Below are 137,374 nucleotides of genomic sequence, written 5' to 3'. Positions count from 1 at the left end.
AGAACCCAGCTGGGACTTGAACCAGTTCCTTCACTGTGAGGCAAGAGTGCTGACCACTGCACCAGTGTGCAGCCTCGTTAGCATTTAGAAAGAATCTGTACCTCCCAGCTACAAACCTCCCAGACGTCACCGGGTAAAACCGTCCTTAACGCTGACGGCCTTTGGATAAAATCTGGTGACGTCAGATCAGAAAACAGCAGCTGCTTCTTCTGAGCACTCAGAGGTCCTGCATGGCTGAATCTGGTTTCTATGTCTGAATCTGTTTCTATGGCTGAATCTGGTTTCTATGGCTGAATCTAGTTTCTATGTCTGATTCTAGTTTCTATATCTGAATCTAGTTTCTTTTTTTTTTTACTTGTCCTGTCCAACAGCTAGGCAAACAGATGAGAGCTGAGGGCCTCTTGTGTTGGACATATTTTACTTTAACAAGAGGGGTTATTAATCTTCAGACAAACCAAAGGTATGTCTGAATAAACCCCTTTTGGAATTGAGGCCAAACTTTATTAATTTCAATCATGTCTGAAAATCTTTGGTGTTGGACCGGACGGAAAAGGAAAGAGGGGAAGAAGAGAGAGGGATGTTAGAGAAGGGGGGGGGGGGGTGATAGTGAGAGGGGGGGATAAGACCATGAAGCAGCATACAGCAACAAGTTTACTGGTTGTTAATCATTATGGTAAGGTTCAAATGTAGTACAAAAAGGGCGGGGCCTGTTCACACACACTCAAATATTATCAACACACCTGCTAGCTGCAAAAATGTCCACATGTCAACATGTACACAAAACAGATAGTGTTCACGAACGCATACCTATGCCTTTAAACCAACTAGTGTGAAATCTTTCATTCATTCAATCATGCAAACTATTAGTGCAAAGGTGAGCTAACACCTGTGCTCAAGTGAGTGTTTATGTTCTTCTAAAATGGATGGTGGAATGTGAAAAGAAGGAGGAGGAGCGCCCAGCCACCCCCACACCCAGACCCCCGCCGCAGCAGCAGCGGCAGCCGGAATTCCCCCAACGCCACACGGGAACAGGCAGGGAACAACCGCCCCCCGGGCGACCAAGACCGCCACCCAGGCCAGGGCCAGCAGGACCGCCGCGAGGCCCCCAGAGCCAGAGAACAGGGAGGCGCGGAGGGAAAGAGAGCGCCGCCCCAGCCCAGCCAGGAAAGCAGCCCCCCCGCCGCGCCGGAAGAGCCCAACGCAGGGCCCCACCGGAGAGGGACGCCCACAGCCCCAGACGAGCACCCCACCACCACCCAGGAGTTCCGGGCATCCCCCCGCCCCGACCCCAGGTACGAGCCAGGACCCCCCAAGGGAGACCCGCTCCGCACTCCAGGCAGCCACCCACCCGGCCCACGGTTGGTCCAGGTAGGAGCAAGGCAGGGGCCCGCTGCCCCCGCCCAGGAGGGGGGAACCCCGGGGAAAAAAGGGTGGCCCACAAGGGGTGTTATAAATATGGCCCGACCAGGCTCGGCCATGTTGGAAGTTTGGCGGGGCCCAGCGCCCAGGGGCAAGGACCAGGACCCACCCCCCAGGGGCCCCACCCCCGGAAGCGCCGACACCCCAGGCCCGGCACCACCCACCCCATACAGAGAGAGAGGAGTCAGAAAGCGTTGCCCCCCCCGGAGCAAACCCAGGCCCCCACCCCCAGACGCCGGCCCTAGAGGAGCTCTGGTCAGGCCTCGACGGGACAGAGGAGGCCAACCGGCCGAGGCAACCACTGATTGCCTCAGCGGAGACCCCGACCCGTTAGCCCCCCCGACCCGTACCAATAATGGGCCCCCCCTCCCCCCCAGAACGCCCCCCCACAGGACAGGGCCGACAAGCCCCCCACCCCACCCCACCCCAGACCCCGCAGCCGAAGCGGGTGACACCCAGAGCGACCGGGGGCCCCGAGAGGGTTGTCCCGTCCCATCCCAGAGCCAGGGAAGGGCCGATCCCAGCCCCAGGTGCAGATGGGCAGCCCATCCGGCGCCGCTGCCCCCCCCCCCCCCCCCGAGCAGGGCCCCCCGCCAACCCCCCCAGCACAGGCAAAGGGACCACCCCCCCAAGCCAAGCCAGACCACCCCCCCACCCCCCCACCACGCACCCCCACACCCAAGCCCAGAGGACCACGCAGCGCCCCAGCCCGCCCCACCCAGGCACCGGACCCGACCCCCCGACCAACGGAGCCCCCCACCGCCCCCGCCAGGCACCGGAAGCCCCGACCCCCACCCCAAACCACGGCAGAAGGGCAAGGAGCAGCGACGACCAAGCCCCCCACCCCCTAAGTCATGGAGTCAACCACAGGAGACCAGAGAGACTGAATTCTTTCAAAGTTACTTGAGCTTTGGGCTGACATTTTTTCCAAGCTGATAGGGTCAAACAGCAGATTTCTGTGTTGACTTATGTTTATATTTTTCTTGTTTTTCCAATTTATTAAAATAGTTTTTTTGGCAATACAAAGAGTTATGAAAATGATAGAGCCTAATCCTCCTTCTACATCGATGGCACTCATGTCACCAAGCACACAAAGTGACGGTGAGGCAGTGATTGAAACCTTAAGCCAGACTGATAGATCGGCACATACCTGCTGCCAGAGAGCCTGGACAGGAGTGCAGAACCACAGTGCGTGCATGTAGCTGTCGGGTAGATTATTATCACAGTGCTCGCAAATGTCTGAGTTACTGAGACCCATCTTGAACATCCTCTGTCCAGTGTAGTAAATTCTGTGAAGAGTTTTGAGATGGATTAGCTGCAGATTTGGACTTTTTGTCAGTTTAAAGGTGTTTAGACAAAGTTCTGACCAGAAGATTTCATCTGTGCTGATGCTCAAATCTGCATCCCATTTTTTTGTTGGAAGGGCAATATTGTTATCTAAATTACATAAAAGTTTGTATATTTTGGAGAGAGTTCTATTCATTGAAAAATTAATCAGAGTGGTAACTACATCTGGTAGCTTTAAATCGTCGTCTTTAAATTTATACTTTTTAGTAATAATTGATTTAAGTTGCTGATATTCCAAGAAGTTATTTATTCCATATTTGTCTTGAAGTTCCTGGGGAGTTATGAATCTTCTATCAATAATTACGTGCTCTAGTTGTTTTATGCCCCCTGCTTGCCAAGCTGGGAAGTGAATCATTTTTTTGTTAATAAGGATGTCCGGGTTGTTCCAGATGGGTGTCATTTTGCACGGTTGAATTGATGATTTTGATATTTTGAGAAATTCCCACCAGGCTGTTAAAGTGGCATTTATATTAATGCTTTTGAAACATTCCTGTTTTTTAACTGTTTGGCTAATAAATGGTAGCTGTGACAGGTTGATCTTTCCACATAACGCCTGTTCCAAGTCTAACCATGAGTTGGTTTCTGGATTATTTTTTTAACCATTTTAAGATATATTGTAATCTATTTGCAAGAAAGTATTTGTGGAAGTTAGGTAATTCTAATCCTCCACAGCTTTTTGCAGATTTTAAAGTTTTTAGACTAATTCTTGCAGGTTTATTGTTCCATAGAAAGCTTGATATGGATGAGTCTAATGTTTTGAACCATTTTAATGGCGGTTGTGTGGGAATCATTGAGAAGAGATAATTAACTTTGGGTACGATTTTCATTTTAACCGTGGCTACCTTGCCCATAAGGGACAAAGGCAGGTTGGTCCAGCGTGTTAGATCGTCCTGTATGCTTTTCAGTAATGGGGTGTGGTTTAGCTGCACCAGTTCTGATAGTTTGGGGGAAAAGTAGATACCCAGATATTTGATATTTCCTGTTTTAACTGGGATTGTGAGTCTTTGTTCCATATTCCTGTTGAGTGGTAATAAAACAGACTTATTCCAATTAATGGAATAGTCTGATATGGAGGAGAATTCATTTATGATCATTGCTGTTTCATTTACAGAATGTAAATTCCTTAAAAACAGTAATATGTCATCCGCATAAAGACTAATTTTATGATGGCTGTGTTTGGTTTTTATTCCTATAATGCTCTCATTCTGTCTTATTGCTGCAGCTAAAGGCTCAATGAATATAGCAAAAAGAGAAGGAGAGAGTGGGCAGCCCTGTCTGGTTCCTCTTCCAAGAAAAAACCTGTTTGAAGTCTGTTTATTAGTTCTAACTGATGCATTGGGGTTGTGATATAATATTTTGATCCAATTGATGAATGCTTCTCCAAAACCAAACTTATGAAGGGCAGCAATAAGGAACTTCCAATTTACTCTGTCAAAGGCTTTTTCAGCATCCAGTGATAGTACCGTCATTTCCTGGTTTTCAATGGTGGCAAAGTCTATTATATTAACTAGTCTACGGACATTATCATCCGAGTGTCTGCCTTTGATGAATCCAGTCTGGTCGAAGTGAATTATGTGAGGAGTAATTTTTTTATTCTCTGTGCTAGTGCTTTGCAGATAATTTTTACATCTGCATTAATTAAAGAAATAGGGCGATAGCTTGAAGGATTAGTGGGATCTTTGTCTGGTTTTAGAAGAAGAATTATGTTGGCTGAGTTCATGTTAGGTGGCATTGATTGGCTCTCATTAATAGATGTGACAGTTTTATAAAATGTTGGTGCCAGTTGTTCCCAGAATTCTTTATAAAACTCAGCAGGAAAGCCGTCAGGCCCTGGTGCTTTACCATTGGGCATAAGTAACAGAGCTTCATGAAGTTCAGACAGCGAGAGCGGACAGTCTAAGTTTGTGATTTGATCCTCATTTAACCTGGGTAGGTTTACATTATTAAGAAATGAGTCAATACTTTGCTCTGACGGATTGATCTGCGGTGTGTACAGGTTTTTATAAAATTTTTCAAATGCGTTATTAATTTTGACCGGGTCATGGGTGACATTTCCTGTTTGGTCCGTAATAGAGGTGATTGATGATTTTTCTCTATTAATTTTAAGCTGATTAGCCAGAAATTTGCCAGATTTATTAGAGTTTTCAAATCTTTCAAGTCGTAGCCTTTATATTTGAAATTGTGTTTGTTTATTGATGATGTCATTTAACTGCAGCTTTAAATTTTTCAGATCTCCCAGAATGCGTTCCTGTGCAGAAGCAGCATAAGCAGTCTCCAGGGTTTTGATTTTATTTTCTAATTCTAATAAATCTGCTTTCTCTTTGCGTTTTTTGTGCGTTGAATAAGAAATGATTTTCCCTCTCATGACTGCCTTTGCTGTTTCCCAAAGAACGCACAGAGATGTCTGGAGTATTGTTGAAGTCTAAGAAGGTTGCCCACTCTTTTTTAAAGAATTCAAGAAATTCCTGGTCTTTTAACAGAGACATATTAAACCTCCAAGTTGTACCAGGGGGGGTGGATTTTTCCCTAGAAATGTTTACAGAGACTGGTGCATGATCACTGATAATAATTGGATGGATATTGGAGCTTTGAATATTTTTTAAAAGAGAGTTACTGATTAATAAATAGTCTAAACGGGAGTGTGAGTGGTGAACTGGAGAAAAAAAGGTGAACCCTTTAGTGCTTGGGTGACATGAGCGCCACGCGTCGCAGAGACCCAGATCATTCATGTACTGCTTTAGAATACTTGCAGACTGCCATGTACGCTGATTTGCTGCTGTGCTGAGTCTGTCAAGTTCAGGGTCCAAAACAAGGTTGACGTCTCCTCCTATAATGATTGTGGAGTCAGAGTGAACTGAGAGTGAGGTGAAGAATCTGTGAAAGAAGGAAGAGTCGTCAACATTAGGACCATAGATGCTGGCTATGCAAAAGTCCTTGTTCTGAATGGATATATTAATGATTACAAATCTGCCTTCTGGGTCAGTAACTGTATCCTTATGAGTAAAATTAAGATTTTTATTAATTAAAACAGCAACTCCTCGTTGTTTGGAGTTGTAACTGGCAGAGTATATAACTGGAAATTGTGAGCAGCACATAAGGTGATTCAAAGAATTTGATAAATGGGTCTCCTGCAGTAGAGCTATATCTGCTTTTAGACCATCCAGGTGATTTAACACTTTCAGTCTCTTTGGCTCAGAGCCAAGTCCACGCACATTCCAGCTAACGATGTTAAGACTGTTCATAACTGCTCTGACTGAAAAGGTGTAAAGCTAAGTAGTGCTTGTGTACCAGTCCGTGTGCGCGTGCCCGCATTGAGAAGCGCTGTGCATGTGTGCGCGTGAACGTTTTCTGGCTATGTGAGCTGCGTGTCGCGTGCGTCCTATGAGAGCCTGTGTGAGGTGATTGCAGTATGTCGGCGTGTGTGTGCGGGATCGCATGTGCACGCCCCTGTGTGCGCTTGTGTGCGCGCGCCCGTTCCATGCATAAATAAATACTTACCGAGGATGAGTTGCTTCCAGGTGATTTACATATGATGAGGGGGGAGAGGGGGGGGAGGAAAGGAAAGAAAAAAAGAGATAGAAGGGAAAACGAAAACAACAACAAAACAACAATAGAAACATCAGTGGGACTGAGGTGAAGAAAAAAGACTGTTTTCCTGCGATCGAGGTGTGGATTATTGATGATCCGGTTTTCCATTCATTGAAGTTAGTTTAGCGGGTTTCTTCTGGGCAGCGCAGATGTTCTCAGCGCGGATCTGAAAGCCTTCAGCACAGCCAGGGGGTGATCTCCGGGTCCCGGAACAGCCGGCCGTCCACGTAAAGTTTGTCAACGGCCACAATCGCTCTCGAACCAGCAGCAAGATGCTTCCTCCTCAGCGGGAACAGGATCTTCCTTCTACGGAGGATTCTGAATCTAGTTTCTATGGCTGAATCTGGTTTCTATATCTGAATCTGGTTTCTATATCTGAATCTAGTTTCTATGGCTGAATCTGGTTTCTATATCTGAATCTGGTTTCTATATCTGAATCTAGTTTCTATGTCTGAATCTGGTTTCTATATCTGAATCTAGTTTCTATGGCTGAATCTGGTTTCTATATCTGAATCTGGTTTCTATATCTGAATCTAGTTTCTATGTCTGAATCTGGTTTCTATATCTGAATCTAGTTTCTATGGCTGAATCTAGTTTCTATGTCTGAATCTGGTTTCTATGGCTGAATCTAGTTTCTATGTCTGAATCTGGTTTCTATGGCTGAATCTGGTTTCTATGGCTGAATTTAGTTTCTATATCTGAATCCATTCAAAGCGAAAACAATAAGAGCCACTCCTAAAATGCCATGGAAGACTGACGACATTAAGGGTCTGAAGCAGAACTGCAGGAGAGCAGAGAGGAAATACCGGAAGACGAATTTAATCATTCATAAAGACATTTTAAAACAACAAATCAAAATCTACAATAACTCAGTTAAACGGGCCAGAACCTCTTATTTTTCAAAAATAATTTCAGAAAATAAAAACAACCCCAAATTTCTTTTTAAAACAATTGATATTTTAATAAACAAAGATTTCAACAAGTCCTCCATGCCATCATCTAATGCTGCATGTGAGGACTTCGCAGACCACTTCATGGGTAAAATCAATGCTATAAGATCAAACATTTCATCCATGCAGTACACGGATCTTAACAGACCTCCAGCATTGTTTTTACCAGAAGAAACACTGGGGAGTTTTGTCCTGGTTGATGCAGAGATGCTTGGTCGAGTTTTATCCCAAGTAAACACTACAACCTGCCTTTTAGATCCCATTCCCACTTCACTTTTTAAAACATTTTATGGATTCTTTGAGTCAGAGCTTTTAACCATAGTTAACTGCTCTCTTCAGACGGGGGTCTTCCCCTCTGCCTGTAAGACGGCGGTGGTGAGGCCCCTTCTGAAGAAGAGTCACTTAGATCCAAAAAACCTGGATAACTATAGACCCGTATCCAACTTACCATTTTGAAGTAAAATAATAGAAAAAAGTGTCGCAACTCAACTGCATGAGTTTTTAAATGCCCAAAAATTTTTAGAAAAATATCAGTCTGGTTTTAGGACAAACCATAGTACAGAGACGGCTCTTTTAAAGATCGTTAATGATCTAAGATTAAACTACGACTCACAGAAACTTTCTGTTCTGGTGCTGCTGGATCTCAGTGCTGCTTTTGATACAGTAGATCACCAGATTTTATTAGACAGACTTAGTAGTCTAGTGGGCCTCTCTGGAAATGTTCTTAAGTGGTTTTACTCTTACCTTACAGATCGACACTTTTATGTAAGTATGGATACGTGCTCTTCAGGAATCCACGAAATAAGTTGTGGGGTTCCCCAGGGGTCGATTTTAGGACCAATACTTTTTAATTTGTATATGTTGCCTCTTGGGGATGTCATCAGGAGACATGGCGTTGACTTTCACAGCTATGCTGATGATACACAGCTTTACATCGCCGTGTCTCCTGATGACCTTGAACCTGTCAACACTCTTTTAAACTGCATTTTAGATATAAAGTTGTGGATGGCAGAAAACTTTTTACAGCTCAACCAGGACAAAACTGAAGTATTAATCATCGGTCCTGAAGACAAGAGAGAGATGATTTTACCACATCTTCATAATTTTAAACCTTCTCAATGTGTGAGAAACCTGGGCGTACTTTTTGACTCTGAGCTAGATTTTATCCCACACATTAAAAATGTCGTTAAGACAGGATTTTATCATCTCAAAAACATTGCCAGAGTCCGCCCGTTCCTCTCTCCTGCCAGCACAGAAGTGCTAATGCATGCTTTTATTTTCAGTCGTTTAGATTACTGTAATGCCCTGCTCTCTGGTTTACCCAAAAAGTCTATTTCAAATCTACAGCTATTGCAGAACTCAGCAGCACGAGTTCTGACGAGGACCAGAGGGCGGGAACACATTACACCGATTTTAAAATCGCTGCATTGGCTCCCTGTGCGTTTCAGGATTGATTTTAAAATTCTTTTAATGGTTTATAAGTGTTTTTATGGTCTTGGGCCTTCTTATTTAAATGATATTCTTTTAAAATATGAGCCCTCGCGGACCCTGAGGTCCTCCGGTGCTGGCCTCTTAGTTGTTCCTAAAGTGAGGACCAAAACTTATGGTGAGGCTTCGTTCTGCCATTACGGTCCTCGCCTGTGGAACGGCCTGCCAGAGGGCCTCAGGGCCGCAGAGACTGTAGAGCAGGGGTCGGGAACCTTTTTGGCCAAGAGAGCCATAAATGCCACATATTTTGAAATGTAATTTCGAAAGAGCCATACAATAATGTAGTGTCCCTTCCCCACACTGAGGCACGGAGACTTAACCTCTTTTAAAGTTCTTTATTCCGATTACTGCAGACCGCAACAAACGCCGTTCAATTAATTCAGCAACTCCTGAATCTCTCCCGCCGAGACGAGAGCGCTTCTCCCAACTTTATATTCCCCTGCTACCGCTGCAGCCCCTTCCATTTCCCTTATTCGGCCCATAGCTGAACCCCATTGGTCCAAACTACCTAACAACAGGCTGAGCGACAGAACTGAGAGCCAATCAGATCTCTGCTTGACGCGTTCAATGAACTCCAGAACTTTTAACGCGGCCCAACAGCCATCCAACTCAGTCCGCGACAATTTGTTTAAAACTAAATATACAAATGAATGTGTGCATTTGATTTAATTTCAACATTTTTAAAGTACAATAAGTCTGTGGATTCTTTTTAATAACATTGTTATTCTGTTGCTAATAAATGATGAGTATTTCTCGTGGTAGTTTTGCTGATGGTCTGGTCTGGTTGATACGTGGTGAGTTTCTGCTTCGTGCAGGCGTTGAGACTTTAAACGTGATCGTAGGTCTGAATGTTCTGTAGATGTGAGAAAGACTGATCACATGCAGACGGGGAGCCAAACATATACTCACACGCCGCAGTGGGTGACAGGCAGTGGGTTTTACGTTTTTATAATCCCTGCGCGATTCACCTGCTGTCCCCAGAACACCTCAGCCCCACCCTCTGCTTTCTCCCTCACACATCCCGTCCCCGCATCTGCGCGCTCTGTCTCAGAGACGGGAGCGCGCAGTTTTAGGCACGTCAATTCAAAGGTTTCCAGCTGGTACAAACTCTGTGAAATAATAGATAATAGTAACTGATAGCGCTGGCGTAGATTTCTCTCTCTAAGCACTGCTACTACTGCGCGCCTCTGGCATCGCATCGCGCCCGAGAAGGACTGGTCTAATGAAAAAAAAAACTATAATTAAAGATTTGTCTGCGAGCCACATGTGACCATCAAAAGAGCCATATATGGCTCGCGAGCCATAGGTTCCCGACCCCTGCTGTAGAGGTTTTTAAGAAGAGGCTCAAGACCCACCTTTTTAATTTAGCTTTTAGTTGATTTTAACTGCTAAATTATTCTATTAGTTTTAATATAGGCTATATTCTATACTATACTTCATTTCATTTTATGCATCTTATTCTCAGTTTTTATTTATTTATTTATTTATTTATTTTTATTTTTTTATTTTTTTATTTTTTTAATAAATCTTATAATTTTAGTATCTTATTGTGATTTTAGCCCCAGTGTTTCTTGTGGGAGTCTTTTATGCCAGGGTTGCCGGCTTGCCCGGTGGCTGTTGTTGCAGTTCTTGCCCTTGCTGGGGCGGCTGGGGTTTAATTTTGCAGCCTCACGGCTGTGAAGTGGACCCTGGTGTTGTCCCGGTCTGGGTTGGCGCTGTGGCCATGCTCCCGTGGGCGGGCTGGCTCCTTGTATGAAGAGATTCCCAAATGCCGTTTCCTCACAGCAGAGCCAAGCCTTGTTTGTTTGTTTGTTTGTTTGTTTGTTTGTTTGCTTGCTTTTTTATTTATTCATTTATTTATTTATTTATTTATTTTAACTTGCATTGGTAGTCAACATTCATTGACGTGGGTCATGTGCTTTAATGGAGGGGAGTGGGAAGGGTGTAGGGTGGGTTGGGTTTTTACTGTAATGTTGTGTGTTTTTTGTTTTTAATGTTAAAGCGCTTCGAGCTGCATGAAATGCATGATAAGCGCTATTTTATAAATAAATAAGTTTGAGTTTGAAATAAGTTTGATCTAGTTTCTATGGCTGAATCGAGTTTCTATGGCTGAATCTGGTTTCTATATCTGAATATAGTTTCTATGACTGAATCTGGTTTCTATGGCTGAATCTAGTTTCTATATGTGAATCTGGTTTCTATGTCTGAATCTGGTTTCTATGGCTGAATCTATTTTCTATGTCTGAATCTGGTTTCTATGTCTGAATCTAGTTTCTATGTCTGAATCTGGTTTCTATGTCTGCATCTGGTTTCTATGGCTGAATCTAGTTTCTATGTCTGAATCTGGTTTCTATGTCTGAATCTGGTTTCTATGGCTGAATCTGGTTCCTATGGCTGAACCTGGTTTCTATGTCTGAATGTAGTTTTTTATGTCTATATCTGGTTTCTATGTCTGGATCTGGTTTCTATGTTTTAATCTGGTTTCTTACTAAGACTGGTTTCTATGTCTGGATCTGGTTATTATGTCTGGATCTGGTTTCTATGTCTGAACCTAGTTTATATGTCTGAATCTGGTTTCTATATCTGAATCTGGTTTCTATGGCTGGATCTGGTTTCTATGTCTGGATCTGGTTTCGATGTTTGGATCTGGTTTCTATGTCTGAATCTGGTTTCTATGGCTGAATCTAGTTTCTGTGTCTGAATCTGGTTTCTATGTTTATATCTGGTTTCTATGTCTGAATTTTGTTTCTATGGCTGAATCTTGTTTCTATGGCTGAATCTGGTTTCTATGTCTGAATCTGGTTTCTATGTCTGAATCTGGTTTCTATGTCTGAATCTGTTTTCTACGGCTGAATGTAGTTTCTATGGCTGAATTTGGTTTCTATGTCTTAATCTGGTTTCTATGTCTGAATCTAGTTTATATGTCTGGATCTGGTTTCTATATTTGAATCTGGTTTCTTACTAAAACTGGTTTTAATGGCTGAATCTGGTTTCTATGGCTTAATCTGGCTTATATGGCTTAATCTGGCTTCTATGGCTGAATCTGGTTTCTATTTCTGAATCCTTTTTAATTTCTGAATCTGGTTTCTATTTCTGAATCCTTTTCAATTTCTGAATCTGGTTTCAATGGCTGAATCTGGTTTCTATGGCTGAATCTAGTTTCTATATCTGAATCTGGTTTCTATGGCTGGATCTGGTTTCTATGTCTGGATCTGGTTTCGATGTTTGGATCTGGTTTCTATGTCTGAATCTGGTTTCTATGGCTGAATCTAGTTTCTGTGTCTGAATATGGTTTCTATGTTTATATCTGGTTTCTATGTCTGAATTTTGTTTCTATGGCTGAATCTTGTTTCTATGGCTGAATCTGGTTTCTATGTCTGAATCTGGTTTCTATGTCTGAACCTAGTTTCTATGTCTGAATCTGGTTTCTATATCTGAATCTGGTTTCTATGGCTGGATCTGGTTTCTATGTCTGGATCTGGTTTCGATGTTTGGATCTGGTTTCTATGTCTGAATCTGGTTTCTATGGCTGAATCTAGTTTCTGTGTCTGAATCTGGTTTCTATGTTTATATCTGGTTTCTATGTCTGAATTTTGTTTCTATGGCTGAATCTTGTTTCTATGGCTGAATCTGGTTTCTATGTCTGAATCTGGTTTCTATGTCTGAATCTGGTTTCTATGTCTGAATCTGTTTTCTACGGCTGAATGTAGTTTCTATGGCTGAATTTGGTTTCTATGTCTTAATCTGGTTTCTATGTCTGAATCTAGTTTATATGTCTGGATCTGGTTTCTATATTTGAATCTGGTTTCTTACTAAAACTGGTTTTAATGGCTGAATCTGGTTTCTATGGCTTAATCTGGCTTATATGGCTTAATCTGGCTTCTATGGCTGAATCTGGTTTCTATTTCTGAATCCTTTTTAATTTCTGAATCTGGTTTCTATTTCTGAATCCTTTTCAATTTCTGAATCTGGTTTCAATGGCTGAATCTGGTTTCTATGGCTGAATCTAGTTTCTATATCTGAATCTGGTTTCTATGGCTGGATCTGGTTTCTATGTCTGGATCTGGTTTCGATGTTTGGATCTGGTTTCTATGTCTGAATCTGGTTTCTATGGCTGAATCTAGTTTCTGTGTCTGAATATGGTTTCTATGTTTATATCTGGTTTCTATGTCTGAATTTTGTTTCTATGGCTGAATCTTGTTTCTATGTCTGGATCTGGTTTCTATGTTTGTATCTGGTTTCAATTTCTGGATCTGGTTTCTATGTCAGGATCTGGTTGTTATGTCTGGATCTGGTTTCTATGTCTGAATCTAATTTCTATATCTGGATCTGGTTTCTATGTCTGAATCTGGTTTCTATGTGTGAATCTGGTTTCTATGTCTGAATTTGGTTTCTATGTCTGAATCTGGTTTCTGTGTCCAAATCTGGTTTCCATGTCTGAATCTGGTTTCTATGTCTGAATCTGGTTTCTATGGCTGAACCTGGTTTCTGTCTAAAACTGGTTTTAATGGCTGAATCTTATTTTTATTTCTGGATGTGGTTTCTATATCTGTATTTGGTTTCAATTGTTGGATCTTTTTCCTATGTCTGGATCTGGTTATTATGTCTGGATCTGGTTTCTATGTTTGGATCTTGTTTTTGTGTCTTGAACTGGTTTCTATGGCTGAATCTGGTTTCTGTCTAAAACTGGTTTTAATGGCTGAATCTTATTTGTATTTCTGGATCTGGTTTCTATATCTGTATTTGGTTTCAATTGTTGGATCTTTTTCCTATGTCTGGATCTGGTTACTATGTCTGGATCTGGTTTCTATGTTTGGATCTTGTTTTTGTGTCTTGAACTGGTTTCTATGGCTGAATCTGGTTTCTGTCTAAAACTGGTTTTAATGGCTGAATCTTATTTTTATTTCTGGATCTGGTTTCTGTATCTGGTTTCTTTGGTAGAATCGATGCTGCAGCTTGGTTAAACCGTGACGGCGTTTCACATGTGGCATCTGGTTTCTATGACTGACTCTTGTTTCTATGTCTGAATCTGGTATTTATGGCTAAATCTAGTTTCTATGGCTGAATCTAGTTTCTATGACTGAATCTGGTTTCTATGGCTGAATCTGGTTTCTATGGCTGAACCTGGTTTCTGTCTAAAACTGGTTTTAATGGCTGAATCTTATTTTTATTTCTTGATCTGGTTTCTATATCTGTATTTGGTTTCAATTTTTGGATCTGTTTCCTATGTCTGGATCTGGTTACTATGTCTGGATCTGGTTTCTATGTTTGGATCTTGTTTTTGTGTCTTGATCTGGTTTCTATGGCTGAATCTGGTTTCTGTCTAAAACTGGTTTTAATGGCTGAATCTTATTTTTATTTCTGGATCTGGTTTCTATATCTGTATTTGGTTTCAATTGTTGGATCTTTTTCCTATGTCTGGATCTGGTTACTATGTCTGGATCTGGTTTCTATGTTTGGATCTTGTTTTTGTGTCTTGAACTGGTTTCTATGGCTGAATCTGGTTTCTGTCTAAAACTGGTTTTAATGGCTGAATCTTATTTTTATTTCTGGATCTGGTTTCTATATCTGTATCTGGTTTCTTTGGTAGAATCGATGCTGCAGCTTGGTTAAACCGTGACGGCGTTTCACATGTGGCATCTGGTTTCTATGACTGACTCTAGTTTCTATGTCTGAATCTGGTATTTATGGCTAAATCTAGTTTCTATGGCTGAATCTAGTTTCTATGACTGAATCTGGTTTCTTTGGCTGAATCTGGTTTCTATGTCTGAATCTGGTTTCTATGGCTGAATCTAGTTTCTATGTCTGAATCTGGTTTCTATGGCTGAATTTGGTTTCTATGACTGACTCTAGTTTCTATGTCTGAATCTGGTATTTATGGCTAAATCTAGGTTCTATGTCTGAATCTGGTTTCTATGTCTGAATCTGGTTTCTATGGCTGAATCTAGTTTCTATGTCTGAATATGGTTTCTATGGCTGAATCTAGTTTCTATTTCTGAATCTGGTTTCTATGGCTGAATCTAGTTTCTATGGCTGAATCGGGTTTCTATGGCTGAATCTGGTTTCTATGTCTGAAATCTGGTTTCTATGTCTGAATCTGGTTTCTATGACTGAATCTAGTTTCTATGGCTGAATCTGGTATTTATGTCTGAATCTGGTTTCTATGTCTGAATCTGGTTTCTATGTCTGAATCTGGTTTCTATGGCTGAATCTAGTTTCTATGTCTGAATCTGGTTTCTATGGCTGAATCTGGTTTTTCTATGTCTGAATCTGGTTTCTATGGCTGAACCTGGTTTCTGTCCTAAACTGGTTTTAATGGCTGAATCTTATTTTTATTTCTGGATCTGGTTTCTATATCTGTATTTGGTTTCAATTTTTGGATCTGTTTCCTATGTCTGGATCTGGTTACTATGTCTGGATCTGGTTTCTATGTTTGGATCTTGTTTTTGTGTCTTGAACTGGTTTCTATGGCTGAATCTGGTTTCTGTCTAAAACTGGTTTTAATGGCTGAATCTTATTTATATTTCTGGATCTGGTTTCTATATCTGTATCTGGTTTCTTTGCTGGAATCGATGCTGCAGCTTGGTTAAACCGTGACGGCGTTTCACATGTGGCATCTGGTTTCTATGACTGACTCTAGTTTCTATGTCTGAATCTGGTATTTATGGCTAAATCTAGTTTCTATGGCTGAATCTAGTTTCTATGACTGAATCTGGTTTCTGTGGCTGAATCTAGTTTCTATGTCTGAATCTGGTTTCTATGGCTGAATCTAGTTTCTATGTCTGAATCTGGTTTCTATGGCTGAATCTAGTTTCTATGGCTGAATCTGGTTTCTATGGCTGAATCTAGTTTCTATGTCTGAATCTGGTATTTATGGCTAAATCTAGTTTCTATTTCTGAATCTGGTTTCTATATCTGAATCTGGTTTCTATGGCTGAATCTAGTTTCTATGTCTGAATCTGGTTTCTATGTCTGAATCTAGTTTCTATGGCTGAATCTGGTTTCTATGGCTGAATCTGGTTTCTATGTCTGAATCTGGTTTCTATGGCTGAATCTGGTTTCTATGGCTGAATCTGGTTTCTATGTCTGAATCTGGTTTCTATGGCTGAATCTAGTTTCTATGTGTGAATCTGGTTTCTATGGCTGAATCTGGTTTTTCTATGTTTGAATCTGGTTTCTATGGCTGAACCTGGTTTCTGTCTTAAACTGGTTTTAATGGCTGAATCTTATTTTTATTTCTGGATCTGGTTTCTTCATCTGTTTCTGGTTTTTATGGTAGAATCGATGCTGCAGCTTGGTTAAACCGTGACGGCGTTTCACATGTGGCAGAAACTCATGACGCTCTTTGTTTTGCAGCGAGCAGCAGATGAAGAGCAGAGTCGCCTCCCTCTGACTTTCACCTCAAACACTGGATTTTCCTTTTGAGCTTCAGAGAACAGAGTGGAGGCCATGGCAGAAACAGACAGCAAAGGCGAGGGGGGGGACAAAGACATGCAGAGACACTGGTGGGGGAGACAACAACGGGCACAAACACAAAGGGGAGGCAGTGACAGGGGGACAAGAAAAGAAGCACACAGAGGCCTTCATCACTAAAGGCTGCGCTGCAACAATGGTTCCCAGGTGGAGAGCAAACACACCTGAGGAGGGGAGGGCATGAAGCAGGCGGGGGGGGGGGGGGGGGGGGGCATCACATGACCTCCCCATGAGCCTCAGGCAGATGCTCTGCTTCCTCCGTGATAATGACCGACCTGCTTAGCGGCGTCACGCTCCTCTGAACTGCCGCCGACCTGGACGTCTTTTCCTCTTCCTGCTCTCCAGAGCTCTGATGGACCGTACGCTTCACGCCGCCGTGACGCCGAGCCACGCCCAAATGTTGTGGGTCGGTGCTGAGCGTCTTCTCTGGGCGCCGTGGTCAGAACCGGCCGGCAGGTTCTGGACCACCAACGGGACCCAAAGAGGAACCTTTTCTACGGCAGGTCCCTTCAACAGGAGCTGCAGGCATCAAAGGAGCATCCAAACATGCCCCCCCCTCCCACAGTCAACAGGAAGTGGCTGGGGAGAGGGGGGGGGGGGGTCTCTTTGAGGATTAGGGCTTTGATCAGCAGGATCTTAATTAGAAGGGATGGAGACTCAGGAGGTTCAGCAGCATCATCCAGACAGGGAGACGGACGGTCAGGCTTTGTCCTCCACTGTGACATCAGAGATTCCTTCATCCTCATCCTTACCATCGTCATCATCATCATGGAAGTCCTAATGACGGGTCAGGGGTGGAGGCTGTCCAAACTGTGTGTTCTTTTGTGTGATTATTTTGTGTTTTTCTACAGACGGAACCATCTTCCATTTTTGTCATCAGCTCTCAGTTTCTGTGGAGATCGTCGTTAAAACACAAATAACATGTTTCTCATAGAGAGTAACATTTAGCCTGGACCTGGACCTGGACCCACCTGGACCTGGACCTGGATCCACCTGGACCTGGACCTGGACCTGGACCCACCTGGACCTGGACCCACCTGGACCTGCACCCACCTGGACCTGGGCCTGGACCTGGACCCACCTGGACCTGGACCTGGACCCACCTGGACCTGGACCTGGACCTGGACCCACCTGGACCTGGACCTGGACCCACCTGGACCTGAACCCACCTGGACCTGGACCCACCTGGACCTGGACCTGGACCCACCTGGACCTGGACCCACCTGGACCTGGACCTGGACCTGGACCAAACTGGACGTAGACCCACCTGGAACTGCACCCACCTGGACCTGGACCCACCTGGACCTGGGCCTGGACCTGGACCCACCTGGACCTGGACCTGCACCCACCTGGACCCACCTGGACCTGGACCCACCTGGACCTGGACCTAGACCTGGACCCACCTGGACCTGGACCCACCTGGACCTGGACCTGGACCTGGACCCACCTGGACCTGAACCCACCTGGACCTGGACCCACCTGGACCTGGACCTGGACCCACCTGGACCTGGACCTGGACCCACCTGGACCTGGACCTGGACTTGGACCCACCTGGACCTGGACCCACCTGGATCTGGACCCACCTGGACCTGGACCTGGACCCACCTGGACCTGGACCCACCTGGACCCACCTGGACCTGGACCCACCTGGACCTGGACCTGGACCTGGACCCAACTGGACGTGGACCCACCTGGACCTGCACCCACCTGGACCTGGACCCACCTGGACCTGGACCTGGACCCACCTGGACCTGGACCCACCTGGACCTGGACCTGGACCCACCTGGACCTGGACCCACCTGGACCTGGACCTGGACCTGGACCCACCTGGACCTGGACCTGGACCTGGACCTGGACCCACCTGGACCTGGACCAGGACCTGGACCCACCTGGACCTGGACCCACCTGGACCTGGACCTGGACCTGGACCCACCTGGACCTGAACCCACCTGGACCTGGACCTGGACCCACCTGGACCTGAACCCACCTGGACCTGGACCTGGACCTGGACCCACCTGGAACTGGACCTGGACCTGGACCCACCTGGACCTGGACCCACCTGGACATGCACCCACCTGGACCTGGACCCACCTGGGCCTGGACTTGGACCCACCTGGACCTGGACCCACCTGGACCTGGACCTGGTCCCACCTGGACCTGGACCCACCTGGACCTGGACCTGGACCCACCTGGACCTGGACCTGGACCTGGACCCACCTGGATCTGGACCCACCTGGACCTGGACCCACCTGGACCTGGACACAACTGGACGTGGACCCACCTGGACCTGGACCCACCTGGACCTGGACCTGGACCCACCTGGACCTGAACCCACCTGGACCTGAACCCACCTGGACCTGGACCTGGACCCACCTGGACCTGAACCTGGACCCACCTGGACCTGGACCTGGACCCACCTGGACCTGGACCTGGACCTGGACCCACCTGGACCTGGACCTGGACCCACCTGGATCTGGACCCACCTGGACCTGGACCTGGACCCACCTGGACCTGGACCTGGACCTGGATCTGGGCCCACCTGGACCTGGATCTGGGCCCACCTGGACCTGGACCTGGACCCACCTGGACCTGGACCTGGACCTGGATCTGGGCCCACCTGGACCTGGATCTGGGCCCACCTGGACCTGGACCCACCTGGACCTGGACCTGGACCCACCTGGACCTGGACCCACCTGGACCTGGACCTGGACCCACCTGGACCTGGACCCACCTGGACCTGGACCAACCTGGACCTGGACCTGGACCTGGACCTGGACCCACCTGGACCTGGACCTGGACCTGGACCCACCTGGACCTGGACCCACCTGGACCTGGACCTGGACCTGGACCCACCTGGACCTGAACCCACCTGGACCTGGACCTGGACCCACCTGGACCTGAACCCACCTGGACCTGGACCTGGACCCACCTGGACCTGGACCTGGACCCACCTGGACCTGGACCTGGACCTGGACCCACCTGGACCTGGACCCAGCTGGACATGCACCCACCTGGACCTGGACCCACCTGGACCTGGGCCTGGACCTGGACCCACCTGGACCTGGACCTGGACCTGGACCCACCTGGACCTGAACCCACCTGGACCTGGACCCACCTGGACCTGGACCTGGACCCACCTGGACCTGGACCCACCTGGACCTGGACGTGGACCCACCTGGACCTGGACCTGGACCCACCTGGACCTGGACCCACCTGGATCTGGACCCACCTGGACCTGGACCTGGACCCACCTGGACCCACCTGGACCTGGACCCACCTGGACCTGGACACAACTGGACGTGGACCCACCTGGACCTGGACCCACCTGGACCTGGACCTGGACCCACCTGGACCTGAACCCACCTGGACCTGAACCCACCTGGACCTGGACCTGGACCCACCTGGACCTGGACCTGGACCCACCTGGACCTGGACCTGGACCTGGACCCACCTGGACCTGGACCTGGACCCACCTGGACCTGGACCTGGACCCACCTGGATCTGGACCCACTTGGACCTGGACCTGGACCCACCTGGACCTGGACCTGGATCTGGGCCCACCTGGACCTGGATCTGGGCCCACCTGGACCTGGACCTGGACCCACCTGGACCTGGACCTGGTCTCAGACCCAAACCCTGACCTGGACTATGGACTTGACGTGTCCATATGAAACGTGGGATTTTTCCCTCCATGACGGCTGACGCTGTGGACGAAGGTCTGAGGCTTTCTTGGAAACGCTTTGGGTCAAACTGCTGCAGAACAGAAGAACCAAACTGGATCCACAGCAGCTGAAACCAAAGTGGTTTAAAAAATAGTCCAGGTGTTTTTTCAGGAAGTTAGATGTTTTTAAAAAAAGGTGTCTGAGTTTGTGCCTGTCAAGACATGTGGGGGCTGGCATGACTGAGGGGCAGTCCACCCCTCCCTGCAGAGAGAACAGAGGTCGTTTGTTTCTCCTTCCTCTTGATTCCTTCTGACCCTCTTGCTCTCCATGCTGAGGACATTGTGGAAAACCTTTTTAATGACGGAACTTGCAGAAGGTCACATGTGAGCATCTCTGACACGTCTGTCCTCATATGAGATGCTTCTTGGTCCGAAGCAGAAAGTCTGGGATGAAGAACAGTTCAGGTTCCTCTCTGAGGAGCGTTCCTCTGTTCTGGCTGCTCACTTCAATCTGCTGCTGGTTTGACGTCTTTCCACAGAATTGTGCTGCAGCTGTCGGCGTGGACGACGGGAAGCAGAACCTCCACCGTGGGAGGAGGAAGCTCCACAGGCGTGTGTTTGGATGGATTCAGACGGGAACAGGTGCTGCAGCAGTGAAAGTGGGAGGATGTGATGGAGGGGGGGCTCATGAATCCACCAAAGGCTGCAGGAAAGCCAGAAACCATCAAGCTGCAGCTTCCTGGATGGAGGATTTTCACTCCTAAACTCTGCCGCTCCACTTTACAACTGAAGCATCAGCTCTGCTTCTTTACCCCAAACTGACTCACCTGTGACTCCTCAGCCTCAAAAACCTCTCATGGTCCTGAGTCTCCTCGTGGATTCAGACTCTTTCTGAATGTGAAGTACAGAAACGTCTGGATTTAAGCCGTTCCTCTCCACCCAGATTCCAAACAGCAGCGATCCAGAAATAAGGAAAAAAAAGACTTTTAGTGAGCTTATGGGGGTGGGGGGGTGAAAGGCTCCAGTTCTCACCAAAGCTCAGTAACCCCCCCCCCCCCCCCCCCCCCAACAAAGACGCAGAGAGGATGACCGGAGGCTGGTGGGTTAAGGAGACAAATGATGATGTAAGAGCCTCTAAAACTCAGGAAGGTGTGAAGGCTCCACCTTTACACCTTCCTGACAGAAGGGGGGGGGGGTCTAGAAAGGTTTTATGAACACTTTAGGACCTACATTTCAATATGCAAATCTTTATTTATATCCACAAATACAAACAACAAGGTTTCAAAATAAATGTTGTCTAGATTTTAATAGTCATTTAAAAATCAGTTAATTGTTAAAACTCATTCAAACTGATAATAAACACACAGAATCCTTCATACAATAATTCTATAAAAGGATTTTCATTTTATTCTTTGTCTTAATTACATTATTACAGTTTTTATCGTCATTAAATCTAAAGAAGAAAATGACTCAAACTGCGGCGTTTCTGTTTTAGTTCAGTCCAACCGTTGCTGAGGCATTTTTACATCAATGTTGGGGATAATCCTGATGTTTGCAGATGCAGCTGATGCAGCTGCTGCAAACATGCGTCAGCTGCTGCAAACATGCGTCAGCTGCTGCAAACATGCGTCAGCTGCTGCAAACATGCAGCTCATTTCTCTCATTAGTGAGCCTGTGGTGTTGGAGGAGGGAAAACAGAATTTAGAAGCACAATTCAGAGGAGGTGCTTTAGTTAAAAAGTGGTGGAGCACACAGCTCGGAGGGGGGGCTGCATCACTGAACACCCCAGTGCCACCTTTCTCTACGGTGAACAGCGGTTACATCAGTCTTGGGTCAGACTGGAAGTGAAGCAGAGTTCCAGTAAACGTCTCTAAACCTAAAATCCTCCGTTTGGGGTTTTTAGGTTTCTAATGAACGAGTTGACTTCAGCTTCTGCTCTGAGAGTTTATAACCTGCAGGAAATCTTCTGTCCAGCCGGCAGTCCTGGAAACAAGGTGAGCGTCTGCCAACCCCCCCACCCCACCCCCCCTGCAGGGTAAATGTGGGAATCAGTCATAAAGGATCATAAACTGAGCAGGAAACAAAAGAAGCACCAAACAGTAACAAGAACAAAGTATTGCCCCACAGGAAGCAATCAGGCTGTTGTTGCCCCCCACCCCCACCCCACCGGTCCATTGACCAAACATTTTAAAGTCCACCTTTTAAATGGCTGCTTCCAGCGTTTAGACACATCCCATAGGTTCTACGTTTCAGTAGAAGAAAAACCGTCAGAGCGCCGCCGCCGCCCTGCCCCCTCCCTCAGTCGGTGCTGCAGGACTAAGCCGTCCTGTCAACCATCAGGACAATAGATACAAGTGCTGTGGGGGCCAACAGAGCCATCTATCAGAGGGTGGGCGGGAAGAGAGGAAGGGCATCTAGGGGCAGCACTTGTTCCTCCATGGGGCAGATGGGGCTGCAGGACATCCAGTGACACGCCAGGAATCTCTGATGTGACAGGAAGTCCGGCGGGGGACCGTTGTCCTCTCCTTTCACGTCCGAGCGTCTGGGTTTGGAGGAACGACCGACTGAAATGACGTCACCCTCTGAGCAGTCAGTCTTCTTCATCCACGTAGGTGGAGGGAAACCAGCCCACCTGGGGGGGCACACAGAGGCATCCTTCAGCGCAGTGAAGCTCAAACATGCATCTTTAATGGCTCCTCTGGAAGTTAGGGGTCAAAACATTAACCAGAAAACTTAAAGAGGATTTCATGTAAACATCTGCAGAAAACCAAAAGGTTTGCAACAATAATTATTGATTATGCAGATCAATACATTTCTAAAGAACTGATTCACATCTTTGAGCTGCAGACCGTGGTGACGGGATTTATTCTGTTCTCATGAAAAACAGGAGAATAAAGAAGAAAAAATAGATATTTGTTCAGTTATTTAACCCCCACCAACCCAGAAAAACCCCAAACTGTAGCCCAACGTGGAGGAGGACAGGCATGTCTGCCCCCCCCTGAAGCTGCAAAGGCAGAAGAGGGAATGGGATTCTCTACCCGGCCGCCGACTTCTCCTTTCCACCAGCCGTTGGACATCTTGCTGTAGATCCGGATGACGTCTCCCTGCAGCAGCGACAGCTCGCGCGTGTCTCTGGAGCTGAAGTCGTAGCGCGCCACGGCCACGCCCACCACCCTGGGGGAGAAGACTGACACAGACGGGCTTCTGTCAGGAGGAATTTCAATACTCTAGAGGCCGATTACAGGTTACATGAAACATTCACTTGTTCATTTCTTATAAACCAAATCTCACAAATCAGGATTATGAACAAACACGGTTCAGAGTAACAATCTGCAGCTGTTCTTCTGTCATTCATGCGAGCTTCATCGTTCACTTTGGTCTTTTTTATGGAGAAACAACAAAAAACAGAGAAGAATCATGAAAGGAGATCAGGTTTAGTGGAACCCAAAGGTTTGTTTTGGGTGCAGGACAGACGGACAAACATGGATCCTCCCTCAGATTACACAGGATCATCAGAAAAGCCGACACGGGGAGGCGAGGACTCCTGCATCCTCTCAGGAACTCCCAGCTCCATCATACCAGATGGAAACCTGCTCCAGAATCCACAGAAACGAAATTCCCTTCATTTAATGTGGCTGCCCCCCCATGCTGGGAGTGAAAGCAGAGCGCTTGTTCCGCAGTCTGGGCTTTCTGCAGACAGAAAACCTAAATCCAAGCACAAACGTGAACTTCCAGCATTTCATCGGCTGAAGCGATGCCTCTAACGATGAATGCGGCAACGGCTGCTCTGCATGTCCGCAAGTGTCTGAGGAGAAGAAAAGCAGCAGCTTTACCTGACCAGAAGGGCGAGAAGCTGGGAGGAACAAAGCTGCAGCCCCCAGAAGGAACCAGAGAGAAAACTAGGGTGGAGATCATTCAGGCCGGAGCAAAGGGAGACATGGGAGAAGTTTGACGGAAAGAGGATTTGAGAGAGGGTCAAGGGGAGAAAAAGGAGATCAGTGTCAGCCAACAGAGATGTGAGCAGAGGAGCAAACATCAGACGACTGCCTCGGTTCCTCAGGTTCATGGAGAAGTCTCCGGTTTGTTCTTTAAGGGAACGTTTGACCCATCAGCAGCTCACAAAGGCCTCATGAACAGCAGACAGAGCACGTCAGCATGTACGGACAGCCTCACCACTAACTACCTCCTCCGTGCCCAATCATACGTATTCTTCTGTAAACGACATCCAGATAAATGTCTTTTTGGAAAAAGAAGCTGACTCTGCAGATTTGCTGTATGACTTCAGTTTCCCTCTTTATTTAAGGTCAACTTGGATCATTTCTTTATTTCTTTTTACATTTTTTTGCCAATTTTTTTCCCTTTAAGTTTCATTTTGATTCAGCAATCTAACATTCAACGCTGCATTTCTCCTTCTAGCTTTACATAAATGTTCTCTGTTTGCCTGAGACCCAAACAATGACATGATCTCAGTCTGTTTGTGTAGTTCTTTTCAGAGTTTTGTGTGCGGTTTGTTTCATGCTGTGTTTCGATTTCCAGATTCCAAAGCGTCCTTCGCTTCCCTGTGACTCGTGTCTGCCTGCCACAGAGGAGGACACGCAGCCCAAACTTTGTTTATGGAGGAGGACTCATCTGGGGGGGACGCTTAGCAAAGCAATGATGTATCCCAGCATGCACTGGGACAGCAGTGGGGCTGTCAGGGTATGAGTGAACGGAAGCAAAAGCAGCTTTGAAGCATGAAGCGCTGAGAGACTGACGGAGGGACGCGGTGGAATTTTGCATCCAAACAGACACAAAGAGCCTCTTTCCTTTGTTCCCGCCTTCATGCGCCCGCCTCTGCAGCGCCTGTTTCCACGCACGTCTCTTTAAGCGGAGACAGCTTCCATCTACTCCTTCAGAACAGACTGCAAACTTTTCCAAGTGTTGTGAGGAAAGTCGTGGTCCTCGGCCGGAGGTGTTCCCTCAGGTGCGTGTCAGCAGACGACTCTTTTCTTTCCTTTGCCTGGTTTTCACCTCAAACCGGAGTGAAACGTCAGAGCTGTCAGGAAAATTGTGAAGCCATCTCTAAGCTGAGCGGAGCGTGAGGTTTGGGAGCGGCAGACTCCCGGCGCTCGCCTCGGGCGAAGAGCCCTGGCTGGGATCTCCCTGCCAAGCCGAGCGAGGGAGCGGCTGCAGCTCACGCTGCACGTTCAACACTTCCTGTCTCTTTCTGGGTCTCATTTTCATTTCTCTGCACCTCCTCCATCTCTTCAAGGAATCTGTTCTTTTTTACCAAGTTCTGTCCTCCTTTGTCTCTCCTCCTTCCTTTAGTAATAATCTGAGGAGTCTTTCCTGCGTCTCCTGAAATGCAGCTCGACTTAAACTATCTATCACGTCCATTTCAGATCATATTAGTAAAAACGTTCATCTGTCAGAAGCAGGAGCTCCAGATGGAACACGCCACACGCCGTCTGAGCCTGTCAGGCAGTGAGGGGAGGGGACATACTCACCACTGCCCGCCCTGGAAATGGCCCTGGGCGTGTTTCCGTTGTCCGGTTCCCTGTAGGGAACCTGCAGAGTGGTGTCCAGGCTGCTGAAGCCCTCCTTCAGAGAGTGCTGCTTGTAGTAATCCACCAGCTCCTGAGCAAAAGCAGCAGAAGAAGACGCAGCCATTAGCATGCACGAGCAGAGGGACTGCTGACACTCATGCTGCTGATGCTCAAAAGGTCTAAAAAAAGGTTTAAAAGCGTGAAAAGTTTGGTCCGAGGGACATTTTTGACACATATTGTTCGACTTCACACAGTGAAGATCCCACTGAGCACAAAGCTTCATGATGAAGGAACATTTCTGCAGAATCCTCCATGCAGACGGGCCAGAACATGATGGTCCTGATTCTGTCCGTTACTCTGATGGACAGAACCCTCAGCCCCTTTGAGGAACCAGGCGTTTCGGATGTTCCAGGACTAACATGAGAGCATGTGACGGTCTGGAGGACACGCAGAGCTCTGTTTAAATGCTGCTTCAGCACAGACTTCGGGTCTGCAAGAGCAAAACTGTCTGTCTGGTGGTGTTCTGTCCGTGAGAATCACATCCGGCTTCCTCTTAAGGCGCCGGAAAAATGATGAAATAAGAGTTAGTTTGTGAGTCTGAGTTGGGTGGAATAAAAGGTGCAGCAAACAAGGAGCGTAGGTCTCAGATTCATGTGCTGATGTGAGAAAACAAAAGTTTCTGCTGGGTGTGAACAGGAATGCACTCATTCATGCTGTGTGCACAGGACTTCCTGTCAAAGCCTTTACCAGCACCGTCTTGAAGAGCCGACTCTCAGCGATGTAAAAGCCTCCATCCTTGGTCAGAATTTTGATGTGCTTCACCTTATCGCTGAACCTGTGGGAGATGAAGACGACATGAAGATGGACTCCAGCCAGACCCCGGTGACCTGCTGATGATCAACAAGCTGCTCGTGCTGTCAGTGACAAACTGCTAAAGAGTCCAGATGTGCAACAATGCAAGTCAGGATGTGTGGTTCTGCAAAGCTGAGGTAGAGGAGGACGACCTGCTGGAGGAGGCATCAGACATGTGGAACAGACCAGAAGGCTTCTGAACCTTCTACCTGAGGGCAGTAGGCAAAAGCGGAGGTGCAAGGGGGCAATTGTCTCCAGTAATCCTGCTTTTATCTAGAACAGGGGAGACCAAACGTTTTCGTTCAAAGGGCCAAAATCTAAATGTGATCCCGGTCTGTGGGCCAAATACAATCATTTTTTCATGTCATGAAATAACAGCAGAGAATAAAGAATATAGTTTAGTTTATTTATTTGTATTTGGTACTTTTCAAGGTAACACACATTAGTGAGACTAAAAAGTTCGTAACATTTTTCTTTGAATCTCTCGTAATCTCCCACTCTCAGCAATTAACGGCGACCCTTCGTGGCGGCCAATGTGGCGCTGACCTGGGCTGCCGAGGGCATCATGAGGGTGGCTCTCTGTGACAGAAGTTTAGATTGGAACTCCCTAGAATCTGTCTTTTGCGCCTCACCTTTGTGTTTGGATAAAACTGTCTTGTAGTGGTGGCGTATTTTGTAGTCTTTAAGGAAAAGCCACGGACTGCTGACAAAAAAGACAAACAGCCTGAGAAGAGATTTCAGGAGAAAAATAATCCTCCTGCCATATTTGTTTAAAACGCCTCTTATCCGTTTGCTACTGCCGTTGTTTCTCCATGAATGAATGGGAAAGGTTGAGGGGCTTTAACTAAACACTCCGCGGCCTCTACAGGCACGACTTGGTGGGCCAAAAGACAACCTTTAATGGGCTAAATCTGGCCCGTGGGCCCAACTTTGGGCACCCATGATCTAGAACAGTGTTTTTCAACCAGTGTGCAGTGTGCCGCGGGAAATTGCCCTCTTTAACTGATCTAAAAACATTTTTCATCTTCAGGAAATCAGCTCTTTGTTCATCCAAACAGGCCCTGATAAAAGACTGAGTAGTCAGGAATATAAAAGATCTTAAAATTACTTTTTCTTTGTGTTTATTTAATTCTATTAAAGACATTTTGATAAGGATTACGTTACCGCGATTTACCTGCAGCTAGGACAGTTTGCGGAAAAGTCCCGTCCCTTTAACTGTCTCCGCCAATCATTCTTGAAGGCTTAATCACATGTCATCAGTCTGACCAATCAGAAGTGCTTAAAGTCTTCACTTCCTTGTTCTGATTCTGCTCATAAAGTCTCTCAGTTCCAACAGAAACACCAGCTAAAGCTCGTCTTTAGCGGTGTAGCTTTCCACAGAGTCCTTTGTTAGACCGTGGAACAAGTGAACAAAACAATGAAGCTCAGAGACGCGAGTCTTTCTGCAAGTTTTCGGCAGTTTTCACACTACATCTCCCATGATGCATTGGCTTAAAGGGCCAGTGTCCCAGCGCACAATGAGTTGTCCTTGTGAAACGTCTTGAAACCACAACAAACAGTTTCTTCCTTCCACTTTTGGCTTCTCCCATCAGGGGTCGCCACAGCGAACGAGTCGCATGGTAGATTTGGCAATGTTTTACGCCGGATGCCCTTCCTGACGCAACCTTCTCAAACCGGGCTTGGAACCGGCAGAGGTAGAGAAGGGAACAACAAACAGTTTCTAAATTTTCTAATTTAACTTCATCTCTTAGAAAAAACAGCCGCAACTTCCTGCTTTTCTGGCCACAATTATCACAAAAAGGCACGTGAGATTGCGGGGGGGGCTGTCCATCAATACAGACCATGAATTTCTGCTTTTTTTTTTTTTTTTTGGATGCTGGTGTGCCATGGGATTTTTGTCAAGGTTAAAGTGTGCCGTGGCTCAAAAAAGGTTGTAAAACACTGATCTAGAAGATGTGTCCAATCCACTTACCGGTAATTAATGGAACACATTTCTGATATAGGATATTACATTTTATATTATATATTATTTTTTATATGTAATTCATATATTTGTTATAATATATTACATTATATTACATTACATTACATTATATTACATTACCTTATATTATATTGTATTATATTATATTATATTACTTTAAATTATAATATATTACTTTACACTACATTATATTATATTATATTACATTACTTTACATTATATTATATTACATTACATAACATTATATTATATTATATTACATTACATTACTTTACATTATATTATATTACATTATAATATATCATGTTATATTATGTTACTTTACATTACATTATATTATATAACTTTAAATTATATTACATTACATAACATTATAATGTATTCCTCACACAGACATGTTTGAGGTTAGTGAGTTGATTAGCAGCGGCTCAGTGCATGGAGCTCCGTTATCTCCATCATCCATCCAGATAAGGATCTTAAGCACTCAGACACTCAATTAGGATTGGAGAGTTGGACAGAAGCTGACATCAAAGTGGCCAATGAGCAGCGGTTCTGGTCCACCAGAGGAAAGGATGGTGGGTCACTGGGACCCCCTCCAGACTGCTGCCTCGATCCTAATGCTCCAATTGACAATCGTTTGGGGTCAAAAATAACAATTCTGTTCTTTTTTATGTCTCTGTTCCTTTGAGGAACAGAAAAGCGTTGATGTTCCTCAACAATCCTGTGAACCTGTCTGACTTGAGCTGCTTTGGAAGTGATGGAGGGGCCGCAGAGACTGTTCTTAGGCCTGAACAGGGCAGCAGTCCCACCCGCTGTCATCCTTTGGTTCACGTTTTAGGTATATTTTTGTGTCAGGTCTAAATTGGATTATTGATTTGGGGTTTTGTGCCTTTGGGCCTCACACCAGAACCGGTTCTTTTGGCAGAAGTGCTGAAAGCTTCAGCCTTGGTTCCTATTGAAGGTGGTGATTCGGACCCTCTGTGTTCACAGCGTTTAATGAAAGATCAGGAGACGTCATGCAGACACAAAGGAAGACAGAGGGACTCACTTTATGCTGATGGCGTATTCATTACACTCTTTACTTCTGTGTCGGATCAGATAGGTTCCGTTTTCCTGGTTGAGGAGCTCCACCTCCGCCTGGTATCTCTCCAGAGGGCCTGCAAACCTGAACCATCCATGAACAACTACTACACTTACAATGCCATCAATCATCCTGAACATGAAGATGACAACATCCCATACTGTCAATCACATGGCGTGACCAGTAAACGGATCTTTTCCGGCTCCGGCTCTACTTACCAGAGCTGGCCGGAGTAATCCACGGGTTTTGGAACCTGGAATAAAAAAAAAGAAGTTCTGTTTGGGAGTCAATGCAGAGGATGGAGGTCGTTTGTGGTCACATGAGATTCAAGACCCGTCCAGTGACTAAATTACGCCTCCAGCAGCAAAAGCATTCCATTCAAAGCAGCGTGTTTCTGTTCCAGGACGGCAGGAGGAGCTTCTGCCTCAGTGGTCTGTGATGGCAGTAAATGGATGTGAATGAGGACGCTCACTTACACATGGACAAGGCCTCACAGCGTCGCTTGGAAAGAAGCCAGTCTTACTTGTCGCCAGAATTTTGCCCTGCAAAGGCAACAGCTTGTTAATGGGAGCAACCACTCCTCTTCCTCCCTGCTCCTCTTCCTCGTCCCCTCCCACTCTCCTTTCAGTAAATCCTCAGCAATTAGCGCACAACAAGCGGTGCATCTAATTTGCAGCCCAAGTTAATTATGGTTGAAACTCTGCTGGCAGTTGGATTTGTGCTGCATCCAAACAACTCTAACGCTAAATGGCTTCCAGGGGCCAGCCTGCAACAGTGCAGCCTTCATGGCTTCCAGGGGCCAGCCTGCAGCAGTGCAACCTTTATGGCTTCCAGGGGCCAGCCTGCAACAGTGCAGCCTTCATGGCTTCCAGGGGCCGGCCTGCAGCAGTGCAGCCTTCATGGCTTCCAGGGGCCGGCCTGCAGCAGTGCAGCCTTTATGGTTTCCAGGGGCCAGCCTGCAACAGTGCAGCCTTCATGGCTTCCAGGGGCCGGCCTGCAGCAGTGCAGCCTTCATGGCATCCAGGGGCCAGCCTGCAGCAGTGCAGCCTTTATGGCTTCCAGGGGCCAGCCTGCAACAGTGCAGCCTTCATGGCTTCCAGGGGCCAGCCTGCAGCAGTGCAGCCTTTATGGCTTCCAGGGGCCAGCCTGCAACAGTGCAGCCTTCATGGCTTCCAGGGGCCAGCCTTCAACAGTGCAGCCTTCATGGCTTCCTGGGGCCAGCCTGCACCAGTGCAGCCTTCATGGCTTCCAGGGGCCAGCCTGCAACAGTGCAGCCTTCATGGCTTCCAGGGGCCAGCCTGCACCAGTGCAGCCTTTATGGCTTCCAGGGGCCAGCCTGCAACAGTGCAGCCTTCATGGCTTCCAGGGGCCGGCCTGCAGCAGTGTAGCCTTTATGGCTTCCAGGGGCCAGCCTGCACCAGTGCAGCCTTCATGGCTTCCAGGGGCCAGCCTGCAACAGTGCAGCCTTCATGGCTTCCAGGGGCCGGTCTGCAGCAGTGCAGCCTTTATGGCTTCCAGGGGCCAGCCTGCAACAGTGCAGCCTTCATGGCTTCCAGGTGCCGGCCTGCAGCAGTGCAGCCTATATGGCTTCCAGGGACAAGCTTGCAACAGTGCAGCCTTCATGGCTTCCAGGGGCCGGCCTGCAGCAGTGTAGCCTTTATGGCTTCCAGGGGCCAGCTTGCAACAGTGCAGCCTTCATGGCTTCCAGGGGCCGGCCTGCAGCAGTGTAGCCTTTATGGCTTCCAGGGGCCAGCCTGCACCAGTGCAGCCTTCATGGCTTCCAGGGGCCAGCCTGCAACAGTGCAGCCTTCATGGCTTCCAGGGGCCAGCCTGCAACAGTGCAGCCTTCATGGCTTCCAGGGGCCGGCCTGCAGCAGTGCAGCCTTTATGGCTTCCAGGGGCCAACCTGCAACAGTGCAGCCTTCATGGCTTCCAGGGGCCAGCCTGCAGCAGTGCAGCCTTTATGGCTTCCAGGGGCCAGCCTGCAACAGTGCAGCCTTCATGGCTTCCAGGGGCCAGCCTGCAACAGTGCAGCCTTCATGGCTTCCAGGGGCCAGCCTGCAACAGTGCAGCCTTCATGGCTTCCAGGGGCCGGCCTGCACCAGTGCAGCCTTTATGGCTTCCAGGGGCCAGCCTGCAACAGTGCAGCCTTCATGGCTTCCAGGGGCTGGCCTGCAGCAGTGCAACCTTTATGGCTTCCAGGGGCCAGCCTGCACCAGTGCAGCCTTCATGGCTTCCAGGGGCCAGCCTGCAACAGTGCAGCCTTTATGGCTTCCAGGGGCCGGCCTGCACCAGTGCAGCCTTTATGGCTTTCAGGGGCCAGCCTGCAGCAGTGCAGCCTTTATGGCTTCCAGGGGCCAGCCTGCAACAGTGCAGCCTTTATGGCTTCCAGGGGCCAGCCTGCAACAGTGCAGCCTTCATGGCTTCCAGGTGCCGGCCTGCAGCAGTGCAGCCTATATGCCTTCCAGGGCCAGCTTGCAACAGTGCAGCCTTCATGGCTTCCAGGGGCCGGCCTGCAGCAGTGTAGCCTTTATGGCTTCCAGGGGCCAGCCTGCACCAGTGCAGCCTTCATGGCTTCCAGGGGCCAGCCTGCAACAGTGCAGCCTTCATGGCTTCCAGGGGCCAGCCTGCAACAGTGCAGCCTTCATGGCTTCCAGGGGCCGGCCTGCAGCAGTGCAGCCTTTATGGCTTCCAGGGGCCAACCTGCAACAGTGCAGCCTTCATGGCTTCCAGGGGCCAGCCTGCAGCAGTGCAGCCTTTATGGCTTCCAGGGGCCAGCCTGCAACAGTGCAGCCTTCATGGCTTCCAGGGGCCAGCCTGCAGCAGTGCAGCCTTTATGGCTTCCAGGGGCCAGCCTGCAAAAGTGCAGCCTTCATGGCTTCCAGGGGCCAGCCTGCAACAGTGCAGCCTTCATGGCTTCCAGGGGCCAGCCTGCACCAGTGCAGCCTTCATGGCTTCCAGGGGCCAGCCTGCAACAGTGCAGCCTTCATGGCTTCCAGGGGCCAGCCTGCACCAGTGCAGCCTTTATGGCTTCCAGGGGCCAGCCTGCACCAGTGCAGCCTTTATGGCTTCCAGGGGCCAGCCTGCACCAGTGCAGCCTTCATGGCTTCCAGGGGCCAGCCTGCAACAGTGCAGCCTTCATGGCTTCCAGGGGCCAGCCTGCAGCAGTGCAGCCTTCATGGCTTCCAGGGGCCGGCCTGCAACAGTGCAGCCTTTATGGCTTCTAGGGGCCGGCACGCAGCAGTGCAGCCTTTATGGCTTCCAGGGGCCAGCCTGCAACAGTGCAGCCTTCATGGCTTCCAGGGGCCAGCCTGCAACAGTGCAGCCTTTATGGCTTCCAGGGGCCAGCCTGCAGCAGTGCAGCCTTTATGGCTTCCAGGGGCCAACCTGCAACAGTGCAGCCTTCATGGCTTCCAGGGGCCGGCCTGCAACAGTGCAGCCTTTATGGCTTCCAGGGGCCAGCCTGCAGCAGTGCAGCCTTTATGGCTTCCAGGGGCCGGCCTGCAACAGTGCAGCCTTCATGGCTTCCAGGGGCCGGCCTGCAGCAGTGCAGCCTTTATGGCTTCCAGGGGCCAGCCTGCAGCAGTGCAGCCTTTATGGCTTCCAGGGGCCAGCCTGCAACAGTGCAGCCTTTATGGCTTCCAGGGGCCAGCCTGCACCAGTGCAGCCTTTATGGCTTTCAGGGGCCAGCCTGCAGCAGTGCAGCCTTTATGGCTTCCAGGGGCCAGCCTGCAACAGTGCAGCCTCTATGGCTTCCAGGGGCCGGCCTGCAACAGTGCAGCCTTTATGGCTTCCAGGGGCCAGCCTGCAACAGTGCAGCCTTTATGGCTTCCAGGGGCCGGCCTGCAGCAGTACAGCCTTTATGGCTTTCAGGGGCCGGCCTGCAGCAGTGCAGCCTTCATGGCTTCCAGGGGCCAGCCTGCAGCAGTGCAGCCTTCATGGCTTCCAGGGGCCAGCCTGCAGCAGTGCAGCCTTTATGGCTTCCAGGGGCCAGCCTGCAGCAGTGCAGCTTTTATGGCTTCCAGGGGCCAGCCTGCAGCAGTGCAGCCTTTATGGCTTCCAGGGGCCAGCCTGCAACAGTGCAGCCTTCATGGCTTCCAGGGGCCGGCCTGCAACAGTGCAGCCTTTATGGCTTCCAGGGGCCAGCCTGCAGCAGTGCAGCCTTTATGGCTTCCAGGGGCCGGCCTGCAACAGTGCAGCCTTCATGGCTTCCAGGGGCCGGCCTGCAGCAGTGCAGCCTTTATGGCTTCCAGGGGCCAGCCTGCAGCAGTGCAGCCTTCATGGCTTCCAGGTGCCGGCCTGCAGCAGTGCAGCCTATATGGCTTCCAGGGCCAGCTTGCAACAGTGCAGCCTTCATGGCTTCCAGGGGCCGGCCTGCAGCAGTGTAGCCTTTATGGCTTCCAGGGGCCAGCCTGCACCAGTGCAGCCTTCATGGCTTCCAGGGGCCAGCCTGCAACAGTGCAGCCTTCATGGCTTCCAGGGGCCAGCCTGCAACAGTGCAGCCTTCATGGCTTCCAGGGGCCGGCCTGCAGCAGTGCAGCCTTTATGGCTTCCAGGGGCCAACCTGCAACAGTGCAGCCTTCATGGCTTCCAGGGGCCAGCCTGCAGCAGTGCAGCCTATATGGCTTCCAGGGCCAGCTTGCAACAGTGCAGCCTTCATGGCTTCCAGGGGCCGGCCTGCAGCAGTGTAGCCTTTATGGCTTCCAGGGGCCAGCCTGCACCAGTGCAGCCTTCATGGCTTCCAGGGGCCAGCCTGCAACAGTGCAGCCTTCATGGCTTCCAGGGGCCAGCCTGCAACAGTGCAGCCTTCATGGCTTCCAGGGGCCGGCCTGCAGCAGTGCAGCCTTTATGGCTTCCAGGGGCCAACCTGCAACAGTGCAGCCTTCATGGCTTCCAGGGGCCAGCCTGCAGCAGTGCAGCCTTTATGGCTTCCAGGGGCCAGCCTGCAACAGTGCAGCCTTCATGGCTTCCGGGGGCCAGCCTGCAGCAGTGCAGCCTTTATGGCTTCCAGGGGCCAGCCTGCAACAGTGCAGCCTTCATGGCTTCCAGGGGCCAGCCTGCAACAGTGCAGCCTTCATGGCTTCCAGGGGCCAGCCTGCACCAGTGCAGCCTTTATGGCTTCCAGGGGCCAGCCTGCACCGGTGCAGCCTTTATGGCTTCCAGGGGCCAGCCTGCAGCAGTGCAGCCTTTATGGCTTCCAGGGGCCAGCCTGCAGCAGTGCAGCCTTTATGGCTTCCAGGGGCCAACCTGCAACAGTGCAGCCTTCATGGCTTCCAGGGGCCGGCCTGCAACAGTGCAGCCTTTATGGCTTCCAGGGGCCAGCCTGCAGCAGTGCAGCCTTTATGGCTTCCAGGGGCCGGCCTGCAACAGTGCAGCCTTCATGGCTTCCAGGGGCCGGCCTGCAGCAGTGCAGCCTTTATGGCTTCCAGGGGCCAGCCTGCAGCAGTGCAGCCTTTATGGCTTCCAGGGGCCAGCCTGCAACAGTGCAGCCTTTATGGCTTCCAGGGGCCGGCCTGCACCAGTGCAGCCTTTATGGCTTTCAGGGGCCAGCCTGCAGCAGTGCAGCCTTTATGGCTTCCAGGGGCCAGCCTGCAACAGTGCAGCCTCTATGGCTTCCAGGGGCCGGCCTGCAACAGTGCAGCCTTTATGGCTTCCAGGGGCCAGCCTGCAACAGTGCAGCCTTTATGGCTTCCAGGGGCCAGCCTGCAGCAGTGCAGCCTTTATGGCTTCCAGGGGCCGGCCTGCAGCAGTGCAGCCTTTATGGCTTTCAGGGGCCGGCCTGCAGCAGTGCAGCCTTCATGGCTTCCAGGGGCCAGCCTGCAGCAGTGCAGCCTTCATGGCTTCCAGGGGCCAGCCTGCAGCAGTGCAGCTTTTATGGCTTCCAGGGGCCAGCCTGCAACAGTGCAGCCTTTATGGCTTCCAGGGGCCGGCCTGCAGCAGTGCAGCCTTTATGGCTTTCAGGGGCCGGCCTGCAGCAGTGCAGCCTTTATGGCTTTCAGGGGCCGGCCTGCAGCAGTGCAGCCTTTATGGCTTCCAGGGGCCAGCCTGCAACAGTGCAGCCTTTATGGCTTCCAGGGGCCGGCCTGCAACAGTGCAGCCTTTATGGCTTCCAGGGGCCAGCCTGCACCAGTGCAGCCTTTATGGCTTTCAGGGGCCAGCTGCAACAGTGCAGCTTTTATGGCTTCCAGGGGCCAGCCTGCACCAATGCAGCCTTTATGGCTTCCAGGGGCCAGCCTGCAGCAGTGCAGCCTTCATGGCTTCCAGGGGCCAGCCTGCAGCAGTGCAGCCTTTATGGCTTCCAGGGGCCGGCCTGCAGCAGTGCAGCCTTTATGGCTTCCAGGGGCCAGCCTGCAGCAGTGCAGCCTTTATGGCTTCCAGGGGCCAGCCTGCAACAGTGCAGCCTTCATGGCTTCCAGGGGCCGGCCTGCAGCAGTGCAGCCTTCATGGCTTCCAGGGGCCAGCCTGCAGCAGTGCAGCCTTTATGGCTTCCAGGGGCCGGCCTGCAGCAGTGCAGCCTTTATGGCTTCCAGGGGCCGGCCTGCAGCAGTGCAGCCTTTATGGCTTTCAGGGGCCGGCCTGCAGCAGTGCAGCCTTTATGGCTTTCAGGGGCCGGCCTGCAGCAGTGCAGCCTTTATGGCTTCCAGGGGCCAGCCTGCACCAGTGCAGCCTTTATGGCTTTCAGGGGCCAGCTGCAACAGTGCAGCCTTTATGGCTTCCAGGGGCCAGCCTGCACCAGTGCAGCCTTTATGGCTTCCAGGGGCCAGCCTGCAGCAGTGCAGCCTTCATGGCTTCCAGGGGCCAGCCTGCAGCAGTGCAGCCTTTATGGCTTCCAGGGGCCGGCCTGCAGCAGTGCAGCCTTTATGGCTTCCAGGGGCCAGCCTGCAGCAGTGCAGCCTTTATGGCTTCCAGGGGCCAGCCTGCAACAGTGCAGCCTTCATGGCTTCCAGGGGCCAGCCTGCAGCAGTGCAGCCTTTACAGAGAAAACTGCACATTTGTTCAGCAAACGAGAGAGCCAGGCTGACCTCTGGATGGATGCTGGAGTTTATTTCCGGAGCTAAAGCTCTGTGCAGATCATCATTCTGTGGACAGTGATGTGGATGCAACGCCAACCGTCCAGACCCCCCCCCCCCTCCCCCCAACTCCTCTTTTAGGGTATGAAAAGCTTTTTGGGGCTCTGGCACTAATTCGATTGGAAAGCAAATCTTTACTCATCTTTCTGATTTATTCTGCGTAATATCATTTCATCAGAGCCGTACAGTATTTGTTCTGCTTTGGATAAGCGTATGATAAAGATTAAACTTATTACTCTGTTGGCATAAACAGGCAGGAGCCAAAGGATCAAATGAAATTACAGTGATTGATTGTATTGTCCTGCCAAGGGGATGGAGGATAATTGCCTTCTGGGTAACAGGGGGGGTGAATCCTCCACGTCCTGTAATTCCATCCTCCGGCGCCGCCGGGGAAGCTGAAGATGAAAGTTCCCCTGGAGTTTTCATGGTAAACAAAGAGGGCTCTCTTCAGGTTCCTTATGTTAAAAATGCTCATATTTGCAGCTATTAGTCAGCAGACTGGCTGACATGAGACTAAACACTTTGAGAGTTTCAACTGTTCTAACCTTGATGTCATTAGTGAAGCTTTTCCAGCTGTGGAAATGCTCCCACATAATCAGCACAGCATCAGAACTTTGAAGGTGTCCAAACAGATTCTCCTCAAGTTGAAAGTGTGAGTGGTAAAACGTCGGACCCCTCTCTTCAACAAATGAGCAGCTGCTGCTTTTTAGACATAACCTAGGATGCAGGAAGAAACGACCCGGCGTTCGCTGACGGGAAGGAATTCATGAAGGACGAACACCTGATCAGCTGATCCACCTCCAGTTTTTGTTAGTTACTGACATCTAGTGGTGTAACTTATACATTACTACCAAACAAGAAGAAACATAAACATCCACTTTTTCAGTTTCACCTTCTAAAATGTAAACAGCGATCAGGCTCAACGATGCATACATTACTTCATATTGTAATAAAATGCTTCATGGTGACTTCAAAGGCCATCAGCTGCTGTAGTTCCTCACAGGAACAACGCATTGTCCCTCTCATGCACGTGCTGTTACTACGGCAACACGCTGTGCCATCAGCTCTGCTGCATGACATTTGCTCTGTATCGGTCCGGCTTACAGGAAGGCTCCTCACATTATTGCGCCCACCCAACACAAAGCTCAGGCTGACTGCCCTCAGGAAACCCCTGCCATCCGACTGGAGGAGGACACGCCCTCCATGGAGGGAACAGCAGGTCCACCTCCATCCTCTCTGGGACAGAGACGCTCCATCGGCTGCTGAAGGACTTCCCAAAACCAGAAGCAGAACTTGTAGAACTGCTCTCAGTCACCTGACTGATCACCAGATCAGTCAATGATGTGATCCAGCAGAAAGAATCTGTTCAGACATTCCCCCCCCATCTGACACTGGAAGTCAGACGTCCTGACCATCGACTGTATAACAGAACTGGACTGAGCGAGTGTCACGTCATCCTCTCCTCGGGAGGACGGACCACGTAGGTGGTCGATATGGGCGCCAAAATAATTGATGACTTTGTTGATTTGCACGTTTTACCTTTTCAGGGTGTGAATTGAAAAGGCTCACCTGCACTCAGGATGAGGGGCGGGGCTTGGCTTGCTTATTTTTGTTGACTGCTCTTTGACCCACTTTGGCCCCCCGTCTGCCCCCCGTTATTCAGACTTCTACACGGCTGTTGCTTGTGTGGAAAAACTGACAGCTAAGCGACTCACCTGCCACCAGGAGCTGTGCACGTCTGCAAAGATCAGCTCCATCACGTCCCCTGCGTGGAAGCTCAGGGGGGGCCCACACTGCGGACAGGGGACGCCGCTGTAGTCTCTGATAGCGACCATCCGAGGTAAACCTGGAACAAAAATGCCAACATCAGTATGAGTCTCAAAACGGACGTCACCTGAAGAAAGACGGGAAATGAAGAATGTGACCACAAAGAAAAAGAATTTCCTGGTATTTCTGAAGCAGAGTGATGGAGATCTAGAGACTGAACCGTTCATGACCTCCTCTCTAAACCAGGGCTGTCAAATCGCTCAGGGGCCAAAATCCAAAACACGGGCCGAACAAATTCCTTTTTTGGTTCTGTAAAATTACCAGAGCGCCGTACCAACATCAGTCTTCTCAGCAAAGTGTGTATTTGATGTTTGTCTCATGGCGCCGTTTTAGATTCTATTTCTTCATTCCAAACACATTCGCTCCACTAGGAGACCAGCGGCTTTACCACTGATGTCAGAAACATTTGTTCTTCCTCCAATCAAGGTCAAGCGTTCATCAGGTCAGCTGAAGCATTGCATTATGGGATCTGTAGTGAAAATGTTATCAGTGCTACATTTCACTGGGCCATTAATAACCCAAATAATAAATGATCTTTGGGGCCGTATATGATAAGATGGGGGGCTGCATGTGGCCCGGGGCCTCGACTTTGACACGTCCTCCAAGCCCATAAGAACCGTTGGTGACCGAGGGTCAGGTAAACTACCTACACGGCTAAAATAAGGCAGATGTAGACCCCATCGCAGCTAAACCCCCCCCCAGACTGCCCCCAGATGCACCCCCCACCAGCTAGCTTTGTGGGGAACAGTCAGATGCTGAATGTTCAGGCATTATGGGATGGCTCGTTCCTGTTGTCAAGCACATTTTCCAGCCACTGTTGTTGAGTCTTCCGGGTGAAGAGCCAGAATACTGACCTGCGTCTGGAGCTGCTGCATTTTCCTGTGGATGAGGAAACAAGAGAGAAGAAGATGATCAAAGTGGAGAAGCGGGTTCGGGTTTCTGGTCAGGGTCAAAGTGACCCAAACAGAGTCTGTCTGCCCTCTTCACACTTTTAATAACTGCTGTTGAATATCCTAATGATCCTCCCTTCAGTCACACTGAGCAATCTGGAAGGTTCTCCCGTTGGTGTGTATCTCCTCACTAAAGCCACATTCTGGGCTGCAGAACCTCAAAGGAGCCGGAACGTATTTTCTGACCTTTGCTGGTCGTTTCAGAGTTTCCAGCGCTCTGCTGCAGCATTTGTGAAGACTGGGAGCAGACAGATCTGCTGCTCTTCCAGATGTAGGTGGAGCTGCTGAAGGCTCCTCCGTTAGGCTGATGTTCCACTTCAGCAAAATAAAAATAGGTTTGTGCCTTCACACACATGGAAGCTTTGGGAGGATGATGCAGTCTTATGTAAGAAACTCAAAGACATTTCTCAACAGGACAAAGACAAATAAGAAGCTCAGGTAAAGATGGTGAGTCTGGTAATTATGATGACGACACACTGCTGCTGTGCTGCAGAGACATAAGCGACACAAACTTCCTCTGAGTCATGTCACACGGATGAGCTGTGAAGGAACCTGCAGCAAAGTCTAAACAAACTTTCCATGAATGCAGGTTGTTCTGCCACAGAAGACATCCCATAATTTATACTGACGAGTATGACAAGCTGAAGTTCGAGAGGCAGAAATGATAGGAGTCCTTTTAATTCATTCAATCTTTATGATTCGCTCAGAGGTTTTGAACGGCAACGTCAGACTCAACACTTTCTACTCGCCGTTTTTGGTCTGGTGGAGGCAGCAGAGCGGTTGCTGAAAAGACTATGAAGACGTCCGATACGTGTTTGTGACGTATAGATCGGGCGGCCGTGGTGCAGCGGTAGGGCGGTCGACCCATGCATGGGTGAATGGGACTGTGTCTGTAAAGCACTTTGGGCCTTGGATGTAGAAAAGCGCTCTATAAATATACGCCATTTAAGTCTGAAGCCAGCCTTAGATTGACTTCTTTTCTTTTGGAAGTGTACCTAGTTGTTATACAACAAACTAAAACTGTTGGCGAGTCTCGTTTTGTCCTGGATAGTAAATCCAGCAGGAGCTCCTCCTCTGAGGAGTTTCTACAGAACAAAGACCAGCTGGTCTGACGGAGTTTTGATGTTCAGGTCTGTGAGAGTCAAGCAAAAACATACGGCTTCATCAAATATAAAAATACTGAAGATACTGAAAGAGTATTTGTCTTAGTTTGCTGTTTTAGTATGGAACCGTTTCTGTAGCATAATTAAAAATAAAAGTCAAAACCAGAAATGCTTTTTCATTTTCAAAATAAAGCTGCATTTTTTGACTCAAAATTAAAATGAAAAAGCAATCCACCAAATGCTTTTTCATTTCCGTGCAGCAGCACGCATGCAGCAGCACGCATCCAGCAGCACGCATCCAGCAGCATGCATGCAGAAGCACACATGCAGCAGCACACATGCAGCAGCAAACATGCAGCAGCAAACATGCAGCAGCAAACATTCAGCAGCACGCATGCAGCAGCAAACATGCAAAAGCACGCATCCAGCAGCACACATGCAGCAGCACGCCTCCAGCAGCACGCATCCAGCAGCACACATGCAGCAGCACGCCTCCAGCAGCACGCATGCAGCAGCACGCCTCCAGCAGCACGCATCCAGCAGCACGCATCCAGCAGCACGCATGCAGCAGCATGCATGCAGCAACACACACGCAGCAGCAACCGTTCAGCAGCACGCATCCAGTAGCACGCATCCAGCAGCACGCATGCAGAAGCACGCACGCAGCAGCACACATGCAGCAGCACTCATGCAGCAGCACACATGCAGCATCACACACGCAGCAGCAAACATGCAGCAGCAAACATGCAAAAGCACGCATCCAGCAGCACACATGCAGCAGCACGCCTCCAGCAGCACGCATCCAGCAGCACGCATCCAGCAGCACGCATGCAGCAGCACGCATGCAGCAGCACGCATGCAGCAGCAAACATTCAGCAGCACGCATGCAGCAGCACGCCTCCAGCAGCACGCATGCAGCAGCACGCATGCAGCAGCACACATGCAGCAGCACGCATGCAGCAGCAAACATTCAGCAGCACGCATGCAGCAGCACGCCTCCAGCAGCACGCATCCAGCAGCACGCATGCAGCAGCACACACGCAGCAGCAAAAATTCAGCAGCACGCATCCAGCAGCATGCATGCAGAAGCACACATGCAGCACCACACATGCAGCAGCAAACATGCAGTAGCAAACATTCAGCAGCACGCATGCAGCAGCACGCATGCAGCAGCACGCATGCAGCAACACACACGCAGCAGCAACCATTCAGCAGCACGCATCCAGCAGCACGCATCCAGCAGCACGCATGCAGCAGCACGCATCCAGCAGCACGCATGCAGCAGCACGCATGCAGCAACACACACGCAGCAGCAACCATTCAGCAGCACGCATCCAGCAGCACGCATGCAGCAGCATGCATGCAGAAGCACACATGCAGCACCACACATGCAGCAGCAAACATTCAGCAGCACGCATGCAGCAGCACGCCTCCAGCAGCACGCATGCAGCAGCACGCATTCAGCAGCACGCATGCAGCAACACACACGCAGCAGCAACCATTCAGCAGCACGCATCCAGCAGCACGCATCCAGCAGCACGCATGCAGAAGCACACATGCAGCAGCAAACATGCAGCAGCAACCATGCAGCAGCACACATGCAGCAGCACGCATCCAGCAGCACACATGCAGCAGCAACCTTTCAGCAGCACACATGCAGCAGCACACACGCAGCAGCACACATGCAGCAGCAAACATGCAACAGCAACCATGCAGCAGCACACATGCAGCAGCAAACATGCAGCAGCACACATGCAGCAGCACTCATGCAGCAGCACTCATGCAGCAGCACACATGCAGCAGCACACATGCAGCAGCACTCATGCAGCAGCCCGAATGCAGCAGCACACATGCAGCAGAGCACAGATCACATAGATCAGTCCATAATCAATAATATAAATATGAATCTCAGTTTAGCTCCAATTGAAAATGTTGTTAGTTTTGTGGTTTGCTGTTTTTGTGTTTCTGTCTTTGGAAGTCTTCTCTGCTTCATTTAGTAAAACATGAAGCTTCTGGTTTCTTCTGCAGACTCTTAGCTCTTGACCTTTTCAGGATTTTGTGGCAGAGAACACACACTTCTGGATTGATATTGGTATTGATATTGGTTTTCAAAAATAATGATGCAAGTGATAAAATGACAAACTTGTGAGTTTGGCCTCATTTTAAAGCACAGATCTGCCTTTACAACAGGCAGCAAAGAAGTGCAAACGTCTTCTAGCACAGCCCCTTTGTCCTGACCAAAGTCTCCTCTGCAGTCATTCTGAATTTGTATTCATTTACTGATACATAGTTATATTTGATATTTTGTGTGAATGTTTCAGTTCATCTGTAAATATCCTACCATATCTTTTTATATAACCTTTGACCTCATGGCATTCAGAGCGACCAGCATCTCATGGTACAGGGAGACCCATTCCAGTACTGTACATATGACAATAAACCCTTGAAATCTTGAATTTTGTCCCATAAACATGTTTAAAAAGACATGATAAGAGAAGGAACCCCCCCCCCCCCCCCCCCCCCCATCGATCCGCCAGCATTTACGCCGCCACACGGCTGCGGCGCCTCGAACGCCCCCAGCTTGGACGTAAGGGTAAAAGAAGAGAGAGAGTGCAGCTCTTACCCGCGGCCTCGGCTTGACGGCGTCTGTGGAACATGAGAAGAACACAACATGAGAGCGTGGTCGCCTCCTCACGTCCCCCTGTCAGCCTGTGCTGCTCCTCTGAGTCCAGGACAGGACCAGACTGACCAAGGAGAATGGACACTCCAAGCCACTCCCACTTTTAGCACTGGTTTCATGAATGTTTAACCGTTGAGGGAGGAGCCTAAAACCTGAGCTAACCATCCATTACCTTTACACACAACCATCTCTGTGAGGAAGGGGGTGGTCTCACCTGTTCTTCCACAGACTCCAAGCCGACCCAAACACTCCTTATGAGCCCCCAGCCCACATTTGACACAGAGGTAACCCTGGTTGAAGATGCCCCTGGACACAAGACCCACTGCATGTTACTGATGTGCAGAAAAGTCTCATGGAAGCAGAAACGTCAAGTCCTGCAGCTTTCTTAATGTCTGACTCCCAGGAATAAACAAGCTGCTCACTAAGACCTCCAAAATAAAAGCTCCTTCAGTGAAGTGTGTGGAGAAGGTCGGGTCATACCACTGTGAACATCTGAAAGATTCCAGTCTAACCTCAGCAGAGCAGCGCTTGGAAAAGCCGACTCCTACCTAAGCAGGAGGTGGCAGTAGCTGCAGGAGGTGATCCTCTCAAAGGAGTGCATCCTGAACTGGTGGGAGTTGTGGTTGGCCTTTTCCGGTCGGATATTTGAACTGAGGAAAGGCGGAGAAAGCAGAGAAAGGAAAACTGACAGGAGAAATGTTGTCTGTGCAGCACCAGTCTACACTCTAGTCAGTTCTGAAAATGAACTCAAGGCTCAGGATCTCAGCGGATGACTGTTCATGTTCAGCAGCACTGATCCCAGCAGAACCAGAACCGGCTGAGGCTAAAGCATTCCTCTTCCTGCACAGCAGAAATGCTGCAGCGGCTTCAGGTCTGTGGTTCATAATGAGCCTTTTCCCTGACAGATCCCTGTTATTTAGTGGGCGGGGCTTCAGTGGGTTTTGCATGCACAAAAAGCCCTCCCAGATTAGCTTTTTTTAAACCGACTTTCAGACAGCCGAGTGGGAAGTTGGTCAAATGTGAAATATCTCTATTTTCCATCATAATTATGGATTTATTCTCCCAAAGATCTGAATTCCTGCAGCAAACAGGAAGGAATGTGAAGAAGAAAAAGGCATTTGGTACTTCAGTGCCATAAACACACAAACATACACACTGATGGCACTGTGGGGGCAGTGTCTTGCCCAAAGGTACTTCAACACACGGGGAGGCAAGGCAGGATCCAAACCTCCGATCAGAGGTCGACCGCTCCACTCCTGCTCCACAGCATGCGTCTTAAAGTTTTCCTGAAGTCAGGATGCAAAAGGACTAAAGAGTTCCTCAGAGCTTTTTTTTCTTTATGCATAAGCAGAAATGATGCAGATTTGAGCCAAAACAAGGCGGCGTGATGCAAACAGGACCTCCGTCTGCTCTGAGCACATGCAGAATGTTTTCATATGTTTGCATTTCCCTTCAGTTTCATTTCATATTAAAAGTGTGTATTCTTTTGTGCACAAATGAGCGTGAAGCTGGGCAGTGACAGGATCACTGAGCAGCAGCAGTTCATGCAGACCAGCTGCTGCTGAAAGCGTCTTTGCATCATCCTGCTGCAGCAGTGACAGGCATCAGGCGGCATCCTTCTTTCCAAAAGACGGGAAACCTTCTGTGAGGCACAGGACCAAGAAAACGGCTCTGATTGGACTCAGAGTGTTGCAAATTTATGTCATCACTCTGTGCATGTAGTGATGTAAAGGAAATAAAGAATAATTGAACCCTTACAGAACGGAGAGATAACATTTCAGGCCCAAACTTCACACTTTTTCATTTTTCTTCAATGAAAGATTCAGAATTTCAGACGCTCTGGATCCAGAAAGACTCGTTATCAGCGAGGATTTCATCTCTACGCTAATTTATCTTTATATTTGGATCACAATGATTTTGATCAGGAAAGTCTCCTTCTTCATGTCACTTTGATGAACTCCCAGAAACATTTTAGAAAAGACAAATGTTCTCCTCACAGTTTCTTCTGCATCAGATTTAAGTTTGAGCTCGTTTCTACTTTTGTCTGAAGCGTTTGGATCAAACCAGAGTCTGCCTTCACTCACATGGCCATTTCAAACTGTTCCAGCCACTTCTTCTTCAGCTCTCTGGTCTTGAAGAAGAGTTCAAAGCCGGTGTGGCCCTGCTGGTGGGTCACGTAGAAGCTGTAGCACCACTGTGGAGATCAGGAAAAACACACAAATGAGCCGCGCTGGCTTTACGTTTTAGGTTCTTCACCCAGGCGGTGTTTGTCAGACGCTCCGCCTGTGAAAAAAACCGGAAAAGAAAACCTTCCGCAGCTGCGCAGATGCTACCGCAGATGCTTCCGCAGATGCTTCCGCAGATGCTTCCGCAGATGCTTCCGCAGATGCTTCCGCAGATGCGCAGATGCTTCCGCAGATGCTTCCGCAGCTGCGCAGATGCTTCCGCAGCCGCGCAGATGCTTCCGCAGATGCTTCCGCAGATGCTTCCGCAGATGCTTCCGCAGCTGCGCAGATGCTTCCGCAGATGCTTCCGCAGATGCTTCCGCAGATGCTTCCGCAGATGCTTCCGCAGCGGTCTGCGTCCCTGTAGGACGCCATACAGGTGGTGCAGAGGTTAAACTGACCTTTTTGCCCTCTCTGTCAGGTGTGGGGTTGTTGGTAACTTTGAAGACGTTCAGGTCCAGAACCTCCTTCATCTCGTAGTTGTCTCCTCTCCGTTTGCAGACAATAGCTGCCACGTCAAACAAAAATATGTGTCTGTAGAAGAAGAAGAGGTGTGGAGAAATGAAGCCAGATGACTTATAGAGCCCAGAGTGGAACATGAGCTCAGAATAAACGGGAGCTACGACGACCTGTCCAGTTTCTTCTTGTCTACTGAGGAAACCAGACGAACTTCTCCATCTCCTTTTGGCCGACCAAAGCTTATGAGGGGCTGATTCTGGAAACAGATCAGTGTTTGACAAAAGGTAGAAACTGTTTCTAATGATTCACTTTGAGGAAATGTTTGAGTCCTGAAAAAGAAAAAGAGGCTTTTAGCTTTGAACTGCATCAGAGGACAGGACTTCTGTTCACATGTCTATGTCGCCTTCAGACACGTCCTAAACGTTTAAGGTTCTAGGTTAAGGTTAATGAACCTGAAGCTCCAACTGTGAAACAGAAATATCAGATCTCTGAAAACATTGATTTTAGTCTCTTCAGCCTCACTGCTGCTGATTGATCGATTTTAACACTGCAGCTGTGATCGGAGACACGCAGACGTCTTTGAGCATTAAAACTGCTCCAGATGCTGAAGAGTATCATCCATCCATTCATCCATCATATATCCATGGATGATGGATGGATGATGGATGGATGGATGGATGGATGGATGGATGGATGGATGGATGGATGGATGGATGGATGGATGCATGATCCTCTTCAGCATCTGGACCAGGATGAAGCAGCAGACAGACCCGTTTTGCTTTACCAGGTTTTCGATGGACCTCTGGTATTGGTCGATCTCCCTCAGAGTCTCGTTGTCCCGCTTCACTTCGTTGATGTACTGAGCGAGGTCCTGGACAGAGCAGAAACCCCCGTCAGCACCACCAGCTGCCCCCCCCCCCCCCCCCCCCCCCCCCTCAGACCTAATGGCTGGGGTCAAACCAACAAACATTTGGCCTTAATCATGTCTTTGGTGCAGCTCCTACTTTCATGGCATCGAGAGCGGTCCTCAGGTTGCTCCTGTCTGCAGCATCGTTTGTGTGTTTGACCAGTTCCTGTTAGAGAGAAAACACTCGTGAAAATCAAACAAAAACCTGTAACTTGCACTTCATTGGTGTGATAACAGCAGCAGGTAAACGTCCTCTAGATCCTTAAACCTCATCTCCATTCCACCTCAAGGCAGAAAACCCTTTGCATAAAGTAATGGGCTGCAGCTGAAGTCTAACAGATGAGTTTAGGATGGGGAGCAGAAGGAATCGGACCTGCTGCCCCCAAACCCAAATGATGTAAGCTGCAGATCAAACCTGTGGCTGCAGCTGCTGATAAGTCACATGACCTCCCAGCACCCTGTCTGAAATCTTCATGAAAGACGTCCTGGGATGACTTCCTGTTAGGATTGCAAACCTGACAACGCTGTAGCACGGGTGTCAGTGACGGCCAAGTTCCTCTGCTCACTCAGTCACACGTTCTCCTCACCAGCTGAAAACCCTCCAGAAGCTCTCAGTAAAGCTGAAACTGCTCTCTGGACTGGTTCTTCTGAACAAGCAGGCCATCTGGAGGCTTGGGGTTTGTTTTAAGAAATGTTTTAGTGATTTGAATAAAAAGCCTGTATATCATCAACGTCAGGAACATTTTTATCTCTGGAATGAAGGCAGTCTTCTCTGTTTCATCATTGGGGGGATGTCGCCCTCTTGTGGTCACTTGGAAGAACAGTAACGTTTTCACTGGTTTATGGATGAAAACCAAAATGGGACGATGAATTCTAAAAGCTCTTCCTGCCTGTAAAGGCGATGGAAGAAGTTCTGTGACTCCTCAGCAGGTGAAGGCAGACGTTTACATCTGGAAGAAGACAAGAGGACGAAATCTCCAACGAAAAAAATGACAAAATAAAACCTCCGAGAATTCTGAACAGAAAGGAAGACGCTGCTGCTGCAAACCTTACAACCCCCCAACCAGGAGGTCTGGGTGGCATCAGTGCATGTGAAGGTCCTGCAGGAACTAGGTTCTCCTCACAAAACAGCAGAATAAGACAATGATGTGGAGAAAATGTCACAAAGAAAGAAGTTGAAGCTGAAGAGCAAAGTTTGCCAAGGAAAACGGCTTCAGACGAGCCTCTAGAGGACAAAGGCAAGAGTTTCTGTCCAAAACGTGAGAGGAGAGAAGAGATGAGAGAGAAATGAAGAACTGTGGAAGACTTTGTTCCCAACCTGAACAGGTGCTGTCAGTCTCTGATAAGAAACCCAATGTAAACATATACATCTAAATACAGACCTTCAGGAAAAGTTAACTTCAGTCAGAGATGAACAGCTGAGTGTCAGTGTTGAGGGGGGGTACAGCACCTGCAGGAGGAGGTGGTACTTCAGGACTCGCTGCATCGGGACGACCAGCAGGTCTCTCAGGGAGAACTTCCCATTGTTGGCTCTTTTGGAGCATTCCTGAGGGAAACACAGCCTTCATGACATCACAGCTATGACTCACTGCACTTTCCTCCAGAAGTCGGTTCACATTCAGCAGGGAGATGCTTTTGTGGCCTCTCTGCAGACTTTAGGTCTGGAAAGCTTTCAAACTGTGTGAGGGTTCTAAAATGCTCCCTAGAGGGCGGAGCTACAGGCAGAAAATGCTTTCACCTCCAGTTTCAGTCGAACATCCTCTTTCTCTTTGACAATGAAGTCCAAAACTGCGATGGCGATCTCCACCTGACTGCAGTAAATCCCATAAATGAGTAGTCTGCGGGTCAGAGTTGGAAACAACCAGAGTTTTATGACACTGTGTCCGCTTCACCGGCTGCTAACAGCTTTGGCTGCTCAGCAAAGAGGATGAAGAGTTCCCTCTGAAGGAACGTACCTGTCTTTGTAGCTGATGAAGATCTGGTGGAGATTCAGGGCGTTTTTGTTCAGGATGGAATCCTGCAGATCAACCATCAGACTCTTGTGAAGTTTAACCAGATCCTGCATTAAACAAAGACGAAGCGTCACCGTCTGAACGCAGGAATCTCCTTCCATAGCTCACATCTGCAGCAGGACTTACAGGGATGTTGAGAAAAACTTTATCGATTTCCGCTGCAGAGAAGAACTTCTTCAGCGGGTTCAGGAAATACTGAGCAAGAGATCAAACAAGAACAGAGATCCTCTGATTACGTCTCATTCTTCTGTGTTCCAGATAAACATGCTTTTCAGTCATCATAGGCAACACACTGAAACCAGCTTCAAACTAACAGTAGGATGCCAGAACAGCTGGTTTGCAGCTTCATGGAGGCTCAAAGTTCTGCTCTGAGAGATGAAGGGGGCCCTGCAGAGGCGGTCTCTACCTTCTCGATGGACTCCAGGGTCTCCGTGTATCTCTCTTCCGTCTGCTTGATCTCAGAAAGGCAGCAGCTTCGAACGTCCACCTCTGCCTGCTTCTACAAAGACACACATCAGGATTTCAGTCACTCAGGACAAATGCTCTGGTCCCATGGCAACGGAGGGGGCTGATGGGTATTTTTACTTGACCAAAGAACAGTTGTGAACACCCCAACTTTCTGATCTGAAGAGTGATGGACACCCCCCTGTCGGATCTCTACAGACCATCATTTAGGATAATTGTGTTTTTGTTCCATTATTACAAAGAAAATTTAACCAACAATCTGCATGCTTGCAAGTATGCCTACCTGCATGTGTCTGCATATCTGCTGGTGTCTGCATGTGTCTGCAGCTGTCTGGTCGTCTGCATGTTTTTTTTTTCATGTGTCTGCATGTTTCTGCATGTGTCTGCAGGTATCTGCACGTCTGTCTGCATGTGTCTGCACATCTGCAGGTGTCTGCACATTTACAGGTGTCTGCACATCTGCAGGTGTCTGCATGTGTCTTGATGTTTTTAACATGTATCTGCATGTTTCTGTTTGTGTCTGCAGGTGTCAGCATGTGTCTGCACGTCTGCATGTGTCTGCAGGTGTCTGCACGTCTCTCTGCATGTGTCTGCCCCTCTGCAGGTGTCTGCTCATCTACAGGTGTCTGCATGTCTGCAGCTGTCTGCACGTCTGCATCTGTCTGCACATCTACAGGTGTCTGCATGTATCTGCAGGTGTCTGCGCATCTGCATGTGTCTGCACGTCTGCAGGTGTCTGCACGCCTGCATGTGTCTGCACATCTACAGGTGTCTGCATGTATCTGCAGGTGTCTGCGCATCTACAGGTGTCTACATGTATCTGCAGGTGTCTGCTCATCTGCAGGTGTCTGCGCATCTGCAGGTGTCTGCATGTCTGCAGCTGTCTGCACGTCTGTAGATGTCTGCACATCTACAGGTGTCTGCACGTCTGCAGATGTCTGCACATCTACAGGTGTCTGCACATCTGCAGCTGTCTGCACGTTTGTATGTGTCTGCATCTTTTTTTGCATGTGTCTGCATATTTCTTCAGGCGTCTGCATGTGTCTGCCTGCGTCTGTACATCAGGGCGTGTGAGAAAGAGCTGACTCAGCGTGGTACCATAGACATTTGCTGCTCCGTCCTCATCAGGTCTTCATAGATCTCCAGCCCTGCGTACTCGTCCTCCAGGCCATAGACTGCTGCGTACAGGTCATCTTCATCCTCAGGAGTATTCTCACTATCACACCCGTGTACAAACACACATGTTAATACTTGTGTTGGGCGATCTTGTCGGTCCTGCTGCAGTTTGCAGACAAAACAAGAGACCAAAGTCATTTGAAGGTCAAACATTTTGACCGTTTATTTTATTTTGACCCCTCAGAATGAATGAAGCCCATTGAGACGACTGTTGCTGTGATTTTGAGCTGTATCAATAAAATTGAATTGAATGAACGGGAATCTTCATGAAACTGAAACTCTGATCAGGCAGACAATGAACACATCCTGCATCTGTCATCCGGCAGGCGAGAAGATATAAAATGAGTCATTTATTTCCTCTGACATTAACAGAGAACCGCAGCCCAGCCTCCAAGCAAAGCAGGTGGGTGTCTAGACCCCCGAAGAGCCCAGATCCGCCGCCTCTGCACCTGAAATGATCTTCTTCAGTTAGCATCAGAGGAAGCAGCCTCATACGTACTCAAGGAGGTCCTCCAGATTGCTGTAAATGTCTTCGTCTTTCAGGCTCTCCTCAGTTGGAAACGGTCTGGAAGTGAAGCAGAAAGAAGGCAGCGTGAAAACGTGCTTCCTATCTGTTTGACCCCGCAGATCTGGAGCTTCATAGAGGAGTCTTCCTGCCCCTGTTGGACGAAGACGGGGTTCAGGAATGACCAATAATATTTTTTTAAGCTGAAAGGTAAAGGCGGGTGTGAGGAAATATCAAAGCCTCATCAGTCTCTACCTGCAGGTTCAGGTGACTTACTTAAATCCTCCCTGCTGAGCGGCTGCTGTGTGTGAGAGCCTGGAAAGAGTGTCCATGACCTGACAGGACAAAGAGAGGGAATGACAAACGTTAGCGAAGAGCTTTGCTAACAGAACGTCAGTGTGACGCTTTCAGCAGAAAAACCTTTGCTCCTTTTACTGAATGAATGTTTTCCTATTCCCAAAGTCTGGATCCTTTCTGTTCCAGTTTGGAGAAAGAAATTAGCAGTTTCTTCTCATCTTCTCATCATCTTCTCATGTGCCACATGAAGCACATTCAGGTACAAAGACATCACCTTTTGCTCCTAAAATCTCAGTTATGGGTCTCAGTTATCTGCTGTCTGTCCACTAATCAAAATGTTTATGTGTGTGTGTATGGGGGGGGGGGGGTGACTTGTCTGTTAAATCCTGTGAACCAAGCATCAGTTCAGCGTTTGCATTCCAGAACCGACAGGAACATAAGAAAACTCAAAAAGATGCAGAAGAATGAAAACAAAAACAACAGAGACGACGCACAACGTCATCACACAAATCCTTCACAACCGACCTGTTCATGTTTATCTACAATCTACGAGCAGCAGCACGTTTGGCTTCACACTGGGGGGGTTCAGAGTCTTTGTTCGATTGCAGCTGAATCCATGGAGCTTCAGGAACCACACAGAGCTTTCAGAAGCATCTGGATGACAGTAAAAAGTTTCTGCTCGTGATCTTCTCAGCGCTCTGACTCCAAATTAACCAGAACGCTCGTCAGGAAATGGTTTTCCCGCCTCAGTCTGTCAGATTGAGGGACATTCTCCTGCTGACGTTCTTTTCCTTCCAACTATAAATGGGAAATGGAGGTTTTCAGTTTGGAGGTAGTTGTGATGAATATCAGACATGTTTCCTTCAGGCTGAGGCTGGTATCTGGACCCAAAGTCTTCTGGATTGAAACGTTTCACTGATCACCCAAGCAGCTTCAATAGTCCGCTTACCGGTCTGCGGATCACTGATCACTGATCAGTCCATGAAAAAGTCAGTTGGATGAAGACAGAAGATTTCAGGTCCAGACCTGAATGCCTCATCTCCAGACCCGGATGAGAACCTTCACCGACATGGATGTGTTGCATTTGTGTGTTTTTGGAGTGGATCTGACAGAAACTCCTTGACTCTGTTTCCACAAACACATTCCTGAACTTCTATCTCAGAATTCCAGACAGAAAGACAAGAAGCGCAGAGATCTAGAAGATAACCAGCGTTCTGTGTCTCTTATGCTCCTCTGGTTGCTCAGTTTGAGAGGGTTTAGAAAGGCCCGTGAAGGTACGACGCTCTGTCTTCCTGTGCGAATGTGGGTTGTGGTCGACCCCCCCTCTGTGTTTGTGACGCCTGAGCTTTCAGCAGCGTGCAGCAGAACTTCAAACCGTCTTGTGTGGGTGTCAGAGAACCTCAACCTGCTAAACGTAACGCAGCTTCTGCAAACACTTCCGAAAAGTCCTAAAAATAATCAACCAAAACATCCACGGATGTTTCCTTCATGGTGACATGTCACGTTTCTTCCTACATGAGCCTCCTCCCCACGACGACTTCTGCTCAGACTTTGGAGGAGTTTCCCTGAATGTAAAATGATGGAGAATGTTCAGAGAGGAGAGAGGATCGTCTGGTGCTGATCTACAGACCTCCTTCTGTGTCATGAACGTCTCTGCTGCTTTGAAGGAACGTTTGGAAACAAAGAGGAACAAAACATGAACTTAATCCAAATGAAGTTGAAGCTGGAAGTGGAAGAGAGAGTACTTTAAAAAACACATCAGTGTGTTTTTAATTCTTCAACAATGAAACATCATTTCTTAGCTTACTGTCCACAAACCACATCAGAGGCTGATGTCTGTCCTCTATATATCTACGTTGTTTTCAGAAGATTGTTTTAAAAAGTGACCGAATGCAAATGAAATGAAGGTAGAAATAATCGATCTGCCTTTAGATCCGTCTGCTGTGAAACCTTCTACTTCTGTGAATCTCCACTTTTCTAGAACGTTCCACACTTACACTGGATTTGACAAACTGTAACAGTTTGTTCACCAGGAAAAACACCTGGAACTGCAAAGCTTAGATGGTTCTGAGTCAGTGGAGGAGGTCCATGAGGAAGCGGAGATACCTGTACTGTAAACACAGCTGACTGCAGCAAAGACACACAACTACAGGTAAAAGTGGGAACAATCCATGTCACTCAGCCTGAGTCCATCAGAACATCAGAACATCAGTCCATCAGAACATCAGTCCATCAGAACATCAATCCATCAGAACATCAATCCATCAGAACACCAATCCATCAGAACATCGGTCCATCCGAACATCAGTCCATCAGAACACAGGACCATCAGAACATCAGAACACCAGAACATCAGAACAAAAGTCCATCAGAACATCAGAACACCAGTCCATCAGAACACCAGAACATCAATCCATCAGAACATCAGTCCATCAGAACACCAGAACATCATAACATCAGAACATCAGTCCATCCGAACATCAGAACATCAGTCCTTCAGAACATCAGAACACCAGAACATCAATCCATCAGAACACCAGTCCATCAGAACACCAGAAGATCAGTCCATCCGAACATCAGAACATCAGTCCATCAGTCCTTCAGAACATCAGAACACCAGTCCATCAGAACACCAGAACATCAATCCATCAGAACATCAGTCCATCAGAACACCAGAACATCATAACATCAGAACATCAGTCCATCCGAACATCAGAACATCAGTCCTTCAGAACATCAGAACACCAGAACATCAATCCATCAGAACATCAGTCCATCAGAACACCAGAAAATATGAACATCAGAGCAATAGTCCATCAGAACGGCAGAACACCAGAACATCGGTCCATCAGAACATCAGAACATCAGTCCTTCAGAACATCAGAACACCAGAACATCAATCCATCAGAACATCAAAACATCAGAACACCAGAAAATATGAACATCAGAGCAATAGTCCATCAGAACGGCAGAACACCAGAACATCGGTCCATCAGAACATCAGAACACCAGTCCATCAGAACGGCAGAACACCAGAACATCGGTCCATCAGAACATCAGAACACCAGTCCATCAGAACATCAGAACACAAGTCCATCAGAACATCAGAACACCAGAACATCAGAACACCAGTCCATCAGAACATCAGAACATTAGTCCTTCAGAACATCAGAACACCAGAACATCAATCCATCAGAACATCAGTCCATCAGAACATCAGTCCATCAGAACGGCAGAACATCAGAACAAAAGAACATCAGAACATCGGTCCATCAGAACAACAGAACATCAGAACATCAGAACATCAGAACAAACGTCCATCAGAACACCAGAAGCTCAGAAAACCAGAAGATCAGAACACCAGAACATCAGAACATCAGTCCATCAGAACATCAGTCCATCAGAACGGCAGAACATCAGAACAAAAGAACATCAGAACATCGGTCAATCAGAACAACAGAACATCAGAACATCAGAACAAACGTCCATCAGAACACCAGAAGCTCAGAAAACCAGAAGATCAGAACACCAGAACATCAGAACATCAGAACACCAGAACATCAGAACATCAGAACACCAGAACATCAGAACATCATAACACCGGAAGAGCAGAACACCAGAACATCAGAACACCAGAAGATCAGAACACCAGAACATCAGAACACCACAACACCAGAAATAAGAACATCAGAACATCAGAACAATAGTCCATCAGAACATCAGAACACCAGTCCATCAGAACATCAGAACACCAAAAACATCAGTCCATCAGAACATCAGAACATCAGAACACCAAAACATCAGAACACAAGTCCATCATAACATCAGAACACCAGAACATCAGAACATCAGAAGACCAGAACATCAGAACACCAGTCCATGAGAACACCAGTCCATCAGAACATCAGAACATTAGTTCATTAGAACATCAGAACACCAGAACATCATAACACCACAACACCAGAACATCAGAACATCAGAACATCAGAACACCAGAACATCAGAACACCAGTCCATGAGAACACCAGTCCATCAGAACATCAGAACATAAGTCAATTAGAACATCAGAACACCAGAACATCAGTCCATCCGACCATCAGAACATCAGAACAAAAGTCCATCAGAACACCAGAACATCAGTCCATCAGAACACAAGACCATCAGAACATCAGAACACCAGAAAATCAGCACACCAGAACATTAAAACACCACAACACCAGAACACCAGAACATCAGAACACCACAACACCAGAACATCAGAACACCAGAAAACTAGAACATCAGAACATCAGAAGACCAGAACATCAGAACACCAGTCCATGAGAACACCAGTCCATCAGAACATCAGAACACCAGTCCATCAGTTCATCAGAACATCAGAACACCAGAACATCAGAACACAAGTCCATTAAAATACCAGAACATCAGTCCATCAGAACATCAGAACACCAGAACACCAGAACATCAGAAGACCAGAACATCAGAACACCAGTCCATGAGAACACCAGTCCATCAGAACATCAGAACATTAGTCCATCAGAACATCAGAACATCAGAACACCAGTCCATCAGTCCATCAGAACATCAGAACACAGGTCCATCAAAACAACAGAACGTCAGTCCATCAGAACATCAGAACACCAGAAGATCAGAACACCAGAACATTAGAACATCAGAACACCAGTCCATCAGAACATCAGAACATTAGTCCATCAGAACATCAGAACACCAGTCCATCAGTCCATCAGAACATCAGAACACCAGAACACCAGAAGAACAGAACACCAGAAGATGAGAACACCAGAACATCAGAACATCAGAAGACCAGAACATCAGAACACAAGACCATCAGAACATCAGAACACCAGAACATCAGAACAAAAGTCCACCAGAACATCAGAACACCAGTTCATCAGAACACCAGAACAACAGAACATCAGAACAAAAGAACATCAGAACATCAGTCCATCAGAACACCAGAACACCAGAACATCAATCCATCAGAACATCAGTCCATCAGAACGGCAGAACAACAGAACATCAGAACATCGGTCAATCAGAACATCAGAACATCAGAACACCAGAACAAAAGTCCATCAGAACACCAGAACACCAGAAGCTCAGAACACCAGAAGATCAGAACACCAGAACATCAGAGCATCAGAACACCAGAACATCAGAATATCAGAACACCAGAAGTTCAGAACACCAGAACATCAGAACACCACAACACCAGAACATCAGAACACCAGAACATCAGAACACCAGAAGATCAGACCAACAGAACTTAAGAACACCAGAACATCAGAACACCAAAACACCAGAACACCAGAACATCAGAACACCAGTCCATCAGAACACCAAAAAATCAGAACACCAGAACATCAGAACACCAGAACATCAGAACATCAGAACACCAGTCCATGAGAAATCCAGTCCATCAGAACATCAGAACAATAGTCCATCAGAACAGCAGAACATCAGAACACCACAACATCAGAACATCAGAACACCAGAACATCAGAACATCAGAACACCAGTCCATCAGTCCATCAGAACATCAGAACATCAGAAAACCAGAACATCAGAAAATCAGAACACAAGTCCATTAGAACATCAGAACACCAGAACATCAGAACACCAGAACATCAGAACATCAGAAGACCAGAACATCAGAACACCAGTCCATGAGAACACCAGTCCATCAAAACATCAGATAATCAGTACATCAGAACATCAGTCCATCAGAACGGCAAAACATCAGAACAAAAGAACATCAGAACATCAGTCCATCAGAACACCAGAACATCAAAACATCAGAACATCAGTCCATCCGAACATCAAAACATCAGAACAAACGTCCATCAGAACACCAGAAGCTCAGAACACCAGAACATCAGTCCATGAGAACACCAGTCCATGAGAACACCAGTCCATCAGAACACCAGTCCATCAGAACATCAGAACACCAGAACATCAGAACATCAGAACACCAGAACATCAGAACATCAGAACACCAGTCCATGAGAAATCCAGTCCATCAGAACATCAGAACAATAGTCCATCAGAACATCAGAACATCAGAACACCACAACATCAGAACATCAGAACATCAGTCCATCCGAACATCAGTAACAAAAGTCCATCAGAACACCAGAACATCAGTCTATCAGAACACCAGAACACCAGAAAACCAGAACATCAGAACATCACAATACCAGAACATCAGAACATCAGAACACCAGAACATCAGAACACCACAACACCAGAACATCAGAACATCAGAACAATAGTCCATCAGAACATCAGAACATTAGTCCATCAAAACATCAGAACATCAGAACACCAGTCCATCAGTCCATCAGAACATCAGAACATCAGAAAATCAGAACACAAGTCCATTAGAACATCAGAACACCAGAACATCAGAACACCAGAACATCAGAACATCAGAAGACCAGAACATCAGAACACCAGTCCATGAGAACACCAGTCCATCAGAACATCAGAACATCAGTCCATCCGAACATCAGTAACAAAAGTCCATCAGAACACCAGAACATCAGTCTATCAGAACACCAGAACACCAGAACACCAGAACATCAGAACACCACAATACCAGAACATCAGAACATCAGAACACCAGGAAATCAAAACATCAGAACATCAGAACACCAGAACATCAGAACACCAGAACATCAGAACACCAGAACATCAGAACACCACAATACCAGAACATCAGAACACCAGAACATCAGTCTATCAGAACACCAGAACACCAGAACACCAGAACATCAGAACACCACAATACCAGAACATCAGAACACCAGAACATCAGTCTATCAGAACACCAGAACACCAGAACATCAGAACACCACAATACCAGAACATCAGAACATCAGAACACCAGGAAATCAGAACATCAGAACATCAGAACACCAGAAGATCAGAACACCAGAACATCAGAACACCACAACACCAGAACATCAGAACATCAGAACAATAGTCCATCAGAACATCAGAACACCAGTCCATCAGAACATCAGAACACCAAAAGATCAGAACACCAGAAGATCAGAACACCAGAACATCAGAAGACCAGAACATCAGAACACCAGTCCATCAGAACATCAGAACATTAGTCCATCAGAACATCAGAACACCAGAACATCAGAACATCAGAACACCAGAACATCAGAACACCAGAACATCAGAACATCAGAACATCAGAACACCAGTCCATCAGAACATTAGAACACAAGTCCATCAGAACATCAGAACATCAGAACACCAGAACATCAGAACACAGGTCCATCAGAACATCAGAACATCAGAACACCAGAACACCAGAACATCAGAACATCAGAACACCAGAACATCAGAACAAAAGTCCACCAGAACATCAGAACACCAGTCCATCAGAACACCAGAACATCCGTCCATCAGAACATCAGAACAAATGTCCATCAGAACACCAGTACATCAGTCCATCAGAACATCAGTCCATCAGAACGGCAAAACATCAGAACAAAAGAACATCAGAACATCAGTCCATCAGAACACCAGAACATCAAAACATCAGAACATCAGTCCATCCGAACATCAAAACATCAGAACAAACGTCCATCAGAACACCAGAAGCTCAGAACACCAGAACATCAGTCCATGAGAACACCAGTCCATGAGAACACCAGTCCATCAGAACACCAGAAGATCAGTCCATCCGAACATCAGAACATCAGTCCATCAGTCCTTCAGAACATCAGAACACCAGTCCATCAGAACACCAGAACATCAATCCATCAGAACATCAGTCCATCAGAACACCAGAACATCATAACATCAGAACATCAGTCCATCAGAACATCAGTCCTTCAGAACATCAGAACACCAGAACATCAATCCATCAGAACATCAGTCCATCAGAACACCAGAAAATATGAACATCAGAGCAATAGTCCATCAGAACGGCAGAACACCAGAACATCGGTCCATCAGAACATCAGAACATCAGTCCTTCAGAACATCAGAACACCAGAACATCAATCCATCAGAACATCAAAACATCAGAACACCAGAAAATATGAACATCAGAGCAATAGTCCATCAGAACGGCAGAACACCAGAACATCGGTCCATCAGAACATCAGAACACCAGTCCATCAGAACGGCAGAACACCAGAACATCGGTCCATCAGAACATCAGAACACCAGTCCATCAGAACATCAGAACACAAGTCCATCAGAACATCAGAACACCAGAACATCAGAACACCAGTCCATCAGAACATCAGAACATTAGTCCTTCAGAACATCAGAACACCAGAACATCAATCCATCAGAACATCAGTCCATCAGAACATCAGTCCATCAGAACGGCAGAACATCAGAACAAAAGAACATCAGAACATCGGTCCATCAGAACAACAGAACATCAGAACATCAGAACATCAGAACAAACGTCCATCAGAACACCAGAAGCTCAGAAAACCAGAAGATCAGAACACCAGAACATCAGAACATCAGTCCATCAGAACATCAGTCCATCAGAACGGCAGAACATCAGAACAAAAGAACATCAGAACATCGGTCAATCAGAACAACAGAACATCAGAACATCAGAACAAACGTCCATCAGAACACCAGAAGCTCAGAAAACCAGAAGATCAGAACACCAGAACATCAGAACATCAGAACACCAGAACATCAGAACATCAGAACACCAGAACATCAGAACATCATAACACCGGAAGAGCAGAACACCAGAACATCAGAACACCAGAAGATCAGAACACCAGAACATCAGAACACCACAACACCAGAAATAAGAACATCAGAACATCAGAACAATAGTCCATCAGAACATCAGAACACCAGTCCATCAGAACATCATAACACCAAAAACATCAGTCCATCAGAACATCAGAACATCAGAACACCAAAACATCAGAACACAAGTCCATCATAACATCAGAACACCAGAACATCAGAACATCAGAAGACCAGAACATCAGAACACCAGTCCATGAGAACACCAGTCCATCAGAACATCAGAACATTAGTTCATTAGAACATCAGAACACCAGAACATCATAACACCACAACACCAGAACATCAGAACATCAGAACATCAGAACACCAGAACATCAGAACACCAGTCCATGAGAACACCAGTCCATCAGAACATCAGAACATAAGTCAATTAGAACATCAGAACACCAGAACATCAGTCCATCCGACCATCAGAACATCAGAACAAAAGTCCATCAGAACACCAGAACATCAGTCCATCAGAACACAAGACCATCAGAACATCAGAACACCAGAAAATCAGCACACCAGAACATTAAAACACCACAACACCAGAACACCAGAACATCAGAACACCAGAACACTAGAACATCAGAACATCAGAAGACCAGAACATCAGAACACCAGTCCATGAGAACACCAGTCCATCAGAACATCAGAACACCAGTCCATCAGTTCATCAGAACATCAGAACACCAGAACATCAGAACACAAGTCCATTAAAATACCAGAACATCAGTCCATCAGAACATCAGAACACCAGAACACCAGAACATCAGAAGACCAGAACATCAGAACACCAGTCCATGAGAACACCAGTCCATCAGAACATCAGAACATTAGTCCATCAGAACATCAGAACATCAGAACACCAGTCCATCAGTCCATCAGAACATCAGAACATTAGTCCATCAGAACACCAGAACACCAGAAGAACAGAACACCAGAAGATGAGAACACCAGAACATCAGAACATCAGAAGACCAGAACATCAGAACACAAGACCATCAGAACATCAGAACACCAGAACATCAGAACAAAAGTCCACCAGAACATCAGAACACCAGTTCATCAGAACACCAGAACAACAGAACATCAGAACAAAAGAACATCAGAACATCAGTCCATCAGAACACCAGAACACCAGAAGCTCAGAACACCAGAACATCCGTCCATCCGAACAACAGAACATCAGAACAAAAGTCCTTTAGAACACCAGAACATCAATCCATCAGAACATCAGTCCATCAGAACGGCAGAACAACAGAACATCAGAACATCGGTCAATCAGAACATCAGAACATCAGAACACCAGAACAAAAGTCCATCAGAACACCAGAACACCAGAAGCTCAGAACACCAGAAGATCAGAACACCAGAACATCAGAGCATCAGAACACCAGAACATCAGAATATCAGAACACCAGAAGTTCAGAACACCAGAACATCAGAACACCACAACACCAGAACATCAGAACACCAGAACATCAGAACACCAGAAGATCAGACCAACAGAACTTAAGAACACCAGAACATCAGAACACCAAAACACCAGAACATCAGAACACCAGTCCATCAGAACACCAAAAAATCAGAACACCAGAACATCAGAACACCAGAACATCAGAACATCAGAACACCAGTCCATGAGAAATCCAGTCCATCAGAACATCAGAACAATAGTCCATCAGAACATCAGAACACCAGAACATCAGAACATCAGAACACCAGTCCATCAGTCCATCAGAACATCAGTAAACCAGAACATCAGAAAATCAGAACACAAGTCCATTAGAACATCAGAACACCAGAACATCAGAACACCAGAACATCAGAACATCAGAAGACCAGAACATCAGAACACCAGTCCATGAGAACACCAGTCCATCAAAACATCAGATAATCAGTACATCAGAACATCAGTCCATCAGAACGGCAAAACATCAGAACAAAAGAACATCAGAACATCAGTCCATCAGAACACCAGAACATCAAAACATCAGAACATCAGTCCATCCGAACATCAAAACATCAGAACAAACGTCCATCAGAACACCAGAAGCTCAGAACACCAGAACATCAGTCCATGAGAACACCAGTCCATGAGAACACCAGTCCATCAGAACACCAGAAGATCAGTCCATCCGAACATCAGAACACCAGAACATCAGAACATCAGAACACCAGTCCATGAGAAATCCAGTCCATCAGAACATCAGAACAATAGTCCATCAGAACATCAGAACATCAGAACACCACAACATCAGAACATCAGAACATCAGTCCATCCGAACATCAGTAACAAAAGTCCATCAGAACACCAGAACATCAGTCTATCAGAACACCAGAACACCAGAAAACCAGAACATCAGAACATCACAATACCAGAACATCAGAACATCAGAACACCAGGAAATCAGAACATCAGAACATCAGAACACCAGAAGATCAGAACAACAGAACATCAGAAGATCAGAACACCAGAACATCAGAACACCAGAACATCAGAACACCACAACACCAGAACATCAGAACATCAGAACAATAGTCCATCAGAACATCAGAACATTAGTCCATCAAAACATCAGAACATCAGAACACCAGTCCATCAGTCCATCAGAACATCAGAACATCAGAAAATCAGAACACAAGTCCATTAGAACATCAGAACACCAGAACATCAGAACACCAGAACATCAGAACATCAGAAGACCAGAACATCAGAACACCAGTCCATGAGAACACCAGTCCATCAGAACATCAGTAAACCAGAACATCAGAAAATCAGAACACAAGTCCATTAGAACATCAGAACACCAGAACATCAGAACACCAGAACATCAGAACATCAGAAGACCAGAACATCAGAACACCAGTCCATGAGAACACCAGTCCATCAAAACATCAGATAATCAGTACATCAGAACATCAGTCCATCAGAACGGCAAAACATCAGAACAAAAGAACATCAGAACATCAGTCCATCAGAACACCAGAACATCAAAACATCAGAACATCAGTCCATCCGAACATCAAAACATCAGAACAAACGTCCATCAGAACACCAGAAGCTCAGAACACCAGAACATCAGTCCATGAGAACACCAGTCCATGAGAACACCAGTCCATCAGAACACCAGAAGATCAGTCCATCCGAACATCAGAACACCAGAACATCAGAACATCAGAACACCAGTCCATGAGAAATCCAGTCCATCAGAACATCAGAACAATAGTCCATCAGAACATCAGAACACCACAACATCAGAACATCAGAACATCAGTCCATCCGAACATCAGTAACAAAAGTCCATCAGAACACCAGAACATCAGTCTATCAGAACACCAGAACACCAGAAAACCAGAACATCAGAACATCACAATACCAGAACATCAGAACATCAGAACACCAGGAAATCAGAACATCAGAACATCAGAACACCAGAAGATCAGAACAACAGAACATCAGAAGATCAGAACACCAGAACATCAGAACACCAGAACATCAGAACACCACAACACCAGAACATCAGAACATCAGAACAATAGTCCATCAGAACATCAGAACATTAGTCCATCAAAACATCAGAACATCAGAACACCAGTCCATCAGTCCATCAGAACATCAGAACATCAGAAAATCAGAACACAAGTCCATTAGAACATCAGAACACCAGAACATCAGAACACCAGAACATCAGAACATCAGAAGACCAGAACATCAGAACACCAGTCCATGAGAACACCAGTCCATCAGAACATCAGAACATCAGTCCATCCGAACATCAGTAACAAAAGTCCATCAGAACACCAGAACATCAGTCTATCAGAACACCAGAACACCAGAACACCAGAACATCAGAACACCACAATACCAGAACATCAGAACATCAGAACACCAGGAAATCAAAACATCAGAACATCAGAACACCAGAACATCAGAACACCAGAACATCAGAACACCAGAACATCAGAACACCACAATACCAGAACATCAGAACACCAGAACATCAGTCTATCAGAACACCAGAACACCAGAACACCAGAACATCAGAACACCACAATACCAGAACATCAGAACACCAGAACATCAGTCTATCAGAACACCAGAACACCAGAACATCAGAACACCACAATACCAGAACATCAGAACATCAGAACACCAGGAAATCAGAACATCAGAACATCAGAACACCAGAAGATCAGAACACCAGAACATCAGAACACCACAACACCAGAACATCAGAACATCAGAACAATAGTCCATCAGAACATCAGAACACCAGTCCATCAGAACATCAGAACACCAAAAGATCAGAACACCAGAAGATCAGAACACCAGAACATCAGAAGACCAGAACATCAGAACACCAGTCCATCAGAACATCAGAACATTAGTCCATCAGAACATCAGAACACCAGAACATCAGAACATCAGAACACCAGAACATCAGAACACCAGAACATCAGAACATCAGAACATCAGAACACCAGTCCATCAGAACATTAGAACACAAGTCCATCAGAACATCAGAACATCAGAACACCAGAACATCAGAACACAGGTCCATCAGAACATCAGAACATCAGAACACCAGAACACCAGAACATCAGAACATCAGAACACCAGAACATCAGAACAAAAGTCCACCAGAACATCAGAACACCAGTCCATCAGAACACCAGAACATCCGTCCATCAGAACATCAGAACAAATGTCCATCAGAACACCAGTACATCAGTCCATCAGAACATCAGTCCATCAGAACGGCAAAACATCAGAACAAAAGAACATCAGAACATCAGTCCATCAGAACACCAGAACATCAAAACATCAGAACATCAGTCCATCCGAACATCAAAACATCAGAACAAACGTCCATCAGAACACCAGAAGCTCAGAACACCAGAACATCAGTCCATGAGAACACCAGTCCATGAGAACACCAGTCCATGAGAACACCAGTCCATCAGAACATCAGAACACCAGAACATCAGTCCATCAGAACACCAGAACACCAGGGGCCTCATTTCTAAAGGTTGTGTACGCACAAAAGAAGGCGTACGCCACTCTCTACGCAATAGTTGAGGTTTATAAAAAGCAAACTTGACGGGAAAATGTTCGGTCCTTCACGCTCTGACCCAGGCGTACGCACAAAAACGGGTGGAATGAGAAACGGCGACGCCGTCGGCAGATAGAAAAAAACACGTGAAAGTGAAAATGACAATACTGCCTCTCAGAAATAACATGAAGACTTCACAAAGCAAGTCTGACAATTAACAGCTACACCAACACCCGTTTGATCGATCAGCAGTGAAACAAACAAAAAAATCAAACGAAAATTACAACAGAAATTCAAATGAACACTTATTTGCAGAAAGAAAAGTGAAATATGTTCTGCAATATTGGCATGTTGTGCAATTCATCATAAATAATATAGTTAACAGAACGAAATAATGTACAAAACTGATATTCTCGTCAATGTGTCTGTCTGGCAGAGCAGATAGGTGCGGGCGTGCGGACGGACGGACAGATGTACTAATTGTCCACTGGGGAAAGTTGTTTTCATATTAAAACATTTCTTCATAAGCTATGAAATTATGGTATTCATCTTGGACCTGTGCGGGCTTTTGGGGAGGAGCACTCGGAGGAACCACGCGTGTCACCCGGTGCATCTGGCGCTCCGGTACCCCCCGGTGGCAGAGACACTCTGGCGATGCAGCGCTAGACGTCTTTTTGCCTCGACTTTGATGTCCGACCATTTCTTTTTTATTTCGGCCACGGTCAGAGGTTGTGAGGCTACAGCATTTACGGCGTCTGCCACCGTTTGCCACTCAAGTGCCTTTTTGGCATTAGTAATGCCACACTGTGCCCTCCAAACAACACTTTTCTCCTCTTTTCCACCTCGCCAACGATAACTTCTACTTCACATTGAGTGAAGTTAAGTTTTTTTCATTTCCTCTCTGTGTTTGCCATGGTTTCCCAATCAATGAATATTCATTTGTGGGCGTTTCACGGACTATTTATGGGCGTGTCATGAAGCCGCTAAAGCTGCGCTGCATTTAGAATTGGTTGTGATTTATTAAGAGAAAGATGCGTAGGATGTGCGTACGCACGTCCTATGTTTCATCCGTACGCCACTTCTTAAGCAAATCCTACGCAAAGTTTTATAAATGAGGCCCCTGAACATCAGAACACCAGAACACCAGAACATCAGAACATCAGAACACCTGAACATCAGAACACCAGAACACCTGAACACCAGAACATCAGAGCATCAGAACACCTGAACACCAGAACATCAGAACACCTGAACACCAGAACACCTGAACACCAGAACATCAGAACATCAGAACACCAGAACACCTGAACACCAGAACATCAGAACATCAGAACACCTGAACATCAGAACACCAGAACACCAGAACACCAGAACACCTGAACACCAGAACATCAGAACATCAGAACACCTGAACATCAGAACACCAGAACACCAGAACATCAGAACACCAGAACACCTGAACATCAGAACATCAGAACATCAGAACACCTGAACATCAGAACACCAGAACACCAGAACATCAGAACACCAGAACACCAGAACATCAGAACACCAGAACATCAGAACACCAGAACATCAGAACACCAGAACACCTGAACACCAGAACATCAGAACATCAGAACACCTGAACATCAGAACACCAGAACACCAGAACATCAGAACACCTGAACATCAGAACACCAGAACACCAGAACATCAGAACACCAGAACATCAGAACACCTGAACATCAGAACACCAGAACACCAGAACATCAGAACATCAGAACACCAGAACATCAGAAAACCAGAACATCAGAACATCAGAACACCAGAACATCAGAACACCTGAACATCAGAACACCTGAACACCAGAACATCAGAACACCAGAACACCAGAACATCAGAACACCAGAACATCAGAACACCTGAACATCAGAACACCAGAACACCAGAACATCAGAACACCAGAACATCAGAACACCTGAACACCAGAACATCAGAACACCAGAACACCAGAACATCAGAACACCAGAACATCAGAACATCAGAACACCAGAACTTCAGAACACCAGAACATCAGAACATCAGAACACCAGAACACCAGAACACCAGAACATCAGAACACCAGAACATCAGAACACCAGAACATCAGAACACCTGAACACCAGAACATCAGAACACCAGAACATCAGTCCATCAGTCCATCAGAACACCAGAACATCAGAACATCAGAACATCAGAACACCAGAACACCAGAACTTCAGAACACCAGAACACCAGAACATCAGAACACCAGAACATCAGAACACCAGAACATCAGAACATCAGAACACCAGAACACCAGAACTTCAGAACACCAGAACTTCAGAACACCAGAACATCAGAACATCAGAACACCAGAACATCAGAACATCAGAACATCAGAACATCAGTCCATCAGAACACCAGTACATCATAATAATAATAATAATAATACATTTTATTTATAAGGGCCTTTCTGGGCACTCAAGGTCGCCGCACAGCATGTATACAGTATAAAATACAATAAACACTTAAAACAACAACAACAATTTAAATAAATACTAAATTAAATAAAAATAAATAAAAACGTGAAAAGGTTACTGTTACAGTGAATAGGCCATTTGGAAAAGATGAGTTTTTAGCTTTGATTTGAAATGTGGGATTGTGTCAGTGTTGCGGAGGTCAGGGGGGAGTGAGTTCCAAAGCTGGAGAGCAGAGCAACTGAACGCCCGGTTCCCCATGGTGACAAGACGGGCAGAAGGGACAGAAAACTGGATAGAAGAAGAGGAGCGGAGGGAGCGAGTAGGTATGGAGACATGAAGGAGGTCAGAGAGATATGGAGGTGCAAGGATGTGAAAGGCTTTGAATGTGTAGAGCAAGATTTTGTATTTAATGCGGAATGGGATGGGTAGCCAGTGAAGCTGTTGAAGGATAGGTGTGATGTGGTTGATGGAGGGAGTGCGTGTGATGATACGAGCAGCTGAATTCTGAACCATTTGAAGTTTATGGAGGGTTTTTTGTGGGAGACCAAATAGAAGAGAGTTACAATAGTCCAGGCGGGAAGTAACAAGACTATGTACCAGTACTACGGAGCCCGTGTCCTGACATTAAGATATAAAAATATATCTTGTTCCCACAGATTAATATCTTGTTCCCACAGGTTATTATGTCGTTCGCACGAAATACCATTCCGTTCCCACAAGATACTATTCCGTTCCCACAAGATACTATTCCGTTCCCACAAGATACTATTCCGTTCCCTCAAAATACTATTCCGTTCCCTCGAAATGATTAACTCGTGCGAACGCAATAATTATGTCGTTCGAACGCAATAATTAATCCGTTCGAACGCAATAATTATTCACGTCATAAGTCATTCACGCGGATATGCTCTCTGTACGCCGGCAAAAGCCGCTTTCAGCGGTAACTTCCATGTCTCTGTGACCCATATTCGTTCAAAAAAGGAACATGAAAAACAAAAATGATCACTTTATTACTGTCTCAATGAATATAAGAAAAATATCAAAAGATTTATGATAACTAGGCTGCTTTGTCATACGATAGCTCCTGCTAGGCTACTACTAGCTCCGCCGCAGAGCTCTCTGATCATGTATGCCGGCATTTGGGCAACTGGCTGGTCTGTTGTCAGACAGCTGATATTGTAGTTTAGGGTCGAATAGGAATAATAATATTCAGGACTTGTCTTTTATTAACTTTAGCAGTCAGTATCTTTACATTCGAAGGCTATTAGGCTACATGCTAACTGACTAGCCGATCATTTCCTGTTATTAATTTACGTCATAGATTTACAGCAGATACCTTCACATTTCTGTCTGTGTGTGTCTCATTACATTGCATTGAAGACACGGAGGATGTTTAGAGAACAGATTTATTTATTTTAAAAAGCACAGAAGCATCCATCGTATTCACGTTCACATCATCTTTGGGTTGGCTGGAAAGATAGAGCTGGGTGTCATCCGCATAGCAGTGAAAACGGATGTGGTGTTTTGGGAAAATATGACCAAGCGGGAGAAGGTAGATAATAAAGAGGAGTGGACCGAGCACAGAACCCTGAGGGACACCAGTTGTGATGGGGACAGAATGAGAAGTGAAAGATTTCAGTTGGATAAACTGAGTACGGTCAGACAGGTAGGAATGGAACCAGGAGAGGACGGTGCCGGAGATGCCAATGGAAGAGAGTCTCTTCAAGAGGATAGAATGAGAAATGGTGTCAAAAGCTGAACTGAGATCAAGTAAAAGAAGGATGGATAATAAACCACAGTCAGCAGAGAGGAGAAGGTCATTAGTGATTTATAGAAGAGCAGTTTCAGTACTATGAAGGGGACGGAAGGCAGATTGGAAAAGTTCATACAGATTATTGGAGGACAGATGAGCATGAAGCTGAGCAGATACTGTTTTCTCAAGAATTTTTGAAATGAATGGAAGGTTGGAAATGGGACGGTAATTATTGAGGTCTGTTGGATCTGCACCCAGTTTTTTAAGTATGGAAGTGACAGCAGCAGTTTTCAATGCAGGAGGAACAATTCCAGAGGAGAGGGAAGCATGGATTATGTTGGTGATGAGAGGACAAAGAGAGGGAGCTCTGGCTTTAACAAGGATGGTGGGCAGTGGGTCAAGCTGGCATGTGGAAGGTTTGGATTTTTTAATTAATGTAGAAATTTGACTAACTGTGGGTAGGGTAAATGAAGAAAACGAATCATCAGACGTAAAAGATGGAATGGAAGATAGAAATGGAGCAGAGTAGGGGGTGAGCTGTTGATGGATAAGGTGAATTTTTGTGGTGAAAAATGAAGCCAAGGTGTTGCAGAAATCAGTTGAATAGAGATGTGATGGAAGGGAGTCAGGAGGTTTGATGATGTTAGAGATGAGGGAGAAAAGAATCTTTGAATTTTCTTTATTTGAATTGATGAGATTGGAGTAGTAAGCAGATTTGGTTTTAGAGATGCACTCTTTACAGTGGAGAATGTGCTGTGTGTACATGTCTTTATGGATACTTAGTCCGGTTTTGGTGTGGGGTCTTTCAAGTTGGCGGCCTTTTGCTTTTAACTGTCTTAGAGAGGGGGTGTACCAGGGTGCAGTGTAGGTGAATGAGACAGATCTGGATTTGAGTGGAGCAAGTGTGTTGAGGATGTGGTGCAGGTGTGTGTTGTAGTGTGAAACAAGTTGATCTGGAGCTGTAAAACTGTCTGTATTTGGAAGTTCACTGATCAGGGCAGATAAACTCTCCAGGTTGATATCCTGAGCATTACGGAAAGTAATATTGCGTGAAGGCTTGTGTTTGGAAAGAAACAAATTGACATTAAATGTCACAAGCATATGGTCAGAAAACGGGATGAAGTTTGATTTACAGTCCATGGGTATGATACCTGAGCAGCAGATTAAGTCCAGAATGTGTCCTTTTGAGTGAGTGGGAAAATCCAAAAATTGTTGAAAACCAAAACTGTCCAAACAGGATAGGAAATCATTAGTAAGTGAATTGTTAACATTATCCCGGTGAATATTTAGGTCTCCTAGTAATAAAACATTTGGTGAAAGAGCAGAGATATATGTTAGAAAAGTTGAGAAGTCTGACATGAAATCCTTGTTTGGTTTTGGTGGTCTGTAAATAGTGGCAATGATGGTCGGGGTGGATCCAGAAAGCTGACATACAGTGGCCTCAAATGACTGGAAAGTAGGAACTGTTATAGGAGCTGCTCTGAAACACTCACGGAAAATTAATGCAAGACCACCTCCACGACCAGTGACACGTGGTTGGGAGAAATAAACAAACCCTGTTGGAGTGGCGTCGTTCAGATCCATGAAGACATTCTTCTGCTGCCATGTTTCAGTCAGGCATAGAATGTCTGATTTACCGTCCACCACCAGATCCTGAATGAGATGGCCTTTTTTGGTGAGAGAGCGGGTGTTCAGTAGACCAAAGTTTACTTTTGAGCTGCTGCCGTGGTTGTGTTCGACGTTCTGGGACTCGCACCACGACCCGTTCAGCCCGGCGACCCGTGTTTCTCTTTAAGGTGCGATTAGTGGACCAAAAAGAAGGGATGGAGCTGGAGTTGTCATATTGAAAGTTCCGATGACTGCCCCGATGAATGGGTCGGAAAATGTAGGGAAGATCCAGTCGCTGGACATCAGATCACCAGAACATCAGTCCATTAGAACATCAGTCCATTAGAACATCAGAACATCAGACCATCAGTCCATCAGTCCATCAGAATACCAGTCCATCAGAACACCAGAATATCAGAACACCAGAACACCAGAACATCAGTCCATCAGAACATCAGTCCATCAGAACATCAGAACATCAGACCATCAGTCCATCAGAACACCAGAACACCAGAACATCAGTACATCAGAACATCAGTCCATCAGAACATCAGAACACCAGAACACCAGAACATCAGTACATCAGTCCATCAGAACATCAGAACATCAGACCATCAGAACATCAGACCATCAGTCCATCAGAACATCAGAACATCAGACCATCAGTCCATCAGAACACCAGAACACCAGAACATCAGTACATCAGAACATCAGTCCATCAGAACATCAGAACACCAGAACACCAGAACATCAGTACATCAGTCCATCAGAACATCAGAACATCAGACCATCAGAACATCAGACCATCAGTCCATCAGAACACCAGAATATCAGAACACCAGAACACCAGAACATCAGTCCATCAGAACATCAGTCCATCAGAACATCAGAACATCAGTCCATCAGTCCATCAGAACATCAGAACATCAGACCATCAGTCCATCAGAACATCAGAACATCAGTCCATCAGTCCATCAGTCCATCAGAACATCAGAACATCAGACCATCAGTCCATCAGAACACCAGAACACCAGAACATCAGTACATCAGAACATCAGTCCATCAGTCCATCAGAACACCAGAACACCAGAACATCAGTACATCAGAACATCAGAACATCAGTCCATCAGAACATCAGAACATCAGACCATCAGTCCATCAGAACACCAGAACACCAGAACATCAGTACATCAGAACATCAGACCATCAGTCCATCAGAACACCAGAACACCAGAACATCAGTACATCAGAACATCAGACCATCAGTCCATCAGAACATCAGTCCATCAGTCCATCAGTCCATCAGAACACCAGAACACCAGAACATCAGTACATCAGAACATCAGAACATCAGTCCATCAGAACATCAGAACATCAGACCATCAGTCCATCAGAACACCAGAACACCAGAACATCAGTACATCAGAACATCAGACCATCAGTCCATCAGAACACCAGAACACCAGAACATCAGTACATCAGAACATCAGACCATCAGTCCATCAGAACATCAGAACATCAGTCCATCAGTCCATCAGTCCATCAGAACACCAGAACACCAGAACATCAGTACATCAGAACATCAGAACATCAGTCCATCAGAACATCAGAACATCAGAACATCAGACCATCAGTCCATCAGAACATCAGACCATCAGTCCATCAGAACATCAGAACATCAGACCATCAGTCCATCAGAACACCAGAACACCAGAACATCAGTACATCAGAACATCAGACCATCAGTCCATCAGAACATCAGAACATCAGACCATCAGTCCATCAGAACACCAGAACACCAGAACATCAGTACATCAGAACATCAGACCATCAGTCCATCAGAACACCAGAACACCAGAACATCAGTACATCAGAACATCAGACCATCAGTCCATCAGAACATCAGAACATCAGTCCATCAGTCCATCAGTCCATCAGAACACCAGAACACCAGAACATCAGTACATCAGAACATCAGAACATCAGTCCATCAGAACATCAGAACATCAGACCATCAGTCCATCAGAACACCAGAACACCAGAACATCAGTACATCAGAACATCAGTCCATCAGTCCATCAGAACACCAGAACACCAGAACATCAGTACATCAGAACATCAGTCCATCAGTCCATCAGAACATCAGAACATCAGACCATCAGTCCATCAGAACACCAGAACATCAGTACATCAGAACATCAGTCCATCAGAACATCAGAACACCAGAACACCAGAACATCAGTACATCAGAACATCAGAACATCAGTCCATCAGTCCATCAGAACATCAGAACATCAGTCCATCAGAACATCAGTCCATCAGTCCATCAGAACATCAGAACATCAGACCATCAGTCCATCAGAACATCAGACCATCAGTCCATCAGAACATCAGTCCATCAGTCCATCAGAACATCAGTCCATCAGAACATCAGTCCATCAGAACACCAGAACACCTGTCCATCAGAACACCAGAACATCAGTCCATCAGAACATCAGCCCATCAGAACATCAGTCCATCAGAACACCAGAACTGTTCCCCAGATCAACCATGTTTTCTGTGAATCAGCAGCACTAACAGCTTCTGTCTTTGTCAGAACCAATGAAGTAGATGAAACCAGAAACCAGACATGACTTTAGTCAGCAGGTTCCTGAGGAGTAAAGCAGGAGAGGAGCTGCTTCCATCTCCCGTCCCCTCTGGCCTCCACAGCTGGAGTGACTTTGCAGGAGAATCTGGGCTAGCGAGGCCTCATTAGGTCCTGGTGGACTAAGCTCAGAATACAGACAAAGTTGGCAGAACCCAAACCCGGTGGATTAGACGGACTGGGATTTGAGATGTTTTCTTCTGCGTGTTTGTGCAAAGCGGAGGAGGGATTGGACGTTCCTGTTCAGCCGTACAGCTGTGCTCTTGATGACGGTCCAACCCAATCACTGAGCGACAACACGTTTCCATGGTAACTCACAGGTTATGAGGCAGAGCCGTCCAGAAGTCTGTTTGTGATGGACGGCCCTTAACATGACGGAGATTACTGGAGTGGATGTAGAGCACATGTGACACACAGGCCTCCTGCAGGATTACCAGCATCCAGATTAACTGGAAGCTTCTTTACAGCCACACGCTGAGGTGGAAGAAAGTCTGCAGTAGAGGTGAGGGCGCGGCACGGCCCACTTACAGGTCAGCTCTGTGACCCTAAAGGTCAGAGGTCACAGCTGGGGAGAACTGTATGGGAGAGCGCTTTGGGAAAATATGTATTCATTATTTTAGTAAGCGCTAGTTTAGTTTAGCTTAAAAATATATATGAAAAAATTTGTATTTTGATCTGCAAACCAGTAAACGTTGGCCATTTGAAACGTCAAAAACGTGTTCAGCGGCAAAAAGAGCTGGAAAAAAAATCCAAATCTAGTTTTTAATGTTTACGCTTGAACAGAAAAGAAGAAACCAATCCGGCTCCAGGTTCTTAATATGTTTCAATCAAGCAAAACTCGTCTATCAGTAATCATGAACTTTGCTGCTCATTTAGCTACAGTGGCCTGGAAGTGAAAATCACATCAACAAATCACTCCACACAAAAAGACCAAAAGAAATAACATAACAGCGTTATATTTTACAAAACCAAACAAAATTCCAGAAACTAAAAAATAAAAGTAATTTCAAGACCAGTGTTTTTCAACCGGTGTGCTGGTGGAAATGACCCATTCACTGATCTAAAAACATTTTCCATCTCCAGGATATCAGCTCTGTGTTCATCCAAACATCCTGATAAAACACTGAGTAGTTAGGAATAAGAAAGATCATAAAATACTTTTTTCTTTGTGTTTATTTGATTCTATTAAAGACATTTTGATAAAAATAACGGTACCGCGATTTAGCCATAGCTTCAGCTGTTTTCTGAAAAGTCCCGCCCCTTTAACTGTCTCTGCCAATCATTCTTGAAGGCTTAATCACATGTCATCAGTCTGACCAATCAGAAGTGGTTAAAGTCTTCACTTCCTTGTTCTGATTCTCTCATAAAGTCTCTCAGTTCCAACAGAAATACCAGCTAAAGCTCGTCTTTAGCGGTGTAGCTTTCCACAGAATCCGGTGTCAGACCGTGGAACAAGAGAACAAAACAATGAAGCTCAGAGAAGAGAGTCTGTCTGCCATCACTACATCTCCCAGGATGCATTAGGTTAAAGTTTTTTTTTTTTTTTTTTTTTTTTTTTTATTGAACAATTGCAACATACAAAACAAGAAAATACAACAATTATGCACATATAATGTACAATAGAATTTTTGTGTTTATTATTAATAATTAGTATTTTTTAAAGAATGCATTAGGTTAAAGTGACAGTGTCTCAGCGTAAAATGAGTCTTCCTGTGATGTCTTGAGACCACATTGAACACACATCAAACAGTTTTTAAATCTTCTAACTTAACTTTTATTCCATCTTTTAGAATAAAACAGCTGCAGCTTCCAGCTTTTTCTGCCACATTTATCACAAAAATGCACATGAGATCATGGAGGGACTGCAGATCAATACAGACTATAGAGTTTCTCCGTTTTTATTTTTTGGATGCTGGTGTGCCGCGGGATTTTTGTCAAGGTTAAAGTGTGCCGTGGCTCAAAAAAGGTTGAAAAACACTGATCTAGAGAAACTGAATTAAATGAAATGAAAAGAAAAACTGGAAAAGGTTATAGGACATCACTGATTGGATGATGACATCCAAACCAATAACTTTGATGTCATCATCCAGACTGTGACGTCTAGCCGTTCCTCCCCTTTTCCGGTTTATTATTGTGTAGAGCGGTTTTGTTCATATTTGTTTTGCTTTTTTATTGTTGTTGTGATCTTAAAAGTGTTTTAGCATTGAGTGATTTGTTGATGCGCTTTCACTTCAGGGACATCATAGAGAAGTGCTATAAGAAAGAAGTTTGATTTGAATTGATTGATAAACATAGATAATAGGATTTATGCTTATTAACATTTGAAGCAGTTAATATTGAGAAACGGGCGAATCAGTGACAGGACGTCTCTTGCTGGAGGAAACCGCCGCCTCATGGTCATCAAGCGCCTGAAACACGTGAACTTTGTCTTTGCTGCTCTCCTCTGTGAAGGTTCTGCTTTATCCAGGTGAGGTTCTGAAGGGGAATTGTGGGATCTGGACTCAAATCTTCTGGAAAAGTTTCAGTTCTCATCCAAGCAGCTTCCTTTCTGCTGCTCTCTTCTATGCTGAGTGGTGGTTTCGGGTCGGCGTACGGTTACCGGGTCAGTGATTTCTTCAGCGTGGTCTTCTGCTGACAGCAAACTCAACCACCTGCAACACGTGTGCTTCCTGCAGATTCTCTGCAGACCACCATGAGTTATCCAAGTTATCCACTGCTGTCATGTTCAACTAGTTTGTGTTCTATTTATTTTAACAAAATGATGAAGTTGGAGCTTTGCTGTTGGAGATTTTCATAAAAAAAAAAGAACTGGTCACTAGAGGGCGCTGATGTGCTGATTACTCTGTTACATTTCACTCCAGAAGAAGACAGCAGGCGATAGTCATTGGTTGTATCGGAATTCCTTCGTCACTCACTACTTAGTACACTTTAGAGTGCACTCACCATTTTCAAACGTCTTTGTTTTCCTGGTCTGAGCTGGAATCTGGATCTAAACAGAACAACTGGATAGCTCGTGTTGCTCTCCGTTATTGATGCTACGCTAAAGCTATCTTGGGGTTGTGAGGGGCTGTAAGGTAGAGGGAGAAAGTGTAAACAAAGGAATGATGGGAAAGGAGCTCTGGCTTACGCCGTGCCAACAGTCCCGCCCACAACTCAGAGGTGAATTTCTAATGAACTCCTGCAGAAACCAGAGCCGAACCCAAATTCTTCCCCTACCCCTACAGGTAGGGTCATTCGGAGGGTTGGGGTGTCCGAGATAGTTTTTTGAAGCGTCACGCTGTGCCCCCAAGAAGAAACACATTTCTTCAGGTGGGTGAGCTCTGAAGCACAGACGTTTTCATGTAAATGTAAGTAGTGACTTTTGGTTTTAGCGTGACTTCAAAGTTCTGAAACTGTTGTTAAGCATTTTCAGAGCCCAACGTGCTAACGTGGATGGCTGGCGGATATTGAAGACGTCACCGCGTGGGAGTGACGTCCGAGTTAGAAGACACTATTTTTCCATAACTCTCCACTTGGAGGGCACAGAGTAGGGTAGGGGGGAGCTGTAGGGGTAGTGGAAGATTTGGATTCGGCCCATGCTTTGAAAAATGACACAGGTTTTTGGATTTTGGCTAAAAACAGCATCATCATTAAAAGCACTGTGAAGGCTTTGATCTTAGATCAGCATATCATTGGAGTGGGACTTTAAACTGATGAACAGACTAAACCATCTGACTGTAAAGAAGCATTTCCTGATGGAACGTTCTCTTCATGCTGCACAGATTACACAGAAACAGAAGAACATTCAGACTTCTTCTGGCATCAAACCCATCAAAGGTGACTAGATTTTAGACAGACAGGGTTAGCCGTCTAAGAAACAGAAAACCCAGATTTCAGAGGTGAGGAAACTGCACTGAGCTCAAAAACGGATGAAAAACTGATGAAAGGCAAGAAGGTTCGGTTTTTAATCCACACAAAATGACTCCTGACAGCAGAAACACTGAAAGGACTCTTCCTGTCCCCCAGTCAAACGTGTCTGACCCAAAGATCGACAGAAACCTGCAGGGTGAAGGGAAGAGTTACCTTTCCAAAGTCTCGAACATCAAAGAGGTCAAAAGCTTCAAACAGGTCGCTCTTCTTCAGTCCAAACACGTCACAGCAGCAGGTCAGGAAGGTCCGGATGTTCTTCAGGCACAAGAACTGCAAACAGGCCAACGTTAGGTCAGTATTTTCCTCCAGAGATGGACAGCCATGCTTTGTTCCCTCATTCCTCTGCAGGGGTGGAGAACCTGACGTTCACTGGTTAAAGAGGACTTTCTCTACCTGAAAGTTGCAGATATTTACCAGTAAACGTGACAAATGTCCTTCATCTGCACTCTAGCAAATGTAAAGAAGAAGGTCGTTTGGGGTTTTTAGCTAAAGCTAACAAGTTCTCCCGTTGTCTGATTGGCTGATCTGTTGGTGAGCGGCGAGTTCTGATGCTGATCAGACCAGAATGTTGACACGTTTTTGTGTAAACTTTCCATTTCAAACACCTCTAGCTTCGAACTGCCTGTCATGCTGATGTAGAATATTTTATTATTATGATATTTGGTCATAGATCATGGGATACGATGAGGTAATTTAACAACAGGTAGCTTGAAAGTGACATGTTCCACTACTATAAAGAATGTTCTCCGTGTCTGTAATGAATGTCTTTCAGGACATGTGAAGGTTCCGGACAGGTGAACATTCAGGACAGGTGAACATTCAGGACAGGTGAAGGTTTCAGACAGGTGAAGGTTCAGGACAGGTGAAGGTTCAGGACAGGTGAAGGTTCAAGACAGGTGAAGGTTTCAGACAGGTGAAGGTTCAGGACAGGTGAAGGTTCAGGACAGATGAAGATTCAGGACAGGCGAAGATTCTGGACAGGTGAAGATTCTGGACAGGTGAAGGTTCCGGACAGGTGAAGGTTCAGGACAGGTGAAGGTTCCAGACAGGTGAAGGTTCAGGACAGGTGAAGGTTCCAGACAGGTGAAGGTTCAGGACAGGTGAAGGTTCAGGACAGGTGAAGGTTCCAGACAGGTGAAGGTTCAGGACAGGTGAAGGTTCCGGACAGGTGAAGGTTCAGGACAGGTGAAGGTTCCAGACAGGTGAAGGTTCAGGACAGGTGAAGGTTCAGGACAGGTGAAGGTTCCAGACAGGTGAAGGTTCAGGACAGGTGAAGGTTCCGGACAGGTGAAGGTTCCGGACAGGTGAAGGTTCAGGACAGGTGAAGGTTCAGGACAGGTGAAGGTTCAGGACAGGTAAAGGTTCAGGACAGATGAAGGTCCAGAACAGGTGAAGGTTTTGAACAGGTGAAGGTCTAGGACAGGTTTTGAACAGGTGCAGGTTCCGGACAGGCGAAGATTCAGGACAGGTTAAAGGTTCCGAACAGGTGAAGGTTCCAGACAGGTGAAGGTTCAGGACAGGTGAAGGTTCAGGACAGGTGAAGGTTCAGGACAGATGAAGGTTCAGGACAGATGAAGGTCCAGAACAGGTGAAGGTTTTGAACAGGTGAAGGTCTAGGACAGGTTTTGAACAGGTGCAGGTTCCGGACAGGCGAAGATTCAGGACAGGTAAAGGTTCCGAACAGGTGAAGGTCTAGGACAGGTGAAGATTTCCTACAAAATGGTGATTTGGCTGCAGGATTGAGGGTGAAGGAAAGCCCCGCCCATTTGCCTCAGAAACAGCAGAATCTGCCCCCTGAGGCATGTGTGGCCACAGAGCAGCAGGAAGGATCTTCAGAGCTGATTTTATCTCCCCAGCTCATCATGGAGACGCCTGTAATCGCTCCCTCCGCCCCCGGGGGCCCTTTTTGTCTGCAGAGGAAGTGCCTGAACATGATGGCTTTGCACCACCAGCAGCCTGATCTGATGGCAGACCCGGCTCTGCTGCCCCATGATCCAGACGGGTCAGAACCGCTGGAGATGATTGGCAGCTTTCCTGTTTAAGCCACAGAAGTCTAGCGGTGCGTTCCTCAGCTTCCTACAGTGGGGGTAGAACTACGGGGCATTTATCAGGCCTGATCTGAACCTGCCAGCAGCCTTCCTGCCCCGCAGTCGTCTCCCTTCACACTTTTTGTTTCCATCTCAAAGATCTGAGGTTAGCGGGCAGAAAAGTGGAGCGGCGAGCTGGCGTGGCCTACAGCTGGAGGCCATCAGGCGTCATTGTGTTTAGGATTTTCCCTCCATCAGCAACATAAAAGACCAGTGGCTGACCCCCCCACTATTATTTACAGACCTTTGCTTTTCATGGGACAGAGTGCTGTGTAACCGTGTCAGACTGTAATCCCATTACTGTAACTGCAGCACCCTTCTGTTACTTTAGCCCCACATTTTACAGGCTGTCGGTGTCGGATTGAGGTGGGGTGGATGAGATGCATCTGTGTTCTGACCCAAACCCAGAGACCCGCCCTCTGTGCTGGGCTGACCCGGTTCCTGTGCAGGAGGTTCTCCCTCAGACTCAACATTCAAAGCTTTGCCAGCCTCTCCTGGGATCAGGATCACCACCCAACAGAGCTCGCCTCAATCACAAACACGAACTGCTGCAGTTTCCTCCTGGGGGGTCAAATGGGTTTTTATCAAGCCTCTCATGTGGAACTGAGACTTGGCAGAAGCAAAAGGCGGTTCTGATGATGCACAATCATGACAGGGGACCGGAGAGACGCCTGTCAGAGCCTTCTGAGTGGAAACTCACTTCCTGCGTTTGCTGAGCAGAAACCAGAGCTCAACTGTTTCTGCTGTCCCCCCCCCCCCCCCCCCGTGTCTTCCACCTGAACAATCCCACTGTCGGGATCAACTCATCTCGACTCTTGTTGGTCTGTAACTTTAACGGAAGTTCGTTTCCGATGCCGGTGAAACCGCGCGCCTACCTGGGACATCTGCGGCCGGAGGTTGATCTCCTTCAGGTTGATGCTGTGCGCCCTCAGGTTGTTCAGCAGCTGGCACAGCAGCACCCCGTCCCGCAGGGTCTGCGCCAGGTCGAACACCTGCGCCGTGGCGCCGGTGACCCGGTGGTTCGGCGGCAGCACCCTGCAGCTGATCAGCCACAGCGCGCACTGCCTCCAGGACTCCATGGCGAGCGCGGGGTGTCAGACGGCCGTCGGTGAGGGACGCAGCATGACAGGAGCTGCGCGCGGAGCTCTCCGGTGGAGACCGCTGCGCGCGCATGACGCACTGACAGCCCCCACCCCACCCTGTGTCTGGAGGGGGGGTTTCCTCAACCCGTCAGCCTCCTTGAACTGATGAAAAGATAAAATGACGAAACACAGAAGAGTTTGGAAGCTGATCAGGAGGGTCGGTTAATTCATCTAAATGCTACTTAGTTCGTGTTTTCTTCTTCAAAGACAGACTTTTATTCTGTTTTCATCAACAAAGATGGAAAAACATAAAAGAATAAAAGCAATCTGCACTTCAAAAAACACAAAAGCTCTGAAGAGTGCTATCACGTGCAGATCTTTTTTTCTCGTTTCTGTAAAGCACCAACCAAGTCACAACAAGAAAACACACGTTCCTTCCCTTTCCTCTAGTGTCTTCAGCCTGGGATCTCCGGTCTTCCTCAAAGACAAACTTTCCAGTCGGTAAGAAACCGGAGCTTTGGTCCGTTTGGTGTAGAAGAGGAAAAAATCCTGATCAGACTGATTTAGTCTGAACCAAAGGTCCAGTTCTGTCTGTGACGTCAGCAGACACACAAAACGCTCTAACTCAGGCACAAACAGCTTCCTTTCACAAGAACATCATCTTTTAGTCATAATCCATTCACTCTTTTTTATCTTTATAGCACTAAAATAAGAACATATTCATTTTAGTGCTCTTATGGCTGCTGTCATATATCCCTGATATAGGAGGGCAGAGGCTTCTGTCGGGATTCTTTTAAATTAAATGTTAAATTCAGGTTTCCTGCTACAGAACACCTGAAAGTGCTTCACAATAATTAAAGTCATGAACGGCTCTGTTCTGCGTTAATTGTGTTAAACGGTTTTATAACTAAAGCAGATGATGAGGAAATAAATAAAACAGCAAAGGTAACTTAAAGGTATTTATAGGAGCTGCTGTTTTTATTTGCTTGCGAACTTCCGGTACGTGCGGAGCAGACACCGGAAGTAGACCCGCACGGAGCCAGTCTGACGTGAAAACATAAACAGAAAACGCTGCGTGGCCGCACTTCGCTTTTCGGCCTGAACTTCTCTCCGTGCTTTCTGCCCGCGTTCCCGATGCGGTGTGCTCCCCGCCACACGGCTCTTGTTCGGGGCTCGTAGTCGTAGCCGCCCGCCGGAGCGGAAGGAGCGGAAAAGAAGCGCTCGTGCAGATTAAAGCCCCGCGCGCCGCGGCGGCCTTCCGTGAGGTAACGTTAGCCCCGCTGTTTGCTAGCAGCAGTGTAGCTTTAGCCGCCGGGGAGGGGGGTGTGGGGGTGTTATCGAGCCTTACCAAGGCCTGACAGGGGCTCGCTCGTGGGGGGGGGGGGGGGGGGGGTAACGGCGGAGAGCTGTCACCGCCGACGGGGGGTGGCAGCTAGGAAGCTTAGCCTGTGCGTGTTTGGAGCGCGTGATGTCATCAGGACACCTGTAACCCCTCCCTCTGTGACCCTCAGAGCTCCCCCCCCCCCCCCCCCCCCCCCCCCCCCGAGGACGACCTCAACCATGGCTGATGCTGACCCCCCCGCACCCCACGGTAACCCCTGAACACGCCACCACACGCTTCCATGTTTTCTGCTGGGGGGGCGGGTCTGACTGTGGGTGTCTGCAGGAGGCTCTGAGGAGCCGGGAGAGGAGCAGCCCACAGAGGGGGGGCCCTCCGGCAGCAGAGAGGGACAGACGCAGCCTCCGGGAGGAGGGGGTGAGTCTGCGGCTCCTGGGGAGGTTTATGCTCCTGCAGGTCTTTCAAAGGTGCCCCCCCTCCTTGTTTCTGTCCCCCAAACAGCAGAGGAGGAGGAGGCAGACAGGGAGGAGGAGGAGGAGGACGAAGACACGGACAGCATGGAGGGCAGCGGCCTCTACTCCCTCACCGACGACGCCGAGAGGGAGAGCGAGGGAGGGGGCCGGCAGAGGGTCAAGGAGAGGAGGGCGTCCAGGAAGAGGAACCGACTTGGCGGCGGCGGCAGCAACCACTCCTCCAGCTCAGACGATGACGAGGATGAAGAAGAGCAGAAAGACGAGGACGACGACGAGGCCATGGAGGCGTGGCTGAAGGCGGAGCTGCGGGAGCTGCGGGGGCCAGTGTGGCAGGCGGTGCCATCGCTGCGCTCCCGCGAGATCGGCAGGGACTCGCAGCAGTTCGTGCGGCGCGTGTGCGGCGCCCGCGGCCTGGTGCAGCGGCTGGAGCTGCAGGGCCGCCTGGAGCGCCACACCGGCTGCGTCAACACGCTACACTTCAACCCCTCCGGCACGCGCCTGGCGTCCGGCAGCGACGACCTGCGGGTGGTCATCTGGGACTGGGCCGTCCGCCGGGCGGTGCTGGAGTTCGACAGCGGACACAAGAGCAACGTCTTCCAGGTGGGGGGGCGTACCCGTCCTCGGTCTGGAGGAAAACTTTATTAACACGCCTTTGAGTACGCTGGATCACCTCATCATTCGTGAGGTAACCATGGGAACCGTTCTCTGCAGGCCAAGTTCCTGCCCCACAGCGGCGACTCCACGCTGGCCATGTGCGCCCGCGACGGCCAGATCCGGGTGGCTGAGCTGTCCGCCACTCAGTGCTGCAAGAACACCAAGAGGGTGGCACAGCACAAAGGAGCAGCGCACAAGGTCAGAGGTCACGACAGCATCACCTGTTGCGGCGGTCCTTCAGAACCCGTCTGACTCCCCTGTCTGTCTCTAGCTGGCCCTGGAGCCGGACTCGCCATGCTCCTTCCTGTCTGCCGGGGAGGACGCCGTGGTGTTCGGGATCGACCTCCGCCTCGACCGTCCCGCCAAGTACGTGCTTGAACGTTTGTCGTACACGAGCGATGTTGGACGCCAAACTTTGTGTCGGTTTGTGCGTGTGTCCGATGATGAGCGCCGTCCTGCGCCGCCCTTCTCCTGTGTGTTTGTGTGGCAGTAAACTGGTGGTTGTGAAGGAAGGAGAGAAGAAAGTGGGGCTCTACACCATTTTTGTCAACCCGGCAAAGACGCACCACTTTGCTGTTGGGGGGCGGGATCAGTATGTGAGGTAGGCGCCGCCGCCGCCGCCATGGTCTCTGGAACGATTCCCTCTGCTTCTCTGAAGTTCTCCTCGTCGCCTCTGTAGGATCTATGACCAGAGGAAGATCAATGAAAACGAGAACAACGGCGTTCTGAAGAAGTTCTGCCCGTCTCACCTGGTGTCCAGCGAGTCCAAAACCAACATAACGTGTCTGGTTTACAGTCATGATGGGACAGGTGAGGACACCTGAGGAGGGTCCGGTCTCGCCTGTAAAAACCGGTGGGACCGGTTTGTTGTGGACGTTCTCTTCAGGATCTGTGGTAGAAATGTGGGTTCTGTAAACGCTCTGAACCGGTTCCGTCTGCCCAGAACTCCTGGCCAGTTACAACGACGAAGACATCTACCTGTTTGACTCCAACCACAGCGACGGGGCGGACTACCTGCGCAGATACAAAGGACACCGCAACAACGCCACAGGTACCGCCGGCGAGTCCCGATAAGTTCAGGTGTGAGATGCGAGCGGCGTCCCTCACCTGCGCTCCTGCCCCGCAGTGAAGGGCGTAAACTTCTACGGGCCGTGCAGCGAGTTCGTGGTCAGCGGCAGCGACTGCGGACACATCTACCTGTGGGACAAGTTCTCCGCTCGCATCGTCCAGTTCATGGAGGGAGACCGAGGAGGAGTGGTGAGGCCATGTCTGTGCTCTGTACTCTGATTACTTCAGTACTCGAGTAGTGGGGGTTGACTCTGCTCCGCGCTTGCCCCACAGGTGAACTGTTTGGAGCCTCACCCACATTTACCTGGGATGGCCACCAGCGGGTTGGACCACGACATCAAACTGTGGGCCCCCACTGCCGAGAACGCCACACTGCTCAAGGGCCTCAAAGAAGTATTCAAACCCTCACACCTCTGTTTGCCCCTCCTCTGTGTCTTTACTCGCCAGATATCCTAGCTAGAGCGCCGCTTCCTGGATCAGGAGGTGCAATGGCTGATGGGACTTTTTTGAATGGTACTTTAGTAACAGAGAAGCTGACGAGCCTGAAAGATCGTTGTAGAGCTTCTTTCTTTACAAAAACACTTTTGGTTTTTGAGTCTGTCGATCACAGACTTAGGATGTAAAGGTGGAGGAAAAACGTCCAGAACTGGTAGCAGCAGAACAGCCCAGACCATCGTACTGCCGCTGCCGTGCTTGGCTTTAGGTGTTCACACGGCTTCCTCTTCAGTCCACAGAGGATTTTCCCAGAAGTCCTGCTGTGTTCAGGTGTTTCTGTTGCGTTAGCTCAGCAGGTGGGGTCGTGACCTCTGAGCTTACCTGAGGCAGGTGAGGCCTGCAGCTTGAGGGGAGCGACTGCGGCGCTCCAGAGTCAAACCGGACGTTCAGATTGTCTGATGACTGCTGAGCTCAGGAGGATCTTCAAAAGGTCTGGTTCAGTGAGGACAGGTGAGGCAGGTATCACACCTGAGAATGGAGAGCTGAAGTTACCTGGGACAGGGGGGAGGGGGGCGGCCACTGCACTGGACAGGTTTCATCCTTTATCGTTAGAAACCTTCTGTACTCGTTTATTTTTGTCGTGGTTGACAAATACTGAAGTTTAATCTGAATCCTTGACAGGAGGGCGGGGCTAATCCCTGGTGCATAGAAACAAACATCAAATGATCAAATTAGCCCCCCCTGATAAAACCCAAAGAAAGGAGAAAAGGTTCTGAACCGCTGAAGAACCCAGAACCCCCCCGCTCACCTCCTGCTGTTCCCCTGAAGGTCATGAAGAAGAACAAGCGGGAGCGGGACGAGGACAGCGTTCGCCACGGTGACCAGTACGACACCCAGCTGCTGTGGTTCCTGATGAGGCACATGAGGAACAGAAGACCCCCCAGGGTGAGTCCAGGACGTCCCCCGCCTCCACCCGGGTTTCTTCACTCCGTCCAGAAACGTTGAGGTTTGAAGTCTGACCCTCTTGTGTCCAGACTCGGCGGGAGGGAGCGGACGCAGACACGGACGAATCCTGGAGCTCCTCCAATTCTTCTGATGAGGAGGAAGGCGGTCCGGACCACGTCCAGTGCATGTCGTCCTGAGCCGCACGCCGCGTCCTGCCAGCACGCCGAAACGGAAAAAAGCTCTTTATCCATGCACAACGGCGAGCACTATTGACACGCCCAGCCTGATGAGCCAGCACATACACACAGATGCACACACAGATAAACACATAGATACGCACACATAGATACGCACACATAGATACGCACACATAGATACGCACACATAGATACGCACACAGATACACACAGATACACACACAGATACACACACAGATACACACACAGATACACACAGATACACACAGATACACACACAGATACACACACAGATACACACACAGATAAACACATAGATACGCACACATAGATACGCACACATAGATACGCACACACAGATACACACAGATACACACACAGATACACACATAGATACACACACACAGTTACACACAGATACACACACAGATACACACACAGATACACACACAGATACACACATAGATACACACACACAGATACACACATAGATACGCACACACAGATACACACATAGATACGCACACACAGATACACACATAGATACGCACACATAGATACGCACACACAGATACACACATAGATACGCACACACAGATACACACATAGATACGCACACACAGATACACACATAGATACGCACACATAGATACGCACACACAGATACACACACACAGATACACACATAGATACGCACATAGACACATACACACATTGATACACACACACACAGATACACACATAGATACGCACATAGACACATACACACATTGATACACACACACACAGATACACACATAGATACACACACACAGATACACACATAGATACGCACATTGATACACACACACATTGATACACACACACATTGATACACACACACATTGATACACACACACATTGATACACACACACACAGATACACACACATAGATACACACACACAGATACACACATAGATATGCACATAGATACATACACACATTGATACACACACACACAGATACACACATAGATACGCACACACAGATACACACACAGATACACACATAGATACACACATAGATATACACACACAGATACACACACACAGATACGCACATAGATACATACACACATTGATACACACACACACACAGATACACACATAGATACACAGATACACACATAGACACACAGATACACACAGACACACCCACACAGATACACACACACACACTGAAGGGGGGGTTAGTTGTGGGTTTGTTAGAGGGACTTTCTCCCCGGTTCTCTCTCTCTCTCGTGTGCAGACTCTGAGGTTCTTGCACCCCTGGAGTCTGGGGGGGGCGGCTGAGTTTTTTTCAGCTTCTTACCTTGCAGTCAGACTTGTGGACTTGCTTGGGGAGGTGTGATTTCTGACATTTTTTTTACCCCCCCAGCTGTTTTCTGGGTTTGGATGTCCCACACGACCAGGAGTAATCTGGGATTATGTTTGTCGTTGTGGTCCCCCCCCCCCCCCCCCCCCCCCCCCCAAAAAATCACCTGAACCACCCCCTTTAACCCGTAACACTAGTACCATTGTACTGACTCCAGGGGGGGTGAGCGGTTCCTGTAAAGAGTCCAGCCTGGGGGGAGGGACGCCGGAGCATTGGCTCACAAAGGGGGGGGGGGTATTTGTTTTGTGAGAAAGTCCAGCTTCTCTCATTTTCTATGAGAGCTGCAGTTGAATCTGTCTGTAAATATATAAATATATCTGAAACTGCTGTTGTTGGTTTGGATCCAGAGGTTTATATTCTATACTGTTTGACCACAAAGTACTTTTCAGTCAAGACTGAAGACCTCCTGCTTTTGGACTCCCTCCGGGATCACGGGACGGCTGTGGTTCTGGTTCAGACCCGTTTCTGACGCCTCCAGTTTTCCCCAACAGATATTTCTGCCACCTTGTATACCTGATGAAGCTTTTGATGAACATTTGCTCCACCATCACGTGACGATGCGTTTGACTTGCTCTGTTGGACAGAAGTTCCATTTGTGCAATAAACATAAAGGCGGCGGTCCTGAAGCTGTGCAGTCGGCCTCTTCTTTCCAAAGCCCACACCTTCCCGCCTCCAGAACCACCCGAGAGCGTCCTCTTGGACCTCTGAGGCGCCGGGCGCCTCAGAGGTGTCAGGTTACAGGTTTAAAAACTCAAATCCATGGGCAGACGGGATGGGGGTGGTGTGGTCCCTCTTAGCCACTCCAACCAGAACCCAAGCAGCAGGTTCTGGACCGGCTGACGACGTCAGAGAGACGGCAGAGTCCAAAATAGTTACAGTAATGAAAGCCTGGATTACTGTCAAAAAGTAGTTTCACCAACAGCCTCAAGCAGAACCTGATGTTACTGTGGAACCACTTTAGAACCCAGACGGTCTGAAATGTGGAGCCAGGGCCCCAACTCCCCATGGGGGGGCAAATAGGGACATACAGACGGGTCACGGAGTGTGACTCTGCCTTAAGGTGGACCCACAGGAACATAAACACGGGTCACGGAGTGGGACCTCTGCCTTAAGGTGGACCCACAGGAACATACAGACGGGTCACGAACATACAGACGGGGTCACGGAGTGTGACTCTGCTTTAAGGTGGACCCACAGGAACATACAGATGGGTCACGGAGTGGGACCTCTGCTTTAAGGTGGACCCACAGGAACATACAGACGGGTCACGGGAGGGACCTCTGCTTTAAGGTGGACCCACAGGAACATACAGACGGGGTCACGGAGTGTGACTCTGCTTTAAGGTGGACCCACAGGAACATACAGATGGGTCACGGAGTGGGACCTCTGCTTTAAGGTGGATCCACAGGAACATAAACACGGGTCACAGAGTGGGACCTCTGCTTTAAGGTGGACCCACAGGAACATACAGACGGGTCACGGAGTGTGACTCTGCTTTAAGGTGGACCCACAGGAACATACAGATGGGTCACGGAGTGGGACCTCTGCTTTAAGGTGGATCCACAGGAACATAAACACGGGTCACAGAGTGGAACCTCTGCTTTAAGGTGGACCCACAGGAACATACAGACGGGTCACGGAGTGTGACTCTGCTTTAAGGTGGACCCACAGGAACATACAGATGGGTCACGGAGTGGGACCTCTGCTTTAAGGTGGATCCACAGGAACATAAACACGGGTCACAGAGTGGGACCTCTGCTTTAAGGTGGACCCACAGGAACATACAGACGGGTCACGGAGTGTGACTCTGCTTTAAGGTGGACCCACAGGAACATACAGATGGGTCACGGAGTGGGACCTCTGCTTTAAGGTGGACCCACAGGAACATACAGACGGGTCACGAACATACAGACGGGGTCACGGAGTGTGACTCTGCTTTAAGGTGGACCCACAGGAACATACAGATGGGTCACGGAGTGGGACCTCTGCTTTAAGGTGGACCCACAGGAACATACAGACGGGTCACGGGAGGGACCTCTGCTTTAAGGTGGACCCACAGGAACATACAGACGGGGTCACGGAGTGTGACTCTGCTTTAAGGTGGACCCACAGGAACATACAGATGGGTCACGGAGTGGGACCTCTGCTTTAAGGTGGATCCACAGGAACATAAACACGGGTCACAGAGTGGGACCTCTGCTTTAAGGTGGACCCACAGGAACATACAGACGGGTCACGGAGTGTGACTCTGCTTTAAGGTGGACCCACAGGAACATACAGATGGGTCACGGAGTGGGACCTCTGCTTTAAGGTGGATCCACAGGAACATAAACACGGGTCACAGAGTGGGACCTCTGCTTTAAGGTGGATCCACAGGAACATAAACACGGGTCACAGAGTGGGACCTCTGCTTTAAGGTGGACCCACAGGAACATACAGACGGGTCACGGAGTGTGACTCTGCTTTAAGGTGGACCCACAGGAACATACAGATGGGTCACGGAGTGGGACCTCTGCTTTAAGGTGGACCCACAGGAACATACAGACGGGTCACGGGAGGGACCTCTGCTTTAAGGTGGACCCACAGGAACATACAGACGGGGTCACGGAGTGTGACTCTGCTTTAAGGTGGACCCACAGGAACATACAGATGGGTCACGGAGTGGGACCTCTGCTTTAAGGTGGATCCACAGGAACATAAACACGGGTCACAGAGTGGGACCTCTGCTTTAAGGTGGACCCACAGGAACATACAGACGGGTCACGGAGTGTGACTCTGCTTTAAGGTGGACCCACAGGAACATACAGATGGGTCACGGAGTGGGACCTCTGCTTTAAGGTGGATCCACAGGAACATAAACACGGGTCACAGAGTGGGACCTCTGCTTTAAGGTGGATCCACAGGAACATAAACACGGGTCACAGAGTGGGACCTCTGCTTTAAGGTGGACCCACAGGAACATACAGACGGGTCACGGAGTGTGACTCTGCTTTAAGGTGGACCCACAGGAACATACAGATGGGTCACGGAGTGGGACCTCTGCTTTAAGGTGGACCCACAGGAACATACAGATGGGTCACGGAGTGGGACCTCTGCTTTAAGGTGGATCCACAGGAACATAAACACGGGTCACAGAGTGGAACCTCTGCTTTAAGGTGGACCCACAGGAACATACAGACGGGTCACGGAGTGTGACTCTGCTTTAAGGTGGACCCACAGGAACATACAGATGGGTCACGGAGTGGGACCTCTGCTTTAAGGTGGACCCACAGGAACATACAGATGGGTCACGGAGTGGGACCTCTGCTTTAAGGTGGATCCACAGGAACATAAACACGGGTCACAGAGTGGAACCTCTGCTTTAAGGTGGACCCACAGGAACATACAGATGGGTCACGGAGTGGGACCTCTGCTTTAAGGTGGATCCACAGGAACATAAACACGGGTCACAGAGTGGAACCTCTGCTTTAAGGTGGACCCACAGGAACATACAGATGGGTCACGGAGTGGGACCTCTGCTTTAAGGTGGATCCACAGGAACATAAACACGGGTCACAGAGTGGAACCTCTGCTTTAAGGTGGACCCACAGGAACATACAGATGGGTCACGGAGTGGGACCTCTGCTTTAAGGTGGACCCACAGGAACATACAGATGGGTCACGGAGTGGGACCTCTGCTTTAAGGTGGATCCACAGGAACATACAGACGGGTCACGGAGTGGGACCTCTGCTTTAAGGTGGACCCACAGGAACATACAGACGGGTCACGGAGTGTGACTCTGCTTTAAGGTGGACCCACAGGAACATACAGATGGGTCACGGAGTGGGACCTCTGCTTTAAGGTGGATCCACAGGAACATAAACACGGGTCACAGAGTGGAACCTCTGCTTTAAGGTGGACCCACAGGAACATACAGATGGGTCACGGAGTGGGACCTCTGCTTTAAGGTGGATCCACAGGAACATAAACACGGGTCACAGAGTGGAACCTCTGCTTTAAGGTGGACCCACAGGAACATACAGATGGGTCACGGAGTGGGACCTCTGCTTTAAGGTGGATCCACAGGAACATAAACACGGGTCACAGAGTGGAACCTCTGCTTTAAGGTGGACCCACAGGAACATACAGATGGGTCACGGAGTGGGACCTCTGCTTTAAGGTGGACCCACAGGAACATACAGATGGGTCACGGAGTGGGACCTCTGCTTTAAGGTGGATCCACAGGAACATAAACACGGGTCACGGAGTGGGACCTCTGCCTTAAGGTGGACCCACAGGAACATACAGACGGGTCACGAACATACAGACGGGGTCACGGAGTGTGACTCTGCTTTAAGGTGGACCCACAGGAACATACAGATGGGTCACGGAGTGGGACCTCTGCTTTAAGGTGGACCCACAGGAATATACAGACGGGTCACGGGAGGGACCTCTGCTTTAAGGTGGACCCACAGGAACATACAGACGGGGTCACGGAGTGTGACTCTGCTTTAAGGTGGACCCACAGGAACATACAGATGGGTCACGGAGTGGGACCTCTGCTTTAAGGTGGATCCACAGGAACATAAACACGGGTCACAGAGTGGGACCTCTGCTTTAAGGTGGACCCACAGGAACATACAGACGGGTCACGGAGTGTGACTCTGCTTTAAGGTGGACCCACAGGAACATACAGATGGGTCACGGAGTGGGACCTCTGCTTTAAGGTGGATCCACAGGAACATAAACACGGGTCACAGAGTGGGACCTCTGCTTTAAGGTGGATCCACAGGAACATAAACACGGGTCACAGAGTGGGACCTCTGCTTTAAGGTGGACCCACAGGAACATACAGACGGGTCACGGAGTGTGACTCTGCTTTAAGGTGGACCCACAGGAACATACAGATGGGTCACGGAGTGGGACCTCTGCTTTAAGGTGGACCCACAGGAACATACAGACGGGTCACGGGAGGGACCTCTGCTTTAAGGTGGACCCACAGGAACATACAGACGGGGTCACGGAGTGTGACTCTGCTTTAAGGTGGACCCACAGGAACATACAGATGGGTCACGGAGTGGGACCTCTGCTTTAAGGTGGATCCACAGGAACATAAACACGGGTCACAGAGTGGGACCTCTGCTTTAAGGTGGACCCACAGGAACATACAGACGGGTCACGGAGTGTGACTCTGCTTTAAGGTGGACCCACAGGAACATACAGATGGGTCACGGAGTGGGACCTCTGCTTTAAGGTGGATCCACAGGAACATAAACACGGGTCACAGAGTGGGACCTCTGCTTTAAGGTGGATCCACAGGAACATAAACACGGGTCACAGAGTGGGACCTCTGCTTTAAGGTGGACCCACAGGAACATACAGACGGGTCACGGAGTGTGACTCTGCTTTAAGGTGGACCCACAGGAACATACAGATGGGTCACGGAGTGGGACCTCTGCTTTAAGGTGGACCCACAGGAACATACAGATGGGTCACGGAGTGGGACCTCTGCTTTAAGGTGGATCCACAGGAACATAAACACGGGTCACAGAGTGGAACCTCTGCTTTAAGGTGGACCCACAGGAACATACAGACGGGTCACGGAGTGTGACTCTGCTTTAAGGTGGACCCACAGGAACATACAGATGGGTCACGGAGTGGGACCTCTGCTTTAAGGTGGACCCACAGGAACATACAGATGGGTCACGGAGTGGGACCTCTGCTTTAAGGTGGATCCACAGGAACATAAACACGGGTCACAGAGTGGAACCTCTGCTTTAAGGTGGACCCACAGGAACATACAGATGGGTCACGGAGTGGGACCTCTGCTTTAAGGTGGATCCACAGGAACATAAACACGGGTCACAGAGTGGAACCTCTGCTTTAAGGTGGACCCACAGGAACATACAGATGGGTCACGGAGTGGGACCTCTGCTTTAAGGTGGATCCACAGGAACATAAACACGGGTCACAGAGTGGAACCTCTGCTTTAAGGTGGACCCACAGGAACATACAGATGGGTCACGGAGTGGGACCTCTGCTTTAAGGTGGACCCACAGGAACATAAACACGGGTCACAGAGTGGAACCTCTGCTTTAAGGTGGACCCACAGGAACATAAACACGGGTCACAGAGTGGAACCTCTGCTTTAAGGTGGACCCACAGGAACATACAGATGGGTCACGGAGTGGGACCTCTGCTTTAAGGTGGATCCACAGGAACATAAACACGGGTCACAGAGTGGAACCTCTGCTTTAAGGTGGACCCACAGGAACATACAGATGGGTCACGGAGTGGGACCTCTGCTTTAAGGTGGATCCACAGGAACATAAACACGGGTCACAGAGTGGAACCTCTGCTTTAAGGTGGACCCACAGGAACATACAGATGGGTCACGGAGTGGGACCTCTGCTTTAAGGTGGACCCACAGGAACATACAGATGGGTCACGGAGTGGGACCTCTGCTTTAAGGTGGATCCACAGGAACATACAGACGGGTCACGGAGTGGGACCTCTGCTTTAAGGTGGACCCACAGGAACATACAGACGGGTCACGGAGTGTGACTCTGCTTTAAGGTGGACCCACAGGAACATACAGATGGGTCACGGAGTGGGACCTCTGCTTTAAGGTGGATCCACAGGAACATAAACACGGGTCACAGAGTGGAACCTCTGCTTTAAGGTGGACCCACAGGAACATACAGATGGGTCACGGAGTGGGACCTCTGCTTTAAGGTGGATCCACAGGAACATAAACACGGGTCACAGAGTGGAACCTCTGCTTTAAGGTGGACCCACAGGAACATACAGATGGGTCACGGAGTGGGACCTCTGCTTTAAGGTGGATCCACAGGAACATAAACACGGGTCACAGAGTGGAACCTCTGCTTTAAGGTGGACCCACAGGAACATACAGATGGGTCACGGAGTGGGACCTCTGCTTTAAGGTGGACCCACAGGAACATACAGATGGGTCACGGAGTGGGACCTCTGCTTTAAGGTGGATCCACAGGAACATAAACACGGGTCACGGAGTGTGACCTCTGCTTTAAGGTGGAACCACAGGAACATAGATGTACATCAAGCTGAAGTTTTTTCAAATGTCTTTATTCAAACATCAGCAGAAACTCAAAGTCAGTGCTGCTCCCAGCCTTCTGATGAGAAACTTCTGCTCAAAGAAAATCAAAGTGAACTCGGAGCGGATGGGTTCAGGTTTCGGTCAGTCCAGAACCTGAACCAAAGAACCTGAACCAAAGAACCTGAACCAGGCGCGGCGTTCCAAAACCGTCATGACGGACATCAGCCTAGGAATCCCCAGCAGCTTGTCTGAACCTAGAGTCCTTTACTTTATGCTTTTGTAAAACAAGCAGAGCTCAGATTTCACCCGTCCGCGATCCCATCACACAGGTAGGGGGCGGGGCCTCACTCCTTGTACTCCAGAAAGTGCTGCAGTCTCTTCCGGTGCTCTGCAGACAACTGAACGGCACTGAGGAGCACAAACAGACGTTCAGCATGAAGCAGCATGACAGCAGCACCTCCTCCTCCTGGGCCTCCTTACTGTAAGTGGGCTCCGAAGGTGGTGGTTATCCTGTAGATGGCGGTCTTTAGCGTGGCTCTGAGCGCAAAGCGCAGTGTTTTGTGGGAGGAGTCCCCCAGACTGATGGTGGACCTGACGGGTTTACTGGAGGCGTGAGGCAGCTTGAAGTGTCGATCCACAGCCTGAGGGTTCAAACACAGTTGGTCTTTAGACAGCAGGGAACAACATTAACTCAGAACCTTTTCACATTAGAGACCCGCTCCAAGGAAAAGGCTGTTTCTTCTACTTCTGCTTCTTGTAGGACTTTTCTCATACCGGATGACATAGATAAACTACAATACTGACTATTTCTTTATTCAAATCATCCTGGATCAGGAGGGGAGGGAAACCAGAGGTTTGAAAACGCTCAGACTTACGGGTCAGAACCTCTGCTCCAATCCTAAATCCTCCACTGTCAGACAAATGGATCCATGCTGTCTTTATTTCCCTGGTCTGAGCTGGAATCTGGATCTAAACTGGACGGATGGATGCTACCATGTTGCTCGCCGTTTTGTTTCAACGCTAATGTTAGCTTGAGGCTAGTAATGTCCTTGTTGCTAGCAGGAGAGAGTGCAAACAAAGGCATGCCGGGAAATTAACTAGACTAACTTCTGCACCAACAGTATGGAAGCGATTCTGCAGCATTATTCTAAATAAAAGTCATAACCAGAAATGGGTTTATTTTCTAAATGAAACTGCATCAAATGACTCAAAATACAAATGAAAAATCAATCCTTCAAAATGCTTTTGCTCCTGCAGCGCTGCAGAAAGTGTGTCTTAAAAACTGCGTAAACAGATCAGAGGACGATGGGAGCAGAACTCTAACGAGGACATCACCGTGATGTTTCAGTTCTGATTCTGTTCATTCAGTCTGGAGGTAAAAAGATCCAAAATAACAGAAACATCCCAGCTGAGCTCCGCCAGGCTCCCTCTTTAGCCCAAATTTAGTCTGAATTGTTATTTAAAACTAAATGAATGTGAAAACGGTAAATCATTAGAGGTCCAACCACAAATCTGACAAATGATGCCTGAGAATAAAAAGATCTCACCTCCTGCAACAGCAACATGGAGCTGAGAATGCTGGGTAATGTCGTCTGTACAACTCCAAACTGGTCTTCTGTGAAGGATGCTTGAACGAGGTAAGACAGCCCTGTCGTTGGGTCATAAAGAACCAAATGAAGCCGACGGTGCAGAAGGTTCAAATCCAGGCCGAGGCCTCACGTACCGTCTAAAGCCCAGATATGAGCCTGGCCGTCTGCAAACAGAGCCTGACTGGAAGCTTCTGGAAGCTGCAGGACAACAGGAGCAGGTCTGAGTTCACGCCAAAGGAGCTAACGTATCAGCAGAGCAGAGGCACCACAGTCCAGCATGCAGCTCTACCAGAACACCTCATCCTGACATCATCACGACTTCTCTGTGCTTCCTTTCAATGGAATTGAAGCTTAAATCTATTAGGTGACCAACAGTAATGATGTTTACATGCACACCATGTTCTAGAGCAAAGGCTGCTTCTGGATTCATGTCTTCTACTGCAGCTGGACAGGAAGATCCTGTTTCTAAACTGAAAATGGGACGTTTTGGGCGGGAACAGAACAGTGGCAGGGTTGCCATTCTCATGCAGAAACATCTAGGAGAGGCGAGACACGTCCTTACCTTTGTAAACAAATACATTACCAGCATCCGCTTTGCCATGAAATGCTTAACCTGAGTGAGACATCAAGTGCAGGAGTTTGAGAAAGGCTTGTCCTGTCAGGCAGAGCTCAGGGAAAAGGCTCCACGTTCTGTCACATGGTGGTTGTGTCTGAATTCCTTCCCTACTCACTATCTAGAGCCTTCTCCGTGTTCTAGTGTGCCTGAATCTACAGTTCCAAAATCCAGAGCCCTAGAAATTTCCCAGAAGTCTCTGTGAAAAACCAGTGTGCATCCATGCTCACTAGTGAATATAGACCACAATGCATTGTGTCGGAACATTCCCCCCCCCCAAAAATGTATTTTTTAAATATATCATCAACGTTTTCATCTTCAGAAGACAGTGGATCATAAATAATCGTCCCAAAACGCTCATATCAATCAGACTTTAACTTCCTGAAATCGATGACGTCATATCAAAGCAGTGAGCGTGGCGTCCTACAGCTTTTGGAATCCAGGGCTCTACTTAGTATTTGAGTAGTTCGGGCGGGAATTCGGACACAGCTCATTTCACCGTTAGCTTATGGGGGGGCAGTAAAGGAACCTGGACAGTTGTGTCTGAAACCCAGAGGTCCAGTACCTGCTCTCTTCGGTTCTGGAAGAACTGAGCCAGAAAACTTGGCTTGGAAGATTCTGGTTTTGGAGTGGGGAGGGTGGCGGGTGAAGCTGGGGGGCTGCCATTCCTCTGTGAATCTGTGAACAGAAGAGCCTGTTGACTCTCAGCTCACGGACCTCAACCGGTCGGCTAAGTTCTCCCCCCACCTGTGGAAGTGGACCAGAGTTTCGGCGCCCTCCTCATCACGTGGGGGCTCTGCACCACGCCATGCCACGGCGAGCCCGGATCCACCGGAGATGTCAGTTGCCGCAGAGTGGGGGAGGCAAAAGGGCTGTCGAGGTCAGGGGTGAAGGGTGAGGTCAGAGGGCTCTGTGGTCCCGCCCCCACGGAGCGCAGAAAGACCGAAGCTGGAGTTTTCATCAGGAAGGTGGGTCTGCAGCTCGCCAAGTCCTCCGTACCTAAAGTTACCGTTTTGAAAATCAGAGAGGATCGTTCCCCCCACCCCCCACATCTGGCCCCTTTCCTCACCCGATGACTCGGACGACGTTTTCCTGTCACTGCCGCTGGACAGGGACTTGGTCCTGCCGTTAGTCGCCACCGTTTCGTGATACGACACCAATCTCTGGGTCAGGTCGGCCAGGAGAGACAGGCACTCCTTACTGATGGCGTTCCAGTTGTGGGGGTGTCCTCCTGGTCAGCAGCACGAGAAGGAAATCAGACGCTGACAGCAGAAAGCACGGCGGTCTCAGGAGAAGCACAGACCTGGCTGACTCAAGCTGAAGACCTGGCTGCGGCGTGATGGCGAATGCTGCGACAGCAGGGAAAGGTCCTGCAGAGCTAGAAACTGGAAGAGCAGACGTTTAGTGTTCAGCATGGGGGGGCAGGCTGAAGGTGCGTCTTACCTTCAGGATCATCGGCTGCTTTTCTGACAGAACTTTAGGAAGACACTGAGGAGCTTCTTCAGTAAAGGTGGACTGGACAGGAAAGCTGTAGGCCTGCAGAGGAGCCGCTACGTTCAGACGTCACAGAGGAGCAGCGGGTCGGGTTTGGATCAGCGAACTCTACCTCAGTGACGAAGATCCTGAAGAGCAGCAGGGTCATGTACCATGAAAAGAGGAGGTAGGTGGCGCTGATCCAAAGGAGATACAGCAGAGAGAGATCCAGCAGTCCAGATATGCTGTCCAGGGGGTGGGCAGAGCTGGGGGGGGTCAAGCATAACCATATTCATCCTATCATTTAGGCAGGACTCACAACTGACTCATGTTTTCCCTGCAGCACAAACCTGTCCAGGTGAAGGCTCAGGCTTTTACACATCCATGCTCTTGGAATGTGTCCTGGACGCGTCAAAGGAGAAAAATTACTTAGAGTGGTCACAAAAAGTGGCCCAAAAATCTGTTATTTTCTCAGTCAAAGGTTTATTACCCAGAAAGAAATAGAGCAGAACAAAGTTCCTGACGGAGTAAAAGGCTTGAGCTGCGCTGCACTTGGCGGCCAAAGGCAGAGATGCTTTGAAGCAAAGGTATTTGTGTTGCTGAGAAAGTGACAGGGAGGAACAGCAGTTATTAAAAACACAACAAACTGTTACAGTTGGGGTTCATTATTGGAAGCCATCAGCACTCGCTGGGATTGACCCGGAAACGGCCACTACTGAAAACAACGACAGCCTGGTAACGTGGAGCCTCGGCACAAACCTGGACAGTCCCAAAGGAAACGTAGTTGAGGTTCTGGATGACTCCCAGCAGGCTGTGGGAGAGTCCCACAAAGCCCCCCTCCAGCAGGAGCAGCAGGTGGTGCTCATTGAGGCACATGTGGAGGAGGCCGTCCCTGATGGACAACAGACGGGTCAGATGTCTGCAGCAGCTCAGCACGTCCGTGTTTAAGGAGGCAGCGTACCTGTCCTTCTGAGGGCACAGGTAGGCCAGCCTCTCGTATCGGTAACCGATTGTGACGGCACAACTCCACCCTACGACCACGCCCATCACGCCGTGGGCCAAGCAGTACAGCAGTTGGCGAGGATGGAGCAGCTGACCCAGCAACGCCACTTTGGAGCAAGCAATTGATGGGATGACTTAGGAGAGAGAAGAACAAGCCGTCACTTCTGGAAACCTTTATTAGGTTGAAACAGCGCATTCTACACGCACGTCGGCATGGAAACCAGGATCCTCACCTGTGTAATATTCAAAGGTCAGGAAGCCGACCATGATGATGACCCCAGCCAGCAAAACGAAAGAGAAGACGGAGCCGGCGCTCAGGAGCACGGACACGCAATCTGAGGATTCATGTCAGACAAAGACATCAGGCGGCGTGTGACTAGTTCCCTGAACATCTCCATCCTGCCAGAACCTGCTGACACACCTGCGAACATCTGGACCGGGTGGAGAACGCTGAGCTTGCTGAGGACCACGAAGGCCGCCGTGGATGCCGGCAGCAGGAGGACAGACCAGGCGACGCTGGCCGCAGCCCTCCAGCACAGCACCTGGACACAAGAGTCACCACACCTGGATGAAGGACCCGGCATCAGCTTTAAACTCCACAGGTGTGCTGTGTGACGTCATCATCACCATGCAGTCACTAAATGTGTATTTCTATAGCCACAGGCCTTTCTCAGAGAAAATCACAAGCATCAACAAACCAAACTGAACGCACAAAGAGCAAATTAGAGCAATTATTTATTACAGTCATAGAATGATGCACACATTTGATTTGAGTTATAGAAAAATAAGAAGATAGTTTCCGTTAAATCGTCAAATTTATCGTCAGCACTACTTTAATCCCAGCATTGATCAAAACTGTCCGTTAGCTGCAGGTAAGCTAGCATAAACACCGGCGGCTGTAGCGCGTGACGTGAGCTCGCACGTGCACGCACAGATACGAACCTTCTGGGTGAACCAACAACCCGAATCTGCCGCAAACATCTCGCTTGTTCCAGTGGACTCCAGTTTCCCAAAGCTGTAATCACAGAAACAACGCAAACTCCCCCGGTACCGAACTATTCACAACACTGTCCCATTCCGCGCCACACGAAGCCAGGACCCCGCAGAGGCTGCCCGACTATCTGCCGGAGCAAAAATCCTACTTCCAAACAAATATGTCTGGGTATTTCTGACACTTTCCCCATTTAATGCACGTGATTCGATTTTATTTTTGATGTAGTTAAGTGAGTTTATTTTATTAGTCCATTCAATAAAATATGTGCTTTTTGCGAACACTTTGACTCATCATAAAGAACAACAGTGGAATTTTAACTTTTTTTTTATTTATTTAGCTTGTTGTGTTTTATTAAGGCAGCAGACATTAGCATTCGATTCAAAAGAAGCATTTTCGTCCTGATAAATAAATCCCTTTTAAAACCTGAGCCTGTCCATGAATAAATGAGACAAACTTGAACTGGTTCAATTATTTAAAGAGCAGCAGCTGACATCTGTATTTGTTAAAGAATTTCATTAAAACAGCAGAAACATTCACAATGATCCATCCAGGAGGCAGTTTACTGCAGGAAGTTGCTCTTGTTTGGAGAGAATCATCTCGTATGTTGGTGACCTCGGTCTCTGAGCCCCTCAGTTCTGGACTGCAGAAGCTTCGTCGTGCATTAAAATCTGTTTGTCGTGATGATAGTTGTTTCCGTAGGATGGCAGACTGTGTTGGTCCCAGAAAGGCTTTTGGTCACTGTCCAAGGAAAAGGGTTTGGTGTTGAAAGCGTGCTCGGGAAGCTTCTGGGATGAGTTGATGGACATGTCAGTTTGGACCTCCTTATGCATGGGAGATTTCTGGATGATTGAAGGCAGGGCCAGCTGCTCCCTCTGGCTCTTCTTGTCCTCCCACAACTTCAGAAGTCGTCGCTGATTATTGGTCATATCCTTGAGGTTTTGCTGCAAGGACTGCACTTGTTCTTCTAGGAGTGCCTTAGAGGTGACGGTGTTGGACAGCTCTGCCGTCAGCTCATCCACGGTCAGGGTCAGCTTTCCCGTCTTTTCCACCAGAGAGTTGCACTCGCGCTCCTTTTCATGCAGGTCGTTGACTATGTCCTTTGTGGTCTTCCCACTGAATGTAGGGCTGTTCTCAAGCCCAATCTCAGTCCGCAGAGCCTTCACCTGTTTCCTCAGCTCCTTGTTGTCCATGGTCAGCGTCTTGAGTTTCTGTTTAAGAGCCTCGGTGGAGCGCATCCTGGCCTCATACTGTCTGACTTTTTCTTTCAGAGCACTTTCTCTCTGCAGAGCCTCGTCCCGCTCCTTCGTGCATTTCTCCAAAAGCTTCAGGGTCTCAAATTTGGACCCCTTTTCTCCTTTGCCACTTGAGGTGGCCATCATTCAGGATGAGACGATACTATAAAGTAAGACTAGAACTCCATAGCCTTTAAAGAAAGAAAAAAGATGACACCTGTGATGGAGGAGGGCATCAATAAATCCAAAAGAAGCAAACGCTTCCAGGCTGACCGAGGCGGAGGAGGCTGGCATTCCTCTCCAGAGGATTTCAGTTGGACAGACAGCTGCAGTGTAACTCAAAGCTGGGGCTAGAATGACCATTAATTAGGGCGCCACCTTTCCTCTAACACAGCTTCGAGTGACACAATTTTTCCCCATTTGTTAATTAATCTGAGAAGGTTTCCTTGTTGGTGGGTGGAAATAATAAGCAGCATAATGAGGGCCTTTGTATGGCAGATGCAGACCACAGTCTGCTGATGCGTGTGGTCACATAGAGTATGCACCATTTTCCACCGGAGATGATCTGGCCATGCTATCTGTGACACCAGATTCCAGCTCTTTCCACCAACACGCAACAGAGCGGAGGCGGCGCAGCGAGGCGCCGTCAGACTCGGGTCCTCTGTGGGGGGGTCTGCTGGTCACAATGCAGCTCAGAAGGCACAGAGCTGCGGCTTCACTCAGTATTTACCAGAAAGAAGCATTTTATTTAGGACAAAAACAACTGAATCCATGAACAAACTTCCACACGTTTTATTTCTGTATTGATGTTTTCATGACAAAGAATACTTATGAAGCAGTGCTGATGTCTATATAAAGGCAGGAATGTGGCTTCATTTGAGGGCACTAAGCAATCAGAAACACCCTCACAGGACAATCACGTCCATTTTCCCACAGCTAGTCATCAACTCACAGTATTGAAACGTATACGCTTCTATAACAGGAATATACATAAAAAGGAAAATATAAATTGCCATAATCCCATTCATGCTCAAACTGGTCATTTATAAACCTAAACTGAAGAACCTGAAAATATTAAAACTCCACCTTTATAAAGATTTTGTGCCCACTTCACCTGGAGCATGTTTACAACCCCTCCCATTAGAAAAGCAGACTGGGGTTCCAGAAGTCACGTTGCTGCACAGCGTGGGCTTCTTAAACAGTCTTAGGCCGCCACATCCCAGTGCCGTGAAATCCAGACGTCCCGTGACTTCACCAGCGCAGCAACCCGATTCTCTCCAATAAAGCAACGGAAGAACCTGCAATTCAACACACAGGTACATTTTAAACCACATCAACGTTTAGGAAGTTCAGCGTTGTGTGTTTAAAACTTGCATGTCACTGAGACAATGATGACAAACTAAGAGACCAACAACAGATCCAGAGCTGTAATTCTCTGCACCATGAAGGAGAACTGCAGTTACAAGACCAGTTTGAGAGCTTAGGCGTGTTTTTCTCACCAGATATTTCACTCTGTGAAGCTTTCATGAAGAGGATGTATTTGTCTTGATCAGGCCTGATGTAGGAGGAGCAACAGGCGCTCCTGGTCTGCTAAAGAAATACATCTGGAAGAACAACAGTGAGAACGCTGTAGAACCGGACCACAAGCTTTAATTCTAATCAACTCAGAGAAACAATCAGGCCAAGACTGAGGTAAGGCTGGGGGGGTGCAGAAGGTGGAGACAATGCAACAATCCATTCAGCCTGGTCCCCCTTCAAAGACATGGGTGCTGTAATTTGTAAACCAATTACAATAATGAGACAAGACATGTAATCCCTGCAGACCTGACAGGGTTCAGATTAAGAGATGTGCTAACAGCCGCTTCTCCCAGCAGTTAACAAACCTGCTATAAGCCTCTATTGACCAGTCCCCCCAATGGGAATGAACTCGATACCCTCATTTCCCAGAAACACACATGCAGATGCACAAAGATGGCAGCATAATGAAGTCTGTGACTGACACAAACAAGCCGGGTCAATGCTCGGACATGCTGAGATCATTGAGGACTAATGAGAACCGACTGCTGTTATCTACACCACCATGAAGAGGCAACGGGAGTCATGAAAAGACTGACAAGAAGACAATCACACAGCAGCCCGATCAGTTCAGAGGCCGTGCGCCAAAGCGGAAGACTGACTCTTATTTTCCAAAGCACATCTCCGTCTTTTGCCTCTAAAAACAATCTGGCATTACCTTACAAACCACCGCCAGGACCACATCCAGCAACACGATGGCTGACACCATCGCCATGGCAACCTTAGGGTGGTCTTCCCTTAGTGCAGGCCAGAAGGTCATCACCAGGATGGAGCCAGAGAGGCCAAACGCCACCACCATGATGCACCACCTCAGCCACTCCAGCGGGGCGATACACAGGACCTAACATGGAACACAAGCAGGTCAAGAGATCTGTGGACCGTTTCCACAAACAGATTTAAAAATCCCCAAAGCTCAACAAGCTGCAAACCAAGCTCTCTTTTACTGTAGAAGAAAAGCTTTAGAGCTCACCACGGCAGGTATGTAGGCTGACAGAGAATATCCATACACACAGACGACCTCCATAAAGGAGTACGACACCAAGTTCAGGATCTTGTTGTTTCTCCACAGCAAGAACCCCCAGAGGCCCAGAGGAACAAACCAGGCGTAGCTGAAGATCATGGTTGCAGCTATGGTTACTGGAACAAGAAATAAGCACCATGAGGAGCAACCCCCCCATGTTCAGTGAAGCCCGTCACACCTGCTGACCTTTCCGAAACTGTGGATTATATTTTCCAGCCATAAAGTTGGAAATGTTCCCACTGATGAAAACGGCAAACACAAGAGTGGTGCAGATCCAGAATGGTCCTGAGAACACAAACATCACGGAGTTCTTCACATGTTTAGACCAGGAAAAGCAAGACTGTCCTCCAGTGATTTTAAGAACACGAGGATTCAAAACGAACAAATCAAACCATAAAGATCAGGATTTTTCCGAAGGTAAAACTGAATGAAGTTCTTTCTGGGCCAAGGCAGCAGTGATCCGAGGATCCTCTCCCTCACCTGAAGAACATAAAACATTCAAACTCAAGGCTGAACGTTTTCCTGAAACGTTCGTAACATAGCCGTAAAAACATTACATGATGAGTCTCGATGTCGAAGAATTTCTGATAGTACTCAAACGTCCAGAAAGGAGCACTTTTCTTTTGTCCAGACAGGAGCTTCAATGGAAACAAAACAGTCCAGATGAGTCCACTGATTCTAGAGCAAAGGAGACTATTTTTCTGTACATTGAAGGCCTGACCTCCTCCCTGTCATCGGAATGGGCTGAATATTCATCTTCAGCATCATGAACAAAACCAGGAGCCTTCGTCTGTCTCTTCACATCCTCATCTTCAATTTTGATGGTTGTAGCTTCTCTGTTGGTCTCCAACAGATTCCCATCCTCTTCAAACTCTGATGTCAAAGAAAAGAAGAAATAGCCCGGTTGGATCAAAAGACAGGATTTGAAACAAAAATGTGTATTAAAACTACAACAAGAGAAACTTCTGTGTAAAAACCAGCAACACTTTTCAGAATAATGAACCACGGGAAAAAAATATTAAAAGAGGGGAAAAAATGAAACTGTAACAATTATTTGTTCAAAATGTAAATCACATTTCTTTCTAAATAAAATGTGTCATTATTATTTCTGCATTTCCAAAATAACGTAGCATTTCATGATCTGAGGAGCCAAAGCAGGAGTGGGAGCGTGACTGAAGGGGTTTCGTGCTGCATTCAGGTTCCAGCAGAGAATTCCGCTCAGGAGGAACAGTCTCAGCATTTTGTCCCGTTGGGTCAATGTTCGGACATGCCGAGACCGTCCCGTCCTCCTTCAGCAGAACTCATGCCAGTCAGGACGGCTGCTCTGCAGGCAGCTGCTGAATGTCAACATTTGGAAAAGGAGCCATCGAGATGTTTGGCTAATATAGACACACACGGGGACGTGTTCAGGTTCCAGGTTTTATTAATACTCTAGTCTATGAACTTTTGGGGATCCTAACTTACCTCGGAACTCAAACGGATCATTGTTCGATGCCATTTGCTTCAGTAAGGATGTTGGTTTTCAGAAGTTTGATGTCCAACACCAGCAGCTGAGTTTCCCCGATCAGTGCTAAAAATGACACGTTTAAGTTTAACGGGACGGTAGAATTATAGTTCAAAGTTCTACGTCAAACCTCACAAAACGCAGAAGACTCGACAGTTTTATGTTACCCTGATAAAGACATTTCAATGACGTTAAAGTGAAGTTTTCCCAAAAGGCAAACTTACCGGATTATGGACTAAATCAAAAATATTTCCTGATAGCTAGGCTAGCCTGAAACAGGATATGACATCACTGTAAACAACGCGGGACTTCCGGGATTTGAAAATAATTTCGAAGTAAAAGTTTGATTAATCGAAACAGACCGTCGGGTTAAGTGATTATTGATTTATGACGTGTGTTTTGTTCTTTAAATATAGCTGCTTATGGAGAGTTTTTTGTAAAACTTTTAATTCTTTACAAACACTTCCACTTACCAAAGTTTTACTTTGAATCGTGAAAGAAGTTCAATACTTCATAACACACTGTATTCAAAAATAGACCAAATAAATTCATACTCTAGGTAATTATATAATTTTGTAGCATATGTGGAATGAAATGGTCAATTATATATTTTTTTATTTAAATTCTTGTCATGATTTAAGGAGGCTTTTGCTTTTTCGCGACGCCCGCTAACCGGAAGTGACGCTTTGGTTTGAAGATGGAGGGCGGCAGCGTCTATGTTCGGGAAAGAGGCAAACTTCGGCGTGTGGGTGACACCGCTCTGGCTCCAGCGGCCCCCCCGGCTGACGGACGGACAGAGTCCCGCGCGCCAACAAACAAGAATGGTAGAATTACCTCGCGCGCGGAGGGAAGCCTCCGATTCTCCGAGTCTCTCTTTCAGATGACGCTTTCCTTCGTGGTTGACAACATCCAGCACGTGGATTCGCTGGTCGGATTCCCAGAACAGATCGGACGTACCGTGTTTTCGGCTGCGGCGGAAGGTCACGTGTTTTCCGGCCCGGACGCCTCCAAAGCGCTGCGGCTGTTCGCTGATGCTTACGGGGAGACGCTGCTCGGGTCTCTGTGCCTCAGAAACCGGTGGGGACGGTTTCCGCCGCTGCCCTGTGTAGCACCAACCGTGACGTCATCACGTCTTCTCCCTCTGGTTCCTCAGGTTCCCGCTCCTCCACGAGCGGATGGAGGAGATCAGAACGTTCTGCAGTCTGAAGTCTCTGGACCTGTTCGGGTGCAGGCTGGGGGACCAGCACGAGCTCTTCCAGCACGTGACGTCACTGGCCAAGTCAGACTCGTTTTCTTCTACCGCCGCATGAATCCGCGCTGAGAGCTGACATGTCTCTGCATCAGCAGCTTGGTCCGGCTCTTCATCGGCGCCAACGGTCTGTCAGATGCTGGCCTGCAGAGACTGACCGCAGCGGTCCGGATGAGGCAAGCGGGTCTGGACAGTCTCCAGGTCCTGGACGTTTCCTGTCAGTGGCTTCTGGGTGATTGCACAGATGCAGCCATCTCAGTCCTGAGAGCTGCTGACACCTAGGCTCCTCTGTTTGGCAGACAACCCCATCTCAGAGAGAGCCCTCCGGTACCTCACCTGCCTCCCAGAGCTGTCAGCGCTGGACGTGTCTCAGACTGGAATGAGGGTAAGACAGGACGTCATTGCAGCAGGATCCGTGCTCCCGACCCCTGAGTGTCTTCATCCATCCAGATTAGCCCCGGATTGCAGAAAAGCATGTGGGGCCTGCTGGGCCTGCTTCACTGCCCCGAACCTCTGGACGTCTTTCATCATTCTGGATGTGAAACTGACGGCTGGGCAGAGCAGGTCAGTGTTCAGACACGCTGGACAGGCGTGGACGCCCAGCACCTGGATCTGAGACGGTTCATTTCTGCTCAGGTGGTAAATCAATGGGAATCCATTGGATTAAAGACGCCAACGCAGAAGAAAGTGGGGGATTCCAGGATGTCAGCTCTTGGTTTTTGTAAGTCTGGTGCGTTTTGGGTTGTTCTTCTGTATGTTTTTGTTTTTTCCCAAAGACTGTTTGTCACAGACGGAAGACAGAAGAGGATCCGGGATGTGCTGAGCTCCTCGGGCCCGGTCCATGGCAGCGAGCAGGACACGAGCAGAGAGGAGCTGCACTTTTACAGACCCACAGCCGGCGTTCAAGAGCCGCCGTCTTCCACCGTTAATCCCCGTCTGGAAGAGGGGAAACGGAAGCTGGATCCAGAACGTGGCGTCTCCCACCAGAGCCCCCCGAGAAAGCGTGGCGTCTCCCACCAGAGCCCCCCGAGAAAGCGTGGCGTCTCCCACCAGAGCCCCCCGAGAAAGCGTGGCGTCTCCCACCAGAGCCCCCCGAGAAAGCGTGGCGTCTCCTCAGCTCTGACTGCAGAGGACATGGATCTGCTGAGCAGCTACTGAGGGAGGAGACGCAGGCGGCCGTGCAGCTTTCCACAAAAGCAGAGCAGCCATCACCGGAGGCACAGAAACACCAGACGCGTGGAAATGTTGGACCGTTGTCATTTTATTATTGCAGCTTAACGGCAGGAGATCCGAAAGGATAGAAACCAGGAACCACTGCCATAAATGAACCTTTAGATCCGAGTCACAAACACGGACTGGGGGAAACGCAGCCGAGTCGCTGCTGAAGGAATGCTTCTTCCGAGATGTTTTTAAAGGAATAAAATCAGAACAGAGACTGTCATGTTTATTCTGACTCGTCATTAAGAGAACACTGAAGCCGGAGAGCGTTCCTCTCTGTACCGTCCACATGGAGATCTTCAGAGCCACATCCATAAGCAGGTTTTACTGAGCAGGAGGAAACATGTCAGAATTCAAACCTTTAATAGAAATAAAATAAAGCAGGGAGCTAACAATGAAAAACCGTCTTCACGTCCACCACCATGTCCTAATGCCTCAATCATATAAAAACACGTTTGTTTCCCTGAAGGTGAGATGGAGGAAAGACACTCGATAGAAAACAGCCATCAGCACTGCAGGGTTAGAGCAGAAGTTTCAAATCAACCACGTTCTCTTCTGCACAGCAGCGTCTAAATGCTGGACCGGTTCAGGTCCACCTTGGTAGGGAGGGGTCCTGCCTTTTCATCCAGCCCTTTGGAGGTGATGATGAGCAGAGAGGATGCTGGGTAAGGGGTCAGCTTCTTCTCTGGGAGATGCTCGCTGTCTCCATAGATGCTGAGTTTCTGTAGAAACATTATTGAGGCTTGAGTTTCTACCAACCCTCACTAAGGGTCTGCAGGACATCAGGTCCCTCCGGTCCACCGACTGTTTGAAAAGCTTTTGGAGAAATGACTCAGTGATCCATTGATTTTCTATAGTTTCTATTCAAACCCAATGGAGAAAACTGTATTTGAAGAACAACCCGTCCCTTCTCTCAGAAAACATTTGGGTTTGATGCTGCGGCAGACCTACCTCTGAAGGAACATACTGGTCCACAGCCGTCGCCACGGTAGCACAGCAGATCCAAACGAGGACCAACACCGACAGGACCAGAGTGGTGGTCAGGATCCATCCAGGCAGCCAGGGGTTCCTGCAGAGAGAACAGGAACGGTGACCCAGCAGATCCTCGGTGTCGCACCGTTCAGCTGACGGTGCCGTCTCCTGGTGACGGGCCCGAGCGTGCGCACAAACCTTGAGAGACAGCTGAAGAGGTTGTATTCGTCGTAGAAGCTCTGGACGCCGGTCACGTCTCTGTCTCGCTCCTGGATGAGTGCGCGGTCGTATTCCCTGTAGACGGGTCTGCCGAGTCCGGGAGCTGAGAAACCAGGAGATGGTTATGCGTGTGGGAAGAGCAGAGCTCGGCTGTTGTGGCGTTCAGAAGCTAGAAGTCCACCTCCACAGAGCCCCCCCCCCCAGAAATGACACGCGCCACACAAATGAACATTAGAGCCATAAACACGTGGAGGCGGTTCTGCACAGGAACACATGGATGCGTGTAGCGGGATTCTAACAAAAAGGCCGACCTGTGAGCTCTGGATGAGAGCTGTGCGTTCACTTAGATCAGGGAGGCTTACAGATCTGCTGCAGGTCGTCTTCAGCTCTGCTGTCCGGACCAAACCAGGGGAAAACCTTCACCTGAGGTTCAGCCTGTTGGGCAGAAGAGCTGCTTTCCATGACCGGGCTCACCTGGACAAAGGCTAACGGCGCGACTCGGCTCTCACCTGGAAAATGACCACTTTTCCATCATCAGCCTGGAGGTAAAAGGTCCAGGTGGAGGTGATGAGGCTGTGGGCCTGACTCATGACGTCATCCCAGAAGCCTCTGACCAGCGTGAGGGGGTACAGGAGGTGGATCCTGGGCACCATGATCTCCAGCTAAGAACACAGAGACAGGCGTGCGGCTGCAGGTGAGGCGTGCGGCTGCAGGTGGGGCGTGCGGCTGCAGGTGGGGCGTGCGCCCGCGCGGGTGGAGTTCGTTACCTGCTCGTGCCTCTGCTCTGCGAACGGAAGCTGGTTCTGGCAGCCCAGGCTGCAGGCAAACTGCTCCTCGGACTGGCTGTAGGCCTCCTGGCAGGCTGCGGGTCAGCAGAAGCGTTTAGAGACATCACCTTTTCAGGACTACCTGGCTGGATGCATCGCGCGCGGGGAGCCGCGCTCGTGCGGCTCGTCTTACTGGCTTCACATTCGGACTTGGTCCGGTTCAGATCCCCGCCGTCACGAACGAACTGGCAGATGGAGAAGAGGCGGCAGCCCCTCCGGCAGGCGTACAGCTCCTCCTCCTGTGGACGGACACCGGAGCGGTTACCGGGGGCGCTCAGCGGCGGAGGCCCGCCCCAAACAGCGACATCGCCAGCCGCTCCGACCGAGCCGCCGTCCCGACACTCACCCGCGGGTACGTATGCAGACTATAGGTCATTTCACAGGAGCCGCGGCAGGACGCGGTGCTCCCCAGAACGGTTTCAAACACGTCCGAGGCCGCGAGCGCCGCGAGGCCGGAACACAGGAGGACCAGGAGTCCGCAGGTGAGGCTGAAAGCGGAGAGAGAAACCATTTTCTCTACGAAAACAAACAGGATCCGCTTCCCAGTCCTCCTTAAGCGCTCTGAAGTCTCGTCCCGATCCGAACTCTCGCGATGCTCAATGTCGCGTTCACGGAGTACTGGAAAACGTACAACAGTGATTAATTAAAACCACTTTTAGACGCTTTTTAAAAAATTGTTTACTATTTTAATTCCCATTTCAGACCCGTTTGTAGAATATTGAGGGAGCTGGGGAATTTTTAAGACATCTTTAACATAAAATACAGACAGAAGCCATAACAGTTCATGGGAGGAGCATGAAGGCAGCTGTGGTGAGAGTCACTGATAACAGAAACAACACAGAACAGAAACATGTTCAGCTTTACTGTAACGAAGTATTTAAAAGTATTGCTGGTAAGATTTCACTCTTCTGTTATGGTTGTTGATGTCAGCATTCTCTGTCCGTCTCTGATCCGTGCATTGAGCATGATGCTGGTGATAACCATGTCATGCCACCAGCAGAGCCGCTCAGGTTCATTTTTCTGACAAATCCTGCATTTGTGCTTCAGTTCAGGCAGCAAATTTACCGTGGATGTAAGAGGATCCCCTCTTTCTTTTTTTCTTTTTCTCACGAGTAGATGCAGTTACTTTAACCCGCGTTCTGGAAGCAGATGAAGACAGATGAATGGATCAAAATACAGCTTAGGGTTTGTTTTTTGGAAGGAACGGACATTAAAATAAACTTAAAAGCTCAAAAAGTTGATTTTGCATGGTAAAGACCTTGTAATATCTCAAATTATATTACAATTGTATGTTATAATTGATTAAGAATATAGATATAAGATGTAAGGAGATAAGATATCTTTATAAATGTTTAGTTTGATCTTTATTGTCTTTTCTTGTTTTTATTGCTGAAAATGGCTTGAATCAATAAAAAACTTTTAACATTCGATTGAATTTAAAAATTGTTCTGCCCCTTAGTATGATCAATGCTATGTAGCCTATTTTTATCATCAATGGGTATTTTAATTGTCTTGTATATGCATTTCCTTTACTCATGTGTTGAATGTTATCCTTAACCTTTAAAGGCAACAATAAAATATAACCACAGATGATTTTTGAGTTCTTTTTGTTGCATGAATGCAAATGTTTGTATGATGTTTATCATTAAAAACAAAATGATTATCCGTAGAAAATGTTTAAAAAAATAAAATCTTTCAAGTAAACTAGTTTCTAATAAGGTAATATGAATGCTGCTGGTTTCAGTTACCATTGGTATAAAATAAACCTTGTTCATTGTTACTTCAGTGATCCACTGTTTGCAGAAAGAGTAACAAAATACACAGATTTCCTTTATTTAGCACCAACCGTTTCTGTAATTTATTACTTTAACTATAAGAACTTTTAACGTGCGTCCTCCCCTTTTCTCGCGATGTTTTATCATGATTGAATGTGACGTCAGAGCAAAACTACCCAACATGCACCGCCATCCCGGTAGCTGTGCAGAGTCCGCCTGGCTGATCTCGATCACGTCTAGTGCGTTTTTAGGATTATTTATCTTCCTGAACGCGCGCGCGATGCTTGTCTTCATGTAGAGGCTCGTTTATGATGCAGTGTTTGTAACTTTAAACAGACTGACGTCACGTTTTGGCCTCACTTTGTGTGCTAACGTTAGCATAACAGTCTGTTTTCCTGGTTTGCTAATAAAGTTTTGTTTGAAGATGGACCGGTTTGTAGTTCGGCTTCCTAAGAATGAAGCGCGAAAACAGCCGAAGATCAAGGAGAAACGTTACAGGCAGACCACCATCGAGTCTCTACGGGTGAGTGAACGGGCTGGTTCGGTGACGGGAGACGGTTTGGACCGGACCTGAAGTTCTGTGTCTCCAGAGGGTGGTTGTGGTTGAGGACATCATGCGCTACAAGGCAACGCTCGAACTTCCCGCTCAGACGAAGGAGAACCTGCTGACAGTCCTGACGGAGCTGAGCAAGAAGATGCCGTCCAGGGAGGTTCTGAGGTCCACCAGGATAGGTGCTCAGATGAAACCAGTTCTGATCACACGGCTCTGTCAGTGAGGGGCGGAGTTTGACACTTAATGTCTCCAAAGGTCACGTGGTCAACCGGCTGCGGCGGCACCAGGATCCCGAGGTGAGCTCTGCGGCTGCGCGGCTTTACTCCGACTGGAGGACTTTCATCCAGGAGAACTCCAACAAGCCCTGCATCGAAGTCCGCTCCGACCGGCAATCTGAGGGGCTGAGGAGCAGCGCCAGGAGGCTGCTGTCCGCCGCCCTGCAGGTCCAGGTGGGAGGGGCAGCAGACGCAGCCGAGTGTAGTCCGGCGATGCGTATCCCCGTCACAGAGATGCGTATCCCCAACATGGCGATGCGTATCCCCGTCACGGCGATGCGTATCCCCGTCACGGCGATGCGTATCCCCGTCACGGCGATGCGTATCCCCGTCACGGCGATGCGTATCCCCGTCACAGAGATGCGTATCCCCGTCACAGAGATGCGTATCCAACATGGCGATGCGTATCCCCGTCACGGCGATGCGTATCCCCGTCACGGCGATGCGTATCCCCGTCACGGCGATGCGTATCCCCGTCACGGCGATGCGTATCCCCGTCACAGAGATGCGTATCCAACATGGCGATGCGTATCCCCGTCACGGCGATGCGTATCCTCGTCACAGAGATGCGTATCCCCGTCACGGCGATGCGTATCCCCGTCACGGCGATGCGTATCCCCGTCACGGCGATGCGTATCCCCAACATGGCGATGCGTATCCCCGTCACGGCGTGCATCGCGATGATGTGTCACGATCGTCATGTGACCCGTTGGTTCCGGCCTCACTGCAGAAAGTCCGCTAATGGTTTCTGATCTTAGAACATCAGAAAAACTAGACTAAAGTGTCCGACTCACCGACTTTCTCTACTTACTTTATGGGCGGCTGCGGTGCAGGGGTATAGCGGTCAGCCTCTGATCGGAGGATGACAAGTTTCTGGATGCAGATGTGTTCAGAACCGCGGTGTTTCCCGGACTGGTGGTTTCTCAGGGCTCTTCATGGTTCTGGTTTGTGTCTTTCAGGAGGACTCCGGACTGAGCGACAGCATTGAGCGGGAAGTGTTTCACCAGGGCTCCCGCCTGGTGAGCGCCTCCTACAGACGGACGGTTCGAGCGCTGGTCTTTGCCTTCAAGCACAACTCCCAGGTTGTGACGCAGGTGAAGAACGGAGACCTGTCAGTCAATCACCTGGTGTCCAATTATAAAAAATAAGGTGTTTGTCTGAGCCTCAGGCCGTGCACAGATGATTTAAGTAACCTGTATTTATTTTTTTTGTGGTAGTTGATGTCGGCGTTCTCTCTGATGCTGGTGATAACCGTGTCATGCCACCATCAGAGCCGCTCAGGTTGATTTTTCTGACAAATCCTCCATTTGTGCTTCAGGCAGCAAATTTACCGTGGATGTGAGAGGACCCCCTCTTTCAGAAAAGCACGTTAGCCACAAGAGAACTGCAAAATGTTTTAATAGTTTTTTGTGGCTAAGGTGTGTTTCTGAAAAAGGATCTACTTTAATCCACGGTAAATTTGCTGCCTAAAGCACAAATGCAGGATTATTTTAATAACTGACACCACTATAAATCCTCATGGATCCTTCCTCCAAACTGAGATTCTAGTTTTTTATTCGACACACCTTAAACGTTCAGGACACGGGTCTCCATTCAGAACGTATGGATGAGAAGAGGAACGGTGTGGAAGCTGCTGTTGGTCGGTTTTCTCGTGTTAACATAGTTCGTTGGTCCAGCAGAACTCTGCTGACTGCTTTGCTCAAGTTTTTATTTTTTCAAACCTTTAGAAAATGTTTTTCAATTCATAGAATATTTGTCATGAATTTGCTGCTGACATGAACATCTTCTGGAAATGTTTCTGTATTTTTACTGTTACATTTGTGTTTGTGTCAAAAGTTGAGTAAAGAAATTCCCAGAAAAATTCAATTCCTTTGAATCTGTTCATCCATAATCCTAATCCAGTTTATTCCCAAACTGGATCCTCCTCAACTACTCAAGGATGGAGATTGGGTTCATGCTGGACAGTTCTCCAGTCCATCCTAGAGTCACACACACACACACACACACACACCCCCACACACACACACACACACACACACCCACACCATCACTAAAGGGCCTGTCATGAACCTCTGAATCATGTTTCTGGACTGTGGGAGGAGAAAACCCCCAGCTGGGATTCGAACCAGGACCCCCTCAGTATCAGGTGAGGGGGCTAACCACTACACCATGAATGTGTTTTTCTCAAAGTCTTTGTCACAGTTGTGTGAAACAGCTGCTGATCTTCACTTTTCTCCCCTAGAACCCGCCTCCCTTGAAGGTTCTGTTGGATCCAGCAGTTTTGTTTAGAACCAATCTGAAGGAGGCTGAAATGGTCTTGGATTACTGGATACAGGCTTCGTGTTGTTTTATTTCTGTCAACCATTTCATCTAGAACCTTCTGGGCCGTTAGTGTTTGAAGGCAAACGGGTCAGAAACCACCAGAACTACAGCAGCACTAGCCAGACGATGGCTATGACCATGAGGATGACGGCCAGAACGCAGATGCTGATGAAGACGATGTCGCTCAGGTCGTGCGGCTCGGCCTCAGGACGGGCTTCGTCCCCGGGGCTGTGGCTGTGGGTCTGCAGGGCCTGCTCCTCCAGGCGCCGCTCCTCCGCTGAGACGATGGACACGGACGCCACCTTCCGCTGTGCGTCGCACTGCACTCTGTATTCCTGCACGTTCTGCTGCGTTCCCGCAGAGAAATCGATGTAGAGCTTGTTGACCAGCATGGTGACGTTCCGGTGTTTCTGTAGAGGAGACGGAAACCAGGTGACGCCTTTGACAGCCGCACCGCGCCGGCTTCAGGTGAGAGCCGCTCACCTGGCTGGCCGTTCCACAGTTGACAAACTGGGCGAGGATTTTATAGGAGGTGGAGGTCAGCTGAGCCGCACAGCTGGGGTTGCCCAGGTAGATGCTCTCCCGCTCCAGCTGAGGTAAGGACTGCTGTGGGATAAGGATGGTGAACTCTGAGCGCGTGCAGCTCACGTTCACGGGCACCACTGAGGACCGAGATGAAGAGGTCAGAGGTCAGTCACAAGGCGTCCAGACGGAGAAGCTGCTCATCGGTCACTTTAGGACCAGCGGGGGATTTTACCTCCAAGGTAGGAGGCGCTGAAGCCCCTGTGGGCCTCGTTCCTGTCGGTGCTGAGCACCACCAGAAGCTTGTTCCCCTTTGAGAGGATGAAGGGGGGCTGCTCCCGGCCACACCAGCGTCCCAGCAGGGCGGCGCTCTGGCTGTCGCCGTCGTGAACCGCCACAGAGTCGTAGTCGCACTGGTCTGACAGACGGTTCCGGTCCTCCAGGTCCATGACCGGGAAGTAGAGGTTGATGCGGTAACCGCCAGCCAGCGAGATGCTCCAGTGGCAGTTGATGTTGTTGGGGTAGATGCCGGGGAAATGCGGGCTGCTGAAGTCACCGCTGACAGCTGACAGAACCTGCTGACATTCACCTGTCAAAGCAAAGCGCCATCATCAGGTATGACCACCAGGACGTCGTCGGACGTTCCTGCATGGAGACGTGTCAGGGCTTCACTGAAGCAGAGCTGAATCTTCTCTGCTGTCTGAGACACACCTCAGTCACACCTGATCACAGCAGGAGCCAAGCCCCGCCCAGTCCACCTGGACGAGTCTGAGGAAATGATGCCGCACCGCACAGAACAGAAAAACACTAAAGCTCTTCAACTTTCAGCTTTTTATTCTCTTCGATTCATGAGGAAATCCAGGAGATTTGAACATCTCTGGCGAATGTTTGATCTGCTATGAACGCAGTCACAGCTGCGCAGCCGCAGACGTTTGTAAAGCATAGACATAACAGTGTTTAAGCTGAAGGACTAAAAACTTAAGATCTTGATCTAAAATTGCGCGTACACGCGGGAAACATGGCAGCGCTTTGTCCCAGCATGCAAGAGCTGAAAACAAAAACAACCGTTGGACCCAGAGCTTCCTGTCTGACGACTTCCTTCAATCTCAGGGACCACTTCCTGTTTCAGGTGTTTGCATTAAACCCGCTCACCTGAGTAGTAGTAGGCCTTGAACCCCCGTCCTCCAATGTTGAAGTCCGACTTAAAGACCACCAGAAGATGGTTGGACGTGGTGATGATGTTGGGCGGCTTTTCCGCCCCGCAGAACTTGCCCAGGTGGCGGTGTGAGAGGGTGTCTCCATCGAACAGGGACACAAAGTCAAAATTACAGCCCTCGTTATTCTCCAGCTGGAAGTCCAAAAAGACAAAGGTGACCACGCTGCCGTTGGACACCCGGATGGTCCAGGAGCAGTCAGCGTTGTTGCTGTACTCCTGAGGGTAACCTGGGCTGGAGATGACCCCAGACAGTCCGGTCAAAACCCCCCCACAAAGGTCTGCATGGGACAAAAAGAAGACTGTTTCAGACATCAGAGTAGATTCACTTAACCCTCATCAGACCTTTATTTGGCCTTCATCTGACCTTCATTTGGCCCACATCGGACCTTCATTTGGCCCACATCGGACCTTCATTTGGCCCACATCAGACCTTCATTTGGCCCACATCGGACCTTCATTTGGCCCACATCGGACCTTCATTTGGCCCACATCGGACCTTCATTTGGCCCACATCAGACCTTCATTTGGCCCACATCGGACCTTCATTTGGCCCACGTCGGACCTTCATTTGGCCCACATCGGACCTTCATTTTTATTTGGCCTTCATCAGGCCTTTATTTGGCCTTCATCAGGCCTTCATTTGGCCCACATCGGACCTTCATTTGACTTTTATTTGGCCTTCATCAGGCCTTTATTTGGCCCACATCAGACCTTTGTTTGGTCTCCATCAGACCTTAATTTGGCCCACATCAGACCTTCATTTGGCCCACATCGGACCTTCATTTGGCCCACATCGGACCTTCATTTGGCCCACATCGGACCTTCATTTGGCCCACGTCGGACCTTCATTTGGCCTCCATCGGACCTTCATTTGACTTTTATTTGGCCTTCATCAGGCCTTCATTTGGCCCACATCGGACCTTCATTTGACTTTTATTTGGCCTTTATTTGGCCCACATCAGACCTTTGTTTGGCCTCCATCAGACCTTTCATTTGGCCTTCATTAGAATTTTATTTGGCCTTCATCAGGCCTTCATTTGGCCTTCATCGGACCTTTGTTTGGCCCACATCGGACCTTCATTTGGCCCACATCGGACCTTCATTTGACTTTTATTTGGCCTTCATTTGGCCCACATCGGACCTTCATTTGGCCCACATCGGACCTTCATTTGGCCTCCATCGGACCTTCATTTGGCCCACATCGGACCTTCATTTGACTTTTATTTGGCCTTCATCAGACCTTCATTTGGCCTCCATCAGACCTTGATTTGGCCTCAATCGGACCTCTGTTTGGCCTCCATCGGACCTTCATTTGGCCCACATCGGACTTTTGTTTGGCCTCCATCAGACCTTTCATTTGGCCTTCATTAGAATTTTATTTGGCCTTCATCAGGCCTTTATTTGGCCTTCATCAGACCTTCATTTGGCCCACATCGGACCTTCATTTGACCTTTATTTGGCCTTAGTCAGACCTATATTTTGCCTCCATCAGACCATTTATCTGGCCTTCATCAGACCTTCACTTGGCCTCCATCAGACCTTCATCTGGCCCCCATCAGACCTTCATCTGGCCCCCATCAGACCTTCATTTGGCCTCCATCAAACCTCCATCAGACCTTCATTTGGCCTCCATCAGACCTCCATCAGACTTTCATCTGGCCTACATCAGACCTTCATCTGGCCCCCATCAGACCTTCATCTGGCCCCCATCAGACCTTCATTTGGCCTCCATCAGACTTCCATCAGACCTTCATCTGGCCTCCATCAGACCTTCATTTGGCCTCCATCAGACTTCCATCAGACCTTCATCTGGCCTCCATCAGACCTTCATCTGGCCCCCATCAGACCTTCATCTGGCCCCCATCAGACCTTCATTTGGCCTCCATCAGACCTTCATTTGGCCTTCTTCACACCTTCATTTGGCCCACATTGGTCCTTCATTTGACCTTCATTTGGCCTTATTCGGACCTTCATTTGGCCTTGATTTGACTTTTATTTGGCCTTAGTCAGACCTTTATTTTGCCTTCATCAGACCTTCACTTGGCCTCCATCAGACCTTCATCTGGCCCCCATCAGACCTTCATCTGGCCCCCATCAGACCTTCATTTGGCCCCCATCAGACCTTCATTTTGCCTCCATCAGACCTTCATCTGGCCCCCATCAGACCTTCATCTGGCCCCCATCAGACCTTCATCTGGCCCCCATCAGACCTTCATTTGGCCCCCATCAGACCTTCATTTGGCCCCCATCAGACCTTTATTTTGCCTCCATCAGACCTTCATCTGGCCTTCATCAGACCTTCATCTGGCCCCCATCAGACCTTCATTTGGCCTCCATCAGACCTCCATCAGACCTTCATTTGGCCTCCATCAGACTTCCATCAGACCTTCATCTGCCCCCCATCAGACCTTCATCTGGCCCCCATCAGACCTTCATTTGGCCCCCATCAGACCTTCATTTGGCCTCCATCAGACCTCCATCAGACCTGCATTTGGCCTCCATCAGACCTCCATCAGACTTTCATCTGGCCTACATCAGACCTTCATCTGGCCCCCATCAGACCTTCATCTGGCCCCCATCAGACCTTCATTTGGCCTCCATCAGATTTCCATCAGACCTTCATCTGGCCTCCATCAGACCTTCATTTGGCCTTCTTCACACCTTCATTTGGCCCACATTGGTCCTTCATTTGACCTTCATTTGGCCTTATTCGGACCTTCATTTGGCCTTGATTTGACTTTTATTTGGCCTTAGTCAGACCTTCATTTTGCCTCCATCAGACCTTCATCTGGCCTTCATCAGACCTTCATCTGGCCTCCATCAGACCTTCACTTGGCCTCCATCAGACCTTCATCTGGCCCCCATCAGACCTTCATCTGGCCCCCATCAGACCTTCATCTGGCCCCCATCAGACCTTCATCTGGCCCCCATCAGACCTCCATCAGACCTTCATTTGGCCTCCATCAGACCTCCATCAGACTTTCATCTGGCCTACATCAGACCTTCATCTGGCCCCCATCAGACCTTCATCTGGCCCCCATCAGACCTTCATCTGGCCCCCATCAGACCTTCATCTGGCCCCCATCAGACCTCCATCAGACCTTCATTTGGCCTCCATCAGACCTCCATCAGACTTTCATCTGGCCCCCATCAGACCTTCATCTGGCCCCCATCAGACCTTCATCTGGCCCCCATCAGACGTTCATCTGGCCTCCATCAGACTTCCATCAGACCTTCATTTGGCCTCCATCAGACTTCCATCAGACCTTCATCTGGCCCCCATCAGACCTTCATTTGGCCTCCATCAGACTTCCATCAGACCTTCATCTGGCCTCCATCAGACCTTCATCTGGCCTCCATCAGACCTTCATCTGGCCCCCATCAGACCTTCATTTGGCCTCCATAAAACTTCCATCGTCTCCCCCAGTGTCACTCTGATCCTTAAGTCCTGGTGTTGGAACAGATTCTGGTTTGGGGGCTGTAGATCCACATGGACTCCATGATTGAGGCACATTCATATCGTAAACAGTGCATCAATAAAGAGTCCAAGTGGAAGGGAGCACCTTTAGTGTAGCCAGCACTGAAGCCCCTGAAGGCCACGTGACGGTCAGAGTGGAAGATCAGGGACATGACGTTCCAAGAGGAGGTGAACCTGGGAGGGGGGGTATCCCCGCAGAAGTTCCCGAGGAGGTTCCCCTCATCCTCAGATACGCCGTTGTATATTTTGACGTAGTCGTAGGCACAGCTGGCGTGGTGCTCCAGCTCAAAGTGGTGGAAGCTGAGCAGAACAGAGGAGCCCTCTGGGACCACGATCAGCCAGGAGCAGTGCAGGTTGTAGGGATACAAGCCGGGGAAGTTTGGGCTGGAGATGTTCCCAGATGGAGCAGAGAGGATGCCTCCACATTTCACCCCTTAGAATCACAAACATTTGGTTTCAGTTCAGGAAGAAACAGGATCTAACGTCTGACTCACTGATCATTCCCTGGTTGGAGAAGCCCTGAAAGTTCATCATTGTCTGACGCTGCAATGGAACTGAAGATGACAAACCACGACTCACCTTTTTTCGAATCCCCCGTGGAAAAAAGCAGCAGCAGCAGATGAGTGAGGATGGCCGTCCTGAGAGCCATTCTGCAGAAGCACCTTCAGCTTCGGTCACAGCTCAGCCGCAGCCATCCTGCAGCTCGGCCTGCAGGTAGAAGGACTGGAACATGCATCCGCCTCCGCCGCAGGAACCCGACACCCCCTCAGGTCGCTGAATTTTAATGACTGTTATCCAATGAGCAGCAGAGGATTGGAAAGATGTTTTACATTATTGATGTGGGTCTGCCACACACGAAACACTCGGTTTATGTCATATGAACACAGACCACCATTTTCCTCAAGGTCGAGCAGAACTTTGTGAAGGGAAGGAAGATCCAGAGCCTTACAGCTGCTCTCCGGGTTTCATCAGGAAACTCATGTGAGAAAGTGAGTCAGAGCTGTACGAACACTCTATTATATACCCTGACCCCCCCTCTCATTCGTCTGAGTTATTCTGACTTTTTTCCTTTGGGGAACCGCTGACTGACATGGTCCGCGTCAACGTTCCTGAAGCTGCAGACGCATGATTGGCCCTTCCAACAGATCTCAGTTCCTGTGATGATGTCACAGCGCCGCAGACGCACGAATGCAGTCCTGCCTACTGTACGCCGGGTAAAGTGCTGTTGGTCAAAGCCCCTTCCTTCACATGCTGCACACTGATGGGGGGGCCTGGTGTTAGTGACTCATCCTCATACTGCCTCCTTCCTGCAGGTGGCGCTGTTGCACCACGCAAAAAACAGCAGCAGCAAAGAGTCCCAGCAAGCTTCAAGCTGGAATGAATCAGGCTGATTAAATCAGTGGAGTGTTTTCCGCACAGAGGTTCATGCGACCAGAATGAGCTGCTTTGCTGTGGATCTGAAACTCCGTCCTCTTGTCATTGCTGGAGGATGTGGGCAGTGGGCACCGCAGCCATGTGCTCCAGGAAGATACCAGGCTTTACAGCAATCTAATCACCCATTAGCTAATAAGCTCTCTGAAGACAAACACGGGGGAAAGGCGGCGCGTTCCTGCAGACTGAAAGGAAAACTCCAGGCGATGACAGATGCTCGACCTGAGAAACGCCTCTTAATTTAATCGTTTAGCTCCAGAAGCATCAGAAGAGCTGAGCTCACGCTCCAAATCCTGCTAAACGTTATCTGAAGCAGAGCAAAGAGCCGCGGCGTTTCCACAGTGACACAAAAATGAACTTGGTTTTTCTAAAGAAAACAATGATGCTCAAACATCCACTAAAGTTTGGTCACTGTAATGGTAAAAAGGAAGAAGCCTTTCAAAGTAAAAGTCCAGACGTTTTCATAACATTAAACTTCAGTGACAGTAAATCCGCTTCCATTTGTTTTTAGGGTTGTAGAAATGTTTCTGGTCCATTTTCTCTGTGAAGGAAACTATCACCAAGTCTTTCAGGTGGTCAGAGCAGATCTTCAGAATAAAAGTTCTTCATCTTCCCAGACCTGGACCTTCCTCTTCTGTCTCTGGCCTCATTTCATGGGTTTTAACTGTTTTGGGGATTTTGTTGTGCAAACGCTGCAATAGAAAGAAACCTTTTCTTCTTCTGCGGTTTCATGTTCAGCTGCAGGTTCTGAGGATGTTGGAAGCGTGTGGAAGCATGTTTGTGTGGTCTTGGAGGATGGTTTGTGTGTCTGAAGTCAACGTGAGTGTGGACCAGCATCACTGGGTCACAGAGGTTGTCCAACGACCTCCACATCACAGCAAATGGACGTCATTTCTTCTTCCTTGAACGTTTTGCTGCTCATTTGAGGTTCAGCTGACTTAACATCAAGAAAGAGCCGCCTGGACGAATGAGAAGCCTCCGGTTCGGGCCGTTCGGAATTGAAGCTAGTTTGACTGACGCCACTAGAGGAAACGCCGCCGCATCACTTCCTGTTACAAACAAAAGATTTTGGCCTCCCTCAGTGTTCCTTCTACTTTCCCGCTCCAAGGACACTGCTGTTGTGTCATTGCATCGCCGATCTGGGAGCTGGCAGATTGGATTACAGACCATAATGAGCTCAGTGTCCCTCTGTAGTTATGAGGGTAATGAGATCTGTTATTGGAGTTAAGAAGCAAAGAGGAAGAAAGATGGACTTCCAGAGGAAACTGCAGCTTCAGCTGCATCAAAAACTACTAAAATGTGTTTTATTGGATGTTTGGCGCATTTAAAATATGTTGAAATGTTTTCCACTGACCTGTATTTATGGAAACTTTATTTCACAGCAGTTACAGATGTGAGCTTTGTGGCTTTTTCTGGTTTCTGCAGGTTGGCTGTGGCTCCTCCTCCCAGATAGACCACGCCCCCTTCACCCGTGGCCTGAGCAGCAGCGTGAGTCTGTGTTTCAGGGGCAGTTCCATCCTCTGTCGGTGAGTTTGGTCCGGTGTTTTCCTGCTCAGAGGACGTTTTCTGAGTGTCGACAGCAGGTTTCTAAACTCAGACGACCTCTCTGGCCTCGGCGGCGTTCCTTGCTGCTCCTCAGCTTCCTCCTGCTGGTGAAATATTTTTCACTTTGCCAAAACGTTTGATGCATCATTTAAGACCTTTATTGAGGCCTTTATTGTTGTCAAATTATTTCCTAGAAGTGTAATTATTGCTTTTTCTTGTGCGTGTTGGGAGACATTCATGCTTCCTCCTTAAATCCACGTCACGGTGCTTCAGAGGAAAACGTCTCAGACCAAAACTTCACGTCTTTGTGGATTTTCTTCTGATATTTTCCTGTTTTCTAGTTTTTTTGGGGGGCGGGGGTTGAGAATCTTTTGTCTCCGTATTTCTAGTCTTTAAGGCTTTGAGGTTCTGCTCAGACCCAGATGATGGACCATGATGTGAAAAGGACGGCCTTCAGCGACCCGCTGGCTCCGTCTGTTTGGACTCACAATGTCCAATCGGAACCCACTGATTTAAACCGGGCCTTTGGCTAAAACTCAGAGATGCTGGTTCAGTCATCTGAAGACAGAGAGAATAAGTGAGGAACATTTGAGGAAACACGGCTGCTGCTGTGACGCTGGATCAAACACAGGAGGGAGAAACGGACGAGCCTGTCTCTTCAGTCCAGCTCCAGTTTGACGCACTGACACCGTGGTTCTGCAGAGTCTGCAGAACTTCTGCTGGAGCAGCAGGTGGTGGAACATGAAGGCAGACCTACTCCAGATGAATGTCACAGTGATGGAGGAAAAGAGCAAAAGATTGACTGGAAAACATCTACATCTCTGACCTTCTGATCAAATCCGTCCTCAGAAGGTCTCCAAACATTTCCAGATAAATGTCCACGAAGACTCTCCTTCATCCAGGTGCATCTGGACTCATCTTCCTCCCGTATTGAAACTTTTCAGCTTAGCTTCATCAGTCGTCAGACGTTTGCAGATGAACCCACCGCTGGTCCTGCTTTTGGTGAAGAGATGAGCCATGTATGATGTGAAACACGAATGGCTTCTGTTCCCCCCTCAGCTCGCTCGCTGGAGCTCCGTCATGTTCTTGAGTTCGCCTCAGTGCAGAACGTAAACGACCTTCTGCCAGAACGCCGGCTCACCCGGGGCTTTTGCTCAAGCTGGCCTGCGGGAAGTCGATGAAACGTTTACTCAGTAAAAGGAAGCATCGCCCACGCTTAAGCCGAAAGACATTTCCATATTCCATTCCTGGAGACGGAGCACATGGGAACAAGCAAAAGACGAGGAGCAGAGAACGGAGCAATCTGAGGCGATGACCACGCAACCTTTGTGTGGAGTTGAGAGGAGGGAGGACGGCGAGATTGTATCAGCAGAGCAAAGGCAGATTAATCACAGTCTGCACACACACCAGCATCAAAGTCAGAAAGGAACCCAGCAAAGGTTAATGTGTGGAAACGGCGGTGAGAACACCAGAGTGGTGCTTTCAATATGCAGCAAAGCAATCATACACTCTGTCACGTGCAATCGTGCACGGGGCAAAAGCTGAAAAATATGAAGAAAAAATGTCCGCCATCTGCCAAACAGCATGAACTCAACAATAAACAGGATTGTTTGTGTGTGTGGGAAGCTCAGCTGGTTAGGGATGTCAGCTTCAATCTGACTCAGGCGTCCCCGCATGTCGCTGCCTCCTCCTTCCACTGCCTGCATCTCTGAGCAGACAAATGATCTCCAGCATCCTCTTAATCAGCAGCAGCAACCTCCACTTTAGGCACAAAATCCCCAACAAAACCTCCTCAGACTCAGAAAAAGAACTGCTCCACTTCTGACCCGCCGTGGCCTCGACGATGACGAGACGAAGATCTGAAAGCAGAGCTGCCACAAATGAGATGTGGTTCAGCCCGTCAGTGTCGGGCCGGTGGCCCACCGACTCACATCTCTGCTCTAAATGCAGAATCAAAGCCACTGTGCCCTCATCAGCAGGCTGCACGGCCTGCCATCTTCCTCATTGTCTGGCGGCGTGGACGCCTTGGCAGCTGGCCCTGGTGCCGCTGCCTCTACCTAATGAAAGCAGACGTGAATTCAAAGGCCACATTAAAACCAAGCAACAGCACTAAAGTATCAGACTCTATTTTCAAAGCCAATCAGGAGCCGGGAGACAGAAAACACAGGAAAAGGCCAGGAAAAGGTCACATAGGAAAGATCTCACCTGGGAAACCACACAGAACATCTGATGTTTTTAAATCCATGTAGGCAGGATCCGCCTTTGCGAGCTCTCAGATTGCTTTCAGGAGAAATCTGTAGATGGCTGCACTTGTCTGAAGTCTGAAGGCTCTCAAACTCACAGGCTGAGCTGCTCTGAATGAGCCCAGTCTGAATACCTTTGCATTTTTGCAGGAGAAAGAGAAAAAGGCTTCTGAGCTTTGCTTATGAAAAACTGATTTTACCAGACATTTCTCAAAAAAACATTTGCAGAATAAACATTTGTAAACAAATCCCACAGACGCTGATAAGGTTTTGAACATTTCCTGAGCTCTGCTGATCCAGATCTGAGCCTCAGGACATCAGCAGGCCAATTTCCCCTCCTGCTGCAAGCTGCGGCTGTAATAAACACACCGCCGCTTCGCCGCAACGCCGCCTGGCTTCCAGCACAGCAGCGGGCGCCATCCATCAGGAGTTCTAATGCAGCGTCAGTGGTCATCAGAGAAGGCCAGCCTGCTGATGAATGAGGGAACACGGAAAGTACACGAGACCACAGCCTCCCCCCACCCCCATCAGTCTGCATGTAAGTAATGATCATGTGAGGCTGTGTGTCCGCCCACAAACACCTGCTTTACAAATGTGGACATTAAACCAGTAATCAGCACACCTCACAGTTTGTTACACAGAAAGAACACTGCTGGATGGAGGGTTCAATGCCCCCCGCCCCCTGTGGTCGGGAAACACTGCCACGAAGCAATGAGCAATCTGTGATCCAAAAAAACAGCAGGGAGCAGAAACTTGACTGAATTCATCCACAGCCACTTCTGATGAGCTCAGGTCTGTCGTCAGAAAACCTCCACAGTGTTTAAATCCTGTTTACTGGGACAGACGTGGTTAAAACTGCAGCAAGAGTAAACATCACAGCTTCTTCTTTAAGATTCAGCCGTGAAATAAATCCGGAAATATAAACACGAACCAAACCTGCAGAGTCATAGACGTTTGAGGACCTTCACCCTCGTCTGCTGCTTCTGCAGCTGCTCAGCCCTAAACAGAGATCCTGTAATGCAGGGAAACCCCTCAAACACACATAGAGACCACAAATGGGGAAAGAACACAAACACAGAAAGACCACAAACACAGAAAGACCACAAACACAGAAAGACCACAAACACAGAAAGACCACAAACACAGAAAGACCACAAACACAGAAAGACCACAAACACAGAAAGACCACAAACACAGAAAGAACACAAACACAGAAAGACGACAAATGAGAAAGACGACAAACACAGAGACCACAAACACCACAAACACAGAAAGACCACAAACACAGAAAGACCACAAACACAGAAAGAACACAAACACAGAAAGAACACAAACACATAAAGACCATAAACGCAGAAAGACGACAAATGAGAAAAACGACAAACACAGAGACCACAAACACAACAAACACATAAAGACCACAGACAAGTAAAGACCATAAACACCACAAACACATAAAGACCATAAATGCAGAAAGACGACAAATGAGAAAGACGACAAATGAAAAAAGGCCTAACACAGAGACCACAAACACAACAAACACATAAAGACCACAGACAAGTAAAGACCATAACACAGAAAGACCACAAACAAGAAAAAAACCACAAACAAGTAAAGACCACAAACACCACAAACACATAAAGACCATAAATGCAGAAAGACGACAAACAAGTAAAGACCACAATTACCACAAAGACAGAGACAACAAACACATAAAGACCATAAGCGCAGAAAGACGACAAATAAGAAAAACGACAAACACAGAGACCACAAACACAACAAACACATAAAGACCACAAACACCACAAACACATAAAGACCATAAACGCAGAAAGACGACAAATGAGAAAGACGACAAATGAGAAAAACGACAAACACAGAGACCACAAACACATAAAGACCACAAACACCACAAATGCATAAGGACCACAAACGCAGAATGACTTAATGTTCAGTGTGAGAGTAAAATCTCTTTTTGGGGAAAGAAATCTTCTATCTAGACATCAGAGGGAAAAAAGATTAAAAAATATGAAAAATGGAACCAGGGTGACACTGGGACGGAACCAGGATGTTTCCTGTTTCCAGGATGAAAACAGGACAGTACCAGGACAGAACCCAGACGGAACCCAGATGGTACCAGCCATGGTTGTTATTGCTGTTAAAAATCTGAATGTCAGATTGAAGCCACAGAAAAAAATCTGTTATTTAAAAGTCAATGACGGTTTTAGTGTTTGCTGAAGGCCACGGATGCTGGATGTGTTTGTACCTCAGAAAGGCTTCTGCGTGTGTGCATGTTTGTGTGTGTTTGTATGGTTGTAAGTAGTGTGTGTTGATATAAACAGCAGTGAGAAATATTATTATGGGATGTCAGTTCATTGAAAAGGTCTCATTACAGCTAATCCTGCAGACTGTACAAGGAGCCCGTTATTGCTGTTCACGTGACACGTGCACGCTCCTCGCTTCAGCCTGACTGTTAGAAATGAGGAATTAGCCAATCAGAGTGTAGTTTGTGTGGACGTCCCACAGACATCCTACAGGTGCCTTCGGAGAGTCAGAACTGCACTCCTGTGTTGATGTGGCCGCTCCTCTCCTTCGACCCTCCACGGACCCGACAACCCAAAAACCCACAGAACCCGTGACTCAGGCTGAAACCTAAGGACGGTCCTGAAGGCAGCTCTGTAATTCTAAGTTCAACTTGACTGTTTCACTCTGTGGACCAGAAATAAAAGAGCAGCTGACATGTGGCCCGATGAAGCGGGATTACAGAGAAAGATTTATGAGTACAACTGTGTGCAGGACGTCTAAGCCCCTCCACCCCCCGGGACACGGCCCACTGAGCCAAACGGAAAACTGAAAGAACGGCAGCAGCCACCGGTCTGTTCTATATTGTCTGCTTTTGGATCAAAGGCCCAAAATGTTTCACAAAAGCTGCAGGGAGGTTAACATCAGAAAATGAATTTAAAAAATCTTCTTAAATCAATTGAAGGAAAAAGCTTTTTCTAAATAAATGCAGGAAGTGTGTGATGCAGCTCTTTAAGAAAACACATTTGCACTAACATATCTATTAATAGGAAGACAATTCCTGTTATGATGTTTTAAACTCTTAAAATGCTTTTTATGCAAAAAAATGCTTTTTATGCATGTCAAACGTACATTTAAAACTGTATTCAGTAATCCATCCATCCATCCGTCCGTCCATCCATCCATCCATCCATCTATCCATCCTTCATCCATCCGTTCATCCATCCGTCCGTCCATCCGTCCGTCCATCCATCTATCCATCCTTCATCCATCCATCCATCCATCCATCCATCTATCCATCCTTCATCCATCCGTCCGTCCGTCCGTCCATCCATCCATCCGTCTATCCATCCATCCGTCCATCCATCCGTCCGTCCATCCATCCATCCATCCGTCCATCCATCCATCCGTCTATCCATCCATCCATCTATCCATCCATCCGTCCATCCATCCATCTATCCATCCATCCGTCCATCCATCCATCCATCCATCCGTCCGTCCATCCATCCATCCATCCATCCATCCATCCATCCGTCCGTCCGTCCGTCCATCCATCCATCCATCCATCCATCCATCCATCCATCCATCCGTCCGTCCGTCCATCCATCCATCCATCCTTCATCCATCCGTCCGTCCGTCCATCCGTCCATCCATCCATCCATCTATCCATCCATCCATCTATCCATCCATCCGTCCATCCATCCATCCATCTATCCATCCTTCATCCATCCGTCCGTCCGTCCGTCCGTCCATCCGTCCGTCCATCCATCCATCCATCTATCCATCCTTCATCCGTCCGTCCGTCCATCCGTCCATCCATCCATCCATCCATCCATCCATCCATCCATCCATCTATCCATCCTTCATCCATCCGTCCGTCCGTCCATCCGTCCATCCATCCATCCATCCATCCATCCATCTATCCATCCTCCATCCATCCATCTTTCCATCCTTCATCCATCCGTCCATCCATCCTTCCATCCATCCATCCATCCATCCATCCATCCATCCATCTATCCATCCTTCATCCATCCGTCCGTCCGTCCATCCGTCCGTCCGTCCGTCCGTCCATCCTTCATCCATCCATCCATCCATCCATCTATCCATCCTTCATCCATCCGTCCGTCCGTCCATCCGTCCATCCATCCATCCATCCATCCATCCATCCATCCATCCATCCATCCATCCATCCATCTATCCATCCTCCATCCATCCATCTTTCCATCCTTCATCCATCCGTCCATCCATCCATCCATCCATCCATCCATCCATCCATCCATCTATCCATCCTTCATCCATCCGTCCGTCCGTCCATCCGTCCGTCCGTCCGTCCGTCCATCCTTCATCCATCCATCCATCCATCCATCTATCCATCCTTCATCCATCCGTCCGTCCGTCCATCCGTCCATCCATCCATCCATCCATCCATCCATCCATCCATCCATCCATCCATCCATCCATCTATCCATCCTCCATCCATCCATCTTTCCATCCTTCATCCATCCATCCATCCATCCATCCATCCATCCATCCATCTATCCATCCTTCATCCATCCATCCATCCGTCCATCCGTCCATCCATCCATCCGTCCATCCGTCCATCCTTCATCCTTCCCACCGTCCATCCATTCATCCATCCGTCCATCCATCCATCCATCCATCCATCCATCCATCCATCCATCCATCCATCCATCCATCTATCCATTCTTCATCCATCCATCCTTCTATCCATCCATGCATCCATCCATTTATCCATCCGTCCGTCCGTCCATCCGTCCGTCCATCATCCATCCATCCATCCGTCCATCCTTCATCCATCCCTCCGTCCATCCATCCATCCATCCATCCATCCATCTATCCATCCTCCATCCATCCCTCCGTCCATCCATCCATCCATCCATCCATCCATCTATCCATCCTCCATCCATCCCTCCGTCCATCCATCCATCCATCCATCTATCCATCCTTCATCCATCCGTCCATCCATCCTTCATCCATCCATCCATCCATCTATCCATCCTTCATCCATCCATCCATCCATCCGTCCATCCATCTATCCATCCATCCCTTGACTGAACCTGCTTCTGGGTCATGTGGTTGCTGGAGCCTATCCCTATGCCCTGGACAGGTCAGCATTCCATCGCAGGGCCTATTTGGTGATCTCTCTCCTTCTTTCACAACAAGCTATTAAACGGTTTCCATGGAAACAACCAAGCTGATTGTTTCATCTGTTCAGTCATGCCCCCCTACTATTGCATATTATAGGTCTAAAGTATAACTTCTGTATTAATGTTTACGTGTTACCTTCACTGAAACAGCTAAACATGTTTTATGTTTACTGAGGACAAATGTGTTTTCCAGAAGAGAAGCAAACGTTGTTCCAGAACGATGAGCGCAGACTCAGTCTCACTGCTCCAAGTATTAACAGCAGCTAAAAGCCACGTCTGACCAAATGGACTCATTCATCCTCTGATTCGGTGTCAATTAGCTCAGAAACAGCGATGACTAAACATCCATTACCTCCCACATGCTTCAACCGCAATGATGAAGCATTGCAGGCGGCGGAAATCCTGACATGAATTTGAGCTGCTGAGAAGACTCACCTCCGTTTCTGTTCCTGATGGATCAGCAGCAGGACTGGCCAGACGTTTGGCTGCTCCTCTGAGGAGATCCTTCTGTATTTCCTGTGAGACCTGGAGCAGTGAACGTCCCACCTGGACCATGAATGGATTGGTGATTTGGCATAAATTCAGTTAGAGTCCCATCAGCTGTCACCCAGCTAGGCCTGTTAACTTGGTTCTCCCCCTTTGACCCCTGCCCTGGGGGAACTTGGAGCTGCAGACGCTCTCAGGAACCCTTTGGTGGTTTAACAACCCCCCCCCCCCCCCCATCCAGCCAGCTTAATGCAGAGAGCCAATCAGAGAGGCTTTGGTTGTGAACTCTCTACCACCAGCCACTGAGGCTCTGCGTGAGCTAGCTTTCACGCTTGGCACGTACCAACCTAACCCGTCTTCTGACTCCGTTCCTCTAGAGCCAGCGGTTTCCCTTCATGACCTCGACCTTTACACCTAAAAGGGCTCACGGGTCCACTTGACCCAGAGGGTGATGAGTGTTGGGTCTCTGCCTGCGTAAAGTTCCTCAGAGCTTCATCTGTCAACCCTGACAGCTGATTTACCTTTCGGTCAGTCCTCCAGAGTCTCCAGAGAGGGATCAGCACCTGTACGCTCCTCACATCTGTCACTTTATTGCTCCACGGCTGTCACAAGTAACCGGGTCTTCCCAGGTAAAGGTGGTCCCATCTACCGATGGATGAGCAGTAGAGCGGGAAATTGAAAAAAAAGTGGAACGGTGGGTTTATGGCTCATCATTTTTATTCTGAATTATTTGCACATGAAGGAAAGTTAGTGCGCCCATTTCAGCCACATGGTTCAAGCGGGCTCAGCTTTCTGACAGGCTGGAATCCCAACAGCAGCATCTGGAATGAAAGAGTTAACAGAGTCTGTCAGGAGACGCGGGCCGGGGCCATTCCTCAGGGGCCCTTCCTCCGGGGCCTTTCCTCCGTAAATTCCTTGTAAATTCTAGATCTGGTGCCCTTGACTTTAAATTCTGTTGTAAAATGTAAAATGGTAAAATGTCTGGGGCTGTGGGTGCCCTTCTTGGGTGGGGCCCTGCGTTGGGCTCTTCCGGTGCGGCGGGGGGGCTGTTCTCCTGGTTGGGCTGGGGCGCCGCTCTCTTTCCCTCTGCGCCTCCCTGCTCTCTGGCTCTGGGGGCCTCGCGGCGGTCCTGCTGGTCCTGGCCTGGGTGGCGGTCTTGGTCGCCCGGGGGGCGGTTGTCCCCTGCCTGCTTCCGTGTGGTGGTGGGGGGTTCCGGCTGCCGCTGCTGCTGCGGTGGGGGTCTGGGTGTGGGGGTGGCTGGGCACTCCTCCTCCTTCTTTTCACATTCCACCATCCATTTTAGAAGAACATAAACACTCACCTGAGCACAGGTGTTAGCTCACCTTTGCACTAATAGTTTGCGTGATTGAATGAATATAAGATTTCACACTAGTTGATTTTAAGGCATAAGTATGCGTGTGAACACTATCTGTTTTGTGTACATGTTGACATGTGGACATTTTTGCAGCTAGCAGGTGTGTTGATAACATTTCAGTGTTTGTGTGGACAGGCCCCGCCCTTTTTGTACTACATTTGAACCGTACCGTAATGATAAACAACCAGTAAACCTGTCTGCTCTATGCTGCTTCATGGTCTTATCCCCCCCTCCCACTATCACCCCCCCCCTCTCTAACGTCCCTCTCTCTAGCGTCCCTCTCTCTTCTTCCCTCCTTTCCTTTTCCGTCCGGTCCAACATCAAAGATTTTCAAACATGGTAGAAATTAATAAAGTTTGGCCTCAATTCCAAAAGGGGTTTATTCAGACATACCTTTGGTTTGTCTGAAGATTAATAACCCCTCTTGTTAAAGTAAAATATGTCCAACACAAGAGGCCCTCAGCTCTCATCTGTCTGCCCAGATGTTGGACAGGACAAGTAAGAAAAAAAAATTCTTTTGTAAAATAAGATTCTTTTTGGTATTATTGCATTTTTAAGTATTTAAAAACAGGTTGTGATTGAACTCTTACAAAAGTCCCGCTGACCCCCCCCCCCCCCCCCCCCCCACACACACATATACAGCTGACTATTGTTAAAGTCACATGACTCTCTGGGTGGATCAGTATTTTGAGAAGGAAACCCTCTTTAAGAAGCACAGTAGAGACCACTTTGTCATTAACCTTTGATGCAGTAAAGCAGAGCGTCTCCACGCTGTATAACATGCAGAACATCCTCCTAGAATTAGCTGGTTGATCATCACATTAGTACAGAATGTGCATCAGTTGTGCCTTTGTGGACACATGGTAACAGGAACATGAATGCATTTCCACCATACCAGCAGTCTCTGGACGGATCCACGTAAAAATCATTAGAATTAATGAATGAATGAATGAAAACTTTATGAAAACTTTATTAATCCCAACAAGGAGAAACTCAGTTCCAGTACATCTCGATGAAGAAGGTCAGACAAACAGCAACACAGGATACACACACACATCTCGAGAGGTTACTGAGGTCAATGCAGCCGAGCGCCTTAGATGACCTGCGCCGGCGCACCTTTGTATAGCATGCAGATGGACCACGAAGGGGGCCGGGGGTTGGGTTTGGTGACAAAAAAAAAAAGTCGTATCCCTACACTGCGTACAATGTGTTGATACAAGAAAAAAACTACACCGTTTAAACACAAATAGCACATATTCAGACAAAGACACAGTACATGAGGCTCAGGGGGGAAACGGTGGTGGACGGGAGTGGGGGGCCCCCCATGAGTCTGTCCGTCAGGTGCAGCTCCGTGAGCCAGGCACATCTTCCGGGCAGCTCACAGAGGAGGTAGGGAGGGGGTTTGGGAAGCCGAGGACAAGCAGGGAGGGGGTGAGTTGCAGTTATCAACCCTCAAGAACAGCTGCTGTAGTCCACTCTGTAGAAGCGGCTTTGTTTTGGTGGAGCCAAGGACAGTTGTCCACAGCTCCTTCGGGGAGTCTGATTAGATTAGCATTAGCTTCTCTGACAGTGGAGAGCTGGCCAACAGAAAACGTTTCATCGTTCACCAGGAAATCCCAAAGCCAGAAGTAAAGATGGAAAAGTCAGATCTTCACAGCAGAGTGACGATTCTGGAGTTCACCAAATGTTTCCATCCGTGCATTTCTGCTTAGCTGCTGCAGAAAGCAGAAGGTGGGATGACCGCTGTACTTTCCAACACGCTGCTTTCTGCAGCTCAGTGACACAATGACAGTTTGTCACTGAGAGGGTGGCACGTGTGTGCACAGCAGCACACACCAGGCACGGTACAGAAATAGCTGATGTGTTTCTCTGAACAGCATGACAGAAGTTTGCTGTGATCCTCTGTGTGCCCTCAGGACAGATATCTGCTGTTCCTCACCGCGCAGCACGCCACTTTCAGCGCCGTCTTCTCTGCTCGAGCACTAACCTATTAGCTCCACGCAAAATGGAAGCTGCCCGCCAACAGAGGAGAGGGGCTCAGGAAGTCTGCAGCTGCACACAGTAAACCCAGTGCAGATTATGCAAAAAAGCATTTGAAATGATTAACAAAACCCTTCAAAAACAATTTTTCATTTTCTCATTTAGAGCATTGTCAGTCAAAACCATAAAAGACGCTACGTTTTGAACTTTCTGTACGTTTGAAGTCACAGAGTCAACAGAAACCTTATTAATATTCTTCTTTCAGGTTCTGGATGCTTCTGTGCAGACCCTGAAAGAACATGGAACCATCTGCTGAAGTTCTGGTCAAGCACCACAGAGGTGGAACGGAGGAGCGGCTTCCCCAGACCGCCGCAGTCCCAGCAAACGTCACGTCAAACGTGAAGAAACAAGAGGGAGCGCTTCAGGAATGAGCTCTGTGGCGACAAAGAGACGGCGAGCTCCGCGCAGAAGTGGGTCAGCCGTGAAGATCTGAAATGCTAAAAAAGCAGTTACTGGGAATTGGATTTGTAATGACTCTGAGTGAAAGTGGAGCTGGGAAAGGGGCCGTTCCTGCACAAGCCCCAGTTTCTAACAACCCCAATGAGACGCCGAGGCGACACAAGGGGGCAGTAAAGGCAGAGCTTCTGGAAACAAAGAGCTCTACGTGAAAAGCCCATTTAATTGTGCTTTATTAAACTTTATTGCTGCTTGATGAGGCCCAGGGCTCTCAGATACGATGTGATTATTTTGTAGTTTGGGGGGACGTTTTACTCCTTCATTTCTCTACTCTGTAAACATTTAATTGAGCAAACTGACAGCCGTTTGAGCCTGGAGGAAGGTGCCACAGAAGCCTAGCTGTTGGAGCCACGAGTCTAAATAATCCCAGCAGTTCTGAGCTGTACAGCAGAGCGAGCAGCTTTCCCGGGGCAACAGGGCAGCCAGTTAACTGCTATTGATTCAGGAATCAGCAGGAGCTCAATGGAGATTGGGATTTGGCGCGTGTCTCTCTTTGCATGTGTGTGTATGCAGGTGTGCATGTGTCTGTGTGCGCATGTGCGTTTCGGTGGATCAGTGTCTGTGCATAGGCGTGTGTGAACATTTGCACGTGTGTGTTTTTGAGTGCTTTTGTGTGTGCATGCACGTACATGCACAAAAGTATAAATGTGTGTGTTCCTGAGTGTGTGTGCATGTATGTGTGTTTTTATGTGAGTGTGTGTGCATGTATGTGTGTTTTTTATGTGAGTGTGTGTGTGCATGTAAGTGTGTTTTTATGTGAGAGTGTGTGCATGTATGTGTGTTTTTTATGTGAGTGTGTGTGCATGTAAGTGTGTTTTTTATGTGAGTGTGTGTGCATGTATGTGTGTTTTTATGTGAGAGTGTGTGCATGTATGTGTGTTTTTTATGTGAGTGTGTGTGCATGTATGTGTGCTCAAGTACATGCACATGCCTGTGTGTTTGTGTGCATTTGCATGCATGTGTGTGTCTGATGTTTTTAAACTGTTAAACCGTACGTTACGACCCCCTCCCCATCTCAGCTGCATCCATGCAGCGGCGTCCGTCCATCTGGACGCCGCCGCCTGCAGACGTCAGGAAACCATCAGGCAGGTTTTTCCCAGTAATTGGCTTCTCTGCTGCTGGACCGCTCAGCCTCCTCACCCCGTCCTCTGAGAGGCACAGTTCAGAATGTTCTCCATCTCCACTCTCACCCTCCAAATAAACACAAACACACCCAAGGTTTTCCACAATCTGAGGAAGAGGAGGAGGCTGTAAATTAGCATAAACTGGGATTATTATGCATGGCTGCCACTTCAAAGATAAACCAATTCTAAAATGTAGAAAAGTCACAGATAATCGACTTTGTTCTCATTTATTTTTCAGATTGTCTCTCTGATATTCCAAAGCATTTGATCCTTTATTTAATCAAAGGGACAACAGAAATGTGGAGGAAACCAAACTTCACTGGAATGAACGACAACCTCCGAACCCCCGACTCTGATGAAGAATTTCAGTTTCTCCACAGCAGAGAAGCTGCTGGTTTCTCCTTTGGTGTGGGAGCGTCACCACCACTTCCTTCATTCAGCCCCTGTACTTTTCAGCAGCCCTCAGAGAAAAGGACCGGATCATTGATGGACTGATGTGGAGCCAGTCTTCAAGAACGTGTTGTGCTGAGGCTTCGAGTCTCCAGGGAGTCTCTGCAGCGTGTTTCTGATCTGGGGGAGAGAACTGGAGAAAACCCACAAACTCCACACAGAAAGGTCCCAGCTGGGATTTGAGCCAGGACCTTCTTGATAAGAGTGCTAACCACTACACCACAGTGCAACCCTCTTTTCTTTTCAAGTAATGCCCTAAAAGATATGAAGTGGAGAAAAAGTTTGTACCAAGAAGCTTTTGAGTTTCTGTTCACACCTGAACATGGCTGAACTTTCCTTCATGGAGCTGGATGGAAGCAGGTTAGTTCAATTCTGACACTTTTACATCCTTTTGTTGATTAATGTGCAGCATCTGTGACGCGTAAATGAAATTCCCTCAAAGCCCATTGGTGTGAAAAATTACAAAATGTCAGGAGCTTTGAAGCCTGATGACTGAGAGGATGGCTGACGTCTTTGTGGTTGATGGTTGTTGAGCCGTCTTTGGGTTCATTGGGCTCTTCTGGAATAATCTCAGGTTAGGATTAGGCTTAGGGTCATAAAAAAGCAGAAAACAGCAGGAAACATGTTCCAAGTCAGTCAGGATTTGGCAGCTGCAGCACAAAAGTGAAGACTTTGACCTCTGCTAAATGTTTTCCAGTTCAATTAGAAAAGAAACAAACCCTCTGGGACGAAGGAGGACTTCTCCTTCCTAGAGTAGTTCTGCTTTTTACAGTCTGCTTTCTCAAATCAGCAACGCTAATTCCTGACGGAGAGTCACTTTACACGTTCAGCTGGACGAGTTCCCAAACCGGAGCATCTGTGATGGTTGTAAGGCTGTGTCCTTGACTGTCCTGTTCACCTGTTCTGGTGAAACGCGTTTCCTGTTTGTGAGGGACTGAGCGGCCAAAGGAGGACAAGAGAAACTTATCACAAATGAAGGAGAAAATGTACAAACCGGGTCCTCAAAAGAGGAACAGAACCAGAACCAAGTCAGGCAATTAACTAAAGTTGAACGTCACAAACTGAACAGATGGAGTCTCAGAAATAAATGGATGTAAAAATGTAAAACCCATCAGAGAGCAGAAACTGTGTCTGATCACAGCAGCCGACAAACATGGAGGAATCGTACGACTTTAACAAGAACAACTCAAAACAAAGAAAAAACGTCCACAAAGACAGATGGACATAAATGCATGACAAAGAATGACCTGTGCTTTTAATGCACTGCACACTCTGAAGAGGCCATGTGGTTTTCCTGTGAATGTGAATGTTGGATGCTAATTTTATCTCTTTACGTTT

The 137,374-nt window shown here is 48.2% G+C and overlaps 9 protein-coding genes across 25 annotated transcripts; 3 read left to right on the top strand and 6 right to left on the bottom strand.

The window, feature by feature from the left end:
• Positions 1-21,302: 21,302 nt before the first annotated feature.
• On the bottom strand, positions 21,303-80,627 carry LOC101160624 (guanine nucleotide exchange factor VAV3). Of its 7 annotated transcripts, none has more exons than XM_078935421.1 (29): positions 80,278-80,627; positions 77,469-77,585; positions 51,024-51,082; positions 50,742-50,807; positions 50,165-50,282; positions 49,008-49,100; positions 48,728-48,796; positions 48,545-48,648; positions 48,328-48,427; positions 48,040-48,135; positions 46,687-46,755; positions 46,467-46,553; positions 45,853-45,938; positions 45,625-45,757; positions 45,083-45,192; positions 43,547-43,648; positions 43,213-43,304; positions 42,942-42,964; positions 39,402-39,530; positions 39,120-39,144; positions 38,154-38,284; positions 29,845-29,910; positions 29,587-29,621; positions 29,336-29,500; positions 26,199-26,286; positions 25,413-25,542; positions 23,760-23,825; positions 22,965-23,113; positions 21,303-22,558 (listed from the first exon to the last, which is right to left on the bottom strand). In XM_078935421.1, exons 1-29 carry the CDS (start codon positions 80,479-80,481, stop codon positions 22,517-22,519), a joined length of 2,754 nt encoding a protein of 917 aa, XP_078791547.1. In that variant the 5' UTR covers positions 80,482-80,627; the 3' UTR covers positions 21,303-22,516. The 7 variants fall into 7 exon arrangements, with proteins under 7 accessions (XP_078791547.1, XP_078791548.1, XP_078791549.1 ...); XM_078935422.1 differs by having other exon boundaries at positions 29,336-29,452; XM_078935423.1 differs by lacking the exon at positions 23,760-23,825.
• Positions 80,628-81,500: 873 nt separating this feature from the next.
• On the top strand, positions 81,501-87,636 carry dcaf8 (DDB1 and CUL4 associated factor 8). 3 transcript variants are annotated; one of them, XM_023965046.2, is made up of 13 exons: positions 81,501-81,749; positions 81,996-82,075; positions 82,151-82,240; positions 82,328-82,896; positions 83,008-83,148; positions 83,222-83,316; positions 83,441-83,551; positions 83,630-83,760; positions 83,894-84,001; positions 84,077-84,207; positions 84,292-84,411; positions 85,282-85,398; positions 85,488-87,636. In XM_023965046.2, the coding sequence occupies exons 2-13, from the start codon at positions 82,045-82,047 to the stop codon at positions 85,593-85,595; spliced, it is 1,752 nt and encodes a 583-aa protein (XP_023820814.1). In that variant the 5' UTR covers positions 81,501-81,749; positions 81,996-82,044; the 3' UTR covers positions 85,596-87,636. The 3 variants fall into 3 exon arrangements, with proteins under 3 accessions (XP_023820814.1, XP_023820813.1, XP_078791552.1); XM_023965045.2 differs by having other exon boundaries at positions 82,325-82,896; XM_078935426.1 differs by lacking the exon at positions 81,996-82,075 and having other exon boundaries at positions 81,619-81,749; positions 82,325-82,896.
• A 6,439-nt stretch (positions 87,637-94,075) lies between these two features.
• On the bottom strand, positions 94,076-99,905 carry ndc1 (NDC1 transmembrane nucleoporin). 2 transcript variants are annotated; one of them, XM_004086698.4, is made up of 18 exons: positions 99,688-99,905; positions 99,167-99,287; positions 98,979-99,080; positions 98,705-98,879; positions 98,503-98,635; positions 98,234-98,342; positions 98,094-98,145; positions 97,877-98,009; positions 97,714-97,806; positions 97,574-97,655; positions 97,340-97,501; positions 97,018-97,269; positions 96,836-96,948; positions 96,220-96,270; positions 95,792-95,855; positions 95,616-95,716; positions 94,549-94,709; positions 94,076-94,476 (listed from the first exon to the last, which is right to left on the bottom strand). In XM_004086698.4, exons 1-18 carry the CDS (start codon positions 99,724-99,726, stop codon positions 94,413-94,415), a joined length of 2,007 nt encoding a protein of 668 aa, XP_004086746.1. In that variant the 5' UTR covers positions 99,727-99,905; the 3' UTR covers positions 94,076-94,412. The 2 variants fall into 2 exon arrangements, with proteins under 2 accessions (XP_004086746.1, XP_078791150.1); XM_078935024.1 differs by lacking the exon at positions 96,220-96,270.
• A 158-nt stretch (positions 99,906-100,063) lies between these two features.
• Positions 100,064-101,703, bottom strand: LOC101170913 (uncharacterized). Its single transcript, XM_004086702.5, has one exon. The coding sequence runs from the start codon at positions 101,116-101,118 to the stop codon at positions 100,369-100,371; it is 750 nt and encodes a 249-aa protein (XP_004086750.2). The 5' UTR covers positions 101,119-101,703; the 3' UTR covers positions 100,064-100,368.
• A 36-nt stretch (positions 101,704-101,739) lies between these two features.
• Positions 101,740-106,168, bottom strand: yipf1 (Yip1 domain family, member 1). 3 transcript variants are annotated; one of them, XM_078935028.1, is made up of 10 exons: positions 106,029-106,168; positions 105,032-105,137; positions 104,289-104,440; positions 104,125-104,205; positions 103,960-104,047; positions 103,754-103,852; positions 103,517-103,683; positions 103,205-103,387; positions 102,471-102,575; positions 101,740-102,269 (listed from the first exon to the last, which is right to left on the bottom strand). In XM_078935028.1, exons 2-9 carry the CDS (start codon positions 105,063-105,065, stop codon positions 102,495-102,497), a joined length of 885 nt encoding a protein of 294 aa, XP_078791154.1. In that variant the 5' UTR covers positions 105,066-105,137; positions 106,029-106,168; the 3' UTR covers positions 101,740-102,269; positions 102,471-102,494. The 3 variants fall into 3 exon arrangements, with proteins under 3 accessions (XP_078791154.1, XP_011471675.1, XP_004086748.1); XM_011473373.3 differs by having other exon boundaries at positions 105,906-106,145; XM_004086700.5 differs by lacking the exon at positions 106,029-106,168 and adding an exon at positions 105,296-105,395.
• On the top strand, positions 105,712-107,761 carry lrrc42 (leucine rich repeat containing 42). Of its 4 annotated transcripts, none has more exons than XM_020701893.3 (7): positions 105,714-106,148; positions 106,225-106,350; positions 106,416-106,537; positions 106,620-106,705; positions 106,771-106,884; positions 106,957-107,041; positions 107,111-107,761. In XM_020701893.3, exons 1-7 carry the CDS (start codon positions 105,769-105,771, stop codon positions 107,476-107,478), a joined length of 1,281 nt encoding a protein of 426 aa, XP_020557552.1. In that variant the 5' UTR covers positions 105,714-105,768; the 3' UTR covers positions 107,479-107,761. The 4 variants fall into 4 exon arrangements, with proteins under 4 accessions (XP_020557551.1, XP_020557552.1, XP_011471672.1 ...); XM_078935026.1 differs by having other exon boundaries at positions 105,716-106,148; positions 106,419-106,537; XM_020701892.3 differs by having other exon boundaries at positions 105,712-106,148; positions 106,957-107,761.
• tmem59 (transmembrane protein 59) lies at positions 107,562-112,042 on the bottom strand. Of its 2 annotated transcripts, XM_078935027.1 has the most exons (10): positions 111,902-112,036; positions 110,622-110,695; positions 109,903-110,174; positions 109,690-109,795; positions 109,497-109,591; positions 109,239-109,391; positions 109,092-109,164; positions 108,709-108,832; positions 108,490-108,607; positions 107,562-108,260 (listed from the first exon to the last, which is right to left on the bottom strand). In XM_078935027.1, the coding sequence occupies exons 3-10, from the start codon at positions 110,065-110,067 to the stop codon at positions 108,108-108,110; spliced, it is 987 nt and encodes a 328-aa protein (XP_078791153.1). In that variant the 5' UTR covers positions 110,068-110,174; positions 110,622-110,695; positions 111,902-112,036; the 3' UTR covers positions 107,562-108,107. The 2 variants fall into 2 exon arrangements, with proteins under 2 accessions (XP_078791153.1, XP_004086747.2); XM_004086699.4 differs by lacking the exon at positions 110,622-110,695 and having other exon boundaries at positions 111,902-112,042.
• tceanc2 (transcription elongation factor A (SII) N-terminal and central domain containing 2) lies at positions 111,447-114,025 on the top strand. 2 transcript variants are annotated; one of them, XM_023965381.2, is made up of 4 exons: positions 111,447-111,854; positions 111,922-112,063; positions 112,140-112,333; positions 113,119-114,025. In XM_023965381.2, exons 1-4 carry the CDS (start codon positions 111,756-111,758, stop codon positions 113,305-113,307), a joined length of 624 nt encoding a protein of 207 aa, XP_023821149.1. In that variant the 5' UTR covers positions 111,447-111,755; the 3' UTR covers positions 113,308-114,025. The 2 variants fall into 2 exon arrangements, with proteins under 2 accessions (XP_023821149.1, XP_023821150.1); XM_023965382.2 differs by having other exon boundaries at positions 111,494-111,854; positions 112,140-112,327.
• A 415-nt stretch (positions 114,026-114,440) lies between these two features.
• Positions 114,441-120,488, bottom strand: cdcp2 (CUB domain containing protein 2). Its single transcript, XM_011473376.4, has 6 exons — positions 120,277-120,488; positions 119,783-120,130; positions 116,156-116,497; positions 115,239-115,592; positions 114,965-115,143; positions 114,441-114,891 (listed from the first exon to the last, which is right to left on the bottom strand). The coding sequence occupies exons 1-6, from the start codon at positions 120,344-120,346 to the stop codon at positions 114,586-114,588; spliced, it is 1,599 nt and encodes a 532-aa protein (XP_011471678.1). The 5' UTR covers positions 120,347-120,488; the 3' UTR covers positions 114,441-114,585.
• Between the last annotated feature and the right edge of the window lie 16,886 nt (positions 120,489-137,374).

The sequence above is a fragment of the Oryzias latipes genome, chromosome 17 (genome assembly GCF_053564925.1).
Source record: "Oryzias latipes strain Hd-rR chromosome 17, Olatipes_Hd-rR_3.1".
NCBI lineage: Eukaryota > Metazoa > Chordata > Actinopteri > Beloniformes > Adrianichthyidae > Oryzias > Oryzias latipes.
Note: the sequence above shows the minus strand (reverse complement) of the source record. Positions and strands in the feature narration are given on the sequence as shown.

What these genes read in the sequence shown, in the direction of transcription:
- dcaf8 (XM_023965045.2), top strand. Translation starts at nt 82,045, where the DNA reads ATGGCTGATGCTGACCCCCCCGCACCCCACG. An exon ending in TGACCCCCCCGCACCCCACG is followed by an intron (nt 82,076 to 82,150) that starts GTAACCCCTGAA and finishes GGGTGTCTGCAG; the next exon opens with GAGGCTCTGAGGAGCCGGGA. An exon ending in ACAAAGGAGCAGCGCACAAG is followed by an intron (nt 83,149 to 83,221) that starts GTCAGAGGTCAC and finishes GTCTGTCTCTAG; the next exon opens with CTGGCCCTGGAGCCGGACTC.
- yipf1 (XM_078935028.1), bottom strand. Translation starts at nt 105,065, where the DNA reads ATGGCATCGAACAATGATCCGTTTGAGTTCCGAG. An exon ending in TCGACATCGAGACTCATCAT is followed by an intron (nt 104,048 to 104,124) that starts GTAATGTTTTTA and finishes TATGTTCTTCAG; the next exon opens with GTGAGGGAGAGGATCCTCGG. An exon ending in CAGCCTACATACCTGCCGTG is followed by an intron (nt 103,388 to 103,516) that starts GTGAGCTCTAAA and finishes GTTCCATGTTAG; the next exon opens with GTCCTGTGTATCGCCCCGCT.
- LOC101170913 (XM_004086702.5), bottom strand. Translation starts at nt 101,118, where the DNA reads ATGATGGCCACCTCAAGTGGCAAAGGAGAAAAGGGGTCCAAATTTGAG.
- tceanc2 (XM_023965381.2), top strand. Translation starts at nt 111,756, where the DNA reads ATGGACCGGTTTGTAGTTCGGCTTCCTAAGAATGAAGCGCGAAAACAG. An exon ending in TCTGAGGTCCACCAGGATAG is followed by an intron (nt 112,064 to 112,139) that starts GTGCTCAGATGA and finishes ATGTCTCCAAAG; the next exon opens with GTCACGTGGTCAACCGGCTG. An exon ending in CCGCCGCCCTGCAGGTCCAG is followed by an intron (nt 112,334 to 113,118) that starts GTGGGAGGGGCA and finishes TGTGTCTTTCAG; the next exon opens with GAGGACTCCGGACTGAGCGA.
- LOC101160624 (XM_078935421.1), bottom strand. Translation starts at nt 80,481, where the DNA reads ATGGAGTCCTGGAGGCAGTGCGCGCTGTGGCTGATCAGCTGCAGGGTG. An exon ending in CTGACAGAGAGGGCAAAAAG is followed by an intron (nt 45,193 to 45,624) that starts GTCAGTTTAACC and finishes TGATCTCCACAG; the next exon opens with TGGTGCTACAGCTTCTACGT. An exon ending in GATTACTCCGGCCAGCTCTG is followed by an intron (nt 29,501 to 29,586) that starts GTAAGTAGAGCC and finishes CTTCATGTTCAG; the next exon opens with GATGATTGATGGCATTGTAA.
- lrrc42 (XM_020701892.3), top strand. Translation starts at nt 105,769, where the DNA reads ATGGAGGGCGGCAGCGTCTATGTTCGGGAAAGAGGCAAACTTCGGCGT. An exon ending in TCTCTGTGCCTCAGAAACCG is followed by an intron (nt 106,149 to 106,224) that starts GTGGGGACGGTT and finishes CTGGTTCCTCAG; the next exon opens with GTTCCCGCTCCTCCACGAGC. An exon ending in CTGACGGCTGGGCAGAGCAG is followed by an intron (nt 106,885 to 106,956) that starts GTCAGTGTTCAG and finishes ATTTCTGCTCAG; the next exon opens with GTGGTAAATCAATGGGAATC.
- tmem59 (XM_004086699.4), bottom strand. Translation starts at nt 111,947, where the DNA reads ATGATGTCCTCAACCACAACCACCCTCTGGAGACACAGAACTTCAG. An exon ending in GAAAAGTGGTCATTTTCCAG is followed by an intron (nt 109,165 to 109,238) that starts GTGAGAGCCGAG and finishes TCTGCCCAACAG; the next exon opens with GCTGAACCTCAGGTGAAGGT. An exon ending in CTCTTCAGCTGTCTCTCAAG is followed by an intron (nt 108,608 to 108,708) that starts GTTTGTGCGCAC and finishes TTCTCTCTGCAG; the next exon opens with GAACCCCTGGCTGCCTGGAT.
- ndc1 (XM_004086698.4), bottom strand. Translation starts at nt 99,726, where the DNA reads ATGTTTGCGGCAGATTCGGGTTGTTGGTTCACCCAGAAG. An exon ending in TTTCCTTTGGGACTGTCCAG is followed by an intron (nt 98,343 to 98,502) that starts GTTTGTGCCGAG and finishes TCACTTTCTCAG; the next exon opens with CAACACAAATACCTTTGCTT. An exon ending in CTTCAGCTTGAGTCAGCCAG is followed by an intron (nt 97,502 to 97,573) that starts GTCTGTGCTTCT and finishes GCTGCTGACCAG; the next exon opens with GAGGACACCCCCACAACTGG.
- cdcp2 (XM_011473376.4), bottom strand. Translation starts at nt 120,346, where the DNA reads ATGGCTCTCAGGACGGCCATCCTCACTCATCTGCTGCTGCTGCTTTTT. An exon ending in CAGTGCTGGCTACACTAAAG is followed by an intron (nt 116,498 to 119,782) that starts GTGCTCCCTTCC and finishes TGTCCCATGCAG; the next exon opens with ACCTTTGTGGGGGGGTTTTG. An exon ending in ACTGTGGAACGGCCAGCCAG is followed by an intron (nt 114,892 to 114,964) that starts GTGAGCGGCTCT and finishes TCTCCTCTACAG; the next exon opens with AAACACCGGAACGTCACCAT.